At 38.7% G+C, this 144179-nt stretch overlaps 2 protein-coding genes across 3 annotated transcripts; both read right to left on the bottom strand.

Moving 5' to 3' along the window:
• Positions 1 to 18342: 18342 nt before the first annotated feature.
• On the bottom strand, positions 18343 to 32914 carry inka2 (inka box actin regulator 2). Its single transcript, XM_005929727.2, has 2 exons — positions 32195 to 32914; positions 18343 to 22216 (listed from the first exon to the last, which is right to left on the bottom strand). Exons 1-2 carry the CDS (start codon positions 32264 to 32266, stop codon positions 20960 to 20962), a joined length of 1329 nt encoding a protein of 442 aa, XP_005929789.1. The 5' UTR covers positions 32267 to 32914; the 3' UTR covers positions 18343 to 20959.
• An 8440-nt stretch (positions 32915 to 41354) lies between these two features.
• Positions 41355 to 134914, bottom strand: LOC102310865 (potassium voltage-gated channel subfamily D member 3). 2 transcript variants are annotated; one of them, XM_042224020.1, is made up of 7 exons: positions 134470 to 134914; positions 132431 to 133590; positions 65148 to 65316; positions 54517 to 54618; positions 48998 to 49093; positions 47265 to 47518; positions 41355 to 45564 (listed from the first exon to the last, which is right to left on the bottom strand). In XM_042224020.1, the coding sequence occupies exons 2-7, from the start codon at positions 133531 to 133533 to the stop codon at positions 45327 to 45329; spliced, it is 1962 nt and encodes a 653-aa protein (XP_042079954.1). In that variant the 5' UTR covers positions 133534 to 133590; positions 134470 to 134914; the 3' UTR covers positions 41355 to 45326. The 2 variants fall into 2 exon arrangements, with proteins under 2 accessions (XP_042079954.1, XP_042079956.1); XM_042224022.1 differs by having other exon boundaries at positions 65154 to 65316.
• Positions 134915 to 144179: the final 9265 nt, after the last annotated feature.

Genomic DNA, 144179 nt, shown 5'->3' with positions numbered 1-144179 from the left:
ACACACCGTGCTGCTTTTTTCAAAGACGAGAACTGTTAATAGCAACAATTGCATCTGTCAGTGTGTTATTATTATTAACAACATATACGAGGCTTAATTGTTTAGGTGCTGAAAATGGTAAAATGACACAACATTTCTGCAAGAGTGTATGCACAATAGGGAGCACTGTGGGTGAGGAACAATACGTGTGTCTGTCACTCATTTTGCAGTGTTACAGCTCAGTCACAGCTGCGAGAATGAAGACGGGCCCCATTAAATTCAGACAAGCAAGGCTGGAGGAGCTTGGAGGGGGGGGATGGTAGCAGCTACAGGGTTTTTTTTAATAACCCACTGTCACATGTCCTTTCTGCACCTTGTGCTGCCATCGCCTCTCTCTCCTCCAGTGTTGCTGGAGATGCGGTGAGCACTGAGAGCACTCCATCTGCCACCGCATCCAAATATGATCCACACATGCTATCAGACAGTTTTATCAATGATAAATAGGGTATTTAAAAAAAAAAAAACAACCCACAATGAAGCCGGGGGAAGGATAACAAACAAAAGCATTATCAATCATTCAGTAGGAGGGCATAATTTGTCGTGATGAGGCGTCCTGTTTTGTAAATGTTGGCTAATGTGAGGCTCGATGAAAATATTCCCTTTGGTGAAGTAAAAGCAGAACAGTGGCTGTTTATTTACAAAGCAGGAACTCAGACCATAAACCCAAAGCCCACAAGCCCAGAGAAAATAACCTTTGAGCCACTGTGTTAAAATACACCACACTCATCTACTAGTAAGAGCCCTGCATTAAATTAGAAATATCATTATAATAGAATAACATAAGGCAGAAATAGAGTTTTTACTACTCTAATGAGCTTGAAAATCAATATTCTGTGGGACCACCTTTATTCTTCAACACAGCCTGAACCCCGTTAAGCAAATTTCTGTGTAATTCCTTTCTGTAGTCTTCAGGAATAGTTCTCCAGGCTTCTGGAAGAAGATTCAAAGCTCTTTATTGGATGTTGTCTGCCTCTATTTCTGTTCTCTATCATTCTCTCTATCAGTAATGTTGATGTTTGAGCTCTGCGAGGACCATCCATGACTGATATTGTTCCAGTGTGTTTTTCTATTCAGGTATGATTTTACTGCATTGGAATTGGGTTTGGAGTCACAGGCATAATGAAAAAGCTGCTTTAAATCAGATGCTTCCCACATGTTACTGCGTGATGGGTCAAAATACTTTTCTTCATTTATAATGTGTTCCTATTTTTACAAGATCCCACTGTCTCAAATGGAGACCAGGACATACTGCAGACCACACTGAGATATGCCAGGCTGTCAGAAGGTTTTTGGGAATCACCTTAGTGGTGCAAAGGGCTCTTTTGTGCCTGTCAAACTGTGTTATCTTTGGTGTTTTTATAGATTATAAAAAAAAAGAAAAGAAATAGGAACAAGTTATGTGATTCTACAACTGGCTGCTAGTGACAAAATGCCTAAAGACGCAATTAAAAAATTGCTAAGCTATCTGTAATGTGTAGACACAACACTGATCGATCCCTTGAGTTAGAAGTCTTTTATGCCTAAAGGATAGGTGAGTGTCAAGTGGTTTATTAATAAACCCAAAAAGAAATCAGTTCCAGTATACAAAGCTCACTGCAGTTTGTTATAAAAAGTACAATAATGTTACAGTAACATAAATATTTACATATGTACAGAAATTCTACTTGGATACTTGAGGGAATGTACTTCCTCCACTGCAAAGAAAAAGGCTCTTTATAAAGGCAGGTGTATGTGCCAGACATGTGAAAAATAAAGTTTTGATATGAATACCTCTTTTTGTTGAGTATGGAGACAGACTGAGAGATTATTTGAACCAGAGTAACCCAGGAGAGCGACGACACTGCGAAGCTCTGTCTGCTGAACACACGTTGAGCTATGTTTTCATGTTGCCCCGAGCAGCAACTGGTTAATAAAGCCAGTAGGACAGTCTGTAACACTATGAGCCCCCTGGGGACAGGCTGACTGCACAGACACGCATACCGACATGGGCATGCAGTAAACACACAATCACACACACTTACAGGTTCATGTGCGTGCACATAAAGGACAGGCGTGCACTCAAGCGAAGGGCTTTCGTGTGTGTGTGTGTGTGTGTGTGTGTGTGTGTGTGCATATGCACACAGGCATGCATAGGTATGGCAGCTGAGAGCATCTCAGGCCATGCAAAGCTTTAATATTTCAATTTTACACCTGACTGCAGTGATGCATAAAGAGTTTGGGGAATCTTGCTTAGGAAAACGAATATCCATTGTGACTATGAGCTATTTTTATGTGACCTTTGTGGTTTGTTGGAGCCTCATGTTGCTATTTTCTGCTCACTGAGGGTCTCAGTACTGCATAAAACATTCCCCTAAAAACAATCAATATCAATCACCTCACCCTGCAGCTTTCTCACAACTGATAAAATTTCAGGTAAACTTCAGACCTGATGTCTCGCTTATTTTGTCATGTGGCATTGAACACTTTATTATGTATCTCCAAACTGGTGGCAAATAAATACACAGCACTTTAAATTTTGCATATTCAATTAAATTCAGCCATAAGCGAGAGTACCGATTTCCTGACTCATTTTCTTGTTCAAATAGGGCAGTGAAAGCCTAAAGGTTAGAAAAAAGTGTGTTTGTGACGTGTGTGTGTGTGTGCCAACTGGAAATAAATGGGGGATCGTATGAATGAGTAACTCTCCCCCATAGCACAGTGGTGCCTTTGAGCAAGTCACACAATGGTACAGCGTTGTGATGTTCATGGGCAGTGCCTTTGGTTCCTGTTTGTAGCTGGCCTTCATTTTTCTGTTTTTAGTAGAGTTTTGTGGATTTCTATTAGAGTTGTTTGTTGTTTTTCACTCATTTGTACTCATTACAGGATTGTGGCTGATGTTTTTCAAGGATCAGTTGAGGTATTGATCCTCTGCTATACAGACCATACACACCATTTGATAAACTGCAGGGTTTTCACTTTGTCAATGTCAAGCACATAAATCACTTAACTATGCAGTGTATACAGTGTGTTTCTGCCAGCTGCATCACGCCAGCTGCAGTTGCTGTCCACAGCACTAATTATGTTAGCATGATGATATAATCTTGTAAAGAACCAAAACTAGCTTGTATCAGAATGAAGGAAAGTAAAAAATATGGAGAAGGATAAAAACAAGTCATGATCCATGACTCGTGTTTAGTGACGATGCGCCTGCTGATTGAAGTAACCGCATGAAATCTGAAGTGTTCAAGGGCAAAGTTTGCTCAGAATCTGAAAAATGCTGCTGAACTGATCAGGCAGTGATTCACAGTACAAATTATAATGATCCAAAGCTTTCTGCAAAAGCAACCAGAGTTTCTTAAGGCAGTGAAACTGGATTACCAAGTCAGTCACCTGATCTGAGATCATCAGTTCGTGCTGGTCAGTTACTCAGGATAAAACTAAGAACAGAGAGATCCGCAAATAATTAGCCACTGAGGGTAGCTGCTGTAAAGGTCTTGCAGAGCATCTGAAAAGAGGAAATGCAGTATTTGGGTTCTAGGCTCCAGATTGACTGCAAAGGAATTACACCCAAGTAATAAAAGCAATTCTGTTTTTTAAAGATTATGTTAGTTGTTAAATAATTCTCTGAAAATGTTTAAGAGCTACTGCAATGCTTTGGTAAACGTATTAAATTAAAGCTAAAAGTCTGCAATTCAATCACACTTTGATTGTTTGTCATAAATTAGTTAAATTAATTAAATTTATTGATTAATTTAATGAATTCCTGGAACCGGTTGTCTTTTTATTTTTTTTACATCAACATGTCATATTTTAGATTTGCTAAATAGCCATGAATAGATTCTTGAGCAGTAAATATCCATCCAACAATGCCTATGAAGAATTGCTTTTGTAGTCTATTAATAAGGAACAACATACGTCTAAGTAGCCTACAGCTACAGCTAAAAAAAATTAAAAAAAATTATACCACATAGAGAATTGTGAATTGAATTAAAATCAAACAAAGAAATCCAAAAAACAAGCCTTTTTTGTGCATAATATAGAGTTATTTTCTCAAAATTTCAAATCATTTTCTCGGATGTTTGAGTGGGTAAATCTAAATTTTGAGATAATGACCCAAAAGTTTGACTTATGTACGTCAAATCTGTTTTTCTTTCAGTGGTGGACAAAAGCATCTATACAGCCTATCGTGGAGAATGTAGGTGAATGCATTTCAGATGTAGCTCCTGTTTGGATCCATTGCTACCACTCTGCCCACCTCCTATACAAAACTAGCAAACAAGAGTGGGGAGGGAGGTGGGCGGAGTCATCCCTATGAGACCCCTCTTGGAAAATGTGGATTTTTATTTATAGACATTCATTTAACTTTCATAGTCCTACCCAACAAAAAATTCAACCCCTGCAACACTCTGGAGAAACCACAGACACGGCAAACCTGCTGACAACTCCACAGAGCCATTAGCATGGCCGTTCTCTTCTTACATGCTTACAGCAGTGAGATGTGAGCAATGTGGATTAACTATTTAAATGCAGAGAAATGGTTTCAGACAAGCAGGGCAACGTTAGATCTACATTTCACTTAAAGCAAATATTTTTTGACGTTACAAAAATATTCTGAGAAGGCAGGAAAATAAATGTGGTAAAATACATCTATCGGTCACTGGGTCACCTACTTAGAGGAGCTGTTTGGAAAATCCTGTCACAGTTGCAGAGTGTTGGACTTTTGACTTCTTCTACAGTCATGACACATAAATGAATTTCTCTGGGTGCAAGTCAAGAGACTCCCCCATTTGGGGATAACCACATGAATTTCAGCTGTGATGACACAGAAAAGAAAGCCATGACACAGAAAAACCCCCAGCTGAGATTGTAGCCTAATGGGTTAGTGTTCCAGTGATGTGCCTTTCTGCACCAGGAGATGATGTGATGTAAGGCTACACAACAGCAGCTCTCAGCCAGCAGTGTAATAGTGCCCTGGTCTGCCTTCATATTGCTCCAGCAAAGAAAGCCTTCTTGCATATTCATGTGCAGAGGGAAAAGGATTTTGTTGCACTGAGAAAATAGTAAAAGTCTGATGTTAAATGTTTAATGGCTGCTGCTTTGCTGAACTTTCAGGATGAACCATGAGGAGATGAAGGTCCAGATGGAAGAAGTGCAAGTTTCCCCAGGGAACCCCTTCCTCCTCTAAAGCATCACACAAATAGTCTTTGTAAGATACCCAGCAACACCACAAACAGATAATGTTTCTGTCCCCAATTTTGCAATAAGGAAGCTCTCGTTCCTGTCACTTTGAAACATGACAGAGTTCCCTGCTGTCTGATGAGACAAATGGCAGAATGTCGTCCACAGGAAGTGCTAAAATTATTCCTTTAAAGTCCTGATCCACATTTTTCCTGTTTCAAGTGCTTCCCGGAGGATTGCACTTGTAGCTCATGTCATGTTACATGAGTTCTGGGTAATTAAGTTCATCAAAAATTCATGTACAACTTGGTACAACTGTGCAAGTTGTACAACTTATGTGACAAATTGTGATTTAAGGATGGTTTCATTTGAAAGTTCTTTACATGGGTTATCTTTAGCATTTACTTTGAAGCTCCATTAGTTTTATAAGCCATAAGCAGACAAACATCACCCAGTGTGGACATCAGAACTCACCCCAGAAAAAATGTGAATGTCAGAAATGATCCTGTGTGACAAACTGACCTTTAGTGAACATTTCTGTTTAGTCCTTAAGACCATCTCGTAATGGCTTTCTAATTAAAAGTGGCCACATTCTTATTTTTTCTTACACATTTATTTATTATTATTAAAAAAAGGACACTTATTTAAAACTCATAACAAAAGATGTAAATTTGATAAGAGATTAAACACACCTAAAATTGTGTTTTCTGAGTTTCTCTTTTCTTTTCTTTGTGTGAAGATACAGCTCCACTCTTCAGGGAGGGTCACCATGAGTGTGAGAGGATATTTTGGGGGTCCTTGGCAGCTGTATTCTCCTCTGACTTTAGTCTTAGCTTCACCACTCTGGGTTTGCTCCAGATCAAACTGAAGTGCCCTGTAATCGCTACCCGCAGCAGCTGCACTGGCTCTGGGCAGGGCTCTGTCGCACTGTGCTGAACCGCTCCACAAAGTTAAAAAGCCATATGTTTAATTTGGGAAGTATGTGGGGACGTTGATCACAGGGCTGGGCAGCGTTGAGGTAAACCGGGGGTCATTCATTACCCTGTGCTTTGCACACATGCTGCATACCCACACACACGCACATACAGGGACACACTCACATCCTCTGCCCTCACTTCTCATCAGGCTTCAGCATGTACTGCTGTTCCTCCTCAGGGGTAGTAGTGAATGTCTCATCTCATCCTGTCATCATCCTCCTCCTCCTCTTCTTGCTCTCCCACCTCATATTTAGATTAAAATAAAGGGCAGATATGCTTCTCCTTCTTTCCCTTGAGTCCTCTTTCACCTTTGCTTCTTCTTACAGGGTGTATTTCTCATTTTCAGAGCAGGATTCAATAAAAACAAAGATAAAATCTTACTACGTTTCATTTATGGTACTAACAACATGATGGTCACTGTATTTATCTTCCTCAGGCCATCTGCCTGCTTCTTTTGACATCTTATGTGCAACAAGGATTGAAAGTATCCCAGTATATTATAGAGAGTTTACAATCACCCTAACGTAAGACTGCAACCAGCAATACATTCTAGCTACAAGTTAGCTTGTCATTATGAATTCATTATGTTTCTATTAAAATCCAGCTAGACCAGCCAAATAAGTCCAGCATAGTTTCATATACAGTAGCTTCTCTCTTTACCTGAGGCATCTCTCTATGTTTACAACCGTGGCCACACTTCCTGCCCCATCTTCCCTGCAGCGGTCTCTCAGACCTGCAGGCTAACAGCCTCACCTTAACTGACAGAATTCAAAAAGTCCCAGAAATATCATCATCGCCATAAAAGATGTTTTTCTAACTGCATTTTAATTGTTGGCAAAAAGCTTGACATTACCTTTGCAAGAAGAAAAGTGAAGACAAGGTGTACAGACATGCATGCCAGGTATCTGCATACACCTTGCCTGTGCTGGTAAGTATACCCCGGCATGTTTCCTGGAATAACAGAAGTGATTTTGCCACCAGGTTTAACCCTGCCAGTTGAACATTTTTGAAATTAACATTTAGAAAAGTTGGACAATACATTATGACAGATGAATAAATTGTCAAGCAAATAAATATAATATGAAAAATAGAGAGGTGTGATGGTTCACAGCTAGAAGGTTCCCCAGCTGACCTCCCGGTGTTGCACAGTTTGCACATTCTGCCTGTGCCTGCGTGGGGGTTTCAGTTTGCTCCCACACTCCAAAGACATGCTTGTTAGGTTATTTGGCGATGCTAAACCTGCTGTAGGCGAGGATGAAGTGTGAATGGTTGTCTTTCTCTCTGTATGAGTGAAGTGTTTCACTGGGCCAGAGTTTATGCTACCATTTGCTGATTGTCAGGAAGATTTTTTCGATTCTTGCCTTATGTCTGTACTTTTAGAGAAGACTAGGTTGTTTGTTTCACTCAATTTGAAGAATTCACTTCTTTGTGTGAAATAAACATCACCTCAATACCATCAAGAAACTTTGGTATGTTATTTTCCCTACAAGAATCAGAATCAGTCACTTCATTTCATATTTATCACCTATTCATCTGCACCCCACCTGCAATGGCTCTTTGCCCTTCCCAATGGTTTAAGGACTACTGTGCTAAGATAAGGTAACTAGTTTTGGTTCTAAGTTTGAAAAGAAGTACATTACTTTTTTCTTTAAGTTGCATTTCAGTTTAACTTCTGCCTACAGACTGTGCTTTCAAATATATCGGCATAAGGGATATGAAAAATTAGTTAACTCATCCTCACCATCTTCTACTTCTTTTGTTAGCCATTATTTTTAGACCAATCTTTAGATTTCTATACATTTTAGAGCAGAGGTGTCAAACTCCAGCCCTCACGGGCCAGTGTCTTGAAACTTTTCCATGCGTCCCTGCTGCAACACACCTAATTAAAATTAGTAGGTCATTAGCAACTATAGAACCTGACTGCATGCTGAGGTGGCACTTCAGCCATTTGATTCATGTTACAGCAGCTCGTGAGTGAATGAACATGGTGCAATAAAGTAGTTTTAGAAGTAAATGTTTCCAAAAACGTACATTTATTTAAAGTTACCTGAGTAGGGTTACGGGTTGCAACCTCAGTATGTAGTCAAGTTCGATAGTCTTGCTAATGACCTACTAATTTTATTCAGCTGTGTCCCAGAAGGGGCACATTTAAAAGTTTCAAGACACCAGCCCTCAAGGACTGGAGTTTGACACCCCTGATTTAGAGTCATATATAAGAAATGTGACGATACAGGTTTTAGCCAGAAATTTACCCTTGACATAGAAAGTTTCCATATTTCTATCCTGCAGGTAACCGAACTGCAAGGAACTACACAAATGCAGTTATGTTTTTGTCGTATTTATGCTTGTTTCTTATTTATAGATGCTCCCCTAACAGACAACATTTGAAATGTTCTAATCTAATGCATATTCAGCATTGTTCACAGACGAAGCCTTCTTGGGAGCACGAAAGAAATTTCATTTAACTCTAATTTCAGCATCATTTACATGGAAATACACAGATGTAACAGACGCTGCAGTGCTCACACTTCGTTCTGCAGCAGAGCTGATACTCTACATGAAATTTTATTTTCTATTCAGCATCAAGTGCAGAAGAATAGATCTGTTAAGAGATAGCAGCAGCAGCAGCAGCAGCAGCAGCAGCAGGCTACCGGTGACATTTCAGCTGTGACTATCGGTGTTCATCAGGCTGCTGGAGAGACATTTCATGTGCTTTGTTTTTGACTCCAGGCGACTGTGTTACTGAGCACAATGGTGTGTCAGAGAGAAAAATCACAAAGAAGAGAAACAGCCAAACAGCCAAAGCAGACAGAAATGAGTAAAAGAAGCAAGGGGGGGGGGGGAATACAAAAAAAAGGAGATGAAATGTAAGAGGGGAGTTGGCAAAAGTAAATGAAGGATGGTAAAGGAAATAAGTTAGGGAAATGGGTCAGCTGCAGTGCTTCAGAGCAGGAAAAGGACACTGAATTTTTCTGAGGATGCTGTTAAAATCAGGCCACCCTTTCGTTATTTATCCAGGTGAGAGAAGGAACTTTAAAACTCAAATTCTTTCTTCCGCTTCCATTAATTATTAACCCGCCATCTCCAGTAGAGGCCAGAGAGCATGAATAAACCTGATACAAAAGGTTGCAAACTGGGTCACAGGGACTCAGACTGCTGAGTCACATTAACGGTAAGAAACAGACCAAATACAGAGACCTATACTGAACCACACCTCTGTAAATTCACGCCCCCATGAAATAATAAACGTGCCCTGTGGCTCTCTTGTCTGCTGCCCACAATGTGGATGTCCATCCAACTTTCTTATGACTTAAAAAATAGCATCACAAAGGAATCCATCCTGAACATCTTCCTTTGCGTCTGTGTCTCCCGTCTCATCATTCAGCATCCCTCTCTATGTAGAGATTCACTCATGCAGAACGAATGTTCCAGCATGCACGATGGAGAGGATTTTAGATTTTGTGGGCCACACATTGCCGGGAATAGGCTGTGGTTGTGATACCAGACAGAAGAGGGTGTAGTATTCAGTGAGTCCTTCCCTTGAGGCCACATGCTGAGCGAGGAAGAGACGATGGGAAGAAGCAGATAAGCGGTTAGAAAAATGATGCCTTCCGTGTTCAGCTCTGTTGGCTATGAATTATCTTCACGTGTAACATTTAGTCCTGGAAGTGCACAAAGTCCTTTGATGTTCAAGAAGAAATGTGTATGGTGGTGTGACAGGTACAGTGCTGTGTTCAACATCTTTCTATAAATGTTTAAACATTCATTGTAGAAACATTGTAGCAATAACTAAAATACACTGTATATCAAAGATGGACAACGCTTCCACGCTGATGTTTCTTTAATCTACAGTTAGGAGAAAATTCTCTGGTTGCAGAAGAAGTTCAGTTGTTTAGCAGTATGAGAAACCTGCCCCTCTCACTTCATTTATTACCTTTGCACTCTTAACACTTCTCTATTGTTACTTTGAAGTCTTCTTCAGTGGACCCGAATCCCTATTTAGTATATTATGGTCCCATTTAGACTAAAATAAATGATAAAACATGGTATGCTTTAGGGTGTGGCTACCCTAATTGGCAAGGCCCTGGCTTTGTTCAGTGTTTAGCTGTTTTAAAAGACTCTCTAAGGAACTGGACAGTCTACATTTTATTTTAAGCCTGTTTTCGTGGGTCAGAACTTGCAGTTCATTCAGTTTCACAGTAAACAGGAAAACAGATAAACCGTGATGACTAAGGTAAGCTTAGTCATCAAAGCTCTCATCCAAACATGTTCTGCACACGGGTTAAAACAAAACAAAAACACAAAAACAACAAAAAATACCAAACCCAAATCAAATGGAAAACAAGGATAAGCCTCAAAGCCGCTCCTGTATGAAAACTAGAGAAGAGTTGTAAGGCTTGTCAGACTTTCCAACTGCTTCACCAACACTGAGAATGTAGCCTAAACCGGATTTGACGGTTACAGTTAAGAGGAGCTTTCAGCCACTAACACAACTTACAGTTTATTAAATACTTGTAGCTTCACACAGTACAAGAAAACTGTACACGTTTCTGCAATTAACACAACAGCAGTGACTTGGTCAGTTATTTATAGTCATCTGTCATAGCTAGAAAAAATCAGTGGTGTTGCAGATCTTGTCAAAATTGACAGCGTTCAGATCAATAATGTGTTGTGAATTACTTTTCCTCTAATTAAAGATTTGAGAGCTAGATAGTGGGTTTCTCGCCTACAGCGTATTTGTTGTCACTTTTACCCTTTCTCCACACACTTCAAATTCAACCAAGTGTAAAAGCAGAAAAATAACTTGATTCTGACAGACTGTTTCCCTTTTCTTATTATCATGCTACACTCAGGATGTCCGTCCTTCAGCTATTATCATGTAGAAATGTCAAACATGTCTCACTGGTTGGAAATCATTTCGCTGAGCAAAAAGGTTTTATATTCCTGTAGAAGACATGTACAGTCTCACTCATTAACCAGCCATAATGAAGAACATTAGAAAATGCCTAGATTTAAAATCCATGTGCTTAAAGTATCAAAAATACTGGCTGATATATAGTTGCAGCTATATTTAGGATCTTATGGTTTAGTTAACCTAGGTTACTCACGAAACAGCCAGCTTGTTCTGGGGCATGAGGCAAAAGGGTCAGAACGGTCACAAGATAAACTTGAGCAGTTGTGACAACCCTTTTCCGATTTGTTGACATTTTTCAGATCTTCGCCTTTCTGTGTGAACACAAAACGTTAGCTCTTTGACCTCAAACTGATGTGACCATGTGAGAAGTTTAGAGGGGATTGTCTCCTTTGTGGAACTGCAGTCATGAAATGTGACACGTGAAGTGCTAAACTTACAGACTGAAGGCTGCTGATTTAAAGTATTATATATAATTCAAAATCCTAATATGTGAGTATCTGGAGATATATGTAGATGTGAGGGTTCTGCAGTGGATGTATAAAGTATAAAAAAGAAGTAGAAGTATTTGATAATTTCTCTGTACACTTCCCATCTTTTCCACTTTAATGAACTGTACCACAGATCCTTCTGTCCTTTATGAGAATATGGTTTTTTCATGTGTATGAAAGGCATGATTATTAATTCCGCTTGAATGTGAAGCTCCTATTTGTCTTCTTCAAGGCCGAGGTGTTGCGTCTAACTGCTGAACTTCAGTTAGATAGCTGTGTCACCATTTGCCCTTCTCTATATTTTATATTTGTCGTCTCTTGTGGAAAATAAACTCCGACCCTTTGCTTTGCTTTTATTGATACCCCCGAAGAGACTGTGCTTACTGTTCTTCTTGCAACACTCACCTTTGGCCTGGATACTATATTCTCTCATACAGAAAATTATGTTTCGGGAAAAATGTCTTCTGCCATTGATTCAGACATGGAGGAAAATGTGGGGAGACAGCAGGGGCAGTGAGTGGAGTCTGGGGACTGCCACTGCCACCACTGCTGCTTTACGTTAAGTAACATGAAGCGGTGTTAGATAACTCTGTGGGCATGAGTCAAAACTGGAGATTTGTGTTTAATCTGGATTAATGATTATGAAGAGCCCCCATTGGTTTGCAGTGTATGACTTAATGAAAGTAAGACCCCCTGGGGTGGTGTGGGTGCCTGAGTGTGTGTTTGTGTGCAGGAATGACAGAAATAAAGGGGAAATTAATAGAGCAAAGGGTGGAGGAAGGTGGAAGCGGGCATGCCCGTCTGTGTGTGGAGTCTATTGGTGTTTAACGAGTACGAGTGCAAACAGCCACTTCATGAGAGCAACACCCTGCAGAGATAAGACCGGCTAAGTACGAGGCTCAATTATTCGCTGTTTGAGGGGTTTAAGGGGCTTCATGAAAATTGATGCTTTTATTGTTAGGAGGGTGGTGAAGTTTAAATGGAGGCCGCTGAGCTATTAGCAGGGGTCACCTTTAATCTGAGTGCATGGTGGCCATGTTGGTGGTGGAAGAGTCTTTCCCTCTTACTGCGGAGCGACTGCCATGACTGGCAGCAGGAAACCAGCTCCTGTGTAATGATGAAGACAGATCTGCACTCATGAAAGGGAAACAAAGCTCCACGCTGCGACTCTGCAGGTTCTCAGATCTGAGGCTGCAGCAAAGGGATGATCTCTTAAATTGTCAGTGAGGAGCAGTGAATAGAAAGTGCACCTAATGATATGTTGTGATGTTGTTGGTGTGGGAGGCAGCAGCTTTCATGCTGCTTCTGTTGACAGAACAAACTGAAGCAACAACTCATTGTCCTGTCCTGGTTTAAAGATGGATGGTAGGTGTGGTTTTATTAGGTTTTCAAGCAAAGTGATGTGCTGGTTTGCATATTTCCTAAACAGATGATCGACTAAATCTAAAAAGCTCTGTTTAGTTCATTGTTATTCAGTTAGGAAAATAAGATTCTGGAGATTTGCTTTTTGTGAGAGCTCAGTCAACTTTGGTTATGTATTACATCACTTAAGGTTTTTGGTTTGGATTTATTAACTTATTGTTGGACTCAAACAAGCAATAAAAGGGCATAATGAATTGTTGCCCACATTCCGCGGTTCACAATGTCTTCAAAAATAATAAAAAATTTCTCAACCTTTTATGCTTTTTGTAAAAACAATTTGCGCCTTATATTGTAAAGTAGACCCTACAATAATACATACAGAGAAAAAACCCATCAATCATATGACCCCCTATGAGCAAGCACTTTGGCGACAGGGGGAAGGAAAAACTCCCTTTTAACAGGAAGAAGCCTCCGGCAGAACCAGGCTCAGGGAGGGGCGGGGCCATGTGCTGCAACCTTCTCTGCGGAGAAGGAAGACAAGATAAAAGACCAGAGTAAAAATGAGTGTAAAATGCACGTATTTAGTTCTTATAAAAGAGAAAAACATCAAATGTGTGGCCACCATGTGTCATCTGATTCAGGACAGCTTGGCACCGATTCTCTGGAACTCAAGTGGAGGGAAGAACACTATCCATCCATTTTTTTTTAAAATTATGGGTCACACGGCGAGTGAAGCCTATCTCTATGTCACTGAGCAGGAAGCAGGGCACACCCTGGACAGGTTGCAAGTCTATTGCAGTGATAATGTGGAGCGAGAGTTTAGAATCACCAACTTAACCTAATAAGCATCTCTTTGGGTTGTGGGAAGAAGCCAGATTACTTGGTTAAACTCACACAGCCATGGGACGAACATGCAGGCCCCAGCTGAGTGGAGGGTTTAACCCATCTTCCTGTGAGGTGACAGTTATAACTTCAATTTAACAATTCCAGTGCTACATAAATCAAAACAGCCATATCCTCACATTTTGCAAATCAAGGTTACTGTGTTTTCTTTATGAGACATTTTGGACACAGTATTTCACAACTGTCAGAGTTTTCCAAATTATGGGGTGGAAATTTCTGTTTTTTAATGGTATCACAACCTAAAAAATAAATAAAGAAAAGTCATGCATGAACTGGTAAATGGCACCCAGCAAGTAGGTCAGCAACTTTTAATTGTTTTATATTTTTGGTTATTCAGATATTTCTTATTCTTTCCCAAATTATTCTCTTCTAAAATGTCAGTAAGCAACCCAGGATGATGTTTTCTGGAATAAATCCCAGATGTATATTGAGGCGCAGGATGAAACCATCAGCGTGTCTTAGCTGACCCCCCAAGTAGATTACATGTGCAGGACACAGCAGGAGTCAGAGTCGAGAGCCCTGAAACAACAGCCGTGACAGCACATCTGCCAATCTGTGGTAGAGCTAGAGCAACGTCAGACTACATTTGTACAAGCACACTTGAATTCCTGAGACTTTAAAAACGACTGAAAGTCAGTAGGAAGATCAAAGCATTGGAACATTCCTGCGCATTAGGTTCACCTGTCAGAGCACCTAAAGATATCATCCATGGCTTCGGAGGAGGGTGGTCTGCTGGGAGCTTCATGGTGCTGTCTAACCCCCACCCCCCAAAAAGTTCTCCATGTGTCATGCTGAAATATTCAGCATTTCTGGGATCATTTGGCTGAGTTCTCAAACTTTTCCAGCCTTAGTCACTTAATCACATGAGCGTGTGCACTGCTGAGTAATCAAACTAATATATTAAAATTAAAAGTCTGAACAATAATTCTAATATTTGCATAAATGGTAAGTTTGAATGTTGAGACAGTACAATCCACACATGTAATATTTACCTGCAAAAATATGTGTTTAATGTATATATATCACTTCCACTGCATGTTATGTACATATGTAAAGTTCTTTGAGTGTATTTATAATACATAGGAACATAGTCATTAGTAGAAAGTGCTTTGTATACTTGTAACTTGTGAATTCCCCCACTAACTGTGCATGTACAATGAAACTGTAGGTGTAGCAGTGTTCTGTGAACTATCTTGGAAAAAGTGGGGGATTAATAAAGTCTATGTCCACGCCTCCGGTTATTCCACATTAAAAGGTGTCAAAATTAATTTTGAACCAGTCTTTGCATCTAATAAATATTAATATTTGACATTTTTGAGCAGTGACTAAAACGTCAAACTATAGACATTGTTTCTACAACATCTGCTAAAATGAATACTTCTCATTTCAAACTTACTTGATCACCCTATATTCTTAACAATAACTTTATATGTATCTACTTGAACATGTACTTGAAAGGAGAAGATTGAAAGCATATGCTCATTTGCACATTTAAGTGCTATCTTCTGAAGTGTTATGAATGCACTTTTTGAGTAATATGGTTCCTCTAGCACAAGCCCGTGTTAATAATGTTTAATGCAACATCATTTCATGCCTGTGAAGTTCCACTTTGCATGCATTAGCAGACTAAGAGAGGGCAAGACTTATCTTCAGCTATAAGCGCTGTACTGCAAAGGGGCCAGATGTTAAATCCCTAATAATTCGCCCTAGATTTAACTCTTGCATTTATCTCTCTGCCAAATCTGGCTCTGCTTTGTGGTTTTAAGATGTAGTCTTTCATTTCCAAAAGTTCGGGGTGTTTATGTGCTACTACAAATGACCGAGGGTTTCACTAGCTTCAGCATGTGTGACTGTGTATATAAAGAAGTCTCGTGTTTCTTGTGGGAACCTGCGGATAGCTGCACTGAGTGACGATTCTGGACTTTTAGTTGCTGACGATTATAAAAAGTGAAACGTGAGCGCATTCCTGAGGGTCGAGGTAGAGCTGTGGGGCTGCACAGCTGAGGGGTTATTGAAAGACAAGTGCTCAGCAGGAAATTAGCCTGCAGTAGGATGCAGAGAGGTCACAGAAACAAGCATGCACACGCTAAAGTTCATGGTCCACACTGCCTTCCCAGTTCACTTCTCCCACTCATAAAACCATCCACTTATCTCAAAATGTGATCATCGTGCACGTCATTATATTGAAGCATTAAATCACAGTTGACTGTTGAGTTGTAACATGACCCTGTCTTTGTGTTCAGACCTCTCCTGAATCTAAGCGCTGCACACTCTCTGATTTGTAACGTTACAACGTTACTGTGCTGCACTGCATTGCGTGCCCCAGATTTGGGGTAGGAGCTGTGTTGTGAGGCAGTGAAAGAGCGACAGCTGACTATCTGGGACCAGAAATAAGAGGGGGGGTGGGTGAGTGGGGCTTGGGCAAGAGGAGGAGGAGGTGGTGGTCAGATAGTAAGCGTCCACTGCTGGGATCCCTGAGGAAGAGACGGACTACATCTGCAGCTGTTGCATGAGCACATGCACACGTGTTTGTGCACGCACACGCTAACACACAGAGTTTATTCTTTTATTTCAAATGTACCTTTTTTTTAATCTATGATGCTCACTGACCTGTTTGCAGAGTGTTGTGTAATGTTCTAATGTGTTTTGGGAGATGGCACTAAAAGAAGAGAGAGATAATATTTATTTAAATTTCAATCAGACATAAAGATCAGAGAATAGCTTTTTTTTTTATTAAGAAAAAACGTGATGAGAAGTAATTTCAAATGGAAAAAAAATCATTTTAGTGCTACATATTAATTTAAATTAAAGCAAGGATTAATTTAGTAAATTGTGTCATAAACTTAACAAAGAAATTGGTGAAAATGCCGACAACCAATGACGATTTCTTGAAATAGGTTTTGACCAGTTCAAAAATAAGCACAGTTAATTCAATTTAATTCAATTCAATTCAGCTTATTTATCTAGCACCAAATCACAGCAACAGCTGCCTCAAGACACTTTATATTGTAAGGTGAAGACCCTACAGCAGGGTCCAACTCCAGGCCTCAAGGGTCGGTGTCCTGCAGGTTTTAGAGCTCACCCTGGGTCAACACACCTGAATCAAATGACTAGTTTATCACCAGGCTTCTGGAGAACCTCAAGACATGTTGAGGAGGTAATTTAGCCACTTAAATCAGCTGTGTTGGATCAAGCACACATCTTAAACCTGCAGGACATTGGCACTTGAGGCCTGGAGTTGGACACCCCTGCCGTACAGTAATACAGAGAAAACCCCTACAATCAGATGACCTCCCTATGAGCAAGCACATTGCCAACAGCTGTGTAAAAAGCTAAAAGTGTCATATTTAAGAAGGTGTAACTAGTAACAATTTTGCCATTTTAGTTTTAGATTCGACTCATTTAAAACTTTCAGTGATTAAATCCGTTCTGCTCTGTGCTCGTAATGGTGCATCAGGGCTATTACGACACTTTCTCAGTTTTCTAGGATTACAGTGAGGAAAAATGTAATTTCCTATAAGATAATAAAGTGGGAAAAATGCTTAATAAAACAGAAGCGGTCATTTGTTTGGCTTGAGTCAACAGAATAATGTTCAGCCACAGAATATCATGTAAGAGAGTTATACTATAAATAGGATATAAAAGCCCAGGACCGCAGTCGCAGTAAGAACTGCTTTCTTTTCTTGGACAGAGTGCTCGGGGACTGAAAGATAAACTGATTGATGCAGTTTGATGTGCGTCTCATAAAAAGCATCTCAGGGATTGAGCGTCGTGAAGTGCAGAGCAGCAGAGTTCATGTTAACTTTGCTTATTTATTGAACAGGCTGATGGAGTTATGGTCCGAATTTAGAATCAGTTTGGTGAAGAGTTGATGCTCTGGCTGGAAGTGACTTGCCGGCTTTCCACTTAGTGAACCTGTTAGACACACAGCACCAACTTACTGTAGTGCAGATGTAGAGGTAAATAAAACCAAATCCCAGAAAATCAGTTCTGTTAATCTTAATGTACCATTTTCAGTGGGAGAAACATTTCACCACTCATATGACGTCTTCAGCCTACATTTCTGGGATTTCCTTACTCGGATTATTGAACATGCATCAAGAACTGTTTTCTTCAGAAAATGGACACATAGATAAAATAAAATAAACATATATTTTAATGGTAGCAACAACCAGAGTTAAAATGATGCTGTTAGAACTCACTCAGGTGAGCAGACAAAGCATATCCCAAAAGGCCATTGCAGGAACCCGTGTTTGAGTCAAGCATTTACAGAAATATAAAGAATGCTAACTATTTTTTTTTTTATCGGAAGGTTGCTGGTTTGAGCCCCGCCTCCGTCAGGCTTGGTTGTTGTGTCCTTGGGCAAGGCACTTCACCCGTTGCCTACTGGTGGTGGTCAGAGGGCCTGGTGGCGCCAGTGTCCGGCAGCCTCGCCTCTGTTCCCAGGGCAGCTGTGGCTACAATGTAGCTGCCATCACCAGTGTGTGAATGGGTGGATGACTGAATGTAGTGTAAGGCTATACAAATACAGGCCATTTACCATTTTGTTAACCTTTGATGTCCAGTTTCTATGTGTGTTAGAGTTGTAATTTTACTTTAAATCTGATTGTGTGAGTTTTAGTTTATTTTGCCTCCCCGTGTTTCCTTATTGTTAACTTTCTGTCTTTGTGGAAGGGGTTTCCTGTTTTTATTTTGGTAGTCATTTTTCTCTCGTGTCCTCTATTTTAGTTTTTATTGTGTGCCATTTCCCTAATTAATTTCAGCTGTATCTAGTTTCCAAGTTGTCTCCGCTTCCATTGTTGCCTATTGTGTCTTTCCAGATTGAGCTGGTTAGTGTTCTTGTGCAGAATGTCTGTAAACTTGATCATGTTTACCTTTCATTAGTTTGATTTCTGCTGTTTGCTTTATGTTTTGGATAAATTAATGCCTCTTGAATCTTCCATTTGTTTCCTCTTCCTGCGACTCACCCTTTCATTAATTGCCTTGAATATATTATAACTACTGTGTCATAATGTATTAGTTAGCATTACAAGAAAAGATTTACATGGACTGTAATTATATTGCCCAAACATGTCTAGTTTCCGTGTCAGTTCTACAGTAGAGAAAGATGTTGCACAAACGAACACACTGATGCACAAAAGCAGCATTTCATTCTGAAAACAGATTTAATTTACAAAGAGTCAGTGACAGTTTTACAGTGCACATGACACAAGATCACCACTGAAGGTTCGCAGAACCTCGATGAAAAATATCAACAACAGTGCTGAGAATTGCACTCAGAAGACAGCTTTAATAGGAAGAAATAAATGTTACAGTTACATATATGTACCACGTGTCATGACATCTCAGACTGCACTTTCTGGCAGAAGAAACTGTCTGTGTGTGTTGAACCCTCAGACTGTGCAGTATATGTATTGCCCTGATTACTGAAACAGAGACAGCACCATATGGATCAACCGGCCAAGACACTCAAAACCACCTCTGAGGCCTAATCCCTGCTGGCTAAGATTATTGGTCTGGTATCGCATCAAAAACTGAGTGAAAATAATGTTTTTTTTCCTTTAATATTAAGTTAAGAATATCAGATTGTCCTTGCATATCAGTGTTCCCTTAATAATAATAACAATAAAAAAACACGAATCAATAGTGGGCAGTGTCGTCTGTGACCTGAGGGAGTTTGTAACGGAAGCTATAGTTTGATTTGAACTGTTATGGTTCTGCTTGAAATGAAAAATACTGAAACTGTTTATTATGGTACAATAGAATAAATAATGTAGGTTAAATATGACCTCACTGGTTTGTAGTTTAAGTACAAGAGCTGTAGCAATGTTTACACAATCAGCTGTTATGGTGACATTTATCTGCGCAGAATAATGAAAATCATGCGATGGGATATTACAGTAAATGAGTCTTATTGCTGCTGTTTGATGACAAATATGTACAATGTTCTGTACATTTAGCCTGTTCAGTTTGTTGTACCTTTCACAGATTATGGGTCCTATATCTGTTACAGCCCTGTAATGCATTCGCCTGCATATATACAGTATATAACACAGTCAGTTAATTCACAAAGCTCTGGGATTAAAGAAGCCCATTTTGCATCTTTAAGCTTGTGGCGAACATACTTTACATAATGTCTGAGTACCAGATGGCTGTCAGTTAGTCAGTACTTGGGGTTGGCTGTGCCATCTTTACCCCCTCCTCTCTCTGCATAGCAGCCCACGAGGACTTTGGTTGACTCAACATTTGCCATGTCCACATAGCAGAGAACTAAAGAGAGTGCTTCCAACATGACAGCAACCACAGCATTTCTGATTACGAGGGACAGATCTCAAAGTTTCATGTACAAAGTTTGAACTAGTCATGCACCATATTGCTGTTATGCTTTTAAAGCAAGACAAATATATATATATATACTGGAAACCCATTCTGAATGTGGCAGTGCTTTCTCCTGTGTGGCATTCGCTCCCTGAGCAAAGGTGAACAAGACGAGTTCATGTAGTCATGAGTTTCCAGGTTGTTACAGCCGTTTTGGAAATAAAAGGGAAGCTGAGGACTCTATAGTGGCAGTGCGTTCAGTAACAGCTGTTTGTAGCATCATTTATAAAAACAGTGACCATGCAATTCAACAGTTGGTGTTGCTATTTATAGATGCAAAGAAGTGCAAAGAAGTGTGTCCTGTAGAGCAGAAGTGGAAAAAGTCTGCATTAAAAAGATTTAAATTGATAGTGACATTCTGAGAATGGTGTACCGTCTTTTAGGAGAACATGAAAATCCAGTCATACATGCACACGTGTGAAGGAGTTTGAATAATACAAAAGTTGCAGCATAAACCCTAAAAAAGTCTCATTCTTTCTCAGATGCATCGCAGCATACACTCACACGGACACATCAAGCGAGGTCTGGGTTTTTGGATTGTCAGACGAAATGTTGCCCTGATAATCTCTCAGTCGCAGGAGAAACACGATGTGGGTGTGAATTTAGCGGTTCATTTTTGGAAGATAACTGTGTCCAAGCCTCTCGTTCATTCACGCTCCTTTATCACAGCCAAAATCCTACAGCACCTGTCACACGCTCAATCTGGCGTCACTGGCAGTCTGTTGGCCAGAGACTCGCTGTCAGACCCACACAGCTGTGTTGTAGTCAAACAAGGGCTGCATTTTCTCCAGACCAGTCTCTGGCTGCCTTCTGTCTAAATAAATCCCTGCAAATGGCTGCTGGTAAAACTGGTGCAAGTGTTGGTGGTGGTTCCTCTCTGTCTCTGGAAGATGCATACATGTGCTGCTTTTGCCCTGCTGTCCATTCGCCCAGAACGGCAGGTAAAAGCTGCCTTTTGAACTTTTGGGAAGCAATTTCTTCGGCCTTTTATAGAGGTCACCCTCTGGAAGCTCAGGAGCCACCCAGCCTGGCCTCTCCTTGAGCAGCTTGTCCCGGTCAGGCCGGACGCTTCGCAGGAACTTCTTGAAGATGTTTGTGGTGAATGAGAACTTTTTGCAGATCTCCTGTGAGCGGCTGAGGCGTAGAGGGTGAGCTGGGGTGTCTGGTCTTTCTGTCCCACCATCCATTCTCTCCTCTCTCCTCTTTGCCCTTTCTTCTTCTTCTTCTCCTTCCTCCTTGTCCACCTCAGGCAGGTCTAGCCAGTTGCCCACAAGGTCTGCAAATACATTGTCCCCCAGAACTAATGGTTGACGGTTGCGACAGCGGCTCATGAGCGAAGAAGTCCAGTCACTGGCGTCATCTGTGCTGTCTTGGGAGTAGTCGCTATCTAAGGAAGGACCCTCTCTTGAGAGACTGTACAGGATTCCAGGCAGGTCCACTATCTGTGCACGACGGGGACGGGGATGGCTAGGGTAGGCCTCTGGTGGAGGATTTCCCACAACTGGTCCACAGAAGTCCACTTGAGGGGCAGTATATCCTGACCACCTTCTCGGCATAGACTCCAGGTCAGTTTCGCTTCTTGCATTTCTTGCATTTCTTGAGCTCCGTGCACTTCTTTGACTTCTTTCACTCTCGCTCTCTAGGCTGGATGACGAGGAGGATGAGGTTTCCAGACTGCTTCTGTTTTCTGATAGACTAGTCGAGTTTCTGCTTTCCAAAGACTGCCTTGAACTCGGCATGTGATTCGGGCTGGGCTCCTCAGACATGGTTTCTCTGATACAGCAGCTCTGATCCTCTCCTGAAGCTGATGCTGCTGCAGCTGGTGGTTCAGCAGCAGCAGTTGAAGCCGTGTGGGGCATTCCCCGGTTAATAGGCCGCCCTGAAATGTCAAGATTTTCCAGTGCCGTCTGGACCTGAAGGAGCTTGAGTTCCTGAAGGGCTCCCATCATTGAATTCATCTGAGCATGGAGGCCATCTCCAGCTTCTTTCATGGATAACTGCAGAAAGACAGAGAGAGAAATAAAGATAAAGGACTGATAGCGGTATTCACATTTACATTTGTGTTTCACACACACAGACAAAAAAATCTCATTGCACAAGAGCAACTGACAACAGTCATTCATTCCAGCAAATATTAACAGTTATTATCCCTGGTAAAAAATTTGCCAAATTCAACATGGATCTATCTGCAGCGATGACCCCCTTATGAATAATGGAGCAGGATAAAGAAGCTTATTAAAAAGATAAGTTATTGTACTAAGCCTGTTTTTTATCTCTTCACTTGTGGGTTTTAGGGTATGCACCTTGTTTAATTATGTGGTCATGTGACCTAGTTTTGGATGACAGGCTGGGGTCCCATATGGCCAGCGTATGAGAGAGAATCCAACTAGTGACAGCTGTAGAACACACTTGCTTTCATTAAAAAAAAAAAAACAAACCATCTATAATTTCCTTTTTACTTCCCTTCATTTGATTTATCATATCTGCTTTCTCCTCTGAGCCCATTGTATTCGTGTGTTCTACTCTCTGTGCAGCAGTAATCATCCTCTCTGCTTTTAACCTCCTCCGCCTCTCTTCCTGTTCTCATCTGTTTGAAAGCTTGCGTCATGTGACCTGGACTAACTGTCTTCCCCTGAAGGCAGCCACACAACCCAGAGCCAGCATCCTAACCCGTGTCTTTCATAACATGCTACTGATTGATGAATGAAAAATAAAGCATCTGTGAAAAGACACGAGGAAGCATGCAAGGAATTTTGAAAAATTAGTTCACGGGAAATTTTGGTGAAAATCTTGCAGAGCACACCATCAGATGAACATGACTACACTTCCATAGAAGATGCTCTTAGTCAACCAACAAAAACAAATACCTTTAAACTAAACTTTAAGCCTTCAAATAAAATAAATTGCTACTATGAGAATAAACAGGCAGCTGTAATAAAAACCTACACCTTACCTTAAAATAAAATTTAAAAAAAGCAGCAGATTTTGATCCTCCTGGCTGCACCTCAGTCAGCCCGTCACTGTCTCTCACCTTTCAAATGGATCAGTCTGACTGCCTCTATATGTATCCCTCTCCAATGGAGGGACACCACTGGGTGTGACAGCCAATCACCACTGCCCATCTAGACTATAATCCCCAAATACAATGTGTGTGTGTGAGGGGGTGGATGGGGGGACTCACTCAGGCGGAAACGGAATAACAATGAAAGGAGCGAGAGGGGTGGTGAGAGTCAGCCATATGAGCAGAGATGGAAAGGGTGGGGGCAAACGGGGAGGAATCCTTTGCCATATGTTTAGATGTCGAAGAGAAAACTGTTGATGGATTCAATTATGAATGACACCATTAGAACATAAGAAGGGGATGCAGAGGGCAGGAGGTTGGATGTAGGTGCAACAAAATTAGGCTGCGATACTTAGATCTCCAGGGAACAGTGATTATGCTGATCCTGGGTGGGAAAAGTTGCTGCATAGTGCAGTTGGCATTACAGCATCGTAATCAAAGCTTCTTATTACTGTGTGAGAAGGGATATGAGTTTTTTTTTAAATGTGGGAAAATTGACAAATGTGACAAATTCTTAGACAACATTTTGATTTAAAAAGTAAAACACAAGGCATAAAAATGTGTGAAATGTATGGAAAAGTCAGAATTGCTAGCTCAAAATATGCTAAAGTTAGTCCTCACTTTGTTAGTCCACTACTTCATCCCAGAATGTGACATCAATTCCTGGCCATTCCTCTGGCACCATGTTTACATTTAGAGAAATGTCTCAGCAACTATTGGATTGATAGTCATTAAATCTGGCACATCATTTACTTCACAGGATGAAGTTAATTACTTGCAGAGCTACCAACATGTCAAATTTTTAATATGTCCTGATTTTATAACCAACCATGCCACGCTGTTCGCATTAGCCTCAGCTTTATAGAGTATGTTCACTGTTAATTAAAAGCTTCAGAAAACGTTTTGAATGCGATTAACATTTAAACCTACTGAACATCAGCATGTTGTCACGGAGCGCCTGTCCGCATGCCCCATTTAGCTTAGACGCCACTGTGTCCAAGTGCAGCATCTTGGAGTTCCAGTGACCGTGCAGACCCTTAAAGGAAGTTCATGGTTTCTGCATGTCTGTAAATGTCTGCAACACAGGAATTTTGCTGTCTGCTCAAGCAGAAAGGGAGCAAGTTCACCAAAAGTGCATGTGCTAGACATTTTTCATGCACAGAATAAATACAGGGCAGCATGGTGGCATGGGGGTCAGCACTGTTGCCTAACAGTAAGAGGGAGCTGGGTTCGAATCTACCATCTGGCTGGGCCCTTTGTGTCTCCACGAGTTCTCTCCGAGCCCTCCAGTAATTTTAAATTAGACCTATGTGTGAATGTGAGTCTGAGTTAAGCCTGCGACAGATTGGCGACCTGTCCAGGGTGTACCCCACCTCTATAATCAGAAGAAAATGAATGGATGGATTATAAATATGACAACATCTGCTCTGCTTTCATTTAGCACTTGCACAACTTCAATAATGAATTTACAAAATTTAACCATATCAAAACATTTTTGGAGAAACAGAGTCACACAGATGCAGTGATTTAATTATTGCAAACTATTCTGCATATTATGTTCTTAAATTATTAATGAACATATAAAATAGAACAACTTTCCTTTTCTTTCTTTTCTAATATAGAAAAGAAAGGAAATAATATTTCTATATATATAATATATAGAAATATTAGCTCACAGTGTCATAAAGTTTAAAGAGCAAAAAAAAATCTCTTCATTGAAACACTGGTTTATTACATGTTTGTCATTCATCCAATTTGGACTGTCTACATACACTTGAAGCACAGTGACCTGGCTTTGACACCAATACACTATCTTTTACCATCAGCAGTAAATCTCTGCATTAAAACACTTGGCTTATCACGACATATGGCTGAGTAGATGCACGCGGGCGTGAATAACTTCTAAGATCAGATAATAGGCCTATCAATGCACAAGCGGGGATGACAGGCCTCTGAGCTTCCCGCTGGCTCGCTAAATTAGGAAGTGAAGGTACATGTAATTAGCACAATCAGGTTGTCTCTTGTCTTTGTGCCTTTCACATATGGCTGACTTCATTAGCTGTAATTGTCTGCGTCCTGGGAAAAGCTGGGAAAGGGTGCATAATTACGGTTTACTTACTTACACAAGAAAAGTCAACAAGACTTGAGGCAAAAGGGGAGTTATGTATTTATCATTGCATTTTTGGAGCCTTCAGTAAAGTTTATCCCAGGATCAGGATTGCTTTAATGTATTAAATTTGCCTTTGTAATATCATCTTCTAGGTATGCAGACTCAAAGAGCTGCACCTGTTTGCACACGCTAACCTCAAACACTGCAGTTTAACATTCACGTGCAACTTTTCCATTATCCCTAAAATGCAGACACTCCCCACAGTTATTTAAAAACACAGTGTTGTTTACTGGCATTTCTATTCTAAGGCGATATTAATAATTCATACTATGCTCTGGGGAACAAACAGGGGAACAGCAGTAAGCCAAACCATATTATTCTACCTTTAACATGCCAACTAACTCCAGGCACTCCGCTGCCATTTCAAAGCTGAACTTTGTGGCCCAAATATGTCAGCCTTTTCATCCCTCATCCGATATCTTACTCAGAATGCCAAAAGTGACTTAAAAATGTTGTCCTGCGGCGGTTTCTTGTTTAGACACAGATGTTACGGAAATCCTAAGATGTCTCACTTTTACAATGTGTGAATCAGCCCAGGGCCTGGCAGACCTGAGAGGACCTACACGCGCACCTTAAGGGTTTAAGGACAAAAACGGAGATGAGAAATAATGTCTGTCTAATCTAATTTAACAAGAGAACTGGGATGAAATTGGCGCTGCAGGGAATTGTTGTACTGCCCAGAAACACTTTAATCATTAATGCAGTCTTGTGAAGTTTGGTTAAATCTTCTTTTTTCCCTTTATTTAATCGAGAGAGTATGCATTTCTTTGAGAATGTGAAAAATCTGAAAAAAATAAGACAAACATTTAATCCCCCCCAAAACCCCCTAAACCCTCTACTTTCTCTTCTGGCTGCAGTGATATTAGCCAAGGAGACATAATTGCCAATCAAGGGCTGAATGCTTCAGAGTTTAAGAACAAAGGCTGGCAGCCTTCATTTAATACTGAATAGAGGCTTATTAAAAAGTGGTGGGCTATTTAATTAAGAGCTTTAAAAAAAAGTTTATAGGTGATTCTTTATTTCAGAGCCACATGTCAGATCTTTCTAACTGTGAAGACGCTTCTAGAAAACCATTCAATATACATGCAAGTGAATTAAATACCACAAAGTATAAATAAACCAGTGCTCCTGCTTTGCTGTCTGTCAAGATCAAGTTCTGCCTTGATCATGGTTTCGGTATTACCTCATGTCAGTTATGAAGGGAAAAATAAATGCGCTGTGCAAACACACTGAGCTCACACATCCACGCAAGTCCAGACTTGCCTCAGTAGAACGAAGTCAGTGTACTTTTTTAGAGCATGGATGCTGTGTTCAGATTATTAGGAGGAAAATAAACCCAAACAAGTAATCAAAAACAAACCAGTGCTCTATTCTGCCTACAAAATGCAGGCCATTCACTGTTGTTGTTTGTTAGTAGCTGAAGGGGGGAGGCCAAGGTTATCAGACCCAAAAGGTCTTCCTGTTTGGAAGGCGCTGACCAGCAGCAGCATCTATAGTGTGTAGTCCCCTTCCTCCACCTCCACCCCTAATTAAATATGAATGGTGATCTGTGTGGGTCAAGGACAGGAATGGGTTCTCTGTCTGGGGGATACACACAAGGTCTCTGTGGCTGAACTGCTGTGGATGGCCCCGAGGTCACGATAAAGAGGGCAATAAATCTGCGCAGCATTTAGTGAAAGAAATAAATTACTATGCACATGGCAATGAATGCCTCTTTGACAAAAAAAAGGTTATATGGTGACTCTGTTTGGCCCGTATATCCTCCGGGTCGCATTCAGGAGACGAAGAAGTGTGAATGATAAACATAAAAGCCTTCTTGTACTTTAATTTTAGAAGATGTTCTCATTTTTAGGAAAATGTTTTGCTTCTCCTCCCTACTCAGATAATAGAGCTGTCTCTTTATGGTTTAGCAAAACTATCTGCAACACTTAGGGGTAAATGAAAATGGGGAACTAGGTGAACCACAACTTTTAAAATGAACCAGTCGAGAGCAAATATAACTGTTTGTAGGTCCTGCTGGCCAACAAAGACTCCCTGATGACCTTTTCAGAAAAAGGGAGGTGGTTTAATAGCTTGTTTCCTGCTTGAGCTCATTTATGCTGCCGTGGGAGATGTAGGATGATTAGGATCCATATCATCATCTTTGGCAGATGATATTTGGAGACGGTCTGGGACCCAATCTGTTGTTGTCCTGGCGGGAACTCCTCACTGGAAGCAATAATCGTCACGTAGGAGCTCGATAGCACAGGAGTTGACGTCAGCACCTCGTGTGGGGGCAGTGAAAGTGCTCATCCAATTCTCAGCCCCCATCTAAGATCAAAAGGAGCGCTAAATCACACAAGCATTTCCTAAAGAAAATAAATGTGGGTGCTAATGCTGGGTTTTTTTTCTGTGTGCATCATCTAGTACATTTTTCAACTGATAGTGAATGGCTGTGCAAAGCCTTTAATGCAGTGTTTTTTTAAGCCATTTAAAAATGTGCAGCTTATTTACAGTTTTTCAATTTGGAATTTGAAACATTTTGGATATTTATACTTGTACTGTATTGGATTGCTAAGTCATAAATGTTGTTTTGATTTAAAGGAATTCATCTTCAGTATTTTTTATATTGTATTTTCATTTTTAAAATACTGGAAATGCTTATAATGACCGACTTCTGCAATATGAAAGTGGATCTAGAGAATTCTCCAAAAGTTGATTCTGTTCATCTGGACGTAGCGTATCCAAGTCACTTGGATGAGTGACGAAACGTTTCTCCCACAAAACGCTACGTCCAGATGAACAGAATCAACTTTTGGAGATTTACTTACCTGGATTATTGAGCATGCATCAAGAAGATCTAGAGAAGTATATCTTAAATCTTGTTTTTAGCTTTTGACCACTTTTGACCCAAAACCCTTGGATAAACTTACTCTACTGAATGACTGTCAGTGTTACTGGCTAGACAGTAAACACGGAAAGGCTAATTGCTGCTGAGGGGAAGGTCAAATCCCTCAGGAGATGGTAAAGATCAAAACAGAGCTGAAAGATGAGCGAATGTATTGGAGTTACTTTTATCTGGAGGTCAGAGAAAAACAAAATCTTAAATTCTAATATTGAGGTGTCAGCTGTTGTTAAAATGAACAGCTGTTTGATAATAGATGTTAACAATTTGTGGTTTGTTCTGAACCCTCAGTGCTGTATATATGTTATTTTTAAAAAGAAAAAATTTATAAATATAACTTCAACAGTGTCAGACAAGATGTAATGCAAAGGTCAGAGCATAGAGAATACCGATCTATACCTCACACGTTGTTTCCAGTGAACGTATAAGGTAAGGAGGTCAGGACTTGATCTTACACTAACAGGATTGCACGTGTGGTCACAACAGCAGCATTAACTTAACTTGTTCACTCTGCATCCAAGAAAAAAAAGGCCAAAATAAATCTGATATCTTGGGCAGTGATTTCATTTTCCATTCTGTGAACCATGAAAAAGCCGGTTACGTGTGCAGAGTCATAATGATAAACAGGCTTTGTTAAAGGTTTGTAGCTCAGTCTCAAACACAATGATCACCCACGCAAACCCCACAGCTGCCACCAAGAGTTGGTCCAATTTTAGCCGAGGGGAAGGAAGGGCAGTTTGGAGAACGGGAGCCACAGGGGGAGACACAAAACAAACGGGCTTAAAGTTAAGCCACAACCCTGCTTTGTGTACAGCTTTCAGCTCCAACGCCCAAAAGGTAACAAAGAACTTTCCAGAAGACACAACAGGCTTGGCACTCGGGTGCATTTCTCTCAGATTTCATGACTTCATGGTTGCTGGCTTTGGTGTTGTCCAAGGTGACAGTCATGTTTGAAATTCGCCTCAGGTGTGAAAGAGAAAAAGGGGGCACGCTGCATGTGAAGTCGGCTTCAGCGGCGATGATATGAAACGCTCTGATTTATGTTTTAATGTCTGACGCTGCTAACCAGGTGTGAGCCCTACATTTAGACAATGTGAGTCAAAGACGTGTCACCGTTTGCATTTTCAACATCAAGTAGGCAGGAAGAGCTTATGTTTTCTTTGTCATGACTGTCTGTTTGCTGCACCAATCATGAGTCATGCATAGGCTTGAAATGATTTCATTGTTGTCATTACTGTCTATCCTCAGGATTTCAGAGGACTCGTGTATTTCTTTTAAAGAATAAAGTTAAACGACTGTTTTCAGTTTGAGTCACACAGGAAGACAGATGGTGCTATATTCCTGACTGTCAGGTTTGATATTTAATGGATTTCTTGTGATGGACATGGTCAGCAGTTGAAGAAATTAGACCCCAAGCTTTTCAAGTTTGAGGGTCAAACTTTCAAGTGTGACCTGTCTGTACTTCCCACAAGGACCCACACCCTCAACCGCTGACACAGTGCCCACACTTTCATATCACACTCCTGTTGTAGAGCTGACAGGACATCAGGGTTTGGGTTTCAGTGTGTCTAACGTGAAACACGGAAGTCATGCTGGCATTCACGTGACTTTCGTATAGCCTTTGAATGCCACACTCAGGCTTCTTTGTTGCTATAGACACAAACAAACTCAACTATGTAGATTTTCTTGTTTCATTGTAACTTTTTAGTCAGGAGTATTAGAATATATCAGGTAAAGGTTTAAGGGACTATACTATTATTTTTGCTCCTTCCATTCAGTTGCCCTTGTGTGTAACGTTCACTGCATGCCATTTTTCAAGACATGCACAATCAGCTTAAGCTCTTACATGCATTTTTCTACCAGCTTGCGCCTATTTTCATTCATATCTATAAGATATGACATACAGCTAGCAGACATTTAAAACTTAGCCTGGTTCCAGCCCTCATACAACTGACATTTGTGCTCCTTACCAACTTTTTTCTTCCAATTCCAGATGGAAAGTAAGAAAAAAAATGTAAAACGGACACAAAAGGCTGATACTGCTAAACACAACCCAACACAGAGAAAGAGAAATGGCATATTTCTTTGACTTATGTGATAAAAGTAAACTCTGCAAAAATATTACTACTGGCCTCTGCTCTGACTGGACGTAATGTTGGCAAGATGGAAAAGTTACTCCCTGCTGAATGGTTGGGATAAAATCTAAACTTCTCCCAACAGAAAATAGATACCATAAACACAGAGGCTATAATTAACTGGTTTGATTGGAAAGCTACATTTCTGTGCTGTTTTTGAGAAAATAGTGTTATAATGCAGTTATGTCAGTCTGCACTCATTGCGTTGCGAATACGAACTTGATGTTGATTGTGATGGATTGTGTAGCTCGAGTTCTGTTGCTTTTATGCTGCATGGAAATGAATGAAAACACAGCAGGAAAAAACAAAACATCATGCAAAATGGTTTTTGGAATGATTTAAGGTCATGCTGTTTGTAGTAAGTGTTCCAAAACATGCGTAACTGGTATGGTCCAAAATTGCTGACTTCAAAGCCACAAATTCGCAAGAGATGTCCAGGAGCCGCTTGACTCGGCATCACAGCTGTAAGTCGACTGTTAGATGTTTGTGATCTCTGTGTTGCTGATAGAGCCGGTTTTACCGCTCTCCACTGAACACTGGATGAAAATCAGTCACAGTGGAAAGGAAAGTGACAACCTTGGCATAGACACCCCTTATTTCTGAACAACAGATTGCATCCCACATGGTCTTGAGAGCAGGGGGAGACTGCCTCAGCTTTTTAACTGGCATCTGCTCCCCGTTCTCCTGTTTGATCCTCGGCATGGCATGACACTTTTTCTATTATGTTACCAAACTGCGATGTGGCAGCCCTAACACAACATGTCCTTCTGGCATCAACGTCAACTCCCCTTAAATCTCAAGTGCCACTTCACAGACGTGTGGCTAATTTGGAGCAGCAAATCATGAAGTCACAGAGCAGATTAAGCTGCAAAACATGCAGCCACGCAAGGCCTTTCTGCAGGCCAGTGGCTGGACAAAAAGGGGGGGGGGAAAAAAAATCAGTCGCTGCTTTGAAGATGATTCCAAATGAAATCTGTGCCAGTTAAGGCTCCTCAGAAAATGGGTCTACAGTGTGTCACTGCCAGATGATTTTGGGCACGAGGGTGAAGCTTACAGATTTTGTTTTTACATTTCAAAGAAGAGGAAAGAAATGGCAGACTAAATGTACTCACATCAAACATGGTAGATGAGAGGAGACATGAAAATATTAAATAACGGAGTCTAACAAATTCATTTAGAGCATGGAAACGTGATGAAACTCAATGTGACTGCCAATTTCACTCACTCCCCTGTGAGAGCTGGAGCTCCGAACAGTCTGTTGCAACACATGATTAAATTTACTACAAGGCACCAAGAATAGTGTGAACCTTAAATCGCTTTCTTTCAAGAATCCATAACCCAGCGCAGAGTATTTATGACAAGAAAAAACCGTCTTGAGCTCATTAAGCTTAAAACATCTGTCCCAGATGCGTGGACAGAGAGGAGGGAAATGTACACATGCCTCTGGTGTGCTCAGAGCTTTAAGCCCACACAGATTAATGCGATTTAAAAAGACACACATGCACCCTCAGCTGAAAACTAGACTCCAGAATATTAGACTTGGAAATGTAGAAATGTTTCAGGACACATAGGGCGCAATAAAGCGACATTTCTAAATTTAAAATGTGAAAATTGTTAAATATTTAATGTAAAACGCATATAAGCGGTAAAAATGCTCAAAATACACACGAATAAAGTAAAACAGCGGTCCAGGGTAACAACACAAGAAGATACAACGGAACCTACCAGCTCTTGCTTCAGTCGCCTCAGACACGCATCCATGTTTTTGCTTTCTTGTTTGGCGAGCCGCTGTTCCATTTTTCTTTCTTTCTTGCTTTTTTCTTGAAAGACAGGAATTCAGCTGAACCGCTTCGCCAGTTCCTGCTCGAACATGACTATTGACGCTTTAAGAAGAGCAGAAAACAATTGGCAATTGAAGATGCGCAGATCCTGCCGAGGAATGCGCGCGCGGCTCAAAATGACGCGAATCTCGTGGTTTAAATCCTGATGACGAAAATCTGTTTACTCCAAAAAAATTAATAAATAATACAAAAATGATAATGAACTCCTTCATGTGGCTGCAACAACAGACTGGGTCCGTGTTTCTCTCTTTCAGTGGCCCCTGCTTGGCTGCTGTCAGTGTCGTGTGTGTTGCTCAGTCTGTTTTTCCCCCTGCTGCTATTTTCTCATTCAAGAGGAGCGCTTACGTTGGCCATCCAATTTCCTCCAATGAGCGAGCCTCTCAGGGCGGACTGAATCTCATTCAAGCCAGGATAAAACGCGGATCCATCATTTACTATGCGCGAGCAGAACTGTCCACAGCAGCTCAAAAGAGAGACCGACCATCTGGAAATATCCAAATAAAGGCTGAAAGATAAGATAGTTGGGTTTGCTGAAAGAGCGCATTTTCCATAAAACAGACAAATATATTCAGCAGTCCCTGTTGCATTACACTGGACTGAAAGAGGATGTGTTTAAGAGAAACCATACGCGTCCATAGGAACAGTTTCCTGGCCACCTTCGCTGCGCAGAGAGGAAACACCTGAGCTGTGGGCTTTTGTTGCAAGACACGGGTATGATTAGAATAAGGGAAGGAAGTATTGCACATACAAAGAAGCAAATGGAAGTTGCTGTAAACATTCCCTGCCTCGCAGAATAGATTGGATTCATCTGAAAGTTTGCACATGCAGCTCGTGTTCAATTTGCAATCTAGAGATGCCAAGAAAACTTGATGAGGTCTCCTTTACTTCAAAATGATTTACTTTATATGACAACTACTATACCAAAGAAAGCAAAAGGAAGAAACTTTAGGTAAATTACATTAACAATAAAAAATACGATTATTTATAATCAGGAAGAATTACGTAAAATCCCAAGAGGATGCTAAATGGTGCATGGTGTCACCAGCTGTCATTAATTTTATTTTAATTCAGTATTTCCCCCTGTGTGTTTTAGAGAAATACTTTCAAACAACTTCCCCCAATGAATAAATAAATAACAATTAGAGAGATACTCCGTGATTTTGAGTTTGCGTGGTTATAATGAGCCAGAATTGAAAGAAAATCACCAGTCACCCGTTTTGTTTTCTGCCAGGGATGAGCTTTGCCTGACATTCAGGAAACTTTGTGCCCCCTGACCTGCTTTCGGTCATGTTGAAGGTTCAGTGTCTTGCATGATGTTGGTGATGCTTCCCAGATGGATGCAGAGAGAAAGGGGAGGAAGTAGCTCTATCTCAGATTCCAAAAGCAATGAAACTCGGAAAATAAATAAATCATCTGAGTCTGACTCAACATCTGAGAGAAGAGCTTTAACTGACTTGTATGTTTTATTCTCATATTCTTTATAAACATTCAGTGTCTGGAAATGATAACAGAGTCTTCTTCTGTGTTTTACAGCAGATTTATTACTCTGTGTCTGTTCAGTGTCATTTTGACAGCAGATTTAGACCTTCATTGATTTTTCAATTAAGAGCAACCTATTCCAGATACAGGATGTGATCCTCACCGCCCTCACTCTAATCTGGAGGGAGTGTTGAGAAACAGTGTTGAATCCAGTTTCTGTGAGATTACTAAAAGCCTCTTTGTGATTTCACAAACATCTATGTCTCCTTCTGACTGACATAATGCAAAATATTGTCTAGACAGTCCTGATGACTAACTTTCAAAACACTCTATTGATCTAAAAGTGAACACACGATTGTCCTAACAACACTTTCTAATTCAGTTCAATTAAATTTTATTTTACTATGCCAAATCACAACAACAGTCTCCTCAAGGTGCTATATATTGTAAGGTAGACCCTACAATAACACATAGAGAGAAAAACCCAACAACCCCCTATGAGCTTTGGTGACAGTGGGGAGGAAAAACTCCCTTTTAACAGGAAGAAACCTCCGGCAGAACTGGGGTCAGGGAGGGGTGGGGCCATCTGCCATGGGAGAGAGAAGGAAGACAGGATAAAAGACGCTGTGGAAGAGAGACAGAGATTAATAACAAGTAATGATTCAATGCAGAGAGGTCTATTGACACATAGTGAGTGAGAAAGGTGACTGAATAAGAAATACTCAATGCATCATGGGAATCCCCCAGCAGTCTACACCTATTGCAGCATAACTAAGGGAAGATTCAGGATCACCTGATCCAGCCTTAACTATGTGCTTTAGCAAAAAGGAAAGTTTTAAGCCAAATCTTAAAAGTAGAGATAGTGTCTGTCTCCCGAATTCAAACTGGAAGCTGGTTCCACAGAAGAGGGGCCTGAAAACTGAAGGCTCTGCCTCCCGTTCTACTTTTAAATACTCTAAGAACAACAAGTAAGCCTGCAGAACAAGAGCGAAGTGCTCTAATGGGGTGATATGTTACTAAGGTCACTAAGATAAGATGGGGCCTGATTATTTAAGACCTTGTATTTAAGGAACAAGATATTGAATTCAAGTCTGGGTTTAACAGGAGAAGCCAATATAGGAGAAATATGGTCTCTCTTTCTAGTCCCAGTCAGTACTCTTGCTCCAGCATTTTGGATTAACTGAAGGCTTTTCAGGATCCTGATAATGACGAATTACAGTAGACCAGCCTAGAAGTAATAAATGCATGAACTAGCTTTTCAGCATCACTCTGGGACAGGATGTTTCAAATTTTAGAGATAAATTTTGCCCAAATGGAAGAAAGCAGTCATCCATATTTGTTTAATATGTGCATTGAGGGACTTTCTAAGCTTGTAATTGTTTGGCTTTGCTGTGTATTTAACATGAGCTGATAAGAGTATCAGTTTCAGGCATGTGTACAAACTTTAAATGGTAAATGGCCTGTATTTGTATAGCACTTTACTAGTCCCTAAGGACCCCAAAGCGCTTTACACATTCAGTCATCCACCCATTGGTGATGGCAGCTACATTGTAGCCACAGCCACCCTGGGGCGCACTGACAGAGGCAAGGCTGCCGGACACTGGCGCTAACGGGCCCTCTGACCACCACCAGTAGGCAACGGGTGAAGTGTCTTGCCCAACGACCCAGACTGTCCAAGAAGGGCTCAAACCAGCAACCTTCCAACTCTTGAGCCACGATCGCCCTTTACTCTGAAGCCTTTTAACAATCTTGTATGTCAACAAAAAATTGCAGTGACAGCACTGTTGCATCACAGCCCCAGGAAAGGAAGACCAAGAGTCACCTCTGCTGCTGAGGATAAATTAATCTGAGTCACCAGCCTCAGAAATGACAGGTAAACAGCACTTCAGATTAGAGCTCAGATAAATGCCACACAGAGTTCCAGTAACAGGGACATGTCTACATCAACTGTTCAGAGGAGACTGTGCGAATCCTTTATGGTCAGACAGCTGCTAAGAAACCACTACTAAGGAAAAGCAACAAGCAAAAGAGATTTGTTTGGGCAAAGAAACACATGGAATGGACATTAGACCAGTGGAAATCTGTGCTTTGGTCTGATGAGTCCAAATTTGAGATCTTTGGTTCCACTTGGCGTGTCTTTGTGTGACACAGAAAAAGTGAAGGGATGGTCTCTGCATACATGGTTCCCACTGTGAAGCACGGAGGAGAAGGTGGTGTGGGCTTGCTTTGCTGGTGACACTGTTGGGGATTTATTTTTCAACAGGACAATGACCCCAAGCACACCTCCAGGCTGCGTAGGGGCTATTTGTCCAAGGAGGAGAGTGATGGAGCGCTGCACCTGATGGCCTGGCCTCCACAGTCACCTGACCTAAACCCAATTGAGATGGTCTGGGATGAGATGGACTACAGAGTGAAGGCAAAAGGGCCAACAAGTGCTCAGCATCTCTGGGAACTCCTTCAAGACTGTTGGAAAACCATTTCAGGTGACGACCTCATGAAGCTCATCGAGAGAATGCCAAGAGTGTGCAAAGCAGTAATCAAAGCCAAGCGTGGCTAGTTTGAAGAATCTACAATATAAAACATGTTTTGAGTTATTTCACACTTTTTGGTTTTACTTCATAATTCCAAATGTATTTATTCACATTTTTCATGCTTTCAGTAAGAATCTACAACGTAAATAGTCATGAAAATAAAGAAAAACCATTAAATGAGAAGGTGTGCCTAAACGTTTGACTAGTAGTGTATATTAGAAATAAAAAAATAAATTAAATTATCTCAACCAATAAATTTCTATATGAATGATCTGAGGGGGCAGCAGGGTGGCATGGTGGTTAGCACTGTTGTCGCACAGCAAGAAGGCCCTGAGTTCATCATTCTGGGGTCTTTCTGTGTGGAGTTTGCATGTTCTCCCCCGTGTTTGCCCTCCGGGTACTCTGGCTTCCTCCCAGAGTAAGCGAATGGATGGATGATCTGAGAACACTCATCATTAAGAGTTTTTTTTTTTTTTGCAGTACCAGATTAAAAGGGACTTTTTCTCCTGCATGCCAGCTTTAGTCAAATGTTTCAGTCACATGGAAAAAAATGACTCCATCAAACTTTCTTTGTGCCTGCAAACTATTTTTTTTAAAGGAAACTCATATGAGAATGAGTGTACTGTCCTCCTCAGGACTGATATGATGACACATGTGTCTATTTAACATTTAGCAGGCTAGTTCGTGATCAAGCAGATTCATAGCAAATGTGATCCAGACCTGCAGCTGTTTCTTGTTCACGAGCCTACTTCCTCCCAGCTGTCAGCATGAGCATACACTAGATAAGGCAGCGTCTCCTCAGATCACTCAGCACGGCAACACAGGCTGCACAGCGGCAACTGCCTAACTGCACATCAGCACAGAAAGTTTTATGATCCTCACTGTGACTCACTGTGATGACTTGTTTTGGTTTTTGCGTTCAGGCCAAAAAGGAATTTAATCACTGAGAAAAGAAAAAGCATAACAGTATGTGGATTGTGACTATTGTCATTAAAAAATCAGAACAACAAGCCAATTACAGAGCTGCTCTGCTGACAATAAGACACTAAAAGCTAAACCATGAAGCTAAAACATACTGCACATCCATTCATCCATCCAGTCCAATGCAATCATGTGCATCTCTTCATTTTAAGTGGCCAGAGACTTGTTTAGCAATGAAAGCAGTGAAAGATGACTTTTGATATCTATAGTTGCTTTGCCAGCAGCTTACCACCTCAACCAGAGCACTTATGTGGAAAGCTACACAAAGGCTACTGCACATGTTACTACAAGTTGCGCCTTTGGATTGCCTTTAACCAAATGTACAACATTTGAACAAGTTTGGCTAACAAGCTCTCTACATGTGCATGCCAGTGTGCAAAATCCTGTAGGACTCAGACGTTAATCACACTAATCATCTTTTTTTTCAAATAGCTTCTGATAGTTTTTAAGAACCCCTACGCTGGTTGAAATCCCACTATTATCAAAACATAAGATGTAAAATTACTTGCTGAAGTCAATCAGTGTAAACTGAGGGTTAACTGTGCCATCAGAACCAGTCATCTCTCTTCAAAGCTCAAATAAATTATACACCTGGTCTTTTAATGGTGGTATTGTGTGTGTGAGTGCGGTTCTCTCCGTGTGTTAAGTTACTTCATTTTACTGAACTGCACAAGATGCATGCTTTCATGTTTTGCATTATAAACAGCAGGCACAGGGATGATGTAATATCTGCCAGTTACTGTGAAAACCGGTAGAAATTTAAAGCTGTTGTTCTAAAACATGTAATAAAACCACATTGGCGCTCTGAGCTGACAGGTTATTTCTTTGGACCGCGGCACACAAAGGAGCTGATGAATGATGTGTTTGTGAGAAGATTCTGTAACTTGCACAACTTCGTAATAACAGTAACAACAGTACTTGCATAATTTTGTTAGTATGTGGTAATTGTGATGTTTTTCTTATGGATGTAGAAGACAGTTTTTTTTTCACAGAATAACATTTTCTTTTTCTCTTTAAGTTGATTTTATCTGTAGAAAGATTTCATTTTTCATGTTCCCAATTACTACTTTAGTTTATTATCAAAATTTGCACAAATATGGGAACTGTTAAAATGTGAATTATGTTTTATGAACACATCAGTGTCTTAATTAGCAAAAAAAGCATGGAAGATTTATCTAGTTTAATAAAAAGGACATCAAAATGATTACATTTTATACTACATATGATCTAAATGGGTCTAAATTAAGGGCTAATATGTACTGTGATAACCAACCATTTGGTAGCGCTGCATGGTCTACCAAATATTTTAGTGCACTGCCATCTAAAGGCTCGAATGGATAATTACAGGGCTTGCGGTAATCATGGTTAAAATTTATTAATCATGATCTGCAAACGATTTGGTCCAAATAGTTCCACAGCTCCGTTCTCAGTTCTCCAATCCAAGCATTAAAAGGTCACTTTTCCAAAACAGCTTGGAAGCAATTTGATATGAAACATCAATTTTTATTTTTATGTCTTAATATTTTCAAACGTTTCTATAAACTGTGCCATAGACATCATCAGTCACTGGATTAAAATAAAATAATAACATGAGAATAAATTAAGTTCTCACAGGAGCAGGGTGGTGATCAGCATTTAACAGCAGTATAACACACTGCTTAGATATTCAAAATAATTCTGCTGACTATCTCTTTTTAGTCTTCCTCCTTCTTCCTCTCTCCCCCTCTCCCTCTTTATTCTTTTGTCTCAGTCTCTGTGGAGTTACCAAAGAGTGAATGTACCAGTAAAACTGATTTTATAACCCAATTAAAGGCTGATATGCACCACTTTATAACAATATTCTGATATGAATATGAGATACTGCTGGCCATTGAAATGCAACATCCCTCTGACTCACTGGAGCTGTACTGTACTGTTAAAGTGATACAATTAAAGTAATAAAATACATTAGTTCCTTGGCAAATAGCATGGCACCAGACTACTGAATAAGAAGGCTAAAGTTAGCTCATGGTGTCTATCTAGCATACATTAGCTAACTTTTTGGACACTATTTAAAGATCAGATGTACATCAGAAGACGTTTTTCACATCACAGCAATTACCCTGCATTTTAAGAACAATTTGAACTTCAGCTTGCAAATGTTTAAGATAAAATGTGTTTAAAATTAGCCCATGAAATTACATCTTCATCCTCTTTCAGCAGCAACACAAGTCCTATTTAACAATTTATGTTTTAATTTATGTTTACATCATGACAGCGAGAAAACTAGACATTTAGACCTGATTTCCTTGTAACCTTTACCTTCTGCAATAGACAAGTTGAGAATATATATAAAATTAGAGACATCAGTCAGAAAATAATATCAAAATACACTATTATTGCTACCATACCTTAGTTATTTTTATGGGTGGTATGTTGAAATTTAGGGGTACCAGAAAATAGGGTCTAAACTCACAACAGTTGTACCTAGTGCAAAATCTTCCAAAACTAGTAATGCATAAAACTGAAGTGGCATTTACTTTAATATCTTCAAAGCGGGTTTGTAAAGATGTGTTTGTTGGGTATGTTTGTGTTTACTTCAAGCAGTGTTAGTTATTGAGTTTGAGTCATGCAGTTCTTCCATGTGCTGATGTCAGTCACACAACCACTAATGGCAAATATTAAGCTTCAAATGGTTGTCAAGACCACACGTGTGGCTGAGAGTAAGCTGACATCAAAACACTCGTGCACACATGAAAGAGGTGTTTTAGAAAAATAACATGACTCAAACAGCATTTTAACGTAATATGATATGTAATTTATGCAGCGTTTAAATTCTGTTTCTCAAAGCATTCCTATCATGTCTGCTGCTTTAAGTGATGTGCTTACTTAACTGGGCTAGTTTTATCATTGAATAATACACCATCTGATTGCTACAAATTAAATTTTGTTTCATAATGAAGCACCTTTCCTGCTAAAATCACCACATGCTGAGTAACTGGCTGTTTTATAACAAATAAATCCTAAGAAGTGCATTAAAATAAACAAACTTGTCCTCAATTACTAAAAGATTTGTTAACATGAAAAGTTTTCTGTATCTGCTAAAACTCTGCAAGATTAAAAGAACATTAAAACGTTGTTGTATTAAAATTAATGTGGTCGCATGATCTTAGATACAGCCTACAACCTTACCCATTAAATATATTGCATTAGTTTTGGTGATAAAATATTTAATGTGTGTTTGGTAATATGTTTAGTAAACACAGTGGCATCGATTCTACAAAGGCTGATTCATACTTTCATCTCGTGAGGCATTTACTAATGTGCAGACAGATTCATGTTTGTGGTTATGTAAAATATTGAAGGGTGTAACATTTTGGCAATGCTAATCCTGCTTTTGAGAATATGAAGCGTACATGAACAAACATTCAGTGGTTTTTAAAGCTCTATTTTATAGTCACAAGAAGAAATGTGGTGTTTATTCACAACAAAATAAATGTAACTGACACAATAAAAGATTCTGCAGAATATTGGGTTGAATAGACTTAATGGATAAAAGTATCCGGGCACATGACGCTCTGTTTTCAGTCCTATAGCCATGCAGCTATGCAGTCTGCTTTCACAAACATTTATGACCGAACAGGCCATTCTCACTACATTTGAGTAATACCACACTAGATATTACATGATCAGCTGTGGTATTATTGCAAAGTGGAACCACAGCAAGTCAGCCATGAAGTAGCAGACCACATAAAGTTACAGACTTTACATGGGGTCACTGTGCCAGTGCCGAAGTAAATAGTGTGCAAAAGTCTGTGTATGTATGATGCATACATGGGCTCTGCTTGAAGTCTGTGAAATACTATGTCAGTAATTCCACTTTTATAAAGCTCGACTTGAGTTGGAGATTTAAGTGTAAAATATAAGAGATGATGTGATTTATTCCTAAATTTAAACAAGACTGGGCTCATCTTGAAATTCCAATCTGTGTAAAATGAAACAATGAAACCAAAATAAAAATGCAGATTTCTATGCAAAGATACTGGTGACGGGAGCGAGAAGAAAGACAGCGTCTGACTGTTGTGGCAGAGTTTAATTTTCTGACACTTCATAGTTCTTATAACAAACAAACTGACAGAATACCGTACACACAGCAAACAGACAGAAAAAGCTCAGTTCAAAAAATAAAAAGAATAAGAAACAACACAAACAGCAATGCCAAGACTTTTAGAACAGACCTCAACAACGCCTTTGAAGTAAAGTCCATCAGATAATCACAACAAAACTCTTCATATATGAGTCACTCTGGTGTGAGAAAGGTGATTTCTCTTAATATACATTTTTAAAAAAGGTGAACGTGGTCTATGATGCTGCAAAAAAGCCTTAATATGTAAATACTGTTTTAATGGTAACCAAAATCCAGCTTATGAACACCACGGCCGGGCAGATGTTCAATATTTCCAACAATAACGAGACCAAAAATGTCTAAAGGGTTTGTTTTTGTAAAGCAGCATAAATAATACCACTACTTTGTTGTTCTTACAAAGGACGGAAAAGTGACCATTTTCACACAATACTTTCACCTCGTTGTTAAAACGTGACAAAATACAGAAATGCAACACAAAAAATACCAGTACAGCAAAAAAAGACCTCACTTGGTACCTCATGATTGAGAAGCACATTAAGTTAAATAATCAAGTTCCACGTTAACAAACAAAACCAAGAGAAAAATAAACACATTGTGTAACTGATACAGATAACTATAGCACACTTGGCACAAACTATTCCAAACACGCATCTACCGACTTCAAATGTGCAACAGTGTGCAGCAAGTAGGTCTAGAAATGATAATCCAGTGAGGAGTAAGGCCAGAAATCAGTCCTACGGGGCTCAGCTCATTTTGATTTAGTGTTAGAAAGTATCTCTGCTGCCATCCTGTGAGCATCTCTGAGACTGACCGACTTATTAGCTCCATATTCTTTAGAATGAGTTTGTTTTTGACCTTAAAAACAGCAGTTTGACAAAACTATGCAAACTCCAGGGTCACTTACATGTGCTGTTTATCCTGCTCAGAAGCTGGTATAATATTGGTTTAACTGGCTTTCAAGATAAACACATTTAATGTAAGAAAAAAAAAACATGTTTAAGGTGGAAATCACTGAAAACATTAAGTGGATTAAGTTATTTTATTTTTCTAAACATTTGAGAAGATATGAGTTGTGCTTAGTGTCTTATGAACAGCACACAAATATTTCAAGTCATCAGTGAAATCACATCTTTTCAGAGACATTTAGAGAAGACACAGAGGGCTACAAATATGTCAAAAAGAAAGTAAAAAATAAAAAATCAACTAAAATTTTTAAGGTAAGACAGAATACCTGAAAAAACAAATAATTTTTAGCTCTGGGTATTTTATCTACACTTAAAATATTTTCAAATATTCAGCAGATTTCGTTTTAGTTTTAGTTTTATAACGCCGAACCGAACACGAATACCTTACGTCCTGTAATTGTCCAGGTCGAGTGGTGCTCAACCTTCATGGCATTCAATGTCCAAACATTCATGATGAACATGCACAGTATTATTTTCCATTTCAGTGTCCTGCTCAACCTTCAACGTGAGTGGCAGCAGCACAGTGGGCATAAAGCGTCACTGTGCTATCAAATTCATACAAGCACTTAACCACAATTTATTTTTTAATATGAATTTTGTAGGTTGTTTGTCAGGATAAGCCCGGCAATATTCTCTGTTTCTGTTCCATAAGATGGCAACAATGTAACAATGAATTTAACCTAGCTCAGTAATTCTCAAAGTCTGGGCTGCAGCCCACTTGTACCCACAGTAGGTACTACAGGTGTTCTGTGAGAGGTATTTTATAATAAATAAAGTTTAACCTTATTTTTAGTTACAAAAAATTAGGCTATTTAAATGTAAACATCCTATCAATTCATGCCATGTATGTGACCTAATTTGATCTGTAAAGTTTCCCCAATGTTGCCAATGGCAGGAAAAAAGGTGACATGCAGTGATTTAAAACCAGCAAATCAAGAGACGATCAAAGTGAATCTGTGCAAACACAACGATTTCCAATCTTAAGTTGTGAAAAAAAAAATTGAAAATAATTTTTGATATTTGAAATTAAATTGTGGTGTTATTAAGATCGGAAATTGCTACAGTCACACCAGGAAAGAGTGCTTGGAGAGCATGACACCAAAGATATTGTGAGAGTGTGCAGTTGACTTGGAATCTTGCTTCCTTCAAAATGGCTTTTTCAAAGATGGGGACCAGGTCTGCAACCCCAGTTGCTGTCTTCAGTTTGCTGTCAGTTTGTGACAGAAGGGGCTCCAGTTGGCAAATTGTGAATCTGTTGCTGTCTGTTGCAAATCTGTTGCTATCTACATACACAGAAATTTACACTCAACAGAAATTTAAATGAACTACATACATTCAGAGTCCAGTTACAACCTCATAGACTCAAAACAGAAATTTCTCCACAAATAGCGATGTGATGGTTGCTGCAAGACAGCGAAATGATATAGATGCAGCTTTGCTTTTATTTAGGAATACAAGCAGTTGGCAACAATTTGTGTTAAAATCAACTGCAAAGAGATGAGGCACAGATGAGTCCTGCACAGACTGACTCAGATTGATTGCTACTTGTTGGCAATCTGTCTACATTTATAAATTAGACGGCAATTATTTGCAAGCTTTAACCAGTCTGTCTGAGAGTGACTGGAGTCGGTTTGAGTCAGACTGTTTGGACACAGGTTGCCTTGGAGCACGTAACCTACAAAATCCCCTTACGATCAAAATTGGGCACCCAGTTAGTTTTTAAAACTACCTGCAATCGGTTGCTGAATGCAACAGTTTTACTGTAGTGTGACTGAGCCATAAACAATAATTCATTCTGGGACACTGTCGATACAATCATCTTATTCAGTATCCTGGCCTTACTAACACTTGCTGTTGTACTGAAACCAAATGTTGTAGTATTTCCCCTCCCAAAATATGCAATGTTATATACCTTTTATTATTATCACTGTTTCACTGCATGGCTTGTTTCTTCTTTACATTAACATGTCAGAACCCTCATGTACATTGTCCTTCTGCTGTACAAACTACTGCAACACATATATTAATCTGCAGGAGAAAATTATTTAAAACAAGTTATTTTCCTGTGTTTTTGTAACACAAACAGTTAAGATTAGGATGAATGAATTTCAGCTAATCAAGTGGTTGGTTTTGGTCTTTTCATGGGATGTACTGTAACCTCACCCTTCAACATTAAATTACACATTTGCTTTATAGTAATTCTCCGGTCAGCTCAAGGCTGAGAACCACTGCTCTGTTTCAATGCAGTACGAAGACCGTCAGCCTTCAGTCCACATTCAGTGGGATTTTTCAAATACAACTAAAATCACAGTTTGGTTTGAGGAATCAACATAATGTATCGATACAATTATCCAACGAAAACAAAGAAACGCTGTTTCCAGTCTGCAACAAATGAAATACACATTTCAGGGATGATATTAGCAGCATCAGGCATGGCGACTTTAAACTAAAACAGTTTATGTTTCTCAAAATACTATAGACAATCACATAACATAAACATGACCAATCAGATTCAACAGCTTTGTTCTTCAGTATTTAATCCAACAAATCTTCTTTTTCACTGTGAATTCACGTCAAATTTACTGTGAATTTGTGATGGTCAACAGGGTTTGCTGATGTTTCTGCCAGTTGCACAATATCATCAGTTATTTTCCACCATCTCCACTGCTGTAGGAAACGTTTAGAAATGCAGCAGCTCTCATCATATCTACAGTACATACACGACATGACACGAGCGTGATTCTCAGGTCACATATCTACAGTCCTCTACCTCAATAATGTCTCCATAACTGGTGAGTCCTCTGGAGTACACCTCTCTTCTCACTGACCCTGTATTAGGGAACACGGTACGTCCATGAATGTAGTGTTACCTGCTTCCTCCTCCTCTTCTTTTCTTCCCCCTGTTGGGGTGAGCTACATCTGTCAGCCATACAGTCACAGAGCCGAGACTTTGACGATGTTGGCGCCAGCTGAGCTTGTTGTGGTCTGAATGCTCAAGGGTGGTGGGTGACTTGGAGGTTGGGGCGGCCTCCGCTGTGGGGGCCCGTGGAGCCCGTCTCCATCAGGGGTTAAAGCAGGGGGTGTTGGGAGGCTGATGATGGCTGTGGTGATCCGGCCACTTTTGCAGTTGATCCTGCTGCTCTCGTCAGTTTTAAGGTTGAGGTTGGAGCGGCTGTTAAGTATAATTAAATGTGGTTAATGTCTAGTACAAACAGTAGTAATGGCATATGTAATTACATCATTTTTTAAGAAAAACATGTCTGTAATTTCTATAATGTTTTTGTAAATTTGGGCAGGAAATGAAGATTCTGGAGAAATTTATCAGTTAACTGCAATCACAGTCAGCTTTATTATTTATGCATAAACAAATCTTTAAAACGACACTTTATGACTTTATGGACAGAAGTACTGGGCCACCTACACATTACACCTACAGCAGCTTTTATGACATCCCATTATAAATTCATAGGCATTAAAATGGAAATGGTCTCCCCTCTGCAGCAATAATGGCTTCTACTCCTCTGCGATGACTTTCTACAAGATTTTGAAGTGTGTCTGGGAATTCTTGCCAATTCAACCGGGAGAACATTTGTGAGGTCAGACACTGATGAGGGGTATGACTCACAATCTCCACTCTTGTTCATCCCAAAGGTGTTTAATGGGCTCTGTGTGGGTCACTCAAGGTCTTCAGCACTATCAGCTGATCATAATGTTATGGGCCATGCTTTGTGCACTGGGATACAGTCATGCTGGAAGAGAAAAGGGTCTTCCCCAAACTGATTTTTTCAACACTGAAGCATAGATCAGTCCAAACCAGACCAGACCAATCCTAAAAATAAACAACCCTATAACGTAAAATTCGGTGGAGGAGGGGTCTGGCATTTGCCAAACCAAGACTAATCCGTCATTCTGCCTGGAACTCCACAGAACCTATTTCCACTGCTCCAGAATCCAGGGGCAGTGGACTTTACACCCCTCCAGCAGACGCTTGGCATTGTGCTCACATGCTGCTCTCCAGACGTGAAAACTCATTCCACGAAGCTCTCATCAGACAGTTTCTATACTATCCCAGAGGAGGTTTGGAACTCTGCAGTTATTCAGTCAGCAGAGCATTGGTAAGTTTTAAGCCCTGTGTGCCTCAGCACTTTGTAACTTTACTTGATCTGACACTTAGTAGCTGAATTGCCATGGGTCCTAAATGCTTCCACTTTGCAATTTGCATACCACTTACAGTTTATCGTTGAATATTAGAAAGGAAGATATTTCAGACAGACTTGTTGCAACAATGGTATCCTAGTACTGTACCGTGCTCAAATTAATTGAGCTCTTTAGAACGACACATTCTTTCACAAAGGTTTGTGAAGGCAGAAGTCTAAATGCTCGATTTTATACATCTGTAGCGATGGGACTGAAAACACCTGGAACCAGAGACCAAGAAGTGTGACCAAATACCTTTGTCCATATAGTGTATCTAGTGATGCATTTGAGAAGTAAAATATGAAACATGTGAGTCCTTAAAATACCTTTTATTTTGAGAGGAATTTGTGTAATAAAGCTGTACAAAACTAAAATGACATTTTTAAAAGTTAATGTACTCTGCTAGTTAAAAATTATAACTAATTTCTCAAAGATATATTTTATTTAATTAGATTATTTAAATGCAGCTGGATTAATGTTGACAATTGCCTATTCAGATCCATCTATTAAATGTCTAGAGTCGAGTGAGGGACTTCAAAGTGTACCCCCAGAGATGTGTTTTGGAGTGAAAGATTAATGCTTGCACACATAAAACAGTTTCAATGGCCAAACACCAGGAGTTTGAAATTTTTGCCAAACCTCTGATGCTTGCCCCTGCATCTGTTTTTGTTTCACCTGGCGGTGTGGGACAGTGGGTCACCACACTGTATGTGGATGGCACTGAGCTCCTGCAGCGGGCCCTGGTGTGTTGAATGGGTGGTGGGCAGGCTGGTGTTAGGCAGAGGAACATTTCTCTTTCTCTTTCGACTACAACAGGTACGTGTGGAGCTGTCATGGCTGGATACAGAGGGACTGCGTGAGGGATAGGTCTGCAGAGCCGTTTCCAAACAGTTCTGCTCGTATATCTGCTCGTCCACAAACTCGTGAGCCTGGAGAGAAAAAGATGAATGAAAAAAAAAACATGGGGATAGCAAAACAGGAGAGAGGAAAAACAGCAGTCTGTAAATAGGCTACACAACAGCGTTATAGGACTTGTTGCCCAGTTGTACTTCACTTATAATTTTACAAAAGGAACCACACCAAAACAAATACAATTTAAAGAAATTATAAAAAATAACCTTCATCTTATCATACAAAAAACATGCACCTGGCTGATTTCCTTTATTGGCTGCCTGGATAACACTGTCAGTGTTTAATACAGATCTTAGCCAACATCTTTTGCAACAGTAGCTTTAAAGACTTTACAGTGGATGCAGATTTGAGACAAACCTTTACATGACGATCTAAATCCTGTCCTGTCCTCAAACTGTAGTACGAACCAGTGTCTTCTGTGTCTTGTTGCACAGGTCTGCACAGGTTACCATAGCTAAACTTTAACACAAGTATACCACAGACCAGGTTTAAGTGAACTTAGGGGTAGTTATGTTTAACAGATACTGTGAATATTCCTTTAATATCATAATTTAAGTTCAAGAGTAGTTTCATCCTCATACAGAGACTAAAGGAATACATAAATGTCCAACATTATGATGTACAACTGTTAGCTTGAAGCCAGAAAGTTCTAATTCAAGCTCGACTGACTATCACAAGTATAAACTGACGTATTCTGTCTAATAGGGAACCTTAAATTAAATGTGATTCAGTACTGAAAGGAAACTCATTTAAATGTTGAATCTTTACTTCATTGTCATGCCTGAAAATCTGAACAACTGTGTACAAAAACTCAGTTTGAATAAATATAAAACAATATAGAAATGTGAAAAATAGTGACAACATCGCAAATCACAGTAATACATTACAAGCGACAACACAGAGAAAATAATAAAAGAGAATATTCCTCTGTCCAAATACACACTGGTGTGCCGTCAGTGACGCCTCATCTGTGTGAACTGCATGACAAAACTGTGGTGGGCAGTTCAGAAACCAGGTTCACTGCAGTGTAGCAGATTTGGCATCGTAATATGCCAAATGTAGTTTATGGTGCAGCTGAGTTGTAAAACCCCGCAAGTTCCAGTTTTTACAGACCCACTCTAAACCCCACACCCACAAAGTCCCATAACAACTGTCAACCTGGCGTGCAAACATTATGACATTTTTTTTTTAAAAATTTATTTATTTTACCAAGAATGTGTTTTTTGCTTCCAGCTGAACTCAAACCACATATTTGAGAGCAAGGAACACCTTACTGTGACAACGACAGACATTTTTGGCAATGCCCTAAACACCTTTTTTCATCTGTTTTGGGGGAAGTTGGCAGCTACATGCAAAGTCAGTGTGAAGAGCAAGCTTCTGATAAGGTAACATTTGGAAAATCTAAAAAAGTTTCATTGCTAGCTTCATTAATGTTAGCCAAGTTTTCAGCCATAGCTACACAGTGGACATGTATATTTATAACAGAGTGCACTTACTGTTGTTTTCTCCAGACAGTGCAGTAGGTGGTGGTGTTGGCTCTCTAACAGAGAGATGGACTTCTGGGTCAGCTTCTGCTCATCCTCTTCTGTACCCTGATTGTACACACACGCACACACACACATGCACACATACCCACACACGCACACCCACCCATCCACACGCACACACGCACACACACACACACACACACCACCACCACACACACACACACACCACACACACACACGCACACACACCAGCACACACACAACACACACACACACACAGACACCACACACACCTCTTCTGTACCCTGATTGTACACAGACGCACACACACACACACACACACACAGAGTAGGTATTAGTAGGTATTATGAAATTATTCAGGAAGTTGCCCTTGGACATAAATCTCTAGACATAAAGACCCAGATGCTGAGATTGCTCTTTGATATTTACTCAATACTTAATACTTTGAAAATGAACTTTTAGTAATGAAGTAGTAATAAAAAGCCAGAGGTTCTGCTTCATGGCATTCAGTTTCATCTGAACTCTTTTTGTTCATGTTTAATGAGTTTCTCCTCATTTCAGTTATGAACAGGTAGACAACAGCTCCTGCCAATTGCTTTCAAATAATTTACTTGTTACATAGTGAACCACATTCCTGTTTGGAGTGAATTGATCCCTTATCTTTAGGTCTGCTTAGCAAGTGGTTTGTCCACTTTCTCCAATTTGTAATTTATTTCCTATTTTGTAGTTGTTGTTGTTTTTTTAAATCCACAAAAAACAGCCTACTGTTTTTCTTTGATTTGTTTCCTTGTCTAAGCAAGCAGCAAAATAACTTCCAATTTCAGTTTATTGAGCAAACAACATGCAAATTATAAAACCGTGCTACTGCGAATCCTCTAACTTAATTGTCTAAGTAGGTACTGCTGAGTGTTATTTGATGCTGGAGGCAGCTAAACAGTTATTGATGTCAGAAGCTTCAGAAAGAAGAGAAATCGCAGAGTTTGAGGAAGGGAAAAAAACCCCACAGAAGCAGAAACTTATGGAACCCTTTGTTGGTATTTTTCCTGACAGGCTTAGTTTGAAATTCAGCCTTTAATATTCCTTTGTCTCAAAGTAACTGCAATTGCCAAATAACATGAAAACTGAAAATGGTTAATTCTCTCCCCACACTGTTCATTGTTACTCAGAGGATTGGGGTAGGAGGCGAACCAGCCCAAGGACTCTCATTCGGATTCCAGGAACATGAACAACACCGTCACGTGGGCACGTTTTCCGATCGCTGGATTTGTGCATTTACCCTCTGGCAGAGGACCTATACACACATAATATAGATACAGAGCGAGATTCAATGGTCTTTCATGTAAATAAAGAAGCTGACTTTGTGTAGTCAGTAAAAGGAAGCTGATCACGATAACCGTGCTGCTAATGAATGATTGGACAATAACTAAATGTGTTTTTCCCCCAATGTATTTGTAATAAAAAACTCCCCCTGAAGCAGTGGTTCCCGTATTTTGTTATATTTTATTTTCAAACTCCATTGCATTTAGTATATTTAGTAAACAACTAAACAAATACAAGTAAACTGCAGTAAATTACAGGTAGCAATGAAATAAACTACTAACTGTTTTACGTCCACATCTACACGGGTATTTTTGAAAACGCAGCTGTTTCTACGCGTTTGGGCCTTTCGTCCACACGTAAATGGTGTTTCGAATCACCGAAAACTGCGATTTTTTTAAAAACTCAGGCTACGCCCACGTGTACACGGGTATTTTTGAAAACGCAGATTTTTCTATGTGTTTGCACCTTTCGTCCACACTTTGGGAACCTCTGCCCTTAAGTATTCAGTGTTATTCATGTGATGTCCAAAACTACAACAGTAATAATGAGATGTGTATAATTATGTGAACATATCTTTTTGAGGGACTGAGCAAATGAAATAATCCAAAAATTAATTGTCTTGATTAAAGATGTATTCAGGGATGCAGGACTCTTTTTATAGGTTATTTTATTTAATATTAAATGATGTATCAATTAATTTTGTTACTTTGTAGCAACTCAATTTATTTATTTCAGATTCAAGAAGGTCTTCTACCATCTGGGCATTTTTCAATATCCTCAAAATGGATGTATGACCCAAATGTCAAGTTCCTGGAGATGTCATTAGAGGGCTGTGATTTGTCAGTCTGGCTATCCAACTAATGTTGTAACTGCACTATTCAATCACATATTACCATAAATAGGTGTTCAAATCAGTTAGAGAATGACATTAATGCACTTTATCCAATGTTAAGTTACTTCTGTATTCTGGAGCTGGCCTGGCCATTGTCTCAATGGAAGTGTGAAGGGTAATATCAGTTAGTTTGGCATTTAGCTGTGAGTCAGGTCCAGGATGCTGTGAGTTCAGGATATATAGAGTGCTATGTGCTGTGGCCTCAGTCACACAGGCCTAGACCAGCTGGTCACCATCTGGCAATCACCGGTCATGAGGATTAAATGTGTATTCCTTAAATATGCCTCACCTTTGTCACAAGGTGAAATAAGTCACAAAGAGGTTTACACTGAACACCTGCAAACACTTGCCAACTGCTCTCTCCAAGCGGTAGTGAAAACAGAGAGTTGTACCTCAAAGTAAAAGGCATAACTTGACTTTGAAGGCAAATTTTCTCCATTTTTGGTAATAGTTAGGTTATAATTGCAGACAAGATTTTCTATACAGAACACAACAGCAGTTGTCTCAAGGCACTTTAACCCCAGCAATCAGACGACCACCTATGAGCAAGCACTTGGTGACAGCGGGAAGGAAAAACTCCCACTCCCAAAACTACCATAACTGTGGGCGGCCATGGCAAACTGCTAACGACCAAAGCCATCTGAAAGAGGTAATCGGTGCAGCATCGTCTTTGCAACCAATTTCACCAAGTGACGCATAATAAACTCCATGCACCCAGTTTTCCTGGTGAGTTGTGGATACCGGATCTCTAGGCCTTTGTGATTGAGGTCTAAGCTAGCTGTTGAGTTACTACAGCAGTGCCTCCCTTTAAAGTTGGGTCTGCTTGTTGTCACTGTTTGTGCAATTATACATATGTTGAATATAAATAATACAATTGTGAAGCTTCCCACCTTTTTTCATTTCATTTGCTGAGTAACCAGTGAAATAATAAATATAGTTTTATTTAAGCTGATGTCCGAGTTGTTGCATACTTCTATAGCACATTGATCAAGATAGTACCTAAACTCAGATCTTATTCAAGATTCAAGATTCAAAGTGTTTATTGTCATGTATACAGAAGAAATAGCATTTCTCTGTGCAATGAAATTCTTCCTTTGGTGTCCATACACAAATGCCAAGTTAGGTAAGGGTTAAAGGAACAAGATAATAAAGATAAAAATAAGGATAAAAAGTGTGCTAATGTACAAATTGCAGTTGCGGTAGGTCAGCTGTTCAGGAGTTTTATAGCATATATCTGGATGTATGCTGCTGTTTGAAAAAAAGCCATTGTTTCTTAATAACAATTAAAATAAATATCTTGTGTTTCACCTTTTTGAGCTGCCAGACAGATAATTCAGACTTATTTCAACAGACTTATTTATGTATCCTTACTTTCTGTAAAAGGAAAAAGTTATTTCTTTTTTTTTTCTGAAATGGAGATGCTGTAAACCTTCAAAAATAAGTGGGTGACATAAGGTATAATACCTATGAAAAATTTGATTTGGTCTAAGCGCATTATCAAGACTAGGAACACTCAGCTCCTGGGGCGGAAAGTTGATCATTTTGGAAACCTGAAAATGTACTAATGCATAGCTGATGGCATGGGCATGCAGGAAGTACAAATATATGTTTATATACATATTTCAAGGCTTGATGGCATCAAGTAAATGAGTGATCCACTCATTTATTTTATATATATTGTCCTAGTTCACTACAGCCTTCTTTTTTTGCATTCTTGTATGTGCTGATTTTTGTATAAGTGAAGCTGGCTTTTATGGGTGTGTGGCTTCTTTCTTTGTTTCTTTAGTGCATGACGCACCATTCCTCTGTGATACTGTTTTGAGCAGTTTTTTATAGATTTAAATGACTCCAGGAAAAAAGATCAGATAAGAGATAAAGCTGTAATGCCTTCGTATGCAAGATTACCATAAAACTCAACAGGATTATCAATACCCGTGATCTAAGTAACAAATAAAAAAAGCCAAGATGCAACCAGACCCCGAGTGAACTTCTAGTCTAACTAATGACTGTGACAGAATCAGTGATTTTTGTCATATATCTCCACTCACTCCTACCTCGGACCCACGCAGCGTCACCGACTGTCAGAATTGACACCATCGTAATTTGATGCATCAGGACTCTGGCAGCTTCATCACAGACACGAAAAGGAAAGGGGGGTGCTCAGTGCTCACAGATGGCATTTATATGATAATTCTAACCACTTGCAGACACCCATGAGCTTTCACACTGGACTCTATTAGGTCCAAATGGATTTTAGTAACCATCTGCAAGGAGGGGAGTGTGTCACTGAAAACACGAGCGATGGTCTAGATGGATGGGATTTAGGCAATTTGCTCACACTTCACCTAACACATTTTTCCACAAGTGGTTATATATATATATATATATATATATATATATATATATATATATATATATATATATATATTATATATATAATATATATATATATATATATATATATACATATACTATAATATATATATATATATTATATTAATATAATATATATATATATATATATATTGTATAAAAGAGTGAGGGGATGATTGATTCAAACAGTAGAAAGTTCTGATCTTTAGATCTTTATGCGCAGACATGCATTACAGTAGAGCAAATAATTATTTATGTCCTCTTCTTAGGCTAGGCATTAGAAACTGAATTTCAAAACTACTTTCAAGTTAATCTCTATTGTCTCCACTGTTTCATTGTTCAGCGGCTCCGTTTTGCTTTGAAGCCTCCTTTAATGCACTAACAACCTAATTATTACCAAGAGCGACTCGACAAGCAAGTAAGAACAATCTTACATCCTAGATAACCTCAGCTTACCGTTTTCACAGACACGGATTAAATCAAGTCTCAGACTGATGAACAACCAAAAAAAGCACTTTGTGTTATTACACAGATAACACTCACATGGGGCATTATTAGCCTCTGCTATCACCTCTGCCCTGCATAACAACAAGAATGTAATGGCTCCAACTTCTTCTTTTATAGCCTCTAAATTACTTTTAAATTGTTCTCTGTTTATTTGACAGTAATTGTTGCCACTTTGCTTGTGTTTGCGTACTGCAGATGTGAAGTTGTTGCCTCCAAGCAACTGAGTTGCAGTGAACTGAAATAATTAGTACATGGGCGTTTGACAAGGAACAACATGATTAATACTGAATTACAACCTGCTGGCATTGCACCATTTTTAATGAGCACACTTAATTAAAACAGCTTCCAAGAAATCATCGCGCCCACTTTGCTGTTGGTGGATCTTCGCATTCAGAGGGTCAGGGGTCTTTCTCACCGTCAGCTCCAGCAGTTCGTTGAGAAGTCCGTTGCGTTTGCTCTGAAGGAAGGCGTTGGCGCTGCCGGACTTGGCTATTCTTATCCTGGCCAGTCTGGCTTTCTGGGTGTGGGAAGAAGAAGAAGTCACAGCATCAGACAAGGTAGGCGGGAGGTCGGAGAAGATGACTAATACCTATTTAATGATAAGAATCTGCCAACTCATCACACAAACTCTGTAGTAATTTTCACAGCTACTACATGACTGCTCTTATCTCTGCATTTTCAAGTTCCTCTCTTTCATTATATATGACAGACATGTTCTCGTGTCTGTAACATGCTGCTACTGAGTATGTCTGTAAGTCGGCACCCAAACAATACACTCATTTGGGATTGCTGAAAATTTAATTTCAAGTCTGAAATGAGCATAAATATGTTGCTATCTAGCTGCTGCAGATTTTTGCTCACATTTAGCTGAAATCCCAGTAGTGATGTTGAGCGATAAGGCCTGGCTCAGTTTCCAGTTTTTCCCAAAGATGCTGACTGAGGCTGAAGTCACCAGCTAGAAAAAGGTTTTAGACAGCAAATTCTACGATAATGGCTTGTCTTTGTGTTTGGGGGAAACATGATAGGAATTCAAGTTACTGGAGGCTTATACCAACTCTAGATTACAGGTGTGCAAGAATATGAGGAACTTTAAACAGGTTTAAAACAGTTAAATAATATGTAAATACTTTGATCACTTTTTAGTCTAACACAGTGCTCTTTTTAAATATATAAAGATCTCTTATGTTTTATAGAGAAAACAACAATCAAAATCATGAAAGCAATTCTTGGGTAGTTGTAGCTTTAATTGGGATGTCTAACAACAATTTTGCCAAGGCAGTGTAGATTGAATCAAAAAGCTTTTTTTAATGAATGTCTTCTTTTAACTTTTTATTCTTTCATCTGTAACTTTAGCCCTTATATTTTCTGATTCTTTACAGCTTCGCTTTTTCTAGTTTTTCCTTCCAGTCCATTGATACAGAGTTTTTTTTTTGTTTTTTTTTCATAATTCATTTTATTTGGATCCCTGGAAGAGCAGCAAACTCTGACTAATCATAAATAAAGAATGAAGAATCACGATGATCTCTTTGAAACTCCAGTTTTTGGCAGAAAGTTGTGAGACTTTTGAGTCTGAACCCTTCAGATTGATTTTTCTAAAACAGGATAAAACTAAAGAGTCGGTCCACCAAGAAAAGCAACAACAACAAAAAATGGGCTCAAACTAAGAAAAATATAAATGCAACATGAAGCCAAGTCTTGCATTTAATGGTGCTGCAAGCACAAATTGATAATTTGCTGCATTAGTGCCAATTATGCCCATGAGAACCTACTGAGTTCACAACATTGCAAAGTCTGTTTGCCAACATTTATCAGTTTATTTTATTCACCTTCTGTTGCAGCAAAAAGATAAAATTGCTTTAAATAACAGATAAAATAATAGAACAAAGGAGGCAGGAAATGAGAGAGATATTGCATTAAGGATTTCATAAAATGAAGAGGATATTATGACAACTGTAAGGTGAGCTTTATCTTTAACCTCACCCTACTGTGCTCTCTCTCTCTCACCCCCTTTATATACATTTAAGAAACAGGAGATACCGAAGAACATCTGCTTTCCAGACATGATTCAAAAGTAATATTTAGACGCTTCAAAAACTGCCTGTCAAACTAGTGAAGTTGTATGAAAAGCTGGAACCTGAGAGGTAATAATAGTGCTTGTGTATGTACGTGGTCAGTATGTGAAACAGGGGTAAAATGGGAGGATCATTGACTGCTTCTTTCTGCAGCTGAAGAGTGAATGAATTAGGAACCAGTGAAATTACCGTCACAAGCTGCCTGGCTTTATGATTGATCAAAAGTACTACTTGACACAAGAAAGGGAAAAATATGAAAGAATAAGCGTCTCTGATTCTTCTGTAAGTGCAAAAGGTTGTGCTGAGCGTCTGTGATGAGCTGCTGAGCCCAAACAGTTCTCTAAGAAACTTTTACTCTAAACACATGACAACTCCAGAGGTGTGATTGAGTCTCATTTAGTTCAAAGTTAAAGACAGTGGAAAATATTGAAGCAGATTAAGTCAAACTGCTTTAAAATCAAGTCCCTGAATAGTTAATAAAGGTATCACACATGGATCAATATTTGTCTAGCTGCAATAAAAATGATTTGTTTTCCAATTGAGCACTGTAGTGTTCATTTTTATGCTGTAAACCATTGTGTATGCTCTTGAACGAACTGCAAACCAGGCCTTTTAAAGGTCAATTTGCTTTTGATGGCCTTAAAATCCCATTGATTTAAAAGTTTGTCTGAGCCCCAGAAGGACTGAATGAATCTTTCATTGAAATGTTAGTGAAAATGTAACTGAAAATTCTCTACCAATGATAATGAATTTATTGTTTTGTCCTAACAAAACTCATCATCATGAAAATGCCAAACAGAAAAAATTATGTTTGCCACCAAATAATTTAAAAGTAAGTAAAAAATGTAAATAAATAACAAACCGAGGAATTTTCTTACGTCAGATCAGGGGCGCCCAATCCCAGTCCTCGAGAGCTACTGCAGCTTTTAGATGCATCCCTACTCCAACACAGCTGCATCAAATGGTTGGATTACCTCTTCAGCATACCACCAAGTTTGGCAAAGGCCTAATAACAAGCCATTCATTTGATTCAGGTGTGTTAGAACAAGGACGCATCTAAAAGCTGCAGGACAGTAGCTCTTCAGGACTGGGATTGGACACCCCTGTGTCAGATTGTACCCATGTTCACCACAGTACCTGTCATGGTCCTGGGTCTGTGACTCAGTGTTTTGATTTTGTATTATTATTTTTAGTATTCTGTAGTCTCTTCTTGGTTCATGTTTATTAGTGTTTTGGGTTCTGTATTTCTTGCTCTTAGCTTTTGGTCTCTATGCCCCTCATGTTACTCTGTGTTCCTTTTGTTCTGTCAGTGTATTTCCTGTTTTACTTTGAAGGTCTGTGTCTGATGTTAGTGTATTCACTTTGCATCCTCCTTGTCTTGTCATATTCATTAGGTTCAGCTGTGTCTCCCTTCTGTGTGTAGTTTCCTCCTTACCCCCTGTGTGTATTTTTTAAAGTGTGTGTCCGTGTTAACTCCGTGTTTTCTCCCTGTTTATCTTAACCCATGTTTGCTCTGCTCTCCATCTCCTTCAGGTTTCAGATTTGTTTGTTTGATCCTTAGTTTTTCTAGTTCAGGATTTCTTAGTTCTGATTTTGCCTCGCTTGCTTTTGTTTAGCTTTTGTTAACGTAAGTAAAGCTCACTCGCATCAAGTAAGTGCCTTCATTGTGGGTCCTTCTTCATAACTCCACGTGGCTTGCCTCGCTAGCCGTTACAGTACCCAAGTTCATCATGAAAAGAATGTCTTCAGTTCATTGTGTCTCATTAATGTATACTAAGAAAGTGTACTAGGAAAATACTACTGTATATTAGGCTTTGGCTGCACAATTTGCAAGTTTCAAAGTTCAAAAAAAGGTAAAAAAAAAAAAAAAGATGGGCATTAGTAAGAAAGTAAATCTCACTTGAATTTCTTTTTGTGCATAATAATATGTTACTCTTTAACAGAAAAGATACAACATGTCAATCTTGTAATCAATGCACAAAAATGTCCACTGTTACTGTAGCCAAAAAGCTTCTGTCTTTATCCTTTATTCCAAAATTCTTTGCGTACATGTTAGCAAGCTGCAGTTTTACTCTAATGTTCATTTTGGATAGAAAGAACTTTTTAATGGCAAGCTTCACATGCAGGTTAAGCTTGTGATTCTCTTTCAGACTATAAATGTGTTCATGCTAATAGCAACAGTTGCAAGCATTACCTGCACATCCTGTAATGAAATCTTACATTATCTGAGGCTTCTAGTCTAACCCTGGACAGACTGGCATTTTTTTCTCATGTTGTTGAAAATCTTTTCTACTTCTAGAATATTTTCCTTGGACTGGAATGGTTAGGTTTGTTTTTTTTTGTTTTTTTTTTACCTCAGTACCAGATTCATAAATATCCCAAAGGTCTCAGGAAGCTCTTTAGATGTAGGCATGATGATGCTACACATTTCAATAACAAAGAGAAGACACTGGATGTTTGGTGTCACATATCATTCCCTACGGAGAATCTTACAACCTTACACCCAAGCTGAAATGTGGTTGATCTGCTTTAACTTCATTTGACCAGGAAGTTCTACTGAGATCAAATTTCACAATTCTTGACCGAGGAAGCAAACATTAAATACAACCTCTACAACACAATATATTGCATACAAATACCCACAACATGAAGCATAAAACACAAGAGAAAAACACCCACAGCTCTAATTCCCCATATTCCCTACAATGCTTTTAAATTCACTAGAGGCCTCTTTTTTCTGAAATGTTATGTCATTTATATATTCAAATTATGAAAATGATTAAAATTTTCTGTCTTATTCATACAGCTTTCATCTAAAAGAGCTGTTTGAGAGTTGTTCATATGTTTGCTTGTTCAAATATGTTGAAAAAGTCCACAGAGTTTAATTGATATACTTTACTGCTTTATTCCTTAAGACGGAAAACCCCATGAATGAATGTGTTATTTTTATGGCAAATACACTCAAAGCGCTTTATACAGCATCTCCCAATCACACAAGCACTTTCTAACATTCCCACTCTAATGAATGCATTGTGAGCAGCTCGAGGTTAAATATCTTGGCCAAGGATACTTTCACAGGCAGACTGGAGGATAGGGATAGAACCACCAACCCTCTTATTAGCAGATGACCTGCTCTGCCTCCTGAGCCAAAGCCACCTGAATAAACCTCATTCTTCTATTAAAGTATAAAAATTCTGATGAAAGTATCAAATACTTGATACTTTGTTATTCTGATACATCAAATTCCCTCCATAAAATTAAAAACAAAGCATGATACTGTAAAAGGGGAGGAGAGGTTACGTTAAAAATCCGTCAAAATCCCAAAAATTGAAATTCACTAAACTCAACTTTAGAAGTAAATGCCTCCTAAAGGGTGATGAATAAGTATTTCATGGCTGGGGAAGTTCTTTAAGAAATTACTCTAAAGTTTGGTGTGCCCCGAACGAGCCTCTTCAACATCCTGACTAAAACCCAGTCATGATTGTGGTGATTTTACTTCATCGGTGGTCTCAGTTGACCGCACAAATCAGACCTATATGCTCCAACATTACCACCCACAGTCTGACAGTCAGACAGCAGAAAGGTTCAAAATGTTCACTTCCAAGACAAGTGAGCCTTGAAACTACTGCTATATAGAGCCCTCTTCCTGTTTTTTCTTTCTTCTACCCCAATAAGACCTCTCTTACACTTCCTCCTTCTGCTTCCTCGGTCTTCTTTTTATTCTCTTACTCTTTTTACTCTTGTCAGACCTCCATCCCTCTTTCCTCTCTTGCTCCCATCGTCTTGTTTTGCCCTCACGTCTCTGGTCTCAGGACTTTTTTTCCTTAACAACCTGCCATCTCTCAGTGTGGCTCCACTTGACTTTGCTGTCCCATTACCGGTGTGACCTCAGTCCATTTACTGCCTCGACACTTATCGGCACTCTGACTGCACTGTGCTGCAGTGCTGATTTGCTGAAGGAATAAAAGAGGAACCTGTCTTTGTCATCTGCACGTTTGGTTTTCAAATTATTGGGGAATTAGGAACATTAGTATCAGGGCAGGGGTTGTTTCTGTGGCTAGTTATATCCTCAGTGGGTTACTGAACTTCAAGACAGACTGTACTTTGCACTGAGGCATACACTCCAGTAGTTAGCAGGCAATAACTATCATTAAGCCCAATTTGGTTTCTCTACTTTGTATTTAATGACTGAGAAGCCACGATGGATACACGAGAAGACCTTTTTGTAAAATCAAATCCCCTGATGACTACATAATTGTAATAGGAACCGAGAGCAGTGTGTGGTTATAGAAGAATGAAGACGAATGAGATCTGGAAAGAAATGGGAGGCCAGAACATATAAAGTAATAAAAGGAAAATTAATTTTTGAACAGAGTTACCATAACAGATATTTCCCCTTGATTTTTCTTCCTATTGTTTTAAGTTATATTAAAGGCAGAAGAAGAAGAAGCTACTTCATTAGATCAAATATAGCTCACTGGGGGACACTGTACAAAAACCATGAGAAGTAGTCCATAATTTTTTTATATTTTGCTGGAAAAACAAGGAATTGTTTCACTGGTTTATTGAAACATGTGCCAGCATATATATACAGCCATCTTTATTCTTCAGTACAGACTGAACTCTCAGAGGGAAACTTTCCTGTAGTCTTCAGGAATACCCCCAACCCCCCAGAACATTTAAATCTCTTGGCTGCCTTTTGTTCCCAGACTGTTCTAGTTAATGTCAGGGTCCAGGCTCTGGGCAGGCTGGTCTATGACTGATAGTGTTGCTTAGTTTTGCCCAGATCCCCAACATCACCTTTGACAAGGTCCCCAACGCTACTTGCTGAAATGAAGCTGCAAACCATGTCAGAGCCTCTGCTGTGTTTAACAGATGATTGTAGACACTCTTGTACCTCCTTTGTACATATTGACAATGAAACAGACAAAATAAACTCAGCTATGTTCCTGCTCCTGCCCTGCATTTGTGTTGGATTTCATTGTTGTTTTAGTTCATTCCTGTATTCAGAGTCCTGCATCAGGGTCTGTGTTTTTGCCTGCTATAACTGTCATATGTCAAGAAGAGCTTCTTGACAGCCACCCTTCCACCATTTCTAATGAGGCTTCGGTGAACAGTAGATGGATCAATTGAAGGGCCAAATGCATCTCTCAGGGTTGGTGTCGGTGTCTTGTGCTATTTTCTAAGGGCATGACTTTGGCATACTGTTCATTTGCTCTTTTAGGCCTGCCACTTTTTCTTTTGTCCTCCACTTATGCACTTTAATCATTTTGTTACCGACACACTGCACACTAAATAATCTAAATATTCCAAATCAGCGGTCCCCAACCCCCGGGCGTTTGGTACCGGGCCGCGAGAGTTGAGGCTCGGGTGTGAAATGTATGGTTTTCAGGGTTTTTATCAGTTTTTTGTTATCGTTTTTATCGTTAACTCTGTTTTCCTGGGTCTTTTCACGTGTGTTATGAATAAATCTTATTTTTTCGGTACTGGTACTAGTTTTATTTTGTTGTATTGATCTGCGACACCTTAAAGGCCGGTCCGGTCCGTGGCGCAAAAAAGGTTGGGGGCCGCGATCTAAATAGCAAAAACACTATTTTATGCTAATTAACCATGTTGTTTTTAGCATCTTTTAATAGATTCAACTAAAGAAGTAGCAAGAAATTATATATTTTTGGGATGGGTTCTTGTTTCTTGTGCCTAAAATTTATAATCTAGAACTGGTTTGTTGCTAACATGTTTATTAGGTGTAAGCACAACACTGGCTCATCCCGTGAGTTAGGTGCCTTTTTTCTTCTTGAGTGATTCACAGGTCAGTGTTAAGAGGCTTAAAAAGCAAAAACATTCCTCTGAAAGTGGTCAGATAGAAAGACTGGAAAAACTGAAAATGAGTGAAAAAGCAGACAATGACCAAGATGAACTAAAGCTTCACAAAAACACCAACGTGTGTGAGGGATATTTTTGTTGTGTAATAGGATTAAATCCATTTAAAGCCATGACAGAGTGCAGCTTGTCATGTTGAAATACCAGAACAAGTTATTTTTTCATTTCCTATTAATTGCAAGGTAACAATTTTTTTTAATACAATACCAAGTCCAGACCTACTTTTTTTTTTTTTAAATTTGTTTTATTTACGTGACACTTTAGATACAAACATTTATGCTAAATTACTATATTAAAGCCACCTATAGACCTTAACTCTAATTGCTGAATCAGATTTCTTTCTAAGCACTTTGGCACTTCCGTGTTTGCTTACATTTTGTTGTCCTGTCCGTTGTTTCAACTTTGAACATTAGTTTTTAAGCCTTTAAGCTTTTAAAATGTGAATAATGGTTTACTTGCATCAGGGATTTCTATTGAGGGAAGATCCTCAACGACCATGGCAAAAAGCAGCAATAAAATGTTATTTCTTTTTAATTATCCTTTAACAGCTTAATAATGTTTTTGTAAATTAATTCCTCATTGAGAGTGGGCTATGTTTCCCAGAGAGCCTCCTCACTGCTTTAATAGGCACTATAAGCCTGAAAAGCATCAAAAAGCTAAAAGAACTTCATTAGTGTGAAGAGTTTATGGTCCCTTTGTGGTCTAAAAATGTTTTACAACCACTGAAAGATGATATCTAAAAAAAAAAAAAATCCTTCAAGATCAATATAAAAAGCAACTTGCACAACAAATGCATGGAAAAAAAAAAGCTGCTGGGTCATGGAGTATATTTGGTCAGCCCTACTGTCAGTCGCTGTTGCTTAGCAACAGTACGACCATGCCCACTTAAGCATGTCAATATCAAAACAATAGACATTCTGTCAATGAACAAGTAACTACGCATCTGTTATGAAAGTGTTACAGAAGAAGTGCTGCAGAGGTTGTATTTTCTGTATACTACATCAGTGAGAAACAGTGTTTTAAAGTAGCAATGACACGATAAAATTATTTAGTGCGTCATATTTTTATGAAACATACACAACTGGGCAGCCTTTCGAAAATATTATGAAACCAGATCTAAGTACACAAGGTTTTTCTCAATTTGTTGAATGTAAATATTACCAAGACTGACTGAGGTTTGATCTAACAGGATGAATCCAACTTCACCAGTTCACCAATTCATTGCCTCTATCAGAACTATTTTACTCAGAACTGAGCCTCACTGGACTCAATAAAGGTGCGAGAGAGCCCATGCTGTTGTGTTTGAACTGATTGAAATCAGTATATTAATTAGAAAACCACACACCTAGGATTCTAATATCAGTAAGGATTCAAATCACACTTTTCCCTCCTCAATTAGCTATCAGCAGCTGCTCTCTAACTTAATAGCGCTCTTATCTAGCCCCATAGAAAGGTCAAGCCTACTGGGGGAATTGTAGTGAATGGCTGGCTAACATTTGGTACTTAGTGTGTGTCTAAGAAACACACAACTTGTGTGTGAGTGTGTCTAAAAGTATGTTAAGTTAATGTGCATCTGAAGGGCAACACATTTCTTGTGTGTATGATGGTGCTGAAAAATGTGGGATGAATTATGGTGAAGGACATTCATTCGCAAAGCAGTTGTACAGTTCCTAATTGGGGTCAGTCCCTTTCACCAGCACCTTTTTTTAAGTTGGTAAAATACCCGTGTGTCTTCCATATGAACGAAACTCATCTGTCATCAAGATCTTTAAACTCACATCCATTATTTTAATGATGTGAATAAAACAAAAGGACTTTCAAAAGTTTTTATTCCCATTTTAGGACTAACTATTAGTACAGCACATCCAAAAGTTTTACTCAACATTTCATCCTTCCATTTATTCTCATTAACTTAATAATGTGTCATATTGCATTACAACTTCGGCCTTTTGAAAATAAAGAGCATGCACTCCTCTGGTAATATTTGCACATGATTTAACAAAGCCACTGATTTCAGCCACACACATTTCTTAGGGGTGCAACGATACTCGTATCAATATTGAACCGTTCGATACAGTGCTTTCGGTTCGGTACGCATGTGTATCGAACAATACAAAATGTTTAATTTATTTGAACAACTTTTCTTCTGACAATGCTGTCTGTGTTGAGCGCTCAGTGGATCTGCGCTCGACAGTGCAGCCTAGGCGGAGTAGTCGAATGCAGATTCACTGACCGCAGGGCAAGCTAGCGAGACAGAAGTTAAACTCTTGTTGCAACATGGCAAATTGAACCTCCCCCACCCTCATTCAGATCTGGCGTTTGGAATTATTTTGGTCTTCATGTGACATATGACCCTAAAGGTAAGCGCGTCATTGACAAAAGTAAAACAGTATGTTGGATGTGCCACGCAATGCTCAATTACATGGGTGGGAACTAGTGCGTTAGCGCAGTTTGCTCGTTAACGTGTTGACGCCGTCCAGCCCCACGCACGTGGCGATCCACCATAGCTCGTTAATGGAGATTTGCCGTGTTGTGGCGTTAACGTCATTTCAACAAGATTAACGCTGACAGCACTAGTGGGAACACAACGAATATGACTGCACATTTACGCCGACATCATCCTAGTGCAAAGACAAAAACAACAAGCATGCATGCTACAAACTTTACCCGAGTCATTTAGACAGCCGTTAGCACATGATTCTCCTTATGGGGACCTGATATGTTTAATATGCTGCTGAGAATATAGCCCAGAAGAAGCGTATAGTATAGCTTTTATTTTGGAAAGAGACCATTTCTCTGTAATAAACTCTCTTTTCCAAAGATGAGTGATTTCTCGATCAGATAGATTTATTTTTTTATTACTTTGTTGTTTCAGCAACATTAAATTTAAAAACTGTACTTTTGAGTTAAAATATATATTTATAATTTTAATAAATGACAAATTAAAAAGGCATGAACATTTTTTTGTATCGAAAAAATATCGAACCGTGACACCAAAGTATCGAACTGAACCGAACTCGTGAATTTTGTGTATCGTTGCACCCCTAATATTCATTGTTGTCCCTGTCGAAGCACATGAGAAAAAGACACTAACTTGTACCTTCTGAGCACGCCGTTTATCTGCTCTCTGGTTCTGGTGGTAGATGCGGCTGAAGTTGGAGACAATGACAGGGACGGGCAGAGCGATCACCAGGACGCCACTCAGGGAACAGATGGAGCCAAAGATCTTTCCAGCAATTGTCTTTGGCACCATGTCCCCATACCTACAAAAGGAGATAAATGAGAAAGGTTAGGAAAAAGATGAACGTTGATGCATAGTTTCAAATGCACTTTACTGTGTAATTATATGCACCTGTTTTAATGTGTTTCGAATATGTGCATGAAGAAACGAGAAAAAAAGAAAGAAAAGAAAACACTTTGTATAAAAAGTCCTTGCTCTTTGACTGATGTGAAAAAAAGCTGGCATATTAAAAGAAAAGCTATAGTTTTTGAATACACTTGATATTGTGGTGCTTGCTTCTGCTACTGTAGACAAAGCAGCAATTCACACTGCCTGCCACTCATCAGAAAGGTCAAAAAATACAGAATAAACACTGCAGTGGAAAACTGTAAGGACTCCCCTTTAAAGTCTGGACTTTTGTTACACATCACTATAGCAGAAGCACATGAGACGAGGGACTGACCAAATAAAACAGGAAGTAGCACGCATACGACATGCAAGCGTAAAATCTGTGATATATATATATATATATATATATATATATATATATATATATATATATATATATATTTTATATATTTTATTATGATTAATATATTATAATATATCACTGACTTTCAGCTATGTTGTGTTTGTGGATATATAACTGACTTTAATTATTAAACATTCGCAATAAATAAGTGACATCATATTCAGTACTTTTGACAGTTCACTCTTCGGCCGCTCCATCTTATTAGGGAAATTCCAAATACATAAATTTCAAAACTCAACCCCATCATTTAATTTGTTTTTGATTGAAATTGAATATTACTTAAACTCTCTTAAATTAACTTCCAATAAAAAAGGTTTATCATTGATTGAAATTCATTCAGAAATGTTTAACGAATGAGCTGTCACAACTTTCAAGTACAAAGTTGTTATGAAGTCTGTCACATTCCCCCCCTTTTTTATCCTTTATTTATTTATCCTTCTTATTTCATTGTACTGTATATTGTTACTCTTATTTGCCTTGTATGTCTACTGTACAAACTGAACTGGAATGACTGACTGTTCGCTTTATAAGTTCAATAAAGTTTGGAAAAAAAAAAAAACCTCTTCGGCCGCTCCCTTCTGCCGTATTTTGCGGCAAAATTATCCACACCCACCGCCGCGCTATGAATTGTGGGATATATGGGACCACGAAGCGTGCACCGGACCACGCTTGATATTTGGGGAAATCGACGGCGCATTTGGAGTATGCATTTGAAGTACACTTCGAATTGGGACAGCCGTCGTCGCGTGGCGGTGACGTAACCGCACTTGAAATGCGTACTTCAAGCGTGCAGACCCTGAATTGGGACACAGCCATGGAAACAATAGATTTAACATGGAAGATGTTGAGGACAAAACATAAAGACAGGTGTAAGAAAACAGGAGGAAATCACTAAACAAGAAACACAGAGACAGGACTAAGGGAACAGGAAAATAAACTGATGACTGATGACGTAAAGTAAGTAAAAAAGAAAACCCAACATAATAACATCCAGAAATAGGCCCAGTTCTCAAACTCAAAATGAATTTAGCAAAATTAAAAAGTCTAAAACACAGAACACTGGGTCACCGACCCAAAACCATGACAGTTACATCCTGTCAACGAGCTTAATGAAGGCCAAGTGTTTTTTCATGGTAGTAAATAAATAAATAAGCAAATTGATTTTCTATTTTCCATTTTGTTTCTTAAAGAAATTTGCTCACAACTGAATTATGCACCTTGAATGCAGTGCAATTACTGGCTCCGCATTGCAATTCTCAACCTTGAAAATTTAATTGTTAAGACAAGCGCCAGAAACATTCTTGTCATGCTGTTATTAAAGCGGGATATATGCTTTAAACACACAACTGATATCACCTTTTAAGATGCAGTGATGTATTGAAACATGGGCAAACATAATTTGAAACAGAATATAAGACAAAAACAAAGTCTGTACAATTCCAATAAGCTTGAAAGTCAGTATTTGGTATGACCAGCTTTGTTCTTCAACACAACCTTCTTCGGGAAAAGTTCTCCAGGCTTCTTGAAGGACATTTGAAGCTCTTCTTTGGATATTGGCTGTCTTTTGGTCTGTTCTCTCTAAATCACTGTTAAATATTATATATAATGTTGGGTTCCGGGCTCTCAGGAGGCCAGTGCATGAATGGTAGTGCTCCATGTGTGTGTTTTCTCTCCAGACACTCTATGCTTTTAAGGGATAGGCAGTGTTGGGGATCATTGTCATGCTGAAAAATTAAGTTTTCTCTAATCCAGCATTTTCCACATGGAATTCCATGGTGGATCAAAATCTGACAGCACTTTTCTCTGTTCATAATTTCATCAGTTTTGATAAGATCCCCACCATTTGCTGAAATGCAGATTCTATCTGTTATAGATAGCCGTAGACACACACCTCGGGACATATTGACAGTGACTTGAACCACAAATTTAAATTTTAGATTCATCACTAGAACGATGCCACCTTATCCCATAGTCCAGCCAATAATGCGATTCACATTCGTATATACGCAGATAATCAACGTGGTTGACAGGCTATGACAGACTGATGTCACTCACAGTGGTCCAAGGGATCACTCAGGGAGTTTGTGTGTTCGCTCAGACACATGAAAAATTAGAGGAACATTGCATAGGTGTGAACATCTGTCTCCCTGTTAGCTCTGTGATAGATTAGTAACCTGTCAAGGGTGTACCCTGGCTTTTACCCTATGACACCTAGGATAGGCTCCAGCCCCGTCATAACCCTGAACTGAATATGGGGAAGAAAATGGATGGAAAATGTAATCAGTGGGCGTTCCATTAGTATGTAAATGACCTTGAGAAAAAAAGTAAATCTAAGAACTAACGGGAAAGACAAGTTAAAGTATATGAGCTACAGCTAATTTTAAAGCTAAATAAACCTAGAATACCTCAAGTAAAAATAAATCAATTCAGCTATAATTATGAAAAATCTGCTTTTGTCATATGTTAAAAATAACACAACCAGTGCTAGCTAAAAGTCCTTAATCACATCATTGTTGCTGCTCTGAACCTTAACCCTGTCCTTGGCCACAAAATGAGTGGAAACAACATCACATGCATGCAGGAACATTAATTATTTCTGTCTTTACACTCCTCAATTTTCAGATAAATTATAAATACTTATTATTAAATGAAAAAAGTACAAGAGTACTGAGCTCTGTACAGCTAAAGGGAAATTAAAAGTCAATTGTTCTTTGTTGGTTCATTGCTTCTGGTCTAGGTATTTATTACTGATTTACTACATCAATAATATGCAGTTATATAATTTTGGACATAGCATTGTACAGAAATCTTTGCTTCTTCTCCTTTCTTTGTTCCCTATTTTAATGCCTGTTGTCGTCTGCTTCTTTTGGGCCCCTGATAATTTGATTACACAGGTGAATGACTGCTGTGACAGGTGGACAGAAGCAGAAAGATAGGACCAGTGCTATCTATGTGGCTCAGACCAGGCATAACAAAGCCTTGCCAGTGGGCTCTGAGGCGAGGAAGAAGCCAAGGTGTACTCTCTGGTGAATGCTGTGAGCCATGATGGCATTTGGGGCAACAAATTGATTTAATAACGGGCTTCAAGGACGTGCTTGTAAGTTGGCGAGAAGAGACACAAAATCATCACCTGGAGAGGATACTTACAACGACTTTAAGTACTGTGACATGAAACGATGTTCACCAGTGTTTGCTTGTGCACTTTTTTGTGTAAGAAGAAAACAGAGAGGACTATGCTGCATATAGTACCTCTGACTTTGATCAACCCATTTACATAAGAGTCACTTAAAAAAGGCTCAAGAACCGAGTTGATTTTAATCCTCTAGGCTTCACTGGAACACTTGCACTTGTCAAAAGACCCTTTTTGCCTCCTCTCTGACTGTTTGGCCTCTTTGGCTCCAGAGTTTCCTCTCCACTGCGTTCTCGACACCAAGAGACCTATGACAGGTAAGACCCATGCACTGTTGACCACTGGGCCTCTTGAGGGATGCTCTCCAACTTTCTGACTCTTGTTTTTTTGACCTAAAGCTTCCACCGTGGCCTGCTCTCCTTCCCGAAGAGCAGTATAATACCAATCTTACCCACCTCCTGCTCGCACAGAATGAAGAGATGAGGGATTATCACAAACGCAGCCGTCCGCTCTGCCTGAGTCAATGCGCGCAGGTAGGGAAGAATATGTTTCTCAAATCGTAATTCAAAATGACTTTCCATTTTTGTTCTCAGTAAAGACGAGGACAGATGATTCAGACCGGAAATAACAGAAGTAATGTCAGATATAATGAAAAAAAGAATTGAACAGACTGCTTTTTATTAACCACACTGAAATAAATTGGGAAAAATAAAGTCAATGTAGTCCATGCCAAGTTTAGCGATTTTGCAGAATTGCCATTAAAATTTTTAAATTCATTGCGCAATTTACAGTACGTTTGATTCATAGAAAAGGATGTGGTGATTTAAACCAGTTTCTAAAGTTCATGGTAATTAATTTTTAACCCTGCTTTGGTCTACCTGTATGTATCTAAAGTAAAGGACTCAGTGGTGAAAAACCAAAGAATACTGAGCTTGTGTTTTATCCATCCCTGTCAAAATAGAAAACTTCAAAGGCATAGCAGCATGAAAGTAGGGGACAGGTTTAGCTATCATCAATTATGATGGCTCTCTATGAATTATTATTTCTGTTCACATAAGAAGAATAATACATTTTTGTTGCTCTTCATTCACCAAACTGAATTTCGAACAGCTCTTTTTTTCTTTGAGGAAAACTTTCTCTCATGATGTTTCCTGGCAGGCAGGTTGACGCGTACACCAAGCAGAGAAGAGTCAGAAAAATGAAGGATTATTAACAAACGATAGAGAGATGACCACAGGGCTTGTTGTTATTGTTGCTGAGTCCTGCTCCTGGCTGCCAGACAATGAGACAAATTATTTCACAGTTCGCTTCGCGAGCTGTCTGTCAGCTGATGAGAGACGACATTCTCCTGGCTGTCTGCGACTGCTTTGTTGTAATAATGTTTGACGTTCCTTACCCGCTACGATGTGTCAAATATCATTACGACTGCGAACTGCATTACCGTGAAATATTCAAAACTTAGCTCTCTGCGGCGAGTTAGCTCACATCAGGCCGTCATGTTTCAAAGAGAGATTGGTGCCTAAACACTTAATGAATTAAGGGTTGTGGTTACTTTTGTGCTGGCATCAATGGATTTTGACCTCGCTTTCATTATGGAGGCACCCCTTCATTCACAGTGATGACTGACTGCTGTGCAAAATAGAAACGTACTTTGTAATGAAAAGGTCCATTCTGGTGGAAATGTTTTTTTAAACTTGCTTCCAAATAATTGCTGATGATTTGACTGGATCAGTCTGGGGGTGAAAAATTATCTACAACCACAGAATGTTGCATATCCTCATGTGCCAATGCTCCATAAGCTACGTTTAGAACAATTTTATCTGTGTGTCTGTAAAAACTCAGCCACCTCATTAATTTCAATGAAGTCACTTTCTTCTTGTGGGAGATGGTGCCAATACTGTACAGAAGTTGTGCCTAAACACTCAAGGCTGCAGCAGATGAATTTGAAGGGAATGTATTATTTTTCCTGTTTAGAGATTTTTGGTGTTTGAATAACAGAACTGTAATTTTTCAGTCTTTTCTGACTGGATTTGTTCATATTTAGTTTTTCATATTCTTATTCCTAGCTCTACTACAAGGATAATTATCTCAAAGGTCAATCAAGAACTACCAAAGAACATAGTATTTTCTCTCATCTGAATCCCTGTCTAGAGGAATCACATGACTACAGTAATAAACAGTATATCAAAAATGTCATGTTAGGCCTCATTTACACAGGACTAGAGACCAGTCAGCAACACCTTGCAACCTTTGGTTAGGCCTAATATTTGTATTCAACCACTGCTTGGTGGTGCTTGCTGGTCGTTGCTTTCACTAGGTGAAAGTGGTTGCAAAAAAGGTGCTGCACCATCATTGCTTTGCTTACTGGCAGGCTACCATGGTAACATGTAGGTGGATGGAAGACGCTGACTTATCTGCCAACAGTGGCAAACTACTCGCTGAGCGATAGTGAAACTTGGAAAAAGTGTGACACAAAGCCGAATGTAGAATGTTTGCCTTCAGTTACCGCATTTCTACTGCTGTAACTAACACTTTTCAAAAGCCATGATTCACTTCTGCTTGGGGAGTACCTGGACAGTTTGCACAGAGCATGCACACTATGGGCAAATGCTGCAATCTGCTGACAAAAAAGCAATTGCAAGGAGGCTTGTGGTGCAGCACCATACACCTGTATCCAACCAATTTCACTTAGATGCTGCCAGTAACGACCATTCGCCAACTGGCCAGTGAATAGACATGTTTCTCCAGTGTGCAGGGGTTGCCAAGAGCCTGCCAAGCGGTCTCTGTGGCCTAATGCTTCACAACCTATTTCTGAGATCATGTTGTAAACATAATAGTTTGCCAAGCAAGACAATTTAAAACACTAATGTGGCTGGACCATCGTAATTAACTTTTACTTGGTTATGCTAAAAGCCTTTAGTTCATCCAAAATACTACAGAGAGAGTACTAACAGAGACTAGAAAAAGAGAGCATATTTCTCCCATACTGGCTTCTCTTCGTTGGCTCCCTGTTAAATCCAGAATTAAATATAAAATTCTTTTCCTCACATAAAAGGTCTTGAATAATCAGGCCCCATCTTATCTAAATGACCTTATAGAACCGTATCACACCAATAAAACACTTCACTCTCGGGCTTACTTGTTGTTCCTAGAGTGTTTAAAAGTAGAATGGGAGAGAGAGCCTTTAACTTTTAGGCCCCTCTTCTATGGAACCAACTCCCAGTTTGGATTCTGGAGAAAGACGCTCTCCTTTTAAGATTAGGCTTAAAACTTTCCTTTCTGATAAAGCATAGGGCTGGCTCAGGTGACCTCGATTCATCTCTTGTTTACACTGCAATAGGGCGAGGCTGCTAAGGGCTTCAAATGATGCATTGTTTCTTTTCACTCACTATGTGTTTATATACATTTCTCCATTTAATTATGAATTATTATTAATCTGTGGCTCTCTTCCACAGTGTGTCTTTCCCCCCTCTCTTCCCCCCAACCAGTGGCAGATGACCACCCCTTCCCTTAGCCTGGTTCTGCTTCCTGTTAAAATGGAGTTTTTCCTTCCCACTGTTTCTAAGTGCTTTCTCAAAGGTGGTCATTTGTTAGATTGGGTTTTCTTGGGGTATTATTATAAGCAACTGTTGTTGTAATTTGATGCTGTATAAATAAAATTACATTAAAAAAACAGAAATTAATATGTCTTTACTTTTAGCATTTGAGATGTCTCAATTTCCATGGTTGTTTCATAAAAAGTTGCATACTAGCAAAGTTTCACATCTGAGTGGAGAAGCAGACTGGGAGCTAGAAATGTGACAGCTGCAATTCCAAATGTTGTAAGTTATAAATCTCCTCACTCAATTATAATCAATTAAACATCCAACTCAGTCAGAAAATATACTTCCAATGGTGTACCGGCCAGGCAGGCACTTATCTGCCAGATAAGCATTCATTTTAGTTTTTCTTCACCTGTTAAAATGAAATAAATCAAGATAAAAAGATAAATAGTGAACTGATCAGTGACAGGTTGACTAAATGGTGTAGTGAGGTACAAAACACAGCAGTACAACCTTTCTCTGGTTAATGGACATCTGCATCAGAAGGACTCATTTCCTTGCTTTGTCCTCCTGCCTCATTTTAAAATTAAGACAGTAGCAGGTGGGAAAAATCATTTATTTAGTCTTGTGTTTAATCGTTTGAAATTGCTTGTTTTGGACTTTATTAAAAGAAGCTGCTGTTGCTTCAGCAACGTGTGACAGGAACAACATGATCCAGATAGTTATGATGGTTATAAAAATCAAAGAGATTCGAATGGACAAGCTGCAAAAAGCCACTATTGTTGGTGAATGGCTTTGCTTATGAAAAGCAGACTTTGGCACAGCCAAACCTCCATTTGGAGGTCCAACATTGTTACAGCTGTGATAAAGAACATTTAAAATCATTATCACAAGAGGAAACAGGCCAAAACTAGTTCTTAATTATACAGGGCCTGTGTTATTCTTGGTTTGACAGTTTACTCCGAGCTTACACTTTAATTTATCATTCCTATTTTCTATTCATGAAGATTGATCACCTCTATGGGAGTATCTAGAAAAATACGCTGAAAATCTGTAAAACAACCATTGTTGCTGGTCATCAATCAGTGCACACACTCTCACATGGGCCACTTTTAGCAATGAAGCCAGCACCAAGTGCCAAAACAAAACAAAGAAAAACTCTGCAATTCTCGGAAAATTTCCACTTTTGGAAGCTCCCACGTCACAGCTATAGAGCCACCAGTAAATAATTAAAGCATCTTATCTGTCTGTCTATATATACACCACACACACACCTCAAACTAACAAAACTCTTTGGTTTTAAATCTCTACAGCAAGAGAAGCAAATCAAAACCACCTGGAAAACACCCAGCAGATACAACTTATGAAGCAGTGGAGAAAGTGGCAGATGGGCGGTCACTGAAGGATTCTAATACTACCTGCAAAGTGATGTAAATTGTTTCTAATACTGCAGCTGAAGTGATTCCCAGAACTGATTTAATGGACTACTCTAAACTAGCAGCATATAATAAATAAATTACACCTTGATGCTGCAAGACTGCCGAGTCTTTTTATATTGTGAGAGGAAAAATTAAAGAGAAAAATGAACTTCAAAAATTTTAAAGCCCATTTTTAACTAGAACTCATCTCGGTGCTTGTAATGACACAGAATGCAGCACTTGGCAAAAAAGGGCTCTAAATTTGAGTTCATTATTATTCAAGAAATTCATTACACGTTGTAAACAGTGAAATGTCTCTGTTGTCCATCTGCAGATGGACAACAGAGAGCAATTAATGGAGCAATTAATTTAAAATTAACAAGTCATCTGTCAGCTTATAAACAGTTTTTCAGGTGGTTTCCATGGATGAAAAGACATATTTTATAATATAAGCTCATTTTAATTCCACAAAGTGAGACCGAATTCATTTTCTAAAATAAAGTAGCAATTTTGAAAGATAAGGCAACAGCTATTATTACCTTATGGGAAACATTGTCTTTAAATCTGCCACATGCACATGTAAAGTTTTGAAAACAGTAATTTGGATGGATTATCCTTTCATGTCTTTAAAGGATTAACTATAACAAATTTATATAAATCTCCTGCACATTTGCTAAGCTGCTCAATCCTGATTGCTTTTGGTAAGAGGCACACATTTGCTGTGTGACAGCGCAGGTTAACACAAGATCTCTGCATGATGTTTATATAATCTGCCTTCAATCTGAATAGCCCTAACAGTACGCTACAAGAATGAGTGTTGGATAATCTCATTGTAGATACAAGTACACAGCTTAGAGAATGTCAATCCACTTTGTCAGGCACTCCAACAATCGCCTAAACAAAGACACAATGAGAAGGCCCTCTTTCAAACACATGAAAGGACCAAAACTTTGTGTTAAATAAAACAAACTATCCTGTCATAACTGATGCACTGCGATAATTGTGGCAGGTCAAAGCTGAACCAGCAGAACTTTTCTGTAAATCTATTTTTTCTGTCTTAAATTTTGCCATTTATTTTTATGTCATTTGATTATTTTAGTCAACAGCGGTTGCTTTTTAAGTGCGCTATATAAGCAAACTTGAGTTGACTTAAAAAAGTCTTTTTTAACACTTTTGTTATAATGTCTGTATATTATAAAATGTACTAAAAACAAATGTATAATAATCTGAAAACATGCTTTACTCGTTAGAGTATGAGCTACAACTGTGCGAGGAACTTAAAGATGCTAACTTTAACTCTAACACTGCATTAAACACAAACTACACAATGTCAATAGGCACAAAAAACACGCTAATATTTGCTGTATGAAATATAAGATTGTATAAGAGTTGCCCTTGGGCTTTTTATACCCTTTCAAGTAACACTGCATCAGTGTTTGAGAACAGATCATGAAATAGCAAAGCTGCATGAATAACTTAAAACACTGCTGAGAGATGCTGTGTACTGAGAATGAGTAAAATTACCGCAGTTTTCTTTCCCTGCAGCTAAAGCAGCATTCACAGGTCAAACAGCACCCTGCAGCTCCACCATGTTTGTTGCTCTCTCTTTCACATTTCAGGACACATTTACGACCCTTTTCTTTTCCCCTCATCAGTGCGGGGCCAACCCTGAAACCAATCTGCCCTACTAAATCTCACAGAAGTGAACATGAGAAATGGGTGACTTGACCATCTATCCAGGGGGGACTGCAAGCTTAAACCTGCCGTACTGATATTCACAAACAAGCTCACCTTCCTGTTTTCTACTAAAGGCAAACAGGAGATGGTGTGATAACAACGGAAACAAGCACTAGGAATGAAAAGGGAAAGGGAGGGGGTGGAATGGGATTAAAAATGAGGAAAAGAAACAATTTCATGTCTGTTGTTATACACACAAGCATGTGAGAGATGTGGGATATTAGTTCGTGTGACCTCCTGCCACTGGAAAGAAAACACCATCCATCATGACCTCCGTGAGCTCCTTTTCAAATTAGAGGCTGGTTCATTTTAACAGGGCAAGTTAACATTGAGGACAAGCTAACCTGCCAAAGTGGGCTGATCTAAATGGCCCCAACAATAGTGAGTTTATTTAAAAGCATGAATAAAGAGGGTTCAACCATAGTTCAGTGTTAGCAGAGGATGATGTATGAGATTCCAAAAGCTGCACAATAGCTAAAAATGAAAGTAGAGAATTAAGCGTTTTGTTAAAGAAAAAAAAATCTACTCACAGAAAAAAAAACGTACTAATATTGATTTGCACTACCCAGTAATGTCACTGTCCTTTTCTTTGTTGCTCATTTGTTTTTCCTTTCCAGTTTTCTTCTGTTGGTTTGTAGTATTTGCAGTTATAGTGGATTTTTACAGCACACCACAGATTTACAGCTGCATTTTGACATACTATGAAAACTTAAATCACTCAGGATACAATCTGGGTTTTTTCCCCTCTTGATCTCATCAAAGCCTTACAACTACACTGCCCAGTAAATAACCTCTGACTAATCATTCAGAGATTCAATGCAAGTGGTAGAGTACAGTAGTCTGAGACAGCCTGAAAAACGGATAGTGTGGGCTACAGAGGTCGAGCAAGCTCATTTCTTACTCTGAACCACAAGGTATTTTAATTAATTTAGCATTTCGCAAAGTTGCATTGCATAAGAACATAAGAAGAAATGCTTTGCTTTAATATTACAACCCTATAAGGCATGCCCAGCTGTACGGCGCAGCCAGGTTGCCAGTCCAGGTCTAACACAGAAAGACAAAAAAACATTCACACTCCTATTAACAACCAATTAAGGATCACCAGTTAAACTACCACGCATATTTTTGTGCAGCATGCTAATAATTAAAAAATGTCAATTCATGTGAATTATTCCCTCCCACAAAGGAGGCTCTTGAGTCAGGGACCACTAAACCGTAATGACAATCACACACTGTTCTCTTAATTTGAAATGCTCTTCTTACCAGTGCACCAATCACTATTAGTTCCTCCCACAAGAACTGAGCAGCACTATTGAGTGATGGTTTCCTTTTATGTAGCAGTGACAATTTGATGCATCCAAAAGACTAATCCACATTTGGAGAACAGGCCCCAGGTTGTCACTGTCCTCCATCTGCTTCCTTCTTTTTCATCCGCTCTGTGATTCTTTTTTCTCATCAATATTTTTCAGTCACCATTGTTACTCGAGACCATGCAGTTCTGAAAAGTAGTATTTCAGTGTGCTCGGTCAAGACATTGGCCTTCATGCTTAGTGGCCATGCTTCAATCTAAAAACGTACCATTATCAAAAAACAAACACTGGCTTATTAACAAGGCCCAGGTAGAATTCTGATTGTGCCTAAAAGATGCTCTACACACATTTGTTACCTTACTGTTGGTAGGTTTACTGATTATGACGGTCATCCTATTCTCTTTTTTGTCTGGGAGACTTACAAAAATCTAACCAGCATTAACAAATACGTTTTATTGTACAACTTAAACAAGTGTAGCATAAAACATATATTTTGTGTTTCTCCTCCATCCTAAAGGACTATATTTCTGAATCCTATATTCTCTGTTTGTTTCCTCTTGTTTTAGACTGCACAGGCTTCTTTGTGGAGTTCTCCCTGCACTTTTAGGGAGGTCTCATTGACAATTTTAGCTACACAATCATAAGAAGAAATGACGCATGGTGTCCTGAGGATATGACAGGAAATTCTTATTTATTTATTTTTATTTTTTTGTATTTCACTCTGCTGTAGAAATGCAGAACAGTTTCCAGCTCTGAGAGGTGCTCAGTCAGTAGAACATTCTGAATCACTAGTGTGTCAGCGGTGGGCAAGGGAACAGAATTTGTCTACTTTCATTTACAATGATATAAAAAGTCCACACAGAAATAACATAAAGCCGCTAAGCCTTGAAGAAACAGAAGATCTTTTCAGATGTCTAAACACGCACATAAAGCACGATGTCATTCAGGAGGCTCTACTTTAACTGGCTTTCATGGAGTTCTTCCTAATGGTGAACTGAGAGTTTGAACTATTGCACTATACAGTACGAGTGCAGTGAATGACAGACATACTTACGAGTGCCAAATGATTAAAATTTCAGCATGTTTTGGATGCTTCAGGATGATGAAATACTGGGCAAAAACCAACTGAATGCTTGCAAAGACTTTAAGTATTTTAATCAAGGACTTATGCTTTTGAATGCCAACACTTCAAATCCTTTGGTATAAAATGTCTTTATCTGACAAGTCAGAGCATTGTTGGAGCTCTCTTTTCTATTGAGTTATTTCTTTTGCAGACAAACAGCAACACAAAACTCAGAGGAAAAGCTCAATATTTGGGGCTTGATAGCCTGTAATTGTACTGGATATCTACAACACCTTAGAGTATTGTTATAATACTTTAGGGTGAATTATGCTGTTTCTGTGAAGGTAGATGTGACCAAATAATCCTTCGCTATTTTATTCAAAAATTAAACCTGGTCCTTGTTTACAGTGCACAAATATAATGCCTTTTCCCTTTATTATATGCTCTTGTATGTTAGACAAATGCAGCCAACAATTTTAAATCACAAACTTTTTTTATTTTTAAATCTTCTACTTCTCCTCCTCTTCCTCCTGGCCTTAATCACCATCACCATGAGTGTATCCAGTGGAGGGAGCTATAGCTTTTGATCAATGGCTCTTGAATTTTTGCCAGCATGATGTGATGGAATGCCACACAATTAGCAGTGGATCTGGGGAACTTGCCTCCTGTGTCATATCAGGGGCAAAGAAATGAAAATGTGGCAATTAATAAGCAGGAAGTCTTGTTCTGTCATTCATTTCCTAATGGCTAAATCTGGTAATTCTGTGACTGAGCTCCATCACTGAAGATATGACACACTCTCTATGCAGTGACTGTGCAGGGACCAGAACTACTATCAGAGAATAAGTGGATATAAATGCAGTGACAAAGCTAACATGGTGATGATTAGAAGCTGCATCACATTACCATGATCACCATCTAATTTTAGTGGGTAAGAGTCATATTATTAGTTAATTAGCAATAAAAACTTAATTAGAACTAATAGTGAGACCATTAGTTTTGTGGGTATTTAAAAAAAGTAAAAAATGCGCATACAAAAAAACAAAACTGCTCTCTCTAAAATGTCTTAAAGACATAAAGATTTCACAAAAAACATAAAATTTGAGACTGCATTAATGCGGTTATGGCGTTAACGTCATTTTTACGAGATTGGCACTGACAGCACAAATAAAAGCATAAACTTTTGTTACTTTGTTACTTTAGGAAGGGTTTTAGGAAGGGTTACTTATTCACTTAAGAGCTAGTTTTGAGATTCAAGACAGTATTTTCTCAGGCTGGCGTGACACAATATTCTTCAAGAGAACGTCCTGATACTTTTAAACAAGTATCAGACTGTAGCCAGACAAGTAAAGAAGCTGCATTACAAAAACCAAAACAACACAGACAACTTAAAGACCGGGGAAGAACTTGGCAAGAAAAATCCAAAACTAAATGAGAGGAAACAGAAAGTAGGGAGCTGCTATCCACCCAGATGGTAAACCAGACGCAGATGATGACTAGCAAGTATGTGTGTTGAGTGGTTTACTGGATTACGGCCACCAGTCTGGACAAGACTCTCCAAACAGCTGCCCAATACAGGTCATCTTCAAAATAAAGGATTTTGACCATTAAAGGAGTATTTCCACAAACTCTCTCCAGTCCAATGACTTAACACTGCACCTTTGCTTCATTTGGTATGTGGCCATCAATGGAAATAAGTCCTAGGTCCACACCCTGCCCTCCCTGTGAAAGCGTCACTTGCTAGATAATGGGAGCCACGGGTCCACAGCGTTGAAGCCAACATAGTGGATCGGGAGAAATAAGTGGTCATAAAATGCATAAAAAAAAAAAAAAAAAAATCCTGCAGCCAGGTGTAAGCTTTTAATACTAAACAAAACTCACAACAAAGAACAGATGGATTGACATTTATGGAATGCTTTTATTGCACTGACATCATCAAGTTTAGTAAGGTTATCTGCACTTCACCTGTCTCCTCTCTGCTCTGCTCAAAGTCTGTTGTACCATGACAAACAAAGGGAAGCAGAAGAGCAACACAAAAAATGTTAAAAAAGCAAACAGAAGACAGGAGAAAAATAAAATAGTGACCGCCTTACTGAAATGAAAAACGCGCATAAAAACAAAGGACTTTATCAAGTAGCTAATAATAGGTTGCCAATGTTAGATAAACCTTGTTTCCTATCCCCAACTTTGACAAGTTTGTCAGGGGCAAAGAATTTATTCTTTAGGTCTGTAAAACCTTGGCTGTCTGTATCCGTGTTTTATTGGCACAGCACTGCGCAAGGTGGAATTACACAGACGTGGTTTTGACTGCCTGTTTCGATTATGCGAATAAGGTCACTAGAGTGAGTCTTTTCAAGAAGGAATGCAGTAATATTTCATGCTTGGTTGTCTGAATGATATACTGTGTTAAATAATAATAAATAAAAGAAAAATATCCCTATGTGATGTGACAAGAATGGCTGGTGAATTTTAAATCCACAATGCTGCAAAAGGAAAACTGTCAACAGGAAGGGCTTGACAGAAGAGACAGCACTGAGATCAATATCATGAAAGCTCGCTGCAGAGGTGTAAATCGGTATTACTATGAAGTAGCACCTGCACACTGTGCTTGTTCAAATTTCCAAACAGTATATTTTACCAGAATTTACTTCCCACCTCAGTTTACCTTTGTTTGGCTGAGAAACGTCCTACTGATGAGCCAGTACTGGTTGCATTGCTCTCCAGTAACACACGTCTCCCTTTCCACGTGTCGGCCTTTACTGGTGGTATATCCCTTCTCACGTTCAACCTCCAATCAGCTGTCTCTCCCATTAGGTTCCATTAGTGAGTGTGAGATGAGAACAGAAATGAAAAAAGCTTTCTTTGGGATCTTTTTAAAAAGCCTCCTAAGTAGGTTAAATGAGAAAGTAGGCTGCCAGAAAGGCTCCAGAGACCCAAGGAGCTACTGTTGTATCACTCGAGAGGAGTGGCATCCCACTTCAGGAGTCTACATAAAGAGATAGAGGATGGGAAAGGAGAGATGAGGTATTTGTGATGAAGCAGTCTGAGCGTAATTAGCCTCAAATGTATCAGCTGGAGTGAGGAGATGGCACATGTATTGCTTTGAGCAACACACAGTATCGATGTAGGCAATTCATTTAGGCTCCAAGCATTATTATGATAATATCTTGGAAATAAAACGACTCCCTTGTTAATTTTTAAGGTTTTTTGGCCCTTGGTGGTTCTGTGGTGGATGCTTCTGAAATATTCCTTCTTAAGGTGGGAGAAGCCACAGTCTATATGTGGCTTTGCAGCAATAGAAGACTCCTCTCTGGTATCATATAAAATAGAGAAATATCCTATGCATTTGAAATGTAAATTTCACTTCCATAACACGATATCCCATATACACACTGCTGGGATAGGTTCCTTTCATTGCCAGTCCTAGATAAACAAAGAAACACATATATAAATACATAATTTTTTTCCAAAGATTTTATCTTTAGGCATTTTCACTTATATTTTGGACAGGAGCTTAGTGTAGACAAAGGGAGAGCCAAGAGTTGCTGGATGTAAATGTTCACAAAGAGATATACTGTGATGCTGGCGAGCAAAGAAACCTTTTTGAGTTTCCTTTGGTCACAGAACATTACAAGTGCTAAATCAGTGACTAAAGCATATGAGACATGAATTTATGCATTTTATTATTATTATCACTTATACTATTGTTATTTCCCCCCCCGGTGCAAAGCAGGAAATGGTAACCATGTAACCACTCTGTGTCATACTTTTGTTTCTCTCTGTTTCTCTGTTTTGTGTCTCAGTGGTTCAAAGGTGTGACAAATCATGTTTTTTGAGAGCCATCTATCATGAGCAATAATTAAGCTATAGTTAAAGAAAAAAAATGGCATAACATAAAAAAAAATCTTATATGTGCACAAATCAAGTGGAGATAAAGGTGATAATATTTACAGACTTTCAACAGGATTGTTTGGAGCACCTACTTCACTCAAAATCCACCCAAATAAATTCCAGCGAAACAGAAAGGAGGTGCTTTAATGAGATACTTTAATTAAAATCTGGAGACAAAGATGGAATCTAATTTACAGGTAAAAACAGCAGTTCAGCAGAGTGTTTTTTTATAAGGGATGCAAAACTAATAACAGAAAAGGACTTCGTGTAGAGAAAGAAATGACAGCTTGAACTGTAAAAACAACTGTTCAACAATTTACTGAAAAAGTACTCCTACTCATTCAAATTCTTATTCACATATTCACTGAAATTGTATAAAACTGAATGGTTAAAAAGGCTGGACTAAAAACTTTTTTGAAAACATGATATAAAATACTTGGCCTTTGCGTCCACTAATGCCGCAAGAAACTGAAAGAAAAGGAAATATGATTTTATGAAGCATGAATACAAACTGACGGTAAGTGAGTTTTACAGAGGTCAAAATGCATAAAAAACTGTTTCTGGAAATTTCATCATGAAGTTAACCTTGGAGCCTGAGGAGGCTTTCCAAGATATGCAGTACTTCAGTGCTTTTTCATTAATATTAAAAAAATGATTCACTCCAATACAAAAATGACTGACAGATATAGTTTTGTCAGAATAAAAGATACGTAGTGTCGCGAATGTCAAGAACATAAAAGTGGTTCAACCATATTTTAGTATCATAGACACTGGAGCCATACATGAATATGTATTCCAACCTGGCTGGAGCCTACAAAGCCACACCCCTCCCCCACATTGGACAATCGGACCATCTCTCCCTGTTCCTCACACCTCGGTATTCACCACTCATCCAACGTGTGAAACCTGCTGTGAGGACAATTAAAGTGTGGCCAGAGGGGACAGACGCAGTGCTCCAGGACAGATTTAAAAACACAGACTGGAATATGTTCACCCACACAGACCTGGACCAGTACGCCTCATCTGTACTGGATTACATCTCCGAAACCACAGACAGTGTCACCACCCAGAAACGGATCACCATGTACCCCAACCAGAAGCCTTGGATGAACCGGGATGTTCGTCTCCTCCTGAAGGCCCGCAACACCGCCTTTAGGTCAGGAGATGCACACGCCTACAGTCACAGCCAGGGCTAATCTAAAGAAGGGCATCAAAAAAGCCAAACACCATTACAAAAAGAAGGTAGAAGAACACTTCTCCAACTCCAACCCCCGACGCATGTGGCAAGGACTCCAGACCATTACAGACTACAGGACCACCAAACCCTCCCCCGCATCCTCTGATGTCTCCTTCCTCAACGAGCTCAACAACTTTTATGCTCGTTTTGAGCGAGGGAACCCCACAACCACAACCAAAGCAGACGTGACGCCAGACCACCAACCTCTGACTCTCTCCCCCACCGATGTAGGAGCGGTGCTGAGCAGGATCAATGTCCACAAGGCTGCAGGTCCTGATGGCATCCCCGGGCGTGTTCTCAGAGCGTGTTCTGGGGAGCTTGCAGGAGTGCTCACAGACATATTCAATCTGTCCTTGGCCCACGCTGTGGTACCGGCCTGCTTCAAATCCACCTCCATCGTCCCGATACCCAAAAACTCCAACCCATCTTGCCTCAATGACTACCGCCCAGTAGCACTCACCCCCATCATCACTAAGTGCTTAGAGCAGCTGGTCCTAGCACACTTCAAATCCTGTCTCCCCCCACCCTGGACCCCCACCAATTCGCATACCGCCAGAACAGGAGCACAGAGGATGCAGTCTCCATCGCACTGCACTCTGTCCTCTCACACCTGGACAACAACAACACCTACGCCAGAATGCTGTTTATAGACTTCAGTTCAGCATTCAATACAATCCACCCCTCACAACTCATCAGGAAACTGACAGACCTGGGCATCAGTTCCCTCATCTGCAAATGGTTACTGGACTTCCTGACCAACCGCCCCCAACATGTCCGGCTGGATAACCACTGCTCATCTACAATCACGATGAACACCGGTGTACCACAAGGCTGTGTGATGAGCCCTTTCCTCTACTCACTGTCCACTTCCTGCTGTGACAAAACAAATTTCCCACGTGTGGGACTAATAAAGGTTATCTTATCTTATCTTATCTTACTCCCTCTTCACCCACGACTGCAGACCTGCTGATGGTTCCAACACCATCATTAAGTTTGCAGATGACACCACGGTGATTGGCCTCATCAGTGACAACGATGAGGCCGCCTACAGGGAGGAGGTGGATCGTCTGGCTGAGTGGTGCGACACGAAACAACCTGCTGCTTAACACCGAGAAGACCAAGGAGCTCATCGTGGACTACAGGAGGAATGCTGACCCACATCCACCCATCCACATTAAGGGGACGGCTGTGGAGCGTGTGAGCAGCTTCAAGTTCCTGGGAGTCCACATCTCCGAGGATCTCACCTGGACGACCAACTGCTCCAAGCTGGTCAAGAAGGCTCACCAGCGCCTCTTCTTCTTGAGGACTCTGAGGAAGAACCACCTGTCCTCAGACATCCTGGTGAACTTCTATCGCTGCACCATCGAGAGCATCCTGACCAACTGTATAACAGTCTGGTACGGGAACTGCTCTGCCTCGGACCGGAAGGCGTTGCAGAGGGTCGTGAAAACTGCCCAGCGCATCGCCGGAGCACCACTTCCTGCCATAAAAGACATCTACAGGAAGCGGTGTCTGAAAAGGGCTGGGAAAATCATCAAAGACCCCAGTCACCCATCACATGGACTCTTCACCCTCCTGCCCTCTGGGAGGCGCTACAGGAGCCTCCGGACTAAGACCACCAGGTACCGGAACAGCTTCTTCCCCACAGCTGTCAGACTCCTGAACTCTGCCTCCTGACATCTGACCCACGTTAACACATGGACTGAACATGCACACACCCACAATGGACAACTGTACCCTCAAACACACAATAATAACATGGACTGAACCACCACTCACAACCACTAGCACTTTATATAGCCTCTGTAGGAATTATATCTCACTTATCTTAACTGCACTACTGTATAGCTCTGTGTAAATAATCATTCTGTACATTTGATAATTTTTAATCCTACAACTTGTTTACAACTTTCATAGTTCCCATTTCTGTATAACTGTATATCTCAGATTTCTGTAAACTTATTTATTTCATATTCTGTATATTTTTTCGTATTTATATCCTGTTCATAGCCTGTACATAGCTTGTACTCACTACAGCCTGTACATACTTATAGTTATAGAATATTCACAACATACTTCATACCGTGTACATTATAACATACCATAATAGACCCATTTCTGTAATATACAGAAATGGGTCTATCACATATCATTATTATTATCACAAATCATTATTATTGCTAATATATATTGTAATATATCTATATCACTAAAGCACTTCTGGATGGATGCAAACTGCATTTCGTTGCCCTGTACCTGTGCATGTGCAATGACAATAAAGTTGAATTCTATTCTATTCTATTCTAAAATATGAACACAATCTTTTTTCCTATCACTGCATCTTAATAGAGATGTACACCCTACCCACAGCCATCTGTAAAGCTCATTCACAACAGCAATGACTTTCTTTCCTCTGATGTTTCTAATTAAGGAATCTGAGCTTCAGGCAATTTGTTTTCCCTTGCTGGTTCAGTAGACCGTGCCCCTACGCCGACTGAATTCACACATGATGAAGAAAAAAAAAAAAAACAAGACAGGGTAAACTTCTTTGCATATTCTTTGAACCCAAAGTAAAACATTCAGATTGCAATTATTCCTGCTAGATTAGTAAACCTGCCTACTCATCATCCAAATACAACTGGGAGTCTACAGCGGTGAACTTCACCTCTCTGTTGACACTTTAGAGTAAAAATGTATTGAATGACAACAATCTAAAAGTGGCTGGTGTGACAAAAATACAGAGAATTTTGCATTTTAAAGTTTTTTATTTTTTCTGTTTGGTTGATTCTCCCCATTCATTTTTCTCCTGGCTTCCCAAATGCAGCTGTGTCACAAGATTTGGAACTGATAGTAGATTTGTGCTGTATCAAGTCTCACTCCTCACCAAATGGCAGAAACACACCAACACAGTATACTACAATAAGTAGAAGGCTATTAAAGTAATCTACTCATTCTAAAGTAATGTGTAAATGTGCAAATGTTTGAACCTAAAAGCAAGACACAGACAGCATGTGTTGTGCTATAAGTGCTGTTGTACACCTAGAACACACATTTTTGCTTTATAATGTACCTGCATACCAACGATATCAGTTGTAGCTGAACAGCAACATTCCAGTATTGTTTTGTTTTTTTACAGTCTCCACAAAAAGAAACAGAGCGCCTGTTTTCTTCTGAACATTTCCAACATGTGTCTGAGATGTCAGGGGACCAAAAATTCAGCTTTTCAGGGTTGATATAAGTTCTCATTAACCACTTGCGCTGTAATAGCTTTATTCTCGCATTCACTGATTGCTTTGAGACTTTAAGCACGCTGTTTCCCAATCAGCTTCTCGTATGTTTTCTTCTCCATGCCTCCAATCCATCTATGGTGGTCTTTTTATCATAATACATCAGTTGTGAAGAACATAGAAATTTTACCCTCCTGGTTTAGATTTTTAGGTGTGAGACTTTCAGTATGTGATAGTGCTGTTTTGGGGGTTAAAGGTTTATATTGGATGAAATAAAGTCTCTTAAAGAAATACATTTGGGGAATGTTTAAGTTTGACAAAGTTTGACATTTCATAACAGTTCATATGGATGATTTCCATTTGGGGGCTCCATGGGAGCTGTTTTATGTTAGTATTTGCAATTTTGTTGGGGGCTGATTTGTAGGTGTGCACGTGTTGCTCACCTCTGAAATGTAGTAAACTGACTGGCCTTTCTTTGGAATGAATAAAAATAAGGGCAAATAAACTAGAAATAATTCATTAAAGGACAATAATGTATCCCAACTTTTATATCAACCAGTTTACTGCTGAAGATATTTGATGCAATAAGCTAAAATATAGACTAGAACTAGATCTGCGGATTGTAGGAAGGCTGCATCTTAAATCACCTTCTAGTTTTCAATTTTTAACTTGTGCTGAATAATAAAAAAACATGACACATACATGAAAAACTGTGTGTATGTACTACATGTACACATACCTACATCGTTAACTACCAGTCAGTGTAGATTAATTATTCCTAATGCTTAAAATCTGATCTTGCAACTTGCAGGTAACAGATCAGCAAATGAGAAATAAATAAGATTTTCCTGAAATATGAGCATTTCTAACACAGCTACAAACTGTAATGTAGCAGTGAGGTATAGCAAATTAGACTTGAAATTCAATATTGTTACATTAAATTATTAGAAGGAATGATTGTTATGATATTAGCTGCAGGGCAACTGATCCTTTGCTGTCAGGCGAGGTCAGTCAGCAGACATTTCAAATCAGTTACTACGGCATTAGGCAGCTAAATTGTGAAGCACAATAGCTGCACCCCAGACAAGGACTTTGTTATAATGTCAGTTTTAGGTGTACGTTTAGGTAATTCCAAGACTATTACCATCTGTTTGTGCTTGTCGCTCCATGTACCAGGCCTTTAAACAAACACTATTTACTTTGCCATTTCCCTGAGCAAACATCTGCTCAGCTGTGATAGGTTTTAAATATTAGGCAGAAAAGCTTCCCCGAGCTACCTGGCAGTCTCAGAATAAATTATAGTTGACATTTTCCATGAGGGTGATAATGCAGCGATTCTGTGCCGCTGGAAAACAGTTTATTTTCTTGTGTTATTTACATATGGGCTTCTTCCCCCTTTTGCTCGGCTTTCCTTAATGTGTGTGTCAGCTGTGAATGAATGAATACAAAGTATGAATACAGACTTGTGGACTTACCATTTGTGTCCCTGAAATTTTCAACATGTTTTTTGACTTTGTCTCTCACCTTGTATTTCATTTTAGTCTCTACATCTTCCAGTCTCATCTCTCAATCACTCTCTCTCTATGAGTCCATCCAACTGCAGGCAAAAGTGTGAGCACTATGTAATAGCATGGAAATATGAGTAACCCTACAGGGAAAGAAGATGTAGATCTGGTACATGAGGAGAATAAAGATGGCATGGAGTCTGTCAAGTTTTCCTAGCTCTCCATAGCTTAAATACTTATTTCATTTTATTATAGCCTTTATTGATAATGTATTTCTATGTTACACTTCTCACATTACGAAATATTTCAGTGCTTAAAGAAATGTCTTACACTACTAACCAGTGAAAAGTTTATACCACAGCTGCCCAAATTTAACAGTATTGTTAATTACAAAATTATTTTTTGTTTCTGTGGTGGTTAATCCACCAGTGTGGTCAAGCTATTTAATGGAAATTATATTTTTTAATGCTAAAATATAATTATGGTTCTTATCCATGAATTTTCAAATTTACTCTTTTATAAAAACAATCTGAAAAAATAGTAAAGCACATTATTATTTTTGATTAGGATGGCAAATTGCAGTTATTTACTTTCATTCATGAACAACAAAATTCGTTTTAGGTTTTGAATGCTTGTTTGATTCCAGTGTGCCGGCTCATTTTTGCATATATAACCATTCATTCAGCTTTTTCTTTTCCAAATAAATAACAATAAAAATTTTTTTAGCATGAACCAGGTTTTGACAGATTTCTATAATGTTTTTGTTTTTACTTGTTTTTATGATTGTTGACTTGTTGTGCTATAACTGTCTATAGTTATGTTAATGCTCTAATGCTAAGCTTTACCATTTGTATACAAACAAGCGTGACAGTAATATGGCAGCTCTGTTGTCAACAGTTTCTCGCATTCTACCCTGTTCCACCATTAAAAAAAATCAACACTAGGATCTAACTGGGTAAGAGCCTCTCGTTGAACAACCTACTGCAGTGATTATCCAATTACCACATACGAAGACATATCCCATTTTCTTGGAAAAGGTGTTATTCTGTATCGGAAGGGTCAAATTACTGGCTGGCATCAAGCCACAATACAACTAAGGAGATAGAAAATGACCAACATTGGGTTAAGAGCTTCCCAATGCATCACTGAAAACATGGATGCACAGTGGTCTGTCATCTTTAATGAGAAATGTGGTCAGAAAAAATTCTCTTGACGCAAGCATTTGGTGAAATCAGATTGTAAAAAAATAGAATATTGCACATTTCTACATATACAATGCAAAGAGAACTCAAGGGATTGGGACCAAACAGCTGTGTAGCATTAAGTAAGCAATGCATGAATGAAGTTACTACTCCATCATGCCTAGTGTCTATTATACAAGCCCATGAGTGCAGGGTTATAGTCTGGGATTGCTTCAGTTAGTCACATCTAGGTTCAGCAATGTTCATGTGCCCAGAAAATGTTGCCAAACTACCAAAATACACTGAATCACAAGGTTTTTCTATCAATGGATTTTGTTCTGCCCTGATGGCATTGGCATATTCCAAGATGACAATGCCAGGATTCATCAGGCTCAGACTGTGAAACTGTGGTTCAGGGAGCATGAGACATCATTTTCACACATGGATTGGCCACCACAGAGTCCAGACTTTAACCCCTTTGACAGAATTTGGGATGTGCTGGAGAAGACTTTACACTGTGGTCCAACTCTCCCATCATTAATACAAAAGGTTGATAAAATATAAAAAGTGTCTCTCTGGGTGGCTTATTAAATTATGCCACAGCAAATGTGTGCCATTATCAGAGGTAAAGGCAGTCCAATGAAATGTTAGAGTGACTGCTTTTAGCCAGCGGTGTATACTGAAGCAGTGTTGTGTGACTTATCGTTCATCCCTACCTTGCTGTGTGAATCTTCACAATCATAAATGCATGTTACCATTATTTAAAAAAGGAAACACATGGCACCTGAAGAAAGAACAAGTTAAAATGTGTTTTACCAATGCATAAATCTTTTTCTCTCACCAGTCATTATAATGATCCAGTATTAACTTTTAGAAGCTTGGAGAGTTCCTTGGGAATAGAGGATGGTGAATCTCACAAGAGCTGGATATCTGAGTGAACTACATCAAAATTAAATAAATCTCAAATAAACTTGTAGTTAAGTGCTTTGCCTCTTCTGGTCAAATAGAGAGCTAATCAGACCTTTGTTTCAAATGCCAGATTAATATTGCACTGGACTTTAATAACCGGTATGCCCATTTAATCAGATCAGGTGAGAATAATGCAGTTTTTATTCGTTTTGCTGTATTTCACGAATTTCACTGTGATGCACCAAACCACTTTTCTTTACTGTGGGGCAAATGCATCACAGAACATGTTGGGAGAAGCCAATAAACATGATAAATGAACACATCGGCACTGTGTATGTGCCTCCGTGCCTCTTTCTGATTACATACAATATTGTCATCATCTAGCTGTCACACATGATGATGTGTTTGCAGGCTGCAGTTAGTGTTTGGACATTGTGGATGGAGAAGAGAGGTGACTACATGCATGATGAATATCGTTACTACCACGAATGATTGAGAATGTGAGGTACAAATCCTGCTTAATGCTTACTGTAAGGTGGATTTTATAAATTGAAAATTTATATCCACTGGGCTAACAGCAAGATTTGATGATTACAATAATCCATCAAAAAGCCTTTTTATTTTGAAAGTCTTTCATACCTGGTTTACTGGATATGGTGTGAGGAGTTAAGTGCAACAATTAAAAAGACTACAGTCTTTAAACCTCGACCGGAGGCCTGCAGAGTTGGCAAAGAGACTGTATACAGACTGTATATAAAACAAGAATTTCTCTTTAAAAGTGAAGGTAATGCATAAGTGCCTTACACCTGGATTCTTTCTAAAGGTGAAAAAACTTCCTGTAGTTGCTAAAACAGGTCAGACTGTATATATGTCAGGGTTAAAAAAAATTACTATACTTTCTTGATAGTTGTGATTGCCGGTTTTGAGTATTTTATCTCACATCATGCTAAATTTTTAAATTAAGGTCCAGTTTATAGTAAAATAGTCAGAGTTAGGGTGTGTCTGTCTTTTTTAAATTAATAATTTACTTATACAGCAGGAGCTTGGAAGTACTGAGCAGTGTAACTAAAATTTGTTTCAAAGTATTCTTACAGCAAATCTGTAAAGCGTATCTTTAAAACAAACTCCAAAGTTTTGACTTAACGAATTAACCTGTCATTAGAAAAAACAGCCTTTTAATCTTGAGTAACACATGCTCTTACCTTGACCTGGTCCCCTGTTGCTATGTACAGATGAGCTGCTTGAGACTTGAAGCCATGTGACAGAAATAACAGAAAAATATATTTCATTTCTGAAATCCCCCAAAAAGCTGACACAGCTCCTCTTGGTCACATTTTGTAGCATCTTTGCTCATTTTTTCATCATCCTCCATCTGTCTTCATTGTTTTTGAATGCAGAGGCAGAGCCACTACCTGCTGGTAGCACACTGTCACACCACCTGGCCAATTAGTTAGCATTATCCAGCATGCTGTTTATAAATGTTGCAAATCGTCTGCTTTATAAATTGTGACTCATGATGCTTGTCCTTTTAAAAACAATACATTGTGGAGTGTTAACTATCATTTAATTTTTCTCAATTTTTGCATCATATGAAGCACGTGTTGTAAATATAGTTCTCAATTCAGCATGCTCCACAGTGCTCCTAGAGGTCAGTGCTCCAGCCCAAGCGAAAGCTTTACAAGTAAGTACATGAACCAATGGATGACATTATGGTGGCTATATGGATTATTAATTCAGAGTAGTGTATAATCTTGTAACAAAGAGTACATTGTTTTTTTATTAGCTTGCAAAAATTTTGCAAATGCATACATAAACAAAAACAAGTACACAAAACTTACACATTTTGGTCCATTTCATTAATAGGACTATGACAGCTATGTTAATGTTGAACCTCTTATACTATCTATAGTGCAAGGCATTTTTGAAAATAAATCTAAGCTTTTTTTCCCCCTTTTTCACTGCTAGGCTTCTATTTTGAAGTGTGCCAGGGGACGAAATGTCCATTTTGATCTCCTGAGATCAGTTCCAAGTCTCCGACAAGGTGGGAAGAGGAAAGCATTGCAGGGTACGCTTAATAAAGACACAGAGGTGAAATAAAAGTATGAGGCTCATTTTGAACAAATCCCTTTTGTAGCTGGAGGCTTGAGGATATAAGATGAAAGAAATGCAAAGCCATATCACAAAAGTAAAGATAAAGCGAACATCTCCGTATTTCAATGTATAGCAGGAAAAGGGAAACACGTTTCCATGTATGTGTACACACGGCCCTTCCCGACAGCCAAAAATAAAACAAAAGACAAAGCATAACAGTTAGAAATATACTATTATCGATTCCTCTGAAGCTGCATACTCCCCCTCACGCCACGTCTCCACCATCATCCCCCTGCTTTCATCTTGCAGAAGCTGGGGTTGGTGAGAGAGAACAGAACGTGCTTGTGCTTTTCAGAGCTCTCCACCCACCGTGGTCCACAGCAGGGGGAGTCTATAACTCCAATGTACCCTCCCCATCCCACTCAAGCTCTGAGGCTTCATGTAGTACCCTTTCAGCCTGACCTCAGCCTTTAACAGCAAGTACAAAACCATAAAGAGACCACCTCCCTGGATGCCATCGCATTGCACCAAAGCCTCTATTACCGAAACAATTTTAGGTGAATTCAGGGAAAACTGTCAGAGGTGAGGAAGCCTAGCTGAAAAGTTAGCTGAAATGATTTCTAACATCTAGCAATAACGAGCCAACTGTGTTATATAGGTTTAATTTCAATTAAAGTGTTGTTCTCCCTTGTAGAGAGCTGTATCCCTATTTTCACAAGATATTACATGTATAGAAAAAAAAATAACAAGGAGCTTCCAGCTCTTTAAAAGTGAAGCGAATCCAAAAGGGCATCTTTCTAAAGGTGAAAAAATTCCTGTAGTTGCTAAAAAACGTCAAATTGAAGAGTAGTCTTGGTTAAAAAAAAAGTATGTAGAGTAAAAAATTAATTATCTGTTAGGTAAATGCCAAAATATGTAAAAAAAATTTCTCTGAAATACACAAAAACAGATCGACCATTTCTCCAGTGCTAGTGACACAATACAAAGGGCAACGCAGGCATGAACATCCAATAAAAGCATTTGAACTTTAAGTTTGTTCACTGGTGCTCTGTTGACAGGTGAGCAGCTACAACTGAAATCAAATAACTTAGTCAACCTTTGCCAGCACTCACTGGTACTGAGTGCAATTAGAACAAGGCCCTGTAATTTACAAATCACCTTGTTTTGCTGTCTGGGGCATCTACGGTGTCCAGCTGTCACTGGGAGAATGAGATGTTTGTTTATCGCAATTAAACAAAGCAGGCAAAAGCAAAAGATTTCACAAATTACATCCAGCCACTTAGGTGCACCTATCCTACTTGGGAAGGAAAAAAAACTGCAACAGTGCACTGAGATCGAGACACTAGTGAATTCAGAGAATGAGAGATGAACCTGTTTTCTGTTGTATACACAGGAAAACAGAAATTAATCCCAGGACACACTGTAAAGAAAAACTCATACAGGAAATAATCATTTCATTTCCTCCCTCGCCTGTCTCTTTTCAGAATTCAATTTATTCTAACTCTTAATACAAGACATGCCCGAGAGGACTTGAGAGGTCAAAATTATTAACTTTTTTAAAGAAATTGCTCTCTCCAGTATCTCTAGCTTTTAGTGTTTAAACTGTGTATATGTGTGAGAGCAAAAGGTTCACGCTTCCCTATTCTACACATACAAATACAGACACTTTTACTATGGAGCTCTGAAAACTGCAGCCATGAAAAACAAAAGCTTTTTTTCTCGTTTTCAAAAAGCAGCCACACAATTAATCCTGAATTAAATAAACATATTGCAGCATTGACGTATTGTAAGAATATATTAAATCCTGTGTGAATGAATGCTTACATATATTTACCAGCCAAAGCTGATATACTTAATCAGAATGAAAGGTAAAAAGAAAAAGGGGTGATAGACCTTGTTTTTCAGTCTAGAAAGGCAATGGTCTTCTATATAAATATAATCTGTTGTTAGGTTGTTGCTAGGTAACATGGTATTAACTGATATATATATTTACCTTTGCAGATATAAATTACTGTAGCCAAATTAAAATGATACAACGCTTTCACAACTGTTGATGCAGAAATGCTACAAATGGCTAATTTTGCCCTGTTGGCAGGTGGTTGCTAGGTGATGCTAATGTGGCAGTATGTCTTATAGATAAGAACCATAGTGGTCTAAGATATACCTGTTTTCCAAGTTTGGTTGCTCAAATCCTGATTGTGTAGGAAGAATTGGGGGAGAGATGGACAGAAAGTCAGCTCACATTCAAAGCCATCTTCTTGTGCACCTCAGGACCATTTGCAACAGCTGCTATGTTTGAATTTTCAGTCCTGTTATGTTTCCTTGTACCCCTGTGTTGCATGCAGGATCTCCTTCCTTTCAAAAAAGCAGTCTTTTGAATTTAGTGGAATTCTACACTTATAGTGTGATACTGTGGCAATAAATCACAGTGTGCAACATGATGAATGTCGGAGAAAATGATGCGCATTCTTTCACTCTCATTTCTCACCTGATTTGCTTCCTTTGTGTTTGAGATTGTGGAAAGAAACAAACAAAAAACTGTTCAGTTTTAGCCAGATCACCAGTTTAATGAGCCTTCAAGCAGGTAATCATAGTTTGAAACCAAACTGATTGTTTACTCTCAGCACACGTTTGAAGTCCCTGGTGAGATTACAGACTGATCTAAAAATAATAGCCACACTGAAAGCTGTCTGGATATGCCAGAGAGGATGACCTTTATTGGGAGATCATCCAATTATACAATTTTTAGGGTCATTTTCTCAGAATGTTTCAATCACACTTTGATATTAGTCTATATTTGTTAGTCTATTCGTTTCTTATTTAATTCTATACACTATGTGAGGTTGGCATAACTGTAATTCAGTTGTTTTTACATGACAATAAATTAAAAATCTTGATTTGAAAATGGTGACTGTGAGGAGCTGAGTGAATACTAACTGAGGCAGACTGTAGTGTGCAGCTTCTTTAAAACTCATCCAAATAGTATGAAGTAATTTTTCAAAGCCCTGTTTTTCACTCTGTATGTGTATGCCTCATGTTCTACACGCAGAGCAGAGCGAAGCAGTCAAGAAAAAGGGAAACAATGTTAAAAACAAGTCGTAAGATGCTATGTTTTTTCTCTAAGAGCTAACAGAACTATCATGAAGTCCTTGGCCCAACCGTTAAAAAAAATGTAACATCCAATATTTGATATTTCTGCAGGTCTACAGATTATCCTGGCATGTGTCATTCTGTCATACGCAAAAGAGTGAAATACAGTCATAATCCAGTCGCCTGAACTGAATATTGTCTTTGAACTGCTATTGCCCAGTTTTCACTTAAAACTTTTCACTGATTTAAGCGTCTGGGCAATTTACAATTCAGCCTGCCAGCTGCTCAGAAATGGAGCAACAAGACTGATTTTAAAATTTTGGAGCTGGAGCCTGGGATATTTATTATTCAGAAGCTGGGCATAATTTCCACATACTAGCAGCACATAGTATTTTCTGTATCAGAATACAAAGCATTTTAAAGACTATTCATAGTTTAACTCTAATTTTTAATCTTATGTATTAGGTTAAGTGGGTGCACATGTTTTGCCCTTCATTTTAGAGATTTGCAGCTGTGCGATTTTGCAGAAAGCATAAGAACACATGATTAGAAACCTAATTTCACATCTGGTGTGACAGCTATGGCATCATGTGGAGCTTGTGAGTAGTCACAACACTACTCATAAGCTCCACATGAATGCACATTCCAACTAAGACCACACTGAACTCAGTGTTCGTGGAAGTCCCTGAAGGATCACGGAGCGGTGTGATCAGGCACTCATCTGGCTCAGCCTCTGCCTGCAGCCCAAGGGACCCAAGTCTTGTATCAATGGCATGACAGTATATGTACACTGTACTACCACAGAATTAAACTCGCTTTAACAGGTGGCCTATTTGGCTACAGCACTTTAATTAATACCAACGAGGCTTTCAGCTTTGAGTTTTGGGTTCATCACTCAGTCAACTGTGCTTTTGTGTATTTTGTTTTTCAGCTGCTTACGGCTAATTTGAAATATTGCCTCAGAGATTATCACTCTCTTTCATCCAGAGCAGTTCAAGAAGAGTTTTGATTGACTTGGCAATAACTGCACGGGAAAATCACAATGAAATTTAGGCGACATACAACAAACACACATCATTTGTGTTGTGTTTTTCTCTCACTAAGGAAGAGAATCAATTATAAAGCCAAAAGTAACAAATATCTGAACATACAGTACAGTTTAAAAATTTGTATTTTAATATTAGATGTTTATAAAGCATGTAATTGTATACAGTTTTCCACAATTAATCATAAAATGGCATAAAAAACAGTTCACACAGCCTACATTTTTAACAAATCCTTGCAAAATTCTCATTACACTGTAGTTGGTATATTTTTACAACATTTCTAATATCACCCATGACCTAGACTTTCTAAATGTATGTTTTTTTCTTCTTCTGTCATTTCACACTCTATTACAGCACTACTTATTTCACCATTACCCGGCAGTGCTGTCTGTGACAACGCAAGTGTCTGACTCAGCAGATCAGACATTTATTGGTCGTCATTCTGATTGTGATCTAGTGAGAATAGAGCAGCTAATTTCACAGTATCCCACTGGGATTCACGTGTTTCCCGTTCTGCAAAGTCTACCCAGAATTTTCAGTAGTGGGGAGACATCAGACTCGAGTTCATGTCCTGACTTGAGTTCATGTGTGACAATAGCTTTATTTGGCTTTCTGATTTTTAATGTTCTGTTCCAAGTATTGTAAATTCAACATCACTGCAGATTCTCTCAAACTACACACAGTGACCAAGTTTCATTAATGATGCACTGAGTCTGAAGGCTGTTTACCCTGCTCTTCAACATGACAGTGCAATTAATCAAATGTTTATTTTCAATTAGAATTTTGACTTCCACCAATTCTGAAAAAACAACAACAACCCATACAGCAATTATCCTAATTATTATTCCTTTTCGTAATAGTGCTCTTGTTTTGTGTTGAGGTATAAATGCAGAGCACCTCTTTCTGCCCACTCTAAAAGCTCAAACTAACTCCCCAACATACTGAAGCAGGTTTAGCTCAGGTGCATGGAAAACGATGGAAAAAGGCCCATGATAATAAAAATGTAATTAAAAGTTTAACAAGTGCATGACGTTTCAAAAGTAACCGTGCCCTGAGCGATGATCATAATAAATTGGTACCTCTTCATGCTGGGTCTGGCTGTAATCTGAGAAAGTGACGTTAGCTGGTAGCAGAGATAGAGAGGCTAGCTACTTTCACAAGAATACAACACAAGTATATGCAGGATATTATCAAACACGCTTTCAATTACCTGCACTGAAAGAGACAAAGCAAAACAAACAACTCTTCCTGGTTTTTACCTTTAAGCAAAACCGCTATTTTATTTGTGTTGTTATTGCATTGTGGAAGTCTGAGTGAGACTGGATTAATTCAAAATTGCCACTGCAGTGCTTTTTCCTGTCATTAGTTTTACACCCTGATTGCATTTATGTCATTATTCATTAGGCTTTAAATCCAGGTTGCACCAATTATTGTTTTTCTTTGATTTTGAGAAAAAAAAATGAACGTGTGCCTGCGTGTGGACTTTGTTGGCACTGTGGAAATGTGGGGCTCATTCTTATACAGGTCTGCTTCAAATGTCCTAAAGTAATCAATCATATTCACTTAAAAATGAAATTAACCTCCCAACAAACATAGATGTTTACATCTGCACTGTAACTGCAATAAGTTAATTAACCGATTCGCACTACAACCTGCTTTGCCTCTTATCTGTAGTTATTTTTATTTAATTTAATAACTGTACAGTACTCTCTGTATATAGTAACCATTGTCCTTAATGTAAATATGTAAGAAAAATTGTGTATGTTTCTGTTCCGTGTCCTGTGTACTGTTTGTTTGTATATGTGTCTTTTTGGCTGCTGTTACGACCAAATTTCCCCTTGTGGGACAATTACAGGATTATTCTATTCTATTCTATTCTATTCTATTCTATTCTATTCTATTCTATTCTATTCTAACCAGCAAGCATACATCAACCTCTAAATGCAATGCAACAAAAGTGCCTAAAGGTCACAGAATTAAATTCAAGTCTTAGACTTAATGACACACGATGCTCTTTAGGGTGTCAGCCTTCCTGACATGAGCATATTAAAAGTGGTAATGCCTTATTGTGCCAATTTAGACTTGTGTTAAGTTGTTTTAGCATCTTGCTTCACAAGTTGTACTGTTCATTTATGATACTACATGCGCAGACAGACACACACATGCACCTATCTTTGCATTTTTCAAATAACAGACTTGAATGTTAACAGAATATTAGTTGGCCAACGTCTTATTGATGAGGTTGTGATTGCTTTGCCTGCAGGATGCCACCTGTTTGGGTGTGGGTGGACATCTATCAGTGATGCTGACGTACACAATCATTACCATTAATGCCTTCCACTCCCTTCTCTGTTTAAACGCAATAACAACATCAGGGATTGCCATGTGTAACTTTTCCTTAAGTAGAACCACATCAAGTACCTCCTGACACTGCATACATATCAGAGCATTGACTCTCTGCCTGATCTCAGCACCGCAAATGATCTAGTATGAGCTCTGCATCTATAGAAGTTCTTGGAGTTAATTAGCATCAATATTTTTTGTAGTGGCTCTTTAGGAAAGGGTACATATCAATCTTAATGTGTTTCTGAACACCAGCTGCTTTATGACTTTACCTGTTTGCTACAAGGATTTGTTGCAACACTGAGTAATTATGTTACGCATATTTCCGAAGCTAATAAATATTAGATTGAGAAAATAGGGTCTAATGGGCTCTGAATGCAGAATTTGGAGCAGGAGTGCGACGGAGAAAAACAGACAAAAAGACAGACGCAAGATATGAGAGTTTTGATTGGTGGGCTCGATAAGTTCATTTGAAAGCCTGGAACATTCATTGTGCTCAAGTGGTCATCTTGTGGCTCATTTGTGAGAGGGCTGAGCCATCATCATCAACCACTCAACCATTAACACAATGCAGTCCCTCTGTTTCTCATCTCTGCTTGCTGATACTTGGCTGTGTGTGAATCAGAGATGTTTAAAAAAACACAGAGAAAAGCTGGCCGGATCAACAACACTAGAAGTTCTGTTTTGACCACTCAAACAGCAGATGCTGTAAATGCGTGGGATCTAAAAAAGAAGTACAATGAATGACATAAAACACGTATAGGTGTTGCTGTGTTAATAAGCAGTCGGGCTGCTTTAAACTCAAACAACAAGGTGCTCCAAATTCATCAGTGGAAATCTAGTAAAGTACTGAAGTACAATTGTGCATTACGGCCTGGTTCTGCCGGAGGTTTCTTCCTGTTAAAAGGGAGTTTTTCCTTCCCACTGTCACCAAAGTGCTGCTCATAGGGGGTCATATGATTGTTGGGTTTTTCTCTGTATCTATGAAGCACCTTGAGGCGACTTTTGTTGTGATTTGGCGCTATATAAATAAAATTGAATTGAATTGAATTAAATTACTTATATTTTACTTGAATATTTCCTCTTCATTACACAAAATTCAGTCAAAGCATCACAGAACCTGTAATGTGCACAAAATATAATTAACAAAATAAATACCATGGCAAAGGCAAAGATTTACAGTTATTTGTATCTGATGCTGCAGACTAAAGAAGGAGATACAGGGAGTGCAGAATTATTAGGCAAATGAGTATTTTGTCCACATCATCCTCTTCATGCATGTTGTCTTACTCCAAGCTGTATAGGCTCGAAAGCCTACTACCAATTAAGCATATTAGGTGATGTGCATCTCTGTAATGAGAAGGGGTGTGGTCTAATGACATCAACACCCTATATCAGGTGTGCATAATTATTAGGCAACGTCCTTTCCTTTGGCAAAATGGGTCAAAAGAAGGACTTGACAGGCTCAGAAAAGTCAAAAATAGTGAGATATCTTGCAGAGGGATGCAGCAGTCTCAAAATTGCAAAGCTTCTGAAGCGTGATCATCGAACAATCAAGCGTTTCATTCAAAATAGTCAACAGGGTCGCAAGAAGCGTGTGGAAAAACCAAGGCGCAAAATAACTGCCCATGAACTGAGAAAAGTCAAGCGTGCAGCTGCCAAGATGCCACTTGCCACCAGTTTGGCCATATTTCAGAGCTGCAACATCACTGGAGTGCCCAAAAGCACAAGGTGTGCAATACTCAGAGACATGGCCAAGGTAAGAAAGGCTGAAAGACGACCACCACTGAACAAGACACACAAGCTGAAACGTCAAGACTGGGCCAAGAAATATCTCAAGACTGTTTTTCTAAGGTTTTATGGACTGATGAAATGAGAGTGAGTCTTGATGGGCCAGATGGATGGGCCCGTGGCTGGATTGGTAAAGGGCAGAGAGCTCCAGTCCGACTCAGACGCCAGCAAGGTGGAGGTGGAGTACTGGTTTGGGCTGGTATCATCAAAGATGAGCTTGTGGGGCCTTTTCGGGTTGAGGATGGAGTCAAGCTCAACTCCCAGTCCTACTGCCAGTTTCTGGAAGACACCTTCTTCAAGCAGTGGTACAGGAAGAAGTCTGCATCCTTCAAGAAAAACATGATTTTCATGCAGGACAATGCTCCATCACACGCGTCCAAGTACTCCACAGCGTGGCTGGCAAGAAAGGGTATAAAAGAAGAAAAACTAATGACATGGCCTCCTTGTTCACCTGATCTGAACCCCATTGAGAACCTGTGGTCCATCATCAAATGTGAGATTTACAAGGAGGGAAAACAGTACACCTCTCTGAACAGTGTCTGGGAGGCTGTGGTTGCTGCTGCACGCAATGTTGATGGTGAACAGATCAAAACACTGACAGAATCCATGGATGGCAGGCTTTTGAGTGTCCTTGCAAAGAAAGGTGGCTATATTGGTCGCTGATTTGTTTTTGTTTTGTTTTTGAATGTCAGAAATGTATATTTGTGAATGTGGAGATGTTATATTGGTTTCACTGGTAAAAATAAATAATTGAAATGGGTATATATTTGTTTTTTGTTAAGTTGCCTAATAATTATGCACAGTAATAGTCACCTGCACACACAGATATCCCCCTAAAATAGCTAAAACTAAAAACAAACTAAAAACTACTTCCAAAAACATTCAGCTTTGATATTAATGAGTTTTTTGGGTTCATTGAGAACATGGTTGTTGTTCAATAATAAAATTATTCCTCAAAAATACAACTTGCCTAATAATTCTGCCCTCCCTGTAAGGACTCATATCAGTTGGCTAGGCAGAGAGACTGAGCTGAAAAGGATATGCAGCAGGTTAGGCTGATTAAGGATAGAAATGGAAACGTAGTAACAAGTGAAAACAGTGTGTTGAGAAGGTGGAAGGAGTATTTTGAGAAACTGGTGAATGAAGAAACTAAGAGAGAGAGGAGGATGGATGGAGGCGCAGAGGATTTCTAAGGAGCAAGTGAGGGCAGCTATGATAAGGAGTGAAAATGGAGTTAGCTCAGATGGCAAACCTGTGAAGATATGGAAATGTCTACGAGAGAGGGCAGCAGACTTTTTTAATGAGACTGTTTAATACAATTGTGGAAAGTGAGAAAATGCCAGAGGAATGGAAAAGAAGGGGACTGATACCAATTTTCAAGAAAAAGTGTGATGTGCAAAGTTAGCTAGTAACCACAGATGGAAAAAACTGAACAGCCATAGCATGAAAATATAGGAAAAGAGAAAAGCTAGGTCAAGGACAGATGATCAGTGAACAGTAGTATGACTTTATTGAGAGATCTAGTGTGAATGATGAGAATGTTAGGGAGGCAGATGATGTGCTGTGGTCACCCCTAAAGGGAAGAGCTGAAAGAATAACTCAATAGATTTCAACTAGGGGAAACATTTTTAGTTAATGGGTCGTCTAGATTTGATGTCATATTACCGTTATGTTCACTTCCACAACTGCATATTGATTATTATAGATTAACCTTCTGTTAATAAGCAGTAAAGCATTTTTAAGATATCTACTAAAATTTGCATCCCTTCAGGCTCTCAATATTCCACTTTTGATTGTTAATATCTGTTGTGCTAAAATGCTACAAAATGTTAATTTAGCTCATAAGATGCTTTTTGGGACATTTTCACCTTTAGTGGGCAATTTATCCTGAAGAGGCTGACAGTGAACATGAGGCAAAAAACATGTACATACTTAAAGATATTGCTGTTAAGAGGTGTAAACCTTAGAAGACTGTGTAGGGTATGGAGTAATTGCTGCTCCATCTGATTTATCACTGCTGATGACTGCAGACGACGAGACTGCATCTAAAATTTAACACAACCCATTCGAAAAGTGATAAATGGTGAGATACCAGACATCAAAAAAGAGAACGAAAAAGATATTTCAGCAAATAAAATACAGTTCTCGATTTGTGAGTGGTATTATTTTCTGTTCAGTGCATTACACCGAGTTATACTTGTTTACACAACATTCTTACCTGTGTATATTCTAACTCTATTACTGTATCTAAAAAATGTAAAATTATATAAACATTCACTAAATGATTTTCATTAGGGCGATCGTGGCTCAAGAGTTGGGAGTTTGCCTTGTAAAGTTTGCCCCAGGGCAGCTGTGGCTACAACTGTAGCTGCCTCCACCAGTGTGTGGATGACTGGGTGTGTAAAGTGCTTTGGGGTCCCCGGGGGGGACTAGTAAAAGCGCTATACAAATACAGGCCATTTACCAAAATCTTTTTTGTATTTTTTTAAATCTTTTTTTAAGCTCACATTAAGCTATTTATATAAAGCTATTCAGCTATATAATATTATATAATAATAGCTATATATACCCTATGATTACTATATTATATATATATATAATATATATATAACTATATATATTATATAGTGTATATATATATATCATATTTAACAGTCACATAGATGGGTCTCAGCATAAAAGAGGGTACCAATTATAAATCTTTGTCTAACTAAAGAAGTTAGACTAAATATGGAAAGTTGTGCAGAAAACTGAGTTTGACACATTGGCAGGATGAAGTCAGAACCCAAAACGAGTGGCTTCAAAATTGTTATAGATATGTTATAATGAAAATGTAAACTGTAATGTAAAAGTTTAGTTAGATCATTTGCCTTAAAATTGATAAAGAATGCCATTTCTGGGGGGAAATCGATACCTGAAAGAGCTTTTCTTATGGCAGCAGCAATACTGTTTCGGAGCCCAAACTCCCACAGTCACATTGCTTTCCAGGAAAAGCACCAAACAAGGCAGCCTGTCTATTGTGTTGAGGACAGTAGAGGAACACATTCCTGACAGCTCAAGGGAATGAAGCATTGTGCTGCTGCTTCGTCTGAAGAGACAATGACAGACGAGAAAAGGCCACAGGAGACAATTTAAACTGAGTCGGTTCGTCTCCATGGTGACTCCCTGCTTTGAAAAGCTGCTCTGGTTCTTCCAGTCTGACTTGGTGCTAACAAGAGGTGTTGTCTATGCTTAAGTCTAAGCATAGACAACACCTCACAATGATGAGGTCTTACAGGAATCATCATGAGTTATTGGAACTTTAAAATAAGTTGAGAAATGTGTTTATAAACCTCCATAACTTTTCTTATTGGTCAGACAATTGATATTTCAGTAAGATGAACAGATGAAAACCAGATGTTCAGTAAAGTTTAGATCCAGAATCTTAGCTGTAGACATGTTGTATACACCAACTGTAATATGTTTTTGTTATTGCATTTCTTTGAAGTTCTGAAGCTCTGTGGTTGCGGCTGTAAAAATAGTTAAAGCCACTGAAGCTATTTAAAAGCTAAAATCTTTGCACTTCACTTACGCTCATTTCATGATTTGACATCAGAACATTATGAACTGTGAGAGGTTTGAGGGCATAAATGGGTGGAAATAGGTGGAATTATTCCACGTAGTATAAGTGCAGTGAACTCTGTGAATTCTTTCAAGAAGAAACATCTTTGAACACCTTGAATGAAACGAGAAAAAGAAACATTTGGTTACCTTGTTATCATGAACCTAGAAGAGTCAAAAAATGGTTCAGTGACACTGTGAAGCCCAACCAGAACCAGTCTTCTGATTCAGCTTGATTGTGGAAAAAGAGCAACTACCCAATGACTTCCATTTATGTAGTCCAATTCGTGTTCTTCTATTATTCTTGTGAGAGTTTCCTTCTAACTGAGAACTATCTTCCAGTTCTTATGCGTGCTTTCTTGCACAGACAGAACAGTAGAATTGTGTAAGTGCAGCTACTTCTGTGCAGATATACTAACAAGGAGAGCTAAATATCAGGCAGTTTGCTTCCCTTTTTCAGATAAGATGAGCAGGGGTCACACCACTGGGAGAAGAGCGTTCGCATACATCAAGAATGATTCTGCCAGTATAAATCTTGGAAAAAATTCTGAAACACAGCATCTAACCAGATACTTAATATGGATGGCATTACCTTCCCCTCCGAATCTACTGTGAGGAATCTTGGAGTAATTTTTGACCAGGACATGTTTTTTCAACACACACATTAACTCTCATCCCACCGACCTAACATGTAACAAACATGGACTGCAGACTGAGGTCCCTGGGGACCCCTAGAATTATTTACTGTAAGAAACAATCATAATAGCAAAATCATAATAACAGCAAAACTATCTTCTCAGAGCAATATTAGTTGTGTAATACACGTCGATACCATTAATTTGTATATTTTCTAACATGGAAAGCTATGCTTTTTCTTCAATACAACCTGCAGCTTTTATTCAAAGTACAAAGGCTTTTTCTTTAGCCTCTGGTATCCCTTAGTTTTCAGTAATATCAAGTAATTATTTGTGCTGGATTTACATGATGAAACCAGTCAGGGTCATTTTCACTATAAAATAACTGAAATAAACATACTAACATAATAAATACCGGCTAGCCCAGAGATGTAATCTCTCCAGTCTGTCCTGGATCTGCTCGGGGCCTCTTCCCAGCAGCTGATGGCTGAAACATCTCACCTAGGAGTCCAGAAGGCATCCTTGTCAGACACCCATCCCACCTTAGCTGGCTCCTTTGGTAAAGAGGAGTAGTGGGTATACAATATTCAGAACCCCTCCCAAATGAATACATTTCTGCCACTTGTATTCAGTCTCATTCTTTCAGTCACTACCCAAAGCTTGTGAGATAGTTAGATGAAGATTCAAACGCAGATTGATCTGTAACTCAGCAGCTTCATTTTCAACATGCCAGCACAACATCCTCGTCACTGCAGACACCACACCACTGCTCCACACTCACACTATACATGAACAGGACACTGCTCTGTCTACAAAAAGTAATGAAGAGAATCTTGGACAAAGGGCAGCTCTGCTAGAGACCAACAACCACCAGGAATGAATCAGACTTTTGCGGACAGTGTGGTCCAAGCTGTCACTTTGGTTGTACAGGGACCAGAAACAACTAAAGCTAAACACACAATACAGAAATAACATCTACTTTGCCTCATGCTATGCTCAGGGCATGCTGGTATATCACTAGAAGAGCAAACAGTTTCTATCTTCCTGTCATTGTTTCAGGAACAAACGTTAACAATCTTTTCAGTGTTACGTTAAGTATTTTTTCAGTATTTTTCAGAGACGTGTTTGACAGTAACAAGCTTTTTGTTTTTGTTAAACATTTTTTATTGTTCAACAAAACCTTTTGAGTTAATTTGCTAAAAATGTCATACTGTCAGGAAAATACTCGCAAATATTATGTTTATAGTGCTCTTAGAAAGACAGTTAAAGTGATATCTTTTATTTTATTAAAATGTATTTATTATATTATTTATTTATTAAAATGTGCCAGCCGCTAGCTTTGTTAGCCCAGTCAAATTTAGTATTAATATTTACGTTACCAACCTTATGGACATTTTCAAATCACACATGTGGAACCAGTGTGGTCCACTGCATAGAGGTCTACTCTAGTACATGTAGAGTATATGTGTTTTTGAATATGCTATAACTGTGGTATAACAAGGTCCACAAGTAGGTGACATATACCGGACAACAACCCATACAAAGAAAAAAGCACAATAAAGTAGTGAAAAGTGGCATTATTGTACTATTATTGTATTATTATTGTAATTTATTAAAAGTGTCAAATTAGGGCTTATCTGTCTGAAAAAAAATCTTGTGAAAAGAACACTCCTTTATCTCAACATGCTTTCCACAGCAGGAGACTAGGACATTACACACACGCTTACTCGTCAATGATGGGATTAGAGAGACATGCTGTATCACGTACGTAAGAGTATGACTGCCCAGCATGCTGGCTAACTGAGTCAGCCAGGGAGTACTCAGATACACTGCACAGAAACAAACCAATGAAGAGGCACTGAGAGAGCAAAGATGCTACTGTGCATATGTCTGCAACAGTTAAGGCTCTTGCAGAGTGAACACAGGCGTCCTGCAGAGCCTCTGATCCTGTTGTGGTGTGTGGTTGTCTAATAGCCAATGAGACAAACACTATTTTGAAAGAAAGTTATTTGTGTCAGATGAAAAGTTCTGTCTGATGGTGGCTATATGCCAAACATAACGAGCGTGCACCAAGCACCAAGCACAGCAGGTGAGATGACTCTTATGCGTCACTCTTTAAAGGTGAGAGAAAAGAGACAACCCTCACCCTAAAAGAGCTGTTCATGCTGTTAGGCACAGTATGTACAGTAAAAAGATGGTTTTGGACGTAAAGTAGCAATGCTCCCATCCATATGATATTAAGGGAGGATGGCAAGCACATATGTCATTCACTATCTTAACTGAAGTCGAGATTAAAATTAAAAGAGAGTATTTTAAGAGGTTTGCGCTACTGGATTAAAAAGGGACTGCAGTCGGTAAATTACACAGATGCTTACAGCAGCTCTCCATCCCTTGGACCCTTTAAGGAAATGCTTTATTTAAAGTGCACTGTTTGTACCCAAGACATAATCTCTCCAGTTTAATCGTCATGACAAATAGCTGATTTAATACAGACGACACATGGATGTAAAAAGTGGGAAACTGAAATTTTTTCCGCCAGTTTATGCCAAAACCAAGTGTTCTACAAGAGGCACTCTGATAAATGGAAGGAGGCCATTATGATCAGGTCACCCAGATAAAACCACCCCTTGCAGAAACCTTTCTGCATAGTGACTTCAAAGAAACTTCTACACAGTTGGAGATGGTGTGCAAAGCAAGAGAATGGCTGATATATTAACTGCGTGTGCTAATACAGTGCTCCTGTCAACGTGCAGGAATCTTCTGTTCTTATGAATGATTGGCAGCTTTCTGCTTTTTGGATGTGAATGAATCACCAGGATGCATATTGTTGAGCACATGTTGATGGGCAACATGTGGGATGGCCACTATTAAGTTGCACATGTTGAATGGAAATGCCATTTTCTTTATAGAGAAGAGATTTTCTCCTGGCAGCCCTTAAACACAAACCATACTTGTTCAATCTTTTTTGATCTTACTGAATAATTAACATTAAAGTCTAACATTTAACATGCTAACTGAGGCCTGCAGAGTCTAAGACGTAGCTTTTGGGGTTTTTATACTTTCTCTGAGCATTGCACAACCTGACCTTGGGGTGAATTTGCTGATATGTCAACTCCTGGGAATATGTGACATTGTGTTAACACACACCTGAATGCTCCAGACCAGCACACTGCCAGAACATCTGCTTTTATCTGGCTGAGACCTTTTTAATTCCCAGCAGTAAGGTTGTATTAAATATTTCACAGGATTGCATTTAGTCCCGTTGTTTTATTTCATATTTTCAGCAACTTAATGTTTTGTGGTTCATCTCATTGCAATTTTAAATTCTTAAGAATATCACAACTAAAATCAGGTAAAGCACATTTTACTCATATAGTATTATATGCATATGTACTTTATGCATACTACTATGGGCCAGACTACCTACAACTTTGCATTCTGCTTCTTCTGTGGGATTCATCACACAGACACAGCATCCTGTGAGGACAGTTGGCATTACATATATGGCACAGTCTTTTTTGCATATGTATTTAAGCCAACTTTGCACAAATAATTGGAGTGAATATCAATCAATATCATGATGCTTTCACTTTGAATCAGTCAGGGTAAGTTTTGCTAGTAGTTACAGGTATATTAAAGGAAACCTGGTGATAAGAGCGAGAGTAGACAAAGGTGGGCACGCCACAAAAAATATATATAGTTGATCATCCCAAATAATTTATTTAAACACTCAATCACAATACGTGTCAGTGGTTAAGTTGTTGCATAAATAAGAGTTCAAATCTGCTGCAAATTATAAAAGATTTAAAAGTTCTGTCATAAAGTAGTGACACTAGCTGAATACCTGAATAAATATTGTAATTATAATGATTATTTGTGCTAAGAGTCTGGGTTCTTAATATAGCCTTTGTGTTAAGAAAAGGTTGTTGTTGTTTTTTAATCAAATATGAATGCATAAATGTTTCAAAAAGAAACAGTTGTAATGTTATTTAAAGTTGTTGCACACATTATATATTTAAAAAAGCTTTATTTATCTTCAATTACCAGAATATAAACCGTATAAACATTCTGGTAATGGAAGCTTCAGATTAACACAATAATTACAAGGTGGATTTTATTTTGAAGGTGAAACTGAAATATACTCAAGTACAAGAAAGTCTAACATTTTATAACTTCAGAGAATAAAAACAAACAGTTTGAGCTCAGCACATGATATTCTCTCTTATGCTTGAGTGGCATCTGCCAAAGACCAAGATTATTGCTTCTCAGTAAGCCTGGGTTCCATCTTCTCAATCCTTTCTTAAATTATTAAAACAAAAATGTTCAGATACTACAAGCAGAGATGTGCTCTCCGGAGGCGGCAAACACAAGAAAAATCAATAGTGGCAATCACTGTTAGATGTGAGGTGACAGCTATGTGGAAAACAAATCTATGCAATCTCCTGAAGAGTTTTATAAAGAATTGATAAAAGGTAATTCACAGCAGCAGAATAAATAGAAACAAAATGGTCTTGTTTGGCACACACACAGAGCCATGAGCAGCAGCGGGGAGCGTGTGTGCACTCTTTATATTTGACCCTTTGCCACTAAGAAGAGCCATCAAATTACACCAAAAGTGCAACTGACATTGGTGCCTCATTATGGGCCACTTAGAAAAATGCAACAACCACAGCGGTGTCCAAACAAGCAAATCAAGAATACACAATAGCATAATGAGACCAATAATAAGTTTAATAGCCCAGGAAGTAAAGGCCTAGAACTGTCGTTGAGTTCAGTGCTGAACTTCTGGGTTCAGATGAGACAGGGGTATATAGCTGAAGCTGTGGAAGAGTTAGATTACATAAAACACAGAGGACTCCATAGACAGATGTGCACACAATGACAGAACATTAATGGGAAGCTTTTTTTTGTTTTGCACTTTCTTTTATAATTACAGTAGAATCAAGGCCATTTTTGTTGCCACATGTAGCAAATAATCAATCTGTTGTTGATGGGATATGTGACTTTATCAAGTGGAAAGAAACATTCAGTACTGTGCAAAAGTTTTAGGCAGGTGTGAAACAAATGCTGTGAACAAAGAACGCTTTCAGAAATATAAATGATTTTTTATTTTCCCCAAATATATTCTGCAGCAGGACGACGACCCCAAACATAAAGCTAAAGTCATTAAGAACTATCTTCAGAGTAAAGAAGAACAAGAAGTACTGGAAGTGATGCTATGGGCTCAACATCACCGAGCATGTCTGGGATTACATAAATAGAGGCAGCAGGATGTGAGGAAGCCTACATCCACAGAATATCTGTGGTTAGTTCTCCAAAATGTTTGGAACAACCTACCAGGCAAGATCCTTCAAATACTGTGTGCAAGTGTACCTAGAAGAAGGCAAAGAGTGCTCACACCAAATATTGATTTGATTTTGAGTTCTCCTTTGTTCATTCTCTGCATTTTGTTGATTGATGAAAATAAGTTATATTTTTGAAAGCATTCTTTGTTTACTGCATTTTTCCTCACCTCCCTAAAACCTTTGCACAGTACTGTATATTCAACGTTTAAGTGATGTAACAGAAGTGAAGACATTGTTTTATAATTTTGACCTCTGACTATTAACGGCTGACCGGGCATCAGCATTGTAAACTGCTCAGTCAGGCAGAAGTGGAACAGCAGAACATACTGTACAGTAGCATAATGCTGCTAAAAAAATACTACACAATCACTCCCAAAAGTATGTGAGTAAATGCTTTTTGATGTAAAGAAGTCTAAATCAGATACGCACTCATTGGCCACTTTCTTAGGTAAAATTCTTCAACTGCTCATTAACGCAAAGCCAATCAGATGTCAGCAACATTCACTGTCAGTGCATTAGGGATGTAGACATGGTCAAGACAGCCTGCTGGAGTTCAAACTGAGCATAAGAATAAGGAAGAATGCTGATTTAAGTTACTTTGAATGTAGCATGCTTCTTAGTGGCAGAAACTGCTGATCTACTGGGATTTTTTCACACAAACATGTCTAGAGTTTACAGAGTGTGGATAGGAAAAGAGAAACTATTCGGTGAGCCGCAGTTCTCTGAGTGAAAATGCATTGTTGATGTCACAAGTCAGAGAAGAATGGCCAGACTGCTTCAGGCTGATAGGAAGGCAACAGTAACTAGAAGTCATTATAACCAAGGTATGCAGAAGAGCATATCTGAAGGCATAACACAATGTAGCAGATTGGTTACAGCAGCAGACAACTGGTGGTGCTATCTATCTATCTATCTATCTATCTATCTATCTATCTATCTATCTATCTATCTATCTATCTATCTATCTGTCTGTCTGTCTGTCTGTCTGTCTGAGAGAGAGATACAGATGATGCAAATGATGATACTGGACAGAGTCACGGTTCATGATTACTCTGTTGCTCACATGAAAAAGGAATATCAATCTTCCAGCTCAAAACTGCAATTTATTATGGAGCGCTTCGAAATGGGTGCAGGGCTTTGAAATTCAAATTTGATATGCAATTTACTTGATCAATTTAGTTCTCCAGTTGGTTCCAGCTTGTTGCTATGTCCTGTTGACCACTCAATAACATTTCAATGGCTTTAAAATTGGTGTTTTAGTTTCTACATGTTTCCTATTGCTTTTTCAAAAAGGAAAATGTATTTTCCTGTTCTAAGAAAAAGGTGAAAGTACAAGGCCAAATGTATCAAAAAGGGAAAAAAAAGATTAATTGAATAGTCAAACTGCAAAAGACTGAAAGGCTGAGTGTTGGTGGGGCAGCCAAAAAAGCTAAAATGCATGTGCTTGTGTAAGTGAACAGCTATCATGAGATAGTATTTTTAGAAATGCACTGAATCCACATTTTATTGACAGTTGCAACAGTTAAAAAGTACTGTTTAACAACATTTGCTTGTTCAAATACACAAAATTTGCCTTAAATAGACTATCAGCTCAGTTTCACCTCTTTGAGCTGAAACTTTTTCTGTTGGAACATTTTGGAATTCATAAACAAGTTCCACCCAGGCTGGGAAGTCAGCACAGACAAGAAATATAGGTATACATTAAAGGTATGCTTGAGGAAAAATAAATGCGTTGCTGATGCTTATGGCTGAAACTGCTTGGTGCGTCTATGAAGATGTGTCATTTGGTCTCATCTGTGGGCCATGCCTGTGTGTATTTCACATTTATCAGTCTACTTTTTAAGCTTTTCAGCTTGACATTTTTAACTATCTAAAAGGATTTAACACAGCTGCATGGTGAATTCAACAGATGCAATTCAACACTTGTCAAAAATATAACAGTCAGACAAATTTCAGCACATGGTCATTACCACTCCTGTCATTACAGATTAGCAGTAGATAAGCAGAACACACCAATAATTACTCATCTGGTCATAATGATCTCTGCAGTGACTTCAGCAGTTCAACAAAGGACAATAACATGAAGGCACCGTATAAAGATCAAAGTTCAGAGACGAGAGAAGCATCAAAAATGAAGACATGTTACTGGAAACAGACAAAAAATCAACATGTTAATTATGAGGGAAGCAATTCATGCTGCACAAAACAATTTTGTTTAACAAGCCGTATTCATAATGATCTTTATGTCTATGCTGAATATAATCAATGTCATTATCACCAAAACAAGAGATTAAGGGCTGTTCTAATCAACACACTTACAGTAAATAAAGAAAAATGAAAATGTCATGAATTAATGTATTTGTGAGCTCTGACAAAATAATTTACAGCCTCATAACGATGCAGTGATGCAATAATCATTAGTCAACAAAATGACGATTAACATAAATAACATTGCCTGAACAGGATGTTTTAGTGCCAGATGATTAAAAAGATAAATAAATAAAAATGAAAGAACAAGAATATTACCAAACGATCCTCAGTGGCTGAACATGCCCTGTAACTGCAGGAAATGCAGTTTGAATATGTAATGATGTTTGTCTGACAAACTTTGAAGAGGCTTCTTGTGGTGAAAGGACATATAGAAGTCAGCTTGGTCTGTAGATGCCCACATAATTGGCATCCAGAGCAGCTGGAGAGATGCGACATGTTGAAGTGGCCACAGACAGAGCCGGGCCCCTGTTCTGTTTGACAGACGATAACAATTCTAAATGGAGGCTCTGACTCTGTAAGAATGGTAATCAAAGCACAGCTCGAGGCTCCTGTTTATCTGTTTACTTATACTTTGAATGATATCATAGCTGTAGAAGACTTGAAAAGTAGGCAATACTTAAAAACAGTTAAAAAAAAACCTAAAGCAAACTATCACAAGATCAAGACTTGTTGGAATTTCATCAAAAAAGCTGTGGTTGTATTGTTTACTAGCCCAGTGGCGTATTAACCTAACCAGCGCAGACAATCTGAGAAAAAAATCATGTAAAGGCAGTAATCTGTGAGACACATCTGTTTCATTCTTTAGTATGTTTCTGCTGTTTCATATTTAAAAGTAATGTCACTGTTCACTGGTGGCTCACAGGCAGTTTAGAAAAACAGCACAGCTGGAGACATTAAAAAGCAAAATCAGGCCAGCTGTCAGACTGTCACCTTACAGTCCTTTTATGGCAACTGTTAGTTAGGCCACCCAGCTTCTATGCTCTCAAGGGTTTAAAGGCTTTGACAAAGCGATGGCTTAGTAGCTACGATGTCCAGCTGAGTGACAGCTTTCACATTTTAGCATCATTATACAACTACTGTATATTTTGGTTTGTTAAACTATCTCAAGGGAGCAAGTTTACACTAAGAAAAGAAGTGGTAGTTCACTGTCTCAACAATTAGCTTTCTCTTACATAACTTTTTTGTTGTTGTTACATATCGTGTGGTAAAACTGGTTCATTCCTCATTTTTTTAAAAATACTTGCTTTGGAATATTTATTACTTGGTAATTAAGGCCAGTGTTTAATGCAAAAATACAAAATGAGTCAACATGTGTATAATTACTAAAAAATGACTTCTGAAATTTAACCCAGTACTTTTGACTAATGACAAACTACCAACATTTATATCAGATGGAGGGAAATTTCCAGGGTAGGGAATGGAAAATGTCAGAGGGGAGGAGTGGGGGAAATAAAAGATTAAACACCTCGAACATGTCACAGCTTCACTACTGGAGCTTTTGCAACAACTGCACAAACAAAAATCATGACTTCCTACAGGGTGACATGATGGTTAGCACTGTTGCCTTTTTGCAAGAAGGTATGTGTCCTTTCCATGTGGAGTTTACATTTTCCCTATGCCTGTGTGGGTTGTCTATGGATACTCTGGCTTCTACCTACAGTCCAAAGAAATGATTAGGTTACCTGGTGCTTCCAAATCAGCTGTAGGTTTTAACGGTTGTCTGTTTCTTTATGACAAACTGGCAACCTGCCCAGGATGTACTTCACTTTTTTTTGATTTTCCTGTGGAAGTTCCAACCACCTATGACCTCAACTGGATCACTCCTATGCAAATACAAAATGAGTCAGTTTACAAATTTTTCAAAAGGTTTTTGACTGAAATTATTACTTTTTCTCTTCATAAGCTCGAGAGCGCAGTGACGCTCCTCACTCCAATAAATTCATGGAATACTACTTAAATTATGTGTTTGTATTTGATTAACTATTTTGATCTGTGTTCAAATGAATGCTTTCAGAAATCACTAGTGGAAATGTGATAGCATTTCCCCAGTTTATGAAAGCATAGACTGAATAAAAAACAGGTACAGGTAGAAATGATCAGAAAACTCTCTTATTACATGTTAACATCAGACATTGGTTTGCTAATGAGGCCAGATTAAGGTATAATTATGGTAATCACCACTTTGCTTTTTCAAACTGGTGCTTAAATTAGCCAGAAAAGTAACAGAATAAGTAACATTGTCATTCACTTATGATGGCACAATATAAATGCAACACCCCTCTTCCATATGAATATGCTGTTTGTCCTCATTATAACTGATTTAAATGATGTAATGTTGATTACTTTTGACATCCAATCAGAAAGCTTCTTTTACTTCCTTCACGACTTGACTTGCAAGTCTGATATTGAATAAAAAATAACACTTGATTCAAAACATGTATGAAAAACCAACACTTTGTATTATTTAACCATCTGCTGAACTCTGGCTGAATATAAATTGATATTTAAAGGTGAGGTTAAAAAAAGAAGGAACTGAGTCTGTATCCTAGAGCTACATTTGAGACAGTAATGGAAAACATAAATAAACATGCTGGTGTTATTTATAATGTCAGTTAGATATATGCACTGGAGGCTTGGACACACACACACACACGCACACACACACACACACACACACACACACACACACACACACACACACACACACACACGCCAAGTAACATTCATTTACATCTCATTTAAATTAGCTCACACAAAATTCTACAATCAGACTTTTCTAGTTCTCTCTTTGTTTCATGCATTTTATTTTATCTTTAAGGTACGCTCAGTTAACCTTGACGGTCCACTCAGATAATGTAACTGTTCCAGTCCTGTTCCCCTGTCTGCATCCACCTTCACATCACATTGAAGGTTATTAATACATTTTCTTTACCTTTTCTGTGAGCCAAAACCTTGCCAGCTGTGTAGTGAGATAAGGGCCAAGCATCTAAAAATAACGCACTTATTCGGGGTAAAGAGCATGCTGTGTCATTCAAGGTTTGTCTTTGTGTCCTGATACAAACATCTTGAGATAACTTGCAGGGAGCTATACTAGATACAATCACATCTTCTATCCTCCTTGCTCCCTTTTGTCCTTTTCTTTTTAATTTGATGTTCACCTACTTCCTTTTTCCTTTTTGCCTTTCTACTACTTGCTTTCTTTTTCCTACTTTCTCTCATCTATCACTTCCTAATGTCACATTCTTCAGATAATTTTATCTAAAAATGTTTTCGAATTTCCAATCCTTCTTCCCTTTGTACATGTTGATTTTCCCCTAACCTAATTTTACATAATCTTCCTACACTTCCCCTCACTTTGTCGAACTTTGTGTACCAAATTCAATCATATACACTCACTCAGCCAAGTGCAACAGACTGCTCCTACTCTCTCAGAGGGTGAGATCATACAGCAAGCAAAACATGTCATGGACAATTTCACAAACATGCAGAGCAGACAGCCTGACTTTTTTTTTTTTGTGTATTTTTCACATTAAGTAGCAGAGAAACAAACTTAAACTTGTTTAAAGGAGGCAAACTTGTGCCTTTGTCACAAAAGTTGCCATATGCTATTAAACAGCCATCCTTTTAGTGTTCGGTGTAAGACAATCCATAGCGACAGACAGACAGACATGTCCACACAGTTAAACTGTTAAAACAGTGGTTCCCAAACTTTTTTTGCTAGGCCCCCCTTTGTTTTACAAGAAAAATGTTTGTGCCCCCCCCCCTCCACGCACAAACACATCCTCCAACCACACACACCCATATTTTGCTCGATTGCGGTTTATTTCACACCTCAAACATTCAAACAATTAAGCAAATACAAGTAATCTGCAATAAATTACAGGTAGTAATAAAATAAACTGCTAACTCTTTCACGCTACGTCCACACCTACACGGGTATTTTTGAAAACGCAGCTGTTTCGTCCACATGTAAACGGCGTTTTGAATCACCGAGATGTTTTTAAAACTCCTTTTTTGCGTTTATGTGTGGACGAGGAATACAGAGTTCATCACGCAACGTCAAAGGTACGTGCCTTTTTTCATGTGCGCCACGTTATTGTTTACATGAGATGAAATGCAGAATGGCAGATAGAGACAAAATACTGTTACTGTTAATCTGACTATCCTCAGGTTTTACACGCTTACATATACACACGCAGTTACTGTTTCTCCATTTAGAAAGGCAGTGTGATAATCTCGGTGTGATTATTTTACGTGTAGTTGTTTTTTTTCCTGTGTTTTTAGAGATGGACCGATCCGATATTACGTATCGGTATCGGTCCGATACTGACCTAAATTACTGGATCGGATATCGGAGAAAAATAAAAAATGTAATCCGATCCATTAAATATCACGAAAGCACCTCACAAAACTTGCAACACGCCGTAACTCACCTCAGAACGTTAGCACGTCGGAGCAGTATGCATCACGTGATAGAGCGGCTGTGGCATGCGGGACCTGTCGGTGGTCTGGATAGCATGTGGAGCTTCGCTAGCAACCCGGCATTTCATCTCCGACAAAGTTATCCCCGAGAGAAGTAAAGCAAGTGTGTAAGTCCATCTCTGAATGTTTGTAAAGCATTCCTGCGTTAAGCTTAACAAGCGACTGCCTCTTCTGCTGCTACTTCAATCATGAAACTGCTTAATGATCAGCTGATCGGCTTTTCTGTCGCGATCCGTTCTCTTGTTTGTTTTGGCCCACTTTGCACCAGAAAGAGGAAACCAGCGGCTGAACAACAGCAGCACGTTTAAGCTTGATCAGCTGTTGTTAGAATGTATTTAATATTACTTTCTACACCAGGATCTTTTTCTACGTAGCTGACGCTGGTAACTGTGCAGGGGCGGATCTAGCAAAGTTTAGCCAGGGGGGCCGATAGGGCATTAACAGGGAAAAGGGGGCACAAAGACATACTTTTCTTTCTTATTCTCATTTAAAATGTCTAGCTTTTAATAAATAATTATCTGACACCCAAAGTTTTAATTTGATGTAAAATGAATAGAAGTCAATTACTGTATATAGTACTATTAAGTCTAATATATATACCCTAGTAAGCTATAGTACTTTTTCCTTTGGGAAGGTACCATCTGTGCAGTCTGCAATTTTGTTGAAGAAAGATGTTGAATCTATTTAATATTTCTTGAAAAATAATTGATTTCTGTGCATTTTTTTTCACACTGCATCAAATTAAGGTTGATTACGTCGATTAAGCATCATGAGGTGGAGCGTGAGGGGTGGTTCCCTATTTTTTATTTATTTATTTTTGTTGTTGCTGGGAGTTGGAACCCTATTAGTTAGGTTGCTTAATATTTACGCTAAGTACTCTTTAAAATACCAGAATAGGGAGGATGGTGTAGGTTTAAGTTTATTAGATTGATCAGTATTGCTGAACTATGAAATATTTTTTTTTGCATACAGGTATAACAGAATAGCTTTAGTGTAGTTGTTGTTTTAAACTTGAGTATGAACTTATACAAAATGCAGCAAGATATTTAAAAAACAGTTTTGTTGATTAAAAAACACTATATCGGATTCATATCGGTATCGGCAGATATCCAAATTTATGATATCGGTATCGGACATAAAAAAGTGGTATCGTGCCATCTCTGTAATAATATTCAACATTGCTATCAATACATTTTTCAAAAAATGCCTCTCTGTGCAAAATGGGTTTAAAAACATAAACAGCTGTGGGATACTGTTTGTCCGTGATTTAGACAGGGGGAACAAATCGTGGCAGGATCAGCCTGATATTATTTGTATCCCACTGTAACTTTACTGTATAAAGAGCTAACATCTCCAAAATGTCAGGAGTAGTTAGTCATTACAAGAAGTGTTTGTGAACTAAAAATCAAGAATGTGGGATACTGTTTGTCCGTGATTTGAAGAGCCCAGGGCGCTCCCGACCAAGGGAAACCCAATTCTGCAGTGAGAGACCTACCTTGGCACTTGTGCAGGTGAAACCAAAGGGCAGATATGCTTCACCATATTTTCTAGTCTTTGGCTTAGAATGAAGTTGGTTTGGAAACATATTCAGCGATGCTTCACTTCCTGCTTTGCGTTTGTGTGGGCACCCCATGCTAGCAGTGTCCAAGCGGTTTTTTTCTCCCCCTTTTCATACTGCGCTCCCCCCTGCAATGGCTCTGCGGCCCCTCCTAGGGGGCGGGCCCCACACTTTGGGAAGCTCTGTGTTAAACTAACATTTAAAAAATATATTCATTCCAATCCATATGAGTTAGAGCTTATATTTATATTAATATAATTATTATTTATTTATTTATTTAATTTAGATTCACACTGGTATAAAATGGCCTAATTAAAATGTTTACAGCTCCTAGTAAAAATTGTGATCTTCAACTCTTTTACTTTGTAGCAACTTTACTTGGTAAACAAACCACACATATGAGACAACCCATTTTTGTTTAAAAGGAAATTCTGACTTTGTGAAACACACCTAAAACAAATTTAAAAACTATATTTAATTTATGTTTTTCCCAGATTATTCAGAGAAAAAAGTATGAAATCATCAAAAAATCCATCACAATTAATACTTTATTGCTCGCCCTCAGGCTGTAAGCCTTAGAGGTGCCATACCTCATGGTCCGTACCTCAGGCTGTTGCACCTCTTAGGTCGTGCAGCCTGAGGTATGAACTTTTCTACTGAAAAATATTTTTCATCCAGCTGGTTCCAACTTTCTCATAATTGTAGCTGACAGATCAGCTGTAATTTTTTCCCTTGGGTTACACCACTAGTGTCCCTGCAGCTCGCTAAAAAAGCAATCCCTCCATATTTCTGCTATGACTGGCACATAATCCACCTGGTTTGTCTGTGTTCTTAATTACTGTTTTATCATAGTATAAGATGTGATCCCAGGTGTTATGTTGCCTGGTGCAATGTTACCCAACAGGGCCTAACCCCAGCCAAATAGCTTCACCCAATTTTGGGCTCACCACCGGTAGGATCTCATCTCTTTGGTGGAGGAGGCCCAAGCTTCTAATGTTGAGAGATACAGGCAGTCGGGTTTACGTCAAGGCGTGGCTAAAGAGGGGTGGGTGTACTTCTGTCCAACCATTTTGGTTCGTGTATGTTAGCGTTTCTTCCATGTCCATTTAGGTCAGGGAATGGACTCTGAGCATCATGTGTGCTTACAGGCCAAACATCAGCTCAGAATACCTGGAGTACTGGAGTCTCAGGGTAGGTTACTGGAAAGTGTTCCATCTGGGAGACTTCAGTTCTCAAGTGGTCATTGAGAGGGAAACCTGGAGTAGTGTGAGGGAGAAATGACCTGCACTGGCTGAACCAGAGAGGTGTATGTTACTGAACTTTGGTGTTTGTTTGTCTGTAACAAATACAAATTTTGACCATGATGGAAGTCATAAATACACTTGTCACCAGGACACGGTAGGTTTAAGGTTGATAATCAATTTCTTTTTTTACTGTGGTCATCTGTGACTGCATGTCTTGGACATTTGGGTGAAGACAGCAGCTTATAGTCTTTATGTCTATATCACAGTTTTAGTTTATAAAATGTTAACATACCGGTAGTCACATACACTTTACACTTGCATGGATTGTCTTCCGTGGCAAACAGCACATGTTTATATGTAGCCTGTAAGTGAAGCACTGTGGCAGACTCTCTGTGGAATGTTTTGTAACACACTCCCACTTATGACTTATGACACTTAATGTCACGGCACCTCCACGCAAAACACGCAACTTGAATGGAAGTGGGTAGAGAGAGCGTGCACTATAAGTCATGGTTAAAGGAGGCCCGCTGACAGCTCTTGTTTACAGCAGAAAGACTTTTACAAGTAATCTGCCATGAAACAAATTTGAAACCTAAAAATGTAGCGTTTTCAAAATGCAATGACTAGAAAGAAAAGGAAGAACTTTATAATAAGCTTTTGTATAAAGAAGTTTTCAGCTGTATCAATAATCATTTTTATGGCTATATTCAGACTATAAGAGAACGTTTTCTCCTCACTGCTTAAAAACTAATAGTGAATGGACTGCAGTATGTTTATTACTGCAGCTCAACTGTTAAAAGCAATCAGGCCTTACTGGCAACAGAGCACAAAAAAATCAGGGCCAGAAAGAAAAAAGAGATGAAAGAAAAGAAGATGAAAGAAAAAAAAATTGGAGTCCAGGGACAGCAGAGAACGAGAGTGAATAGTTCAGCCTTTTCAAGCTGGATTTCTATGAAGATAGATAAAGGACTGTTCAGTAATGCCCCAACTGCTTGTTTTAGGCAAGTGGTGTCATAAAAGAACTGACTTTTGAAATAAAAATAACTGAGAAGTTTTTACAGAGCCCGTGGACTGATGGTGTAAAACTATTAGATGTCTAGGAGGGAGAGAAATGGTACAAAAAACTTGTAGATGCTTCTCAGCATCTACAAGATGTGCAAGTAAGCAACAGCTTCCCAGTTTTCCACAACTGTTTCATTTCCAGGTTATAACTTTACCTGCCAGTGTTCCTGTCACTGGATGTTTATACCTGGGTTATGCAGAAGTAGGTGGAATTCTTTGACAATATTAAAAAGAAATTTAATGGGTTTAGTATTACATTATATCTCTGACAAGCTCGTTAGCCTTCTCACTCCTGTAATCTCCTCTAGCTATGGCATTTCATACACCATTGTTTATATCATTTGTATTTAGAAAAGCTCTTGTGAGAACTTACTTTATGTTAGATTTACCTTTAAGGTGGTATTTTAATAGGTTATTGTAAGGTAACATCTTCGAACCAAGGATAATTGCTTTATCGTAGTAAAAAAGCGAATACCCTTCTTCTCTTCTTCTGGTGCATTTAACCTCCTAGGACCTGTGGACATCACATTTTGGGTTATTTAGACCAAAATACTGAATTTTGCTCTACAAGGGCCTGATATCCACTTACGAGGACATTATACTGCCACTGTTCTATCAAAAATTTAAACAAATATCCTCATATGTGGCTCTTATTTTTAAACGTATGCCATGGAAGAGTTCGGGTCTTAGGAGGATAAGCAAACATTTTTCTTAAAAGCATTAGCCTAAAAGTGAGGCTAGTTTTGTACACAGATAATAATGAGGATTGTTAGTATGACTATTAATCCTGCTTCTGCATATATTGCCTCATGATTCATGCAGAAAAAACACAACTTGATAATTGGATGAGCAATTTTTTGTACACTATGCTGTGCTGCTGCTCCACCAGAGAAATGATGTAAGCACACTGCTGGTTAAACATAGTTTGAAAAAAAAAAAACCTTTGCAATGTTACCTGCCAGTTTCTCTTGTTCCCTGCTGTCAAACTAGTATCTGAATTTCATATGGGACGAAGCTTTGGCCATTTTACAATCCCAGTAAGAGAAAGAGAAAAATGTCAGGAGAGTCTAGGGGTTGTTAAGCTTGCCAGAGACCACTATCCTTTGCAAGTTTAATTCCTTTAAAATGAGTTTAGGTGTTAAATGAACCCGTACTGGAGCTAAATTAAATTCCACAGCTATCATTAGAAAGGTTTCTATTAAAGAGCCTTGTGTTGGGAAATTGGCTCCAAGAGCATCTTGGCCTGATAAAGGCAGGAATACTTCTAATTTCCTACTAGCTGCACTCATTTTGACCCCAGGGGTTCTGCAAGGCAGCAAAATAGCCCATTAATTTTGTCTGAAAGCAGACTGCCATAGAAAACTACAACAATCTGTAACAACGTCAGATGATTTGTGTGAAGGAATAATCGCACTTAGAAACTAGAAAGCGCTGCCTCCCAGTTGTGTTTCAGCTTGGCACAGAGATCCTGCATTATTAACAAACGTATGACATTCCACAATTAATTGACATTTATTGCTTTCTAAAATGCAATCCAACTCCCCACTTTTGTTACCAATGATCCATAATTAACTGCAAACACAATTTGCAAGTACTAGGGAAATAGACAGATTAGCATAACAAGCAGAGGCTAGAAATCAAATTCGCATCCCATTTTCTTGCACAGTCATAATCCCGTTTCCATGGAAAAACAAAGAATCCTTCAGATAGTACATGCAGTCTTTAAAAAACTATAATACTCAGCTTCTTTTACAGACTGTTAATTCAGTCCCAACATGAGAGGCTTTGTTCTTCCCAGTGTTAATTAATCCCTTTACACATAACTGAGTGTTGAACTAAGAAAGGATTTAAGAGTTAAAATCAGGTCTAAGATTGTTGCTTTCTTTATTGCTTTCTTTATCATCACCAAACTTAGTGCTACAGACTTACTCATTATAATTTAACATTACCCTTGGGATCCGTGGTGAAGTTGAGCAATTAAACCTATTTAGATTTTGTGAAATATTCATAGGGTGCACAAAGAATAAGAGTTTTGGAAAAGCTCAAAACAACAAAAATATTTATGTGATCCTATGCTGAAATATTATTAATAATAACATTCAAAAAGACAAACACTGTGTGATCTGAGCTCTTTTTGGGGACGTGTGAATAATTTTGTCAGTGCCTCCTAAGACTACTAAATAAATCAATGAATGTATTTTGCACATTTTGCAAATATCAACCTGCAGGTGTATTGATGTGAACCTGCCAGTTATGCTGTTGTTTGGTTTACGTAAGAAAACAGCTGGTATGAGATCAGGAAACCGTGGTATTATGACTAGGGGATGAGGATGACTGGTTAGAATAGGTACCCCATGGTGAAGGTCAAAGAAACCAGACTTGACTATTGGAAAAGGAAATCTAGCAGTGCAGAGATTGGTATCTTGGGACAGAACCTTGAGAAGTCATTATTGCAACATGGTTTGTCACCTGAGCCATGTGTTGTTATTGCATAAAAAACGAATCCCAGTTTTCATGGATTGCAAACACACATGCTGAACTTTACACTCAAGGCAAACATTTGCAGAGAGGAGCATTGGAGCAATATATGATACACACATATCAGTTATCAAGTCTGTTGCTGTTTATTTGTTTTTTTGGTTGAATTTTGCTGTTTTAATTTTACTGATTAAGTGGTCTCCCTCCTTGAAAATGTAATTCAGTATCAATAATTAGCCTTTAAACACAATTAAAGGCATTTGCTAAGTGGAAGTGCTAGTTGGATTGAGGCCACATTATGCATATTATTATTGTATTAATATTTGTCTTTCACAAAACTGCCCACTTTCCAACTGACACACTAGTTTAAGAGGTACTTTGTCACTGCTGGATGAAAACCACACGGTGGTACCTTCTTGCTTTTTTAATGAATTGACACTGGTTATGTTGTTTGTGTTCTGCTGTTCAAGTGTGACTTGCCAATGCAGTGCCACGGAGACCCGGTTCCTTTCTGAGATAAAAAGTTATTCTGGTGCCTGCCATTGCAAATTTTTCACCAACCCCACCACACCTTACAGGTTGGACCTTATAGGCATACATTTGTTCATTTGCTTTCACTTGAGTCAGTTTGATCGAGGTTTGAACTCAAATAACCCAATTTAAGTAATGTGTTTGCAGAACCTTCCTGAAAAGTTTCACACGCACCTTCACTTATATATCAGCCAACGTCAGATGCTGGACTGAAGGTAACCAGTGGAAAAAAAATTAATTCCCACCTTCACGGGCAAATAAATTTACATTAGGCAATCCTTCATGGTTCTACAGTGTAATTTGAGCCTAATGGACACACTGAAAAATGAATCTCTATCTTGATCGATGATGAAAATAATGATTAGCTTCCTCTTCAGGTCTGCATGCTTATGGTTGTGTGGTTTAGGAATTTGAGCACTGTATTAAAAATAAAAAACTGAAGCAACGTCTATGACAGGAGTGACTTTGGCGAGTTTTGTTTGTCTTTCTCAGCCTATTCATTTTCCCCAATACTAGAACAAAGAGCGCTTTTGAACAGGAAGCACAACTCATCTGACCTCTCTAGTCCTGCCTTTGGCCCCTAGGACCAGTCTACTTTATCTAATAGAGATGTTGAGCAGAGAACACAGAGGGAAGCGAGCTTAAAGTCTCTCTGAAGAAAGAAGCAGATTATATATAGCCACTGATTAAGGCAGAGATGGGAACATGACCTACATGCATAACAACATTTTCTCTCACTTTCTGCTACAGAACAAGCCTCCGTCCAGGACCAGGACTCTACAACTGGGAGAATCACTCTAATTATAACACCAGAGTCAGATTTCAATGCACACCTCATTAATATTTCTCTCATTATTGGGTTAATAATGTTTTTAGAGGTGTGGGAGACTTGGGAGAGATGATACCTCACCAGTGAACCTTTGCTTTCAGTGCACCTGTCATGCAGGTAAAAATGACTGCTTTCATGCATTGTGTCTGGATCATGTATCAGATTATAGTTGAAACTGCTAACTCCCTTTCACACACAGTGCATGTGCTCTCAAAATAGCCGTTCCCCTGGGAGACTCATGGGGGATGAGGGGAGGATGGGGGAGAAAAAGACAGTGGGAGGGAGAAAGAGAGCGGGAGAGAGGGATTTCTCCTTCCTCATCAATCTTTCGGATCCTGTCCCACTGATGCCGGTGCCCGCGTATCCGACAGCGCCAGCGTCGGCAGGCAGCCGCAGGCAGCAGACCTTGCTGAGATTCAATCCAGATTCTTTTATCAGCCACCTGAGGTTGATTTAACACCCCTGTTCCTGGACAGTGAAAGTGGCTGATTATACAGCCAGTCAGTCCCTTTCCCCCCTCATCTCCCTCAGCTCCAGCCCATTACCCAAAACTGCTGTGCTGTGCTGTCTGGGCTCATGAAGACGTGGAGAGGGCGCAGGGAGGCAGGTCATAAACCCGACAAGATCAAAGGCAATAACTACGTATCCGTGTAAATGAATCAAAATCTGAATGTGCATATATGCTCTTTGGGGTTATAATTTAAATGCGGCTGATAAATAATTGACAGACTCAATTATTGGCTATCAACATCAAAGACTTTGATTTTTTTGTTGTTGTTGCAAAAGAAATTGGTAACTGAGTATTTTTTTTATGCAAATCTTAATGGCTTTTTAAAAAATTCCAACCCATAACATAATAGCCCACATCCAATTTTTTTGTAAAGGTGCTTGTTGTTTTGTATATTGTGTTTCTGGACTTTGTAGCAGTGTCACAGAAATATGATCGCTAACCGAATTGAATGCAGTAACCATTTCACCTTATGCTGAACTATAAGGGTACTTCACTGAATAAGTGTATTCATCATTAGAATCACCGTGTTGAAGCTGGGCATGAGCTGTGATACTCAAAAAGTTGTGTATTTCTAACGTGACAATGTGGTTGTTGAAAGATGTTGGAATAGACCTAATAAAAGACAAGTTTAGAATTTCAGTGGTTTTGAAGCTGTTTCAATCTAGGGAGAATATTCAGACCCCCCTTTGTTAATGTTTCTTTTACAACTTTGAGAAAATATGCAGGTTTAGGTTGTATTAAGGCTAAAGCTGAAATTCTATCAGAGGGTTTAGACTGAATGTTTTTTATATGGTATAAAGTGTGTGGTTAGCTAGTGTAGATGGGTGTTTGCTTGCAAGTTCAATGGTAACTTTATTGTGCCCAATGGGCAATTGATTTTCCTTATGTCCACACATGATCCAACCCCCCCTCCCCTCAAAAAACATTACCTACATTACTTAAAGATAAAAATAAAAATAAACTTACAGCAAGAAACTTTTTCATATCAATATCTGCTAAAAGCATTTTTTTGATAAATAAAAAATGGAAATACAAACTTAAACTGATTTGAAAACAAACACTTTAAATGGTTTTTACAGCATTTATAACATATAAATAATAAAACACAGACAAGCAAACATAAATGAGCGCAGATAGATTTTCTCAGAAATCAAACAGACCAGTTCAAACAGAACTCAAGGGAATAAAAAAACTGTGTTAGATAAAAGATTTTCTTCTCCAGAGCTTTTTATATGCATTGACAGATGGGATATTGGTGACCTCATCACCTGAGCATATGTTCCTTCAGTAGGTGAACAGACTGACAGGCGACAGGCAGGAGGGAACACTGCGCCTCGTGAAAGGCTGGTGAGTTTGTTCAGTTGCAGTTGTACTCAGATGTACATATTTACCCATACTAATTGAAATATAAGAAGCTTTAGAGAGTGGGGGGTGGGTGATGTACAGGCAGAAACATTTGAACTACTTTCACCTGACTTGCTTTGATTTTATAGGTGTGGGTGTAAGCTGTAAAAACAAAGGGTGTACTATACTGTGTCTTTGCTTGTTTTTTGGTTCCCCTTTTAAATATAGAGTTTTTGTTAGAAGTTTACATCATGACCTTATATATATGGTTATTTATATACGGTTAAATGTAAAGGTTATTTGGCACTTTTTTATAATTTCTTTAAACTGTTCTTCTTTCAGGGTGGATTAGCTGTACAGCATACATTTTCAATGACTCTAACAAATAATAATTGGATGCACAAGTTTGAATTTATTTTGAATTTTCTGTAATCCACACAAGTATACATACAGTCTCTGATATATACATACACCCAGTAATATAAGGTTAAATGTTCATTCGCAAGGTGCAGGTCAGATCAGACGATTTTAGTAGCCAGCAAGCCTTTGGGCATAATTCTGGCTGGATATTTGACTTGATGTAATCAGTAAAGTTTATTTAAGTTTGATAGTGTGTTGCAAAGAATGAGGTTGGGGCTTTGGGAAAGCCATTCCAAAACCTTAGTTTGTTTTATCAAGAGCATGGCCCTAACCGCACCATACTTGAGAGTTGGTACAGAGTTCTAAGGTTTAAAGCCTCACCTTTACACTTCCAAACATACCTATTGTAAGGCAATTGGCTTGTCCATATGGGCGGCAGCAAATTTCAGTCAAGCTTAAAGGTGTCAATTTGGAGTAGAATCTTCCTTTGTTGGGACCCTCTCAGTCCATGGCAATTCAAAACTTGTTTCATTGTGGACAGTAATGCTGGTATTCAAGCAGTTTGCAGTTCATGGAAGGCTTGGTAGATCCTGAGTTGTTCCTGAACATCCTAACCAATTTTCTCTCATGTGAGGGTGACCATTTGGGTGGCGATAAACTATACTTACATGCAACTGTTTGTACAGATGATCCTCAAATCTGCAGTTGGATAGAAATGGCTTCAAGCAACCTTCTCCCAACTTGTGTAGATCTATAGTTCTCCTTCTTAGAGCCTCAATGGATTCCATGGAATGTCCCATTGTTCTGAGTGTTACTCATAAATTTTGTTGGGTCATTAAAATATTAAGTGCATTGATGTCTTGTGATCTGGCACTATATAAAACTAAACTGAATGAAATTGAAATTGGTCAGTCTAGTGTGTGCAGTCAAACAAATCGCTTTCATTCAGACAAAGAGAAATTGCTAGTTGTAGTCAACTATGACCACTAACGAGAAGCTAACAGGCCTTGGCCTTGGCAAATTAAAAGACACTTTAGAACATTCAGCTCCACTTATTAAAAGTTGAAATGATTGTATGTGTATATTTGAGCCTATACGTATAGGTGACCCTGTGTGGATTACAGAAAAAACAAAATAAAGCCAAATTCTAGTTGTTTAAAGTCATTAAAGATATATGCTGTACAATCATTCCACCCTCAAAAAAGAACATTTCAAAGAAATAATTAAAAAGCCCAAAATGTCCTTGATGAGTTTGTGAATCTATTCTGATTTATGTCTACTTTATGATGTGTACATGCAGCCCACCTCAACATAGGAGAGAATGGTGAAGTGATTATGATATTACTCAAGCTGAATACAACTCTTATAATATTTTAAGATTTACTATATACTATATTATACACTATATATACAATATACAGTAAATTACACAATATAATATATTTTACAATATTGCAACGGATCTCAGTGTTACTTTGCCTAAAAGCACAGGGGACAATGACTCAGATTAAAATGAATCTTTTACTTACAGAGTCAATAATACTGAACAGATCTTTTTCAGGTAATTATACAAAACCCTATGGTATAAACTATGGTATGAACTGTATGGTATAGTTTAGCTTTATACTGATCTATACCCTGACTTTAGGGCTGTTCGATATAATGATATATATCAGATGATGATATAAAAACATCTATCGTTTCATTTTACGCTATCGTTTGTTTCGTGGTGTCGCAAAATAAACTCTTTTCATCGTTTTGATGGCGACTGTAGTGGCTATATTAATTTCGTAAAGTTCTCTCTTTCTCTTATATTTAATATAACCACACTACAGACAGACAAGCGCCTGTTTTATGCGTTGTGGTTAGCAACAACGACGGTAACAGCATCGCGTGTCCGCTTGTTTATGTTCCACATAAACCTTTCACAATAAAGCTCAAGATCCTGTTGAGACCTTTCAAAATAAACTGAATCACGTGAAAGAGCAGATTATTTACGGATGAGAATTAAAAAAGAGCCGCCAGGTGCTAAAAAATAAACCTTAGACTCAAACGTTAGAACAGGCTTTTCCCCGCAGCACGCCGCGTAATAAATACTCACAAAGAAAATGGCGGCCTTTACAACTTATGTCTAAAAATGTATCGTTTCATGCATCGGTTAAAACACTCGACTCCAGATACATGACTTCATTCGATATGCTGCAGAATTATTTCCAACAGTATCCAATGTTAGTTTTTGTAATAGGTATTGAATTTCAGCCCTTGAATTCAGCACTTACAAAATGATGCGTGTGTTTGCTTTGAACGCGCATCAATTGATAGTTTTCCCAATTACAAATAACTGTCCTTGGGTAGTGATGAGGCTCACTTTGTCAGAGCTGTAGATAGACTCTCAGTGTCACTGCCTATTGTGCATCACACATAATGGGTCTTTGTGAAAACACATTGTTCAGGTTTACAATTTACATAATGCTTTCACCTTGGCATTTGTATCCTTTAGTATGTGTGATACAAAAGAAAGCACTTGTACCACACACAGCAAACCACACAAATATTGCACAGGTAAGGTCAGGCAGCCTGTCTGGCCTTACACAGCACAGAAACTAACAGGACTATTATGGTCCATGCTTGTCTTTCGCACAATACTCTATATACAACAAAACAGAAAAAAGGCTGTTTGCCACAAGTCAAGCTGGGAAATGTCTAGTTCAGGAAGTTTTAGGTCGACTAGCAAAACATGTCATTTGACTCCTGACCAGGAATCTAACCATACTTTATTTCATTTCATTTTAGTTTAGGAAAAAGGCAGAAGCTCGTGACATTTGCAGTGTAGTTATCTGTAGTAATCTGGTGCAGCATGACAGCTCCCACACATGCTGTCCAATCCAGTATTTATGGTTTTCTCAATGACTCAATGATAAACAGCATAATTATTTTTGAAAATAAAAATTATTATGTCACTAAACATAAATATTTGTAGTTTCTAGACAATATAAATCCTGATAGACGGTAAAAAGCCATTTTTCTATAAGGTTTTAAACTCTATGTGTAAAACAAAACTTCCACATATAAATTAAAGCCATTCTTTGGTTCATCCAGCAGCACTAATATCTGCACAAACAATATCACTTTCACCAAACGGTACAATTCAAAGTCCTAACTAAAGCTAGGATATGGCTTTTGTAGTCAAATAGATAAATAACACAAATGGTTAAAGTGCAAAGTTAGTTACTTTGCTTTGAATTAGAGATGATTTCCTGTAGTGAAATCATCTCTAATGATGATTTCACTACAGTGTCTTTCATCTTGAACTCATCTAACCTTGTGCCTTCATCTCGCTGGGATGTAGGAACAGGTCATGGTCAGTCAAGCTAATGCTTGTGATTCCTCCAAATATGCCACTTTGCATTTCAGAAGCTCCCCACAAGTAGCTCTGCTAAAAGTACACTGATGGAAGCAACGGCAACCTGCACAGAGCTGATGAGCTGGGCAGCAAGTCAGACACATGAACAGCATAGAACATCTGGTCAGTTTAAAAAGAAATGTTATGGAAATGTAGACTTCATTTCAAAGAAGATCTCAGCAAGGCGGCATTTCTCTATGAGGATGGCCAACTCAATAACAAATGGTAAGCTGACTGGTCTGCAATAGGATGTTACACAAACTTTTCTGCTTAACGCTTGTTTTAGAGAATAAGAATATCACAATTGTCAGATTTCATAATTTCTTGTCTAATCTAATCAGATCATTACAGCAGACACAACCAGTGTCACCTTGTGACAGTGTCACTCTCACATGTGAGGTCTCCTGTTCTTAATCAATACAGAAAAATTAAAAGGGGAATTCGTAGTTCATAGCACCTATTAGCTTTATTCCTTGATAGGAATAAAGATCAGTGTAGGTTAAAGTAATTTAATGTTGTAAATACAATTCTTAATGTCTATTTATTAGGTTTATAAATATGTATAAATAAAAATTTATTAAGGCTAGTAGGCTACCCCCCAGCAATCGGGGCTGTACAACATAACTATATTTATCAAATGATGAAAGAAAAATGTCTATCCTTGTGGTCATTATATAAAATTATAAATTCACTACATTTACAGACATTATTGTAATAATTGGTTAAAGAATTGGTAAAATTTCAGTGAGTAAGGCATTTTTTTTAGAGTTTTTCCTTATTTTTTAAGTTGATCAAATATTGTAAAAGAGCTGAAATAATTAATGAAATGTAGAGTACATATGTATTTTTAATAAATGTTCAAAAAGTTCTCGATTCTCACTTGTTGATAATTAGAAAATACATATCTTTGCAGTCACATAAATCAAACAATGTAAAATCCAACCCATCAGTTCTAGTATAGTAATAGCATTTTTCACTGTTTCTCTAAAAAATCCAACTTATAGAAGTTTCAAAAATATTCATAATAACTGGTTACCACCAGTTATTGTGAATATTATTATCTTAAGTCCATTTTTCACAATTTATTAAATTATTGAAGACTCATATAAACTTTGTCTTTTTATCCTGAAGTTTAGAGTCCTGCATTGCTTTCACTGAAATCACATGAGGTGGGAATCTTTTCACAGTTGCTGTGGAGAGAATGAAAAATGACAGAGGCCAAAAATGTTTTCAATACATATAAAATGTAGGTATTCCTTTTAGACAGACTTAAAACGATAGGCTTTTCCTTTAACGCGTTTCCTGCTCACTTGAAAGTGATTTATAGTCAAAAATACATTTACATTACCCATGTGAGTCACAAAAACCATTAAAATTATTTTGTGTCATGTCATTTCTTTCCAAAAGCACATTTTCCATTTACATACATAGCATTATCTACAAAGAGAGCCTGAGGGAAGAATGCATTTTTAGGAATTCGTAATTATTCTTCAATTCTGCTTCTTTAATAGAGTAGTACACTCGACCAAACTTCGGGAACACTTTTAAGTTCACCTTGCCATTCATGGCACAGAATCTCAGCGAGCTCGAAGGAAAGATTAAGAGCAGAGTGGAATCATAATAAAGGTGACAGAGGATGCCTCATGGGACGCTTTGCCTCCAGGCGTACAGAGGAAAATCTCACTTTATAATGCAGTTAAATTATTTCACGCTTGCAAAGCATTTTTTAACTGAAGCTTTAGCTGTGCATACGGAGCTCCTGGTTTAGCCCCAATTAGCAAAAGGAAAATTTGTTGAAAAAACTGTAGAAAAGCTATTGTTTGTCCTCTGAAAACAATCAAACTTACTATTTATTCAAAGATGATTAGAAGTCATGCCATAAGAGTGTGGAGGTGGAAAACAGTTGTTAGTTAATTGGAGGGTTATGAATAGAACTGTTTGTTTCAATATTAGTAAAAATGTTCAAATGTTTTGGTTGTGGCAACCTAATGACATGTGGAAACTTTTTTTTCCATGAATTTACACTGATCAAAAAAGAAACTACAAGATGTGGCTCTGCATGAGCTGTACATCCCTTGCACAAATACAAATCTATTATCTGAGCATCTACTTGTGTATTGCATGTGTTCAAACAGTGTCTTCTTATTTGGAGAGCTCTAACTAAGGCAAACAAAACGCCATGAATGTTTGTGCTGATAGATAAATGCTACACTCCCCACCATTAATCACACTGGCAGTTTCAAATAAGCTGTAGCGTACTGAAGTATGGGGGAAGGCTGTCTTAATGCTCATTTGAAATTCAAAGTGGTTTTCATAAATTATTCAGTTTATTAAAATCATAAGCAACTCTGTTATAATTCCACAAACAAAAATACACATATACCACAACGTGTAACTGTGTGTGAATGCATTTACCTGTGTCAGTGTGCGTGTGTGGGGGTTGCATATGTCTATTACTCACCCCAGCGTCGTCATGGTGACAATAGTGTACCAGAATGAAGCTGGGATGCTGGTGAACTTGCTGGAGCTGGAGCCCTTCTCTGCATAAAACATGACCGTGGCAAAGATGATGATGGCCATGGTGAGTGAGAAGAGGAGGAAGCCCAGCTCCGAAGCGCAGCTCTTGAGTGTATAACCCAGGATCCGCAGGCCTTGCGAGTGGCGGGAGAACTTGAAGATACGAAACACTCGAAACACACGCAGTGTCACGAAGGCGCCGCTGACATCCTCGTTGTTGGTCATCACTAGACCAATATAATATGGCAAGATAGCCACCACGTCGATGATGCTCATCACAGAGCGCATGAAGCGGTAACGACTAGGTGCGGCAAACAAGCGCAACAGATACTCCACGGTGAAAATCATAACACAGGCGGTGTCCATGCAGAAGAACGCAACAGTGTAGCGTTCACCACATGGCATGTCTTTCTGATTGGCAGTAGCACCACAGGGCACGGTCTCCACCACATTCGTAATGACTGAGACAGCAATGAAGAACCCAGTGACATAGTAAAAGACCAGGGCCATGGTGGAGGTGTGGGGGTTTTCAAAGGCGCGCCACATGGTCTCTCTGAAGTTCATGTTGGGCATCTTCAGGTCCATATTCTCTTCCTGATCATCCTGCAGCCGCTCTAAGTTCTCCCTCTTTCTGTCCTTGTATTCTTCATAGCAGCAGTCTCCAATGATCTCAGGTATGATGCCAAAGAAAGTCAGCTCCTCATCATAGGCCGAGATGCACTCGTGACGAGGATAATGGAGCTTTCCCGTTCGGTAAAAGTTGAGAATGCTTCTGAAGGCGTCAGGGTCCCGGTCGAAAAAGTACTCCTTGATTTCCTCGTTGTAAAAGAAATCTTTCTCAGAACTGCCCAGTAGGGTGTCTGGGTAGCGGTCCAATGTTGTTCTCCAGGTCTGAAAACGACGGCCGCTGACATTGAGGATGATAAGTTCATCTTGTTTCTTGCTGTTGTCTCTTGGCGCGATAGGCATGGGGCAGTTGGCCACAGGCATCCAGCCAATTGCTGCAGCCCTGGCAAAGGGGAGCCACGCTGCTACTCCTGTTGCCATTGTGAAGCAAAGTCTTCCACACCTTCAGACTTAACTGCCCTGAAAATGATCTGGCATCTGAAGAAGAAAACACAAAAAAGGGAATGTGGATAATTAACAGCAACACATTCAGTCTTCAACCAAATGACCAGTGCTGACCATCAAGGTGCTGTGTACCATCATGCCTATTCTACTATGAGTTTCAAAACATTTTTCCTCTCTGTTAAATCTCCTTTCACTTTCAGCAGTCTCTTGTTTAAATATCTGAAAATGTCATCTATACAAAATGCCACCTGAGCTGCTAAAAATGGAAAGAACAGCTAAAGGTGGATGTAAAAGTTTGTGTGAAATGTAAAATCTGATTTCTATGAAAAAAATAAAATGTGCACGAGTTCGACTTAGACCACAATTAATTGGTACGCATGTGAATCAAATGACTCGCCTTTTGTGTCCAAGCCTATGTCGAAAAGGAACAATTAGATGTACAATTTAACCAGCATCGGCGACAGAAACAACTATAAGGCTTCTGTTCTGAGCAGCTTCATTAACTATCCTACGGTGAAAAACAGTGACAGCCAAACCTGTTGAATCTAAATAAGGAGGAAATCTACTTCAGAGTTCTCCATGCGCTGATAACGTTACGCGGTTTTCCCTGTTAGAATTTTAAAGTACATAAATTACACAATGACCTGATGACGTTTCTTTACTGACTTGTATTACCTGGTCGAGTATAAGCAAACATCTTGTGTCCGTGCACGTTATACTCAAAACGTGACAAAAAGTGATTCTGAAACGTTCACGCCTTAGAAACACCGCTTTTCGCCTCCAGCGCACGAATCGCACAACTTCCCCAACAAACGCATTTATTCACCTGATAAATGCAAATTTCTAAATTTATATCAGCCCTTCCAAAGATAAGAACTGAATAAAAGGGTCGGCGAAAACAGGAATACTCACAGAAAAGGAGATGGAGTGGAGGAGGGAACAAAATCCCAACTCTTCCAAACCGAGTCCTCAGTTGTAAGTGAGAAAGGATGAGCTCGGATCCATCCAGCGAGCTGAGGCAGCGAGCAACACCTCTCTTCTTCACCTCGGTCGATCGGCAGACTCCCGCACCGAGCAGAGCGAAAAAACTGAAAGCAGCAGAATTAACCGCAAGACTCTGAAGAAACGGTCTGTGTCTGACGGATTCTACATCCTGCCTTCTTTGATTCCCCGTCACTGTTTGAAAAAGTGAAATGTGATGGAGAGGAGACGCACGCTTCCCTTCCTTCACCACAAAGTACAATGTACGACTCGCTCGCTGTGCCAGCTCCGTGTCATCAGTCCTCCTCCCCTCTGCCTCACTTTGCCATCATCTGTGACAGACTTCAACTCACTTGGCACTTCCAGTATGGTGGTGATGCACTGTAAAGCAGAACGTGACGTTGTGATGCAGGAAACTGGACTTGATCAATCAATCAACTTTAAATCCAATTTAAAATTTCAAGTTATGCATTTGTTTACTCATTATTATTTTTATAATCTCAAAATGAAAAATAAACCCTGTTGGCAGACAAGAAACTTCTATTCTTCTTCTATTATTATTATTATTATTAGTAGTAGTAGTAGTAGTAGTAGTAGTAGTATTATCAATAATTCCCCTTTGCACATGTTTCATGCCATGCAGGCCTAATGTTTTACACCCTGCCTTAACCTGCTTGGTACCCTTGTAAACGTTTGACCTTAACAAGTCCCTCATCTAAATGATCAAATCGTCCTTTCACAAACAAGCAAACAAACAGCTCGGAAGACTTTCTCCAGGCTGAAGAATTATAGAAACTCTGCTTTTGCCTTTTCCTGTGGAGATGAAAAAATAAAACCTTGCCTTACAGTGTCAAAGGTGTGCGCCCTCATCTCCTTTTATGAAGTCAGTTATATTGCCACTTGATGCGTTGGCATGCTGCTGACAGTTTTCTCGTGGACAAAATATTTGACAAAACAGCGCTTGTTTGGAAGGAATTTAAAAATACCTCTGTCTGTGTTGTCTGAAGAAATGTAATATACTCCCCCCCCCTTTTTTTTTTTTTACACAAATCTGCTCGAATGTATAACGGTTAGATTATTTCTCTGGCATAACTTTCATTTTGGAACTGTTCCTATACCAAATGTCAAGACAAGATTGTCAGCCAGCAGTAATTCATCGATTAAAAGTGTTTGCTGGGACATGACAGATATTCAGGTTTTTGCACTTTTAAAAAAGGGGAAAAGTTTGCATTAGAAAGCAGGAAGGGTAGCAGGAAGGTGACAAAAACACATCTAACTTTTACCTCGAATGTTGGAACGTGACTGTTGCTCAAAGCCACTTTAAAGTTTTATTTTAATTTCTTGTTTACTTTCATTTTTTATTTATGGTAGGTGACATTTTGGCATATAACTGCTTGTTAGGGATAGGACAACAACGTGTTTTGAGTTAAAATACAGCTTTTTACTAAATTAAACACACAAAGCTCAGTGTTTGTTTTCAGGTACTACTTTCCATCATGAGTACAGGTGGGACACCCGTGGTGCATATTATGCAGTGATTAACACAGCAGCTAGAGGTCACTTCACTTTAAAACATCACCATGTACTCTAGGACGTAATATTAAAAACTGCTGTCTTGTATTTTCATTTAAGCGATGTTAAATTACCTTAAAATGCATCGTGGTGTAAAGTAATAAAGTGCTGTTACATACAGTCATGTGAAAAAGACTTTTTACAGGACCCTGTGCAGCCCTTTGAAAGCCTGGGTATACCCCATGATTCAGTAGCTTGTATTGCAGCTAAACTACATTTAGCTGCAATAATTTGAAGTAATAAATTTCAGTATGACTTTAACATGCTTTAACATCATTATGGAGGAATTTTGCCCACTTTTCTTCTAAATGTTGCTTCAGTTCATTAGAGTTTGTGAGCATTTGTTTATGCAAGTCCCACAACAGCATTTTAGGCCAGTTGAGGTCTGGATTTTGAAAGGGCCATTGCTGCACCTTGATGCTTTTGCAGCCATTCTGTTGTAGATTTGCTGGTGTGCTTGGGATCATTGTCTTCTTGTATGATCCAAGTTCAGCCAAGCTTTAGTTGCTAGAGAGATTGCCTGACATTTGCCTCCTGAACACTTTGGTAGCCTATACATGGTTAACTGAATGACTCCAAGGTGACTAGGTCCCATGGCTGCAAATCAAGATTCAAATTGTCATCCCTCCACCAGAGTGCTTTGTGCTGATCTGCTCTGTATGTTTTCGTCAAGCTTGGTGCTGCGTATTATGGCAAAACATTTCCACAATGGTCTCATCTTTCTGAAGGACATCTTTTGATTTGTTAAGATGCAACCTCGCAAACCCAAGCTTTATGGCATGCTCTTTTAAGAGAGACAAGGCTTTTATTGGAAACCCTTCCAAACAAGCCATACATATTCAGACTTGTTCCAGTTGTATTGTTATGAACTTTAAGATCTAACGTACTAGCTGAGGCCTGTAGATTCTGAGATGAAGCTCTTTATTTTATTCATTGAATTTCATTCTAGGATACTGGCATACATTAAACACAATGTCGCATTTAGACCACAAACAGTCCATAAAGGAGTGTTTTTGTAATGTAACAGCCTTACTCTTTCATCCATGCTACACTACGTGATTTATAAAGAAATGATATTGGCGTTGTGAAAAACTAAAAGTCAATTACACGTTCTGAATAATGCAATATGCCGAAAGAAATCACCTTAAATTTGTGCCATTTGATGACTCATTTGATGATGAGTGGTAATTTCAAAACACATAATTTGGGCAGACTTAAAATACAAGCAGTAATGCAAAAAGTCCTCAGTAATAATCAAAACAGTGTGATGCAGTTTATTATACCTTAGTGATGCATATTCTTGGAAGAATTTTCTATTAAATCCAGACAACCCAGCTGACACAGAGCAGACTGTCCAGATATTTTTGTTGGTACATAAAAGCAAAGTACCGCATGAACAATTTAGAGTAGTAGCTAGCTAAAATCACAGGACACCTCTCATTATGATTTTTTTTAACACAGTTAATGTGAAAGAAATACAGGGCAGGATTATAATGCAGTAATCCAATTGTTAAATGCTTTTAACTATTGGTCTCTTATACTGTACAAGAGAATAACATTAATATAAAGCAGCACCAAAAACTCCGTCCTCTATAATTTTTCCTCAAATAAGCCTTCATCTTCAAACTGTGAGCCAAAGCAGAGAGGGGGTGTCAAAGGAAGCCCTACAGAGCCTCGCCATCAGCTAGGAAGAAGCAGCAATCCCCACTAGCTACTTCTATCTTACACTTTAATCCCAGGCAGCATGGTCTGAACGTATAGACGCCTCAGGGGACTGCTGGGGCTGGACGAGGAAGGCCTTTGAATGGATGGCCTTGTGTGTGGCTGTTGGAGGGGAGAGTCAGAGGGAGAAAATGAAAGGGAGAGAGAGGCTGTGTGGCTTTGGTATTAAGACAGATAGGCTATTGATGGACTCCAGTACATTCAGATATTCAGATCAAGTTCTGCCACATGATGTACAATATCATGCCCAGGATTTAAAATTTTAAGTTGCATGGATTTTTCACACAGGGGTTTGCTTTTGTTTTATCTACCATGTTATGGTGCTGTGGCACATTTGTAAACCAGTTTTCCAATTTTCCTGTATAAATCTGTAAAATTTAGTGTAAACATAGAAGTTTATGCATTGTATGTTATGTGATATGCACACCAAGTCAAATAAAATGTAGGTAAATGTGCATTATTCCAAAATCTATCACTGTTCCCTGCATAACAAAGACAAAATAAATAAATAAATTGAAACATTCAGCCTAAAAGTAAAGACTAATGCAATCCGATTGTTAAGTGATGACGTGACGAATCCTACTTCCGGGTCTAAAGTAGTCTGCGTGTAATATGGCTTTTATGTTGTTAACATGTTTAATGCTATGTATTTTCTTCTATTTGATCTCAAAAAGCTCCTAAAACAGTCAGTGATCCCTGTTGACCTCCCTCGGCTTTTATTACCGCTAATCATTTATTTAAGCTCAGTTTTTTTAAAACCTTAGGATGTAACTACAGCCCAGCCCATGCAGCAGTATATGAATGACTAACTTTGTATTGTGGATGAATTATCTCAGTTGTTCTCCTGGCTGAAGTTTGGTCCTTTTACAGCATCCTGCCATGCGATTACATTTGTTTCTGAACACCGAGAAAACTCACGGTAACTTTTATCGAGTGGAAAAAAGTTAACTTGTTTATATTATGCTAACATAGCTGTGTCGCTAGCGGTCACGTAGCACATCATTATATACCAGCCAAACTTCAGTAACCCTACAAACGTCACTGCTGTTTAGTTTTCTGTCTTCATTTATGCTGGAAGTGATAACAGAGCTGTACGTTTGAATTTGTTTCCAAAACCCCGCAGTCAGGACATGCTATATTGTATTTAGATAGAAGCTAGCGAGCTAACTCCCTGCTAACTTCTAACTCCGTTAAATGTCATAAATTCCGTTTTCATGGATGCCTGGATGTTAAACTCAATTGTTACACCTGGTAGAGCAGAACGCTGATCATTTTATTAAAGATGAAAGACTTTAGACAGTTTTTCAACTCTCAGTAATGCCATAGTGATCGTTTGATATATGGACCTGCAGCGGAGTTTAGACCCAGACACGGCTAGTGACGTCAGACTGAACAACCGGATTGTTATCATTGTCTGCATCAGAATTATATATTAATATATTAAATAATTTGACATACTATTACCTCAATCTGTCAATTGCCTGATGATTTCTCATACTCTTTACTGTGACACGTTCAAAGCTTTTGGGTGCCATCTGAACTTTAGAGAATACATTTACTAGCAATTTTTCACAGTACTTTACATTAACTAGTGACAGTAGAGACTTTCAAATATTCACCAAAATATAGGATAGCGGGAAAATGTCGTTTCAAATTAATTGTTTGGATATTTTTTTTGACAAAATTGTATTTTTGGCAATGTGCTCTTTTTTTCATTGATAAAATTGTAACAGCATATTAAGGTTTAGTTTAATCTTTGTAGTTAGATTAAAAAAATACAGGTGCATTCAGACTATATGCGTCATACGTTCCAATCTTTCACAATGACTGGGAAATATCTTAAATAGTTAATTGCCCATAAGGCTGAGTTTTGAAGGTTTTTCTCATGTCACTGTCCTTCACCTGGGGCAATGCTTGCTGAGTGCATGAGAAATATTTGTATGTCATTTAGTCTTTTTATAGCCCCTTATAAAACAGAAAAAACAATCTCTACAAGAGTACCACATTTATTTGGATTGATTTAAACTTGAGTGTGTGTGTGGCATAGTTGTTGGTGACAGATGAGCTGTTCTGAGCATTTCAGAACCTGCTAATCAGCTGCATTTTTCCCCACACAACAGAGAACGTTCTAAAAAAGAGAAAATATCCAGTGAGCATTCACTCTGTGTGGGAAAATGTGTTGTTGATGCCAGAGGTCAGAGGAGAATGGCCAGAATGCTTTAAATTGATAGGAAGTTAACAGAAACTCATTAGAACCAAGAAATACAGAAGAGCATCTCCAAATGCAGAAGAGCATCTCTAAATGCAGAAGAGCATCTCTAAATGCTAAACATATCAAACCTTGAGGCAGATGGGCTACAGCACAGGTGCCACTCATCTCAGTTAAGAACAGGAAACTCTGGATAGAATTTACACAGATTCACTAAAACGGGATAGCAGAAGATTGGAGAAATGTTGTTTGGTCTAATAAGCTTCAATTCAATTCAGATGGGAGGATCAGAATTTGTCAGAAACGACATCAAAGCATGGATCCATTCTGCCCTGTATCAGTGGTTCAGGCTGCTGGTAGGTATGATGTTGTGCGGGTTATTTTCTTCACACACTTTGGGGCCATTAATACCAACTGAGCATCATTTAAACACCACAGCCTATCTGAGTATTATTACTGACCATGTCCATCCATTTTTGACTGTGTCCCCATCGTCTCATGGCTGCTTCCAGCCAGATGAGGCACTGTTCCACATCATCTCCGGCTGGTTTCTCGAACATGGAATGAGTTCACTATACTCAAATGGCCTCCATTCAGTGCAAAGAGCACCTTTTGGGATGTGGTGGAATCGGAGATCACGGATGTGAAGCCAACAGATCTGCAGCAAATATGTGATGTTATCATATCAATATGAACCAAAATCTGAGAGGAATGTTTCCAGCACTTTCTGAATCTATGCAATGATCCGCCTCAGTACTAGAAAGGTGTACCTATAGTGGGCAGTGAGTTAGTTTCAGGTTTGCATGGACATTTTTTTTCTCTGTACTTCAACTGCTGTAGTCCACAAGGAAAATAAAAATAATTCAAGGTCTCAAACACATATGAAGTATTATGTGTGCAGAAGTCGGCTGAGACGATGGTCACGCTTGCTTTAACATACTAGAACTCTGACTTCACCTTCACGGTCAGAATACACTTGAATAAATGAAATGATTAACAATGTCATCTTCATTTAAAATGAACTATTATCACCTTACAGCCATTCTCACTGATTGTTGGTTAATAACTTATGTTTAGGAATAAAAAAAAAAGAATCATTAACATAAATAAACAGGTGGTAATTATGTTGCGTTTGAATCCAGAGAATCCAAACTGCTTAAATGAAATTATTTAATATAAAAAGTGTGACAGAACATTTTTATTCATTGCTGCAGTGATTCGAAGCTCACAACAGCATTTGAGCTTTTATCTGGACTTTTTTTTTTTAAACTAGCACAGCCTACAGCTTTTTCAGTTTTTTTGATTCTCTTTCACAGACATCATCAGTGAGAATTTTACTGCCTAAAAGGCTCAAAAACATTTATGATCTGAAAGAAATGAAAAGGAAGAAGTTACAGGACTTGTAAACATAAAGCGGCTACGTCACACATTCCCTTTAAGAACTGGTGAAGATCAAAGCAGAAAAGGGGAAAGAAGCACAAGCAACACAACTCCAGGTCAATGCAATTTTGCTAATATGTTGCAGACGTATGAATATATTTAATTATATTACTATACTTGCATTGTAGATATGTATTTGCCTTTATAGCATATTTAATATTTTGTGTATAAGCCCAGCGAATGCACGTGGAGATTAACTGTTAGCAAAATCTAGTGCAAGGCAACTTTTCTCTTGTGAGATCAATATTTTAGTGGATGGTTCCTGACAAATAATGAATAAAACTAAAACTATTCACATTAGCTTCATGAAGTGATGATACATTAGTGTTGTGTTGATAGGCTGCTAAGAACTATATCAAAGGGAAAAAATTGATTAATGCATGATTGAAGCATCAAGGATAATTGATTTTATTTTTAAAAGGGATTATTTGCATCCATTTACTTTGTGATGCCATGATGAAAACCAATAACATGATATTTTCATAGTTTACTCTGCACCATCTCACACGGCACAGCTCATATACATAATATCCCTCGATATATGACCCATGATGATTGCAAATGATTTCATTTGGACTTTCTGCCAAGCCTCAGTCCAATGAATATTAATCATGAGTACAAATGTTGTAAATATAGTGGTTCTAATGTCCCTCTTTATTTGGTAAAACCCTTTCTACAGCAATTACTACAGCCATTTAACATTCATTACTGCAAGATGCATGGTACTGTTATTCAAGATACATGCAGTGGAAATTCAAAATGGAATAAAGGCAGATATTTCTTCCTTGTTGAAGTAAAGAAACCCATTTTAATAGCTGTTAGAAAAAGAGATACAGTAGGTTGAAAGGGGGATTGAAAAAAGGTAGCAGTCAAGAAAAGGAAATAAAGGCAATGAGGTGGACATGGGCCAAAGGTGTTTTCTGATCAGTTTCAATGCATGAACAACTGGAGAAGCAGAGCAAGAAGGTAAAACATGTAGAAAAGATAGTGAAATCGTGACTATGCCAAATACAAAGATTGCATTTACAAAGGAGAGAAAGCAGCTCAGATAATCAGTTTGCTACAGAGCCAAAAAAAGAGAACAAAAAACAATGTGGGTGTGGATTAATAAATTCACAGGGACCCCAGTAGCCTTGATTGTACTTGAGTAGTCATCTTATGACTCACTTACAAAACATCAAAGCCCACCCCTCATTATCCAAAACATAAAGCCACACTACAGAGTAACAAGCATGTGAATCCCGTTCATCCAGCCTACTGCAGGGATGCAAAGAAAATGCACAATCTGAAAAGACTCATCAACTGCAGTGTTGACCAACATCTTAGGACCGACTGCTGTGTAGCAGCTGCTCATGAAAGCCCACCACTTAGAGAGAAATGATTTTGACTCTGGGAACCTCTTAAGCTTTGAGCAGCAGAGCAAATAAACACCACACAAAAATCCTGCGTGAAATTCATAACAGCCGATAGTGCACGCACAAAACAGATTCAAATCAGGTGGGGGTGGGATGAGGAATTCAAATGCAAACGCAGTACCCCGCCATAAGGATGAAATGGTGAATAGAAAGCTTTGTGGCAGAGTGTTAAAGCTTGTTTGTCAACAGCAAATGGACCCAGAAAATGCAGGTGTGTTAAAGTAACAGACAATTTAAGCAATTAGACACTAAAGCATTGATGGTAGTTGACTCTAATGGTGATGCAAATGATCCTTTCTGAAGGTTGTTTGTTTATGACATACTTCTGTGGATATTCAGTGGTAAATTTTACATTTGCATTCACTCATGTTTTTAAATTATATACAGCCTATGGAAAACCCATCAGCAGCAGGGCTGACACAGACCCATCTATTGATGCTGTAACTGTCACATGAATAACTCCAACCCACCATTTAAAGGACAAAGCCAACTTTGCAATCTGAAAGCAAATGTGTGAAGATGCAGAGCACTGCATGTTTATGTGGCGAAAAAGCCCCAGCAAAAGAGACAAAACCTACTGTACAATAGAGAAAATTAAGAGGAGATATAGTGATCCTACCATTATATTTCATTGCCCTTCAGAAAATCGCAACGTTATCGTAGTTCAGTGCTTTAATTAAAACTCTAATGAGCACACTGGATGGTCCAAGAACTCCAAGGCTGATTTATGACAAAGTTATAAATTACACAGAGTAATGAATATTTTCAATTATAGCAGTCCTGGCTGACAAAAATCATCAGCCTCAGTGCGTTCAAATGTGACAAACCTCACTCTCTGAAAGTTTAGTGTGATTTCATGTGAGAGGCACAAGAATTTTCTAATTCTTGTCTTGTATTACAGCAACATGTATGCCCACACACACGCACATAAAAACGTGCTGATAGATGAAAATGCTAAAACAGTAGGATCTTATAGCCCAACCCCCTGTTGGGTTACTAATCGTCTGCATCATAATAATATGTACCAGTTCCTCAAAAACATCAAAGCACTAAGCATTATGACTTTAAATCTCACTTTTCAAAAATGTGCTAAAATACTCAAAAATGTTGATATTAGTGTTTGAATTAGACTTAAATGCAAAATAGCAGATTATTATGTATCTACATGTTTGACACACACTGACAAACATCAGCATGTGTGCAAGATTTCATAGTTTTCTAATAGTTTTAACTATTTCACTCAATTCCACAGACGTGAACCTCATGGTGGCTCACCAGAATAA

This window comes from Haplochromis burtoni, unplaced genomic scaffold (assembly GCF_018398535.1).
Source record: "Haplochromis burtoni strain Fernald_Lab_line unplaced genomic scaffold, NCSU_Asbu1 Contig_125, whole genome shotgun sequence".
Lineage (NCBI taxonomy): Eukaryota > Metazoa > Chordata > Actinopteri > Cichliformes > Cichlidae > Haplochromis > Haplochromis burtoni.
The sequence above is the reverse complement of the archived record's forward strand: the minus strand, read 5'-3'. Positions and strand labels throughout refer to the sequence as shown.

Excerpts from the sequence above, each read along its gene's own strand:
- inka2 (XM_005929727.2), bottom strand. The coding sequence starts at position 32,266 with ATGGAACAGCGGCTCGCCAAACAAGAAAGCAAAAACATGGATGCGTGT. Across the intron at positions 22,217-32,194 it reads GGCGACTGAAGCAAGAGCTG|TTATCCATGAAAGAAGCTGG; the intron begins GTAGGTTCCGTT and ends GTCTTTCTGCAG.
- LOC102310865 (XM_042224020.1), bottom strand. The coding sequence starts at position 133,533 with ATGGCAACAGGAGTAGCAGCGTGGCTCCCCTTTGCCAGGGCTGCAGCA. Across the intron at positions 65,317-132,430 it reads GTCACCATGACGACGCTGGG|GTATGGGGACATGGTGCCAA; the intron begins GTGAGTAATAGA and ends CTCCTTTTGTAG. Across the intron at positions 54,619-65,147 it reads GGCGTGCTCAGAAGGTACAA|AAAGCCAGACTGGCCAGGAT; the intron begins GTTAGTGTCTTT and ends TCCCACACCCAG.